General features: G+C 34.2%; 1 protein-coding gene and 1 pseudogene across 2 annotated transcripts; one reads left to right on the top strand and one right to left on the bottom strand.

Annotated features, from left to right (window-relative positions):
* Nucleotides 1-26,720: 26,720 nt before the first annotated feature.
* Nucleotides 26,721-95,130, bottom strand: TFPI (tissue factor pathway inhibitor). Of its 2 annotated transcripts, none has more exons than XM_030324589.1 (8): nucleotides 94,877-95,130; nucleotides 65,206-65,328; nucleotides 58,088-58,285; nucleotides 50,050-50,088; nucleotides 45,963-46,139; nucleotides 44,917-45,102; nucleotides 27,527-27,706; nucleotides 26,721-26,827 (listed from the first exon to the last, which is right to left on the bottom strand). In XM_030324589.1, the coding sequence occupies exons 2-8, from the start codon at nucleotides 65,312-65,314 to the stop codon at nucleotides 26,721-26,723; spliced, it is 996 nt and encodes a 331-aa protein (XP_030180449.1). In that variant the 5' UTR covers nucleotides 65,315-65,328; nucleotides 94,877-95,130. The 2 variants fall into 2 exon arrangements, with proteins under 2 accessions (XP_030180449.1, XP_030180450.1); XM_030324590.1 differs by having other exon boundaries at nucleotides 26,789-26,827; nucleotides 27,648-27,706.
* On the top strand, nucleotides 79,531-79,843 carry LOC115520328 (annotated as a pseudogene).
* Nucleotides 95,131-144,179: the final 49,049 nt, after the last annotated feature.

The raw sequence follows: 144,179 nt of genomic DNA on the forward strand, positions 1-144,179 counted from the left end.
AGCCAGGTTTCTTGCATCAGTTAGCCAAGTTGCAGATGCAAAGGAAAAGTTCCTGAAAGAAATTAAAAGTGCTACTCCAGGGTACACACAAAGAGTGAGAAAGCTAGAGAGTCTTATTGGTGATGTGGAAAAAGTTTTAGTGGTCTGGACAGAAGATCAAACCAGCCACAACATTCCCTTAAGCCAAAGCCTAATCCAGAGCAAGATAGCAAGATCCTAACTCTCTTCAATTGTATGATGGCTGCGAGAGGAGAAGAAGCTGAATAAGAAGTTTCAAACTAGTAGAGGTTGGTTCATGTGGTTTAAGGAAAGAAGCCATCTCTGTAATATAAAAGTGCAAGGTGAAGCAGCAACTGCTGATACAGAAACTGCATCAAATTATCTAGAAAATCTAGCTAAGATAATTAATGAAGGTGGTTACATGGAGCAACAGATTATAAATGTAGACAAAACAGCCTCCTACAGGTAGATGTCATCTAGGACTTTCATAGCTAGAGAGGAAAAGTCAATGCCTGGCTTCAAAGCTTCAAAGAACAGACTGACTCTCTAGTTGAGGGCTAAGGCAACTGATGACTTTAAGTTGAAGCCAATGCTCGTTTACCATTCCAAAAAGCCTAGAGCCCTTAAGAATTATACTAAATCTACTGTGTCTGTGCTCTATAAAATAGAACAATAAAACTCGGATGATGGCACATCTGTTTACAACATCATTTACTGAATTTTTTAAGCCTACTGTTGAGAACTACTACTCAGAAAAAAATGATTCCTTTCTAAATGTTACTGCTCACTAACGATGCATCTGGTCACCCAAGACCTCTGATGGAGATGTACAATGAGACTAATATCGTTCTCATGCCTGCTAAGACAGCATCTATTCTGCAGCCCATGGATGACGGAGTATTTTCAAGTCTCATTATTTAAGAAATACATTCCCTAAAGCTACAGCTGCCATGGATAGTGAGATGGATCTAGGCAAAGCAAACCAAAACCTTCTGGAAAGGATTCACCATTATAGATGTCATTAAGAGCATTCATGATTCATGGGAAGAGGTCAAAATATCAGCATTCACAGGAGTTTGGGAGAAGTTGATTCCAACCCTCAAGGATGACTTTGAGGGAGTCAGGACTTCAGTGGAGGAGTGACTGCAGATGTAGTAGAAATAGCAAGAGGATTAGAAGTAGAGACTGAGGATGTGATGGAATTGCTCTAATCTTATAAAACTTTAACAGATGAGCTTTTTGTGGATGAGCAAAGAAAGTGGTTTCTTGAAATGGAATCTATTCTTGATGAAGATGCTGTGAAGATGTTGAAATGACAACAAAGGATTTAGAATAGCACATAAACTTAATTGATAAAGCAGATGCAGGGTTTGAGAGTTGACTCCAATTTTGAAAGAAGTTCTACTATAGTACAATGCTATCAAACAGTATCTCATGCTACAGAGAAATCATTCGTCAGTCAGTGGATGCAGCAAACTTCATTGACTTATTTTAAAAAATTGCCACAGTCACTCAACCTTCAGCAACCACCACCCTGATGAGTCAGCAGCCATCATCATCAAAGCAAGACCCTCCAGCAGCAGAAAGATTATAACTCACTCAAGCCTCCAGATGATGTTTAGTATATTTTAGCAGTAAAGTATTTTTTAATTAAGATATATGTGTTGTTTTTAAACATAATGCTATTGCACTATACTGTTTCCATAACTTTTACATGTACTGGGAAACCAAAAGATTTGTTTGACTTCCTTTATTAATTGTGATATTCACTTTATTGAGATAAACTAGAACAAAACTCACAATATATCTGCACTTAAAACCTAAGGTTCTAGGAACAGCATCCATTCACACTAGGGGTGACTAGAGACCAGCAACCAATTGGAAAGGGAAGCAGAGTGATTAAGAGCATGAGCTCTGGAGCCTGATTGCCAGGATTCAGTTCCTGGTACCTCCACTTGAATAGTTATGTGATCTTGGGCATATTACTTAAAAGTTCTCTTGTTTTTGATGTTTCTTATCTGCAAATACTAATACTAATACTAATACTAATAATGATAATAGTATTTCTTGGGGCTTTGGGGAAGGCTAAATGAGTTTATATATGAGTAACTAACAATATATATATACATGGCACAGAGCAAGTCCTCAAAGAAATTAACTAAATAATCTCAACAGAGCAAGCCATCCTTTAAAAAGGGGTTCTCTTGTATAAGTGCAGTATGGAAAAATTCACCCACTGCTGACATTGGGAGAGAGTACTGCAGCAGAGAAGGCTGACACTCCTATTTGAGGCAAAATAATAATAATAATAACAACAACAACAATAATAATAAATGATGTTATTTATCCCTCAGGGATATTAAGATATGTGCATTCAATAATGTATCTTCATCTAATAATGTCAAGGACCAGAGGATTAAGCTGACAATAAATATATACATTTACGAAAATAAACCTGACAAGTTCCAAGATATTTTAGTTAGTTAACTGGGAGTTTAATGAAATTATGTTTAACAGATTTCAAATGTAGCAATGTCCTAACTGTATATGACATGAATACTGTCTGAAGTATACTCCATTCCAGGCAGTTGCTTCAAACAGTGATTATACCTACATTTCTAAAATACAAATGCATAGGTTATATTTTTTGCCTTAGCTAAAAAAGTATATTGGCACATTTTAAGAAAGATTTAAAATAAAAAAAAATTCATTGAAAATAAATTTTCAAAGACATATGTAGACTGATTAATAAAACATTTAAACATGGAAGTCTAATATTAGGTTTCCATTACCTAAGTGAAATCAAGTCTGCTCTTTTGCCTCACATTTGAAAACAACTAGAGTTAAAAAAAAAAAAGAAAATAAAACAGAAAAACACATTTTGTACTGATGACATCTTTTCCCATAGCTTTAATCCTCCTTATTTTCAGTTATAACATAATTTATTCTTCTCTAGTACTTACCAAAGTTCCCATTTTCCCTTCATATTATCCTTGGAAAGGAAGCAAAATTGAGGTTTATGCACAAAATATCTAAACAACATTTGGTCTCATGTTAATCAATGGATATGGATTCAATTAATATTCATTTGTAGAATTTATGAAATTGATACTTGGATATAAAACAAATTTATTTTAGTTTTGATTGATAAAACACCCGTGTGCTCCCGAATATGCTAATAAACCTCTATGTGACTAATCTGTGAGGAGAAGCAGCACTCTTATAAACCACATAGTTGCCATTTCACTGTATCACTGTTATTTAATAGACCAAATGACATGTTCAGGAGTCACCATGGTTTTATGGAAACCTGGTTGGGCTCAGATTAACCTAAACCTGAATAGGGAAATAATGACAGATTTATATAAAAGTTTATACCATATTAACATCTTTTAATTAAAAAATATATTCGCATGTTAAGGGGAATACGATGTCTCTGAAAATTTGACTCTATCCAACCACCTCAGTAAAGCATTGAGCTATAGTATAGACTTGATACCATAGAGATAGGTTGGTTATTTATTTATTTATTTATTTATTTATTTATTTGCTCACTTATTTATGTCTGTGTTGGGTTGAGTTTTCTGCCCTTTTGATACCAAGGTAAAAAAATATATATATTTAATTAAAAGCGTGAAGTAATAAAAAAAAGTCTTACATTTTAAAAACGAATACACTCTTTTGACCATTTTGCAAATGATACTGTCATTTGCAAATGATACTGCATAATACTGTCTCTTCTAAGTAAACAAACTAATTTAAAGGTAAAAAAAGGAGGAAACAGGTTCTAGGAAAATATTTGCAATTTATCATCTGATAATTAGTACTAATAATCTAATAAACATAGACTCTAACTCAGTTCACAGTAAGTGATTCTACTTTATTTTTAAATAATAATAAGACTTTTATTGTTTTGTTAAAAATTAAATTCATGTCTTCAATTTTTGGTAAAATAATTGAAGTAAAAACAATTAGATTTAAGATTACACAAATACTGGAAAATGCAGATTATTTTATTAATCTGATTTAATGAACAATATTATAATACTAATTAGACATGAAAAAATAATAATCTAGATTTATTGAAGACTTTCCTGTTTAAACAAAATGGCAATATAATGTATGAAAATATATTTCCTGTTATTTAAATAGGTTTGTTGACTTAATTATCATATATCTAATTATATGTTCTTCTTAAATCACACTAGCTCAGTATTTACATTTCAAACTGTACAATTAAATGCAGTCCACCTTTTACTTCTTCGATTTTATACTAATTAAGACTATACATCTTCCAAGTTATGAACCAAATTACAGGGAGGTAAATCAAAGTTAAGGCATGAAAATCATCCAGATACTTTTTATTCTTAAGGTTTTATTTTATTTTATTTTATTTTATTTTATTTTATTTTATTTTATTTTTGAGAGAGAAAGAGTGCAGTAGGGGCAGATAAAAAGGGAGAGAGAAAATCCCAAGCAGGCTCCGTTTTGTCAGCACAGAGCCCCATGCGGTGCTCATTCTGATGACTGTGAGATCATGACCTGAGCTGAAATCAAGAGTCAGTTGTTTAACTGCCTGACCCCGCCCCCAGGAGTCCCAAGATACTTTGAGGTGTGTAACTGCTATTGATGAAGGAATTTGGATAGGAATGATTGTTTATGTGAATAAATGGGGAAATGATTGAAATATCTTGTTGGTATGTAACCCTGATCTTGTGTTTCTGGTGCATTCTTATTTTCCATAACTTCATCAAAACATTTTCTTATATTAAATGAGCAGATTTTTTGAAATAATTTAATAATGCAGCAGGGTAGAAGTACTTTGGTAGAAAAAGAGAGCTTTCCTAAGAAATTATAAATGTTTATGGTTCACGCGTGGGCTTTAAACCCAGATACAGACAAATGTTTTATATAGCTGGGTACTGGCTTTTCATATTAAGTGTATTCTCTGATAGTCTGATTGAGTCAAGAACACAGAGGTGTTACAAATTTGACTCTGAGTGTCTTTCATTAACACCATTGCAATGATATAACTTATGTTTTGGGGTTAATAGCATCTCTGAATACGAAACAAAGATAAGATAGAGAATAAAGCCAATGACTTCAAATAATGTCTTTTGAACATATTTGTGTTTTGAAAAGTTGGTATCGTAATCATGATATCTCTAAAACAGAATTATTTTTTCAAGCTGTGTTCAAAATCATACATAGAGTATAAAATCAGTTTTGTTTCATGAATGTATATTTTGATCCTTTAATTTTTTTTGTTAATTTTCGTATAAATATCTGTAAGATAATTCTTAAAAATTAAGGTACTATCAAATTTTAACCATGGAGAGAAAAGTTGAAAGCAACATAGTGTTATATTTGTTACAAAAATGATGCAAGTTAGAAATATATACTAATACTATTAACAGAAGTTTGATTAATTTTATGAGTTTATCAAATAATTTATCCACATTAGCATAAAGCATATAAAATCATCTTTTTTTGTCTTAATATTATTTTGAATTTCTTACTGAAATAAATTTGGTGTGTACAAAATAATGGTAAATATATACGATGAATGTGAAGATTCTCATAAATATGCTAGGGTGTTGATTCCATTTAAACGTATCCTAGGCATCACCAGTAGGTAAAGTATATACACGGTGGTCATTCATTTAACATCATTTTTAAAACTACAGAATCAATTCTAATTTCTTTTTTATTTTCCTGTTTTCCCAATCTTTTTTTCAAATTGAATGAGTAGTTTTATATATTTTAACATTTTTACATAGTTTAATAAAACAATATTTTGGAATGTGCTAATATATATTAGGGGGGGAAAGACCTTGTAGTGGTAACCAAAAGCATATCTCTTAAAGATAACTGAATATTGCAGGTAAAACAGACTTTAACTCACATTATTCTTACAATTTCTCAACCCTATGTTTCATTTTCCATATTTATAACTGGCCTTAGACTCTGCATTGCTTTTAGGATCCCATAGCATCTAGAAAAATAAGTGAATTCTTTATGGCTGAAAGCATGCATTGATCCTCTGATACTCTCTTATCATTAAAGAAAACAAACTTTAGAATATAATAATATGAGTTCTTATTTCAAATGTTCAATTATTTTCTCAAATAATAAGTCTTTGCCTGATGACCTTCAAAATTCGTTACCTAGTGTTTCTCAACAGTATTTTCTGAAAATAAAAATTATAAACCACACTATTAGTACAGTTAACAAAAATTTAATTGTTATGGAAGAAAATTATGGGTTTTTGGTTAGCAATTAAATAAAAATTAGATATGTGTGGGGAGTGCCTTATTAAAAATATTATATTAATATAATATCTCCTTCTAAGAAAATAATATAAATTAAAAATAATGCTATTTTAATTTTTATTACTAACCCATGGCATTGGGTTAGGCATTTAATGTGTTCTTTTCATTTCCTTCCCTAATTACCTAATGGCTATTTACAAAGTCACATTCTAAAAACACTTTTTCTAATTCTACGCATGTGTCAGGGCATTCAAAACAATTAATGGTTGAAAGGCGATAGGAAACCAGTCACAATATTTTTAAGAATCACAAAATAAAAGGCTTAATTGAAGTTTCCATTATTTGGAGAAATTTGTGGAAAAATTGAGTAGAAAATTATGAGGGAGTTACTCAGAATAAGTTTGTTGTACACTGTTAATGTGCCAGATTATGGGTGATTAAGTACAGGATTTCTCCACTGAAGGACATTCTGCACAGTATAATTATATAGGTAAGAAAGAATATAGACACAGACAAATTATGTCAATCAATATAATTTGAACCCAAATCTGACACTTAATTTTTATATAAGTAAATTATATCAATCAATATAATTTGAACCCAAATCTGACATCTAATTTTTCTTAGTAACAAATTTGTGACATCTCTATACCAACACTTAAGTAGACAATAGTTTCTTAATAGTCCTGGACAGTCTGTACTGGTGAAGGAAGCATTAACAGATGTTTCATCTCAACATTACTGTAAGTTTTTTTCTGGAAATTCTTTTTTTAAAAAATACACACTTTAAATTCTCTATTTAATAATCTGCTATACTTATTTGGAAAAACTTTGTCACTTTTCTTTATTCACAGTTATCTCTATTTCACGCTGTCCCCCCAAAAGCTTGCAGAGAGATACCAGAGAAATTGAAGCAATGCATTGTTAGCTAAAGAGTTGTAAAATTATACTTAATGTGGAAATAACATTTTCTTAATCCTAGCTGGGATTTTTTTTCTTTTGTAGCCCACCCCCTGATCAGATACAGCGGAAACAATTCAGGGTTAGTAAGAGAGAGACTTAAGCACATCTGGCCACAATGAACAGTGAAAATTCTATTAGTTCAATTACTAGAGATATATGTGCAAATAAAAGGCAAATAGAAGACACATATAATAATAATTCCAAAGTGATTACTTTTCTTTTTAATTCTCCATTTTGTTCAATTTTGCAGAGACTCCAAGGCCCCATAAGTAGTTATTCTTCTCCCCCCCCCCCTCAGAGTACTAACTGTATAAAAGTTTAAAGACCCTTCCTGGGGGGAAAATGTTTTCCAGCTGTCAAAATTTAAGCTTAGCTAATAGTAGAGCTAATTTTAAAAGGCATTGTTTCCTGATTAAGATATTTGTTTAGAAGTATGCTTTTTAATCCATTTAGATTTTTATTACTTGCTAAATTTATCTTCTAGAATATCACTGTGCATAATAACATCTAGTAGTAATAGATTTTGTATACATTTGGGAGTAATACACTGTAGTTTCTTTAAAATGTGAAATAAATGAGAATATGTTTCAATATTATTTCAATGTCACTAAATTCCACAGTAGGAATTGCCAAACTAAATGAGAACTATTCAGAATACATATATTTATTCTGAATAGTGTACTTACCCAGCACAGCTTCTAAGGAAATTCTTGGTGAAATATTCTTAGGATGGAATTTGATTTTCTGAGATTCCGCAGAAGAGATTTACCCCCAGGCAAGGTGGGGAAGAGTGAAAGCTTTGCAATGTAATCCTGCAGGCAGGGTCAGGTCCAGTGAACAGAGCCTGATGATCCTAAATCAGGAGGTGATACTCTCTGCTGGAGAGGGAGGGTTGTTCTGAGTGGATTGGAAGTGTTGTCACATTGTATGTGCTCAGCAGCAGAAGGGAAACATCAGAGCTTCCTGTTACATCACTCTGACCCCGCCTGCAGTTAGTGTTAGGTTACTTTCTTTCTCAAATAGCATACCCCAGGAAAGCAGCACTCCTTTCTTATTCTGAGACAAGAGCAAGAAGCAGCCTGAACAGAGATCATATGCTGTATGAATACATTGTTAGCAGCCAAAGCTGGCTGCATTTCACCTTGACTGAGTTCTGTTAGAACTTGCCACACAGAGCAGCCTGTGATTTGAAGGAAATCTGAATATAATATTCTGTTCCAAAATTAAAGGAGTTAGGGAAGTGTGTGTGTGTGTGTGTGTGTGTGTGTGTGTGTGTGTGTATACTTTACAAAGCTTTGGGGAACTGTTTTATCTAACATGTCTTCTTCAAAAAGGAACACAAAAATAATACCTACATCCATCATAATTAACTCTGTGATCCAACTTTTATTGAGATCTAATAATCAGAGTTATTAACTGATCAGGTTTTCAAAATTAAATGATGAAACTTTATTCTGTAGGTTTTTAACCTTTTTTTTCTTTGCCCATGACATAACTATGTGCGTGTGTGTCATGAACAAAACCATTGTGTGTATACATGTTGTGTGTGTGTATATACACATATACATAGAATGGTTTTTCGTTATATGTAAGCATATGTTTTAGGGAATAAACTTTTGAGAACATATAAATTTAAAATAATTGCACTTATTTTAAAATATTTAACTTGATTATATTATCATCTATAAAATAAAATAATAATATATTACATTTATCCCTCAAAATAGCCATAACAAAAGTGCAGATAATTTATAAACACAATGGTTATGTAAAATATGTAACATGCTTTAATTTTTTAGAAGTTTTCTATCAAAACATAATTTTATTCCAAATGTGTTTAATAAATCATTGGACATTATCAGGGAAGAAAATTTTAAATTTGAAATGCACTTGTCTTTTGATAATATGGTAAATGTGTGAGATATGACAATAATCATAATCACTGAAATATAAACAACAGTGGGCATAGATTTCCTCATCTGTAAAATAGGTGAATCAAATAATATCTAAAATCATTTATATCTCTAAGACTTTGAGTCAACAAATTATGTAACAATTAGAAATAGATAAGACACTACAATAATTATTCAATTCTTGGTAAATTTGAGATCAGAGGCACTGAAAACTTGGTAAATTCCTTCAATACAGGAACAAAATGAGATGCTCATACTTTCTATTGACTAATAAAGGAGGACAAGGCAACATTAATTAAAGGGATACCATGTTTCTGAAGCAGTATGCTCCTGTTGACATTTTTATTACCTGGCTCCATGGAAGAAACTTATTCCACAATCTTTGATTTTAAGATCAATAGGATCAAGGTGGAAAAAAAATACATATAAAAATAGGTTACATACTAATCCCTGTTGGTTTCTAGTTAAAAGACCTGCAAGAAACTGAGTTATACCCATTTGGTCATTGAGAAAGAGAAATAACCAGAGAGTTAAATTGCCAGGTTATAGAATATTGGGTTTCCAGTTACAGTTTGGTTAGCTTTGCTTCAGGAGGCTGCTGAGATGTACTTCATTTTGAGCTATTTCCTTCAGCCTGTGAGAGGAGAAGTCAATGTTGCAGATTATGACTGGCTCCACTAAGAAGAGTTGTTTAATCAAAATACTGCTGTAGATATTTCCAGATGAAAGCTTTACTGAATTTTGCTATCGAGGCAGCACATTGCTTAGGAAACCACTAAGAAAGAAGTAGAAAACACTGGGATTGGACCCAGACACATGAAATTCCAGTCCTGGTTCTGACGCTCTCTAGTGTGACCCTGACAAAACTTTTTAGGTCTTGGTGTTCTCATCTTAAAATTCAGAAGAGAGTAAAAAAATAGATTTTAGTATGTGAACGATCCTTGTCTATGTCTTCTCATCTTCCATGCTTTATATACTATCTGACCCCTGGAAAGAGATTAATATAACTTTTGAAATTAAGTTATGAAAAACTAAAACTTTTCCCAATAAGTGTGCAAAAGCATTAATACTGTTTTCAAAGATTTGTTTGTTTCATTTGTCCAACACTAGTAAAGTCTAGTGCATAAAAAAAACCCTATGCTTTGAACTTATGTCTTAAGACTCTTATACCAATGCTCTTTCTCCTCAACATCAAGTGCTATACTAAATGGGAAGGCTAATAGAAGTTATAATATTTATATTTAAATGATTGGTCAGGCCATGGTTATAGTCCATGAAGACTCTAGGATAATTTTTATCAGTATTATCTACAAGACTTATTTAGAGGTAATAGGCAAATTGCACCCCACTTAAGAGTTGTCGTTTTCTAAACTCCAAATGAAATAAATGGCATTGAGGACTTCCATGGAGGCATGGAGGTACAAGACAAAATATAGGTAATGCCAACTCTCAATTACACACTGAAATATGATGAAAAATATTTAAGAAAATGCAGCAGAACAAAATGAAAATATTTCAGTAATGAATGTAGCGATTCTTAGGCAATATGGTATTAATCAACACATTAATTCCATCTTATGTATTTCATATATATATATATATATATATATATATATATATATATATAATCTTTTCCCATAACAGATTGAAGACACTTGCAAGCATTTAATAGTGAGCAAGTTTGTTTTTTGAACTAGAATGCTGTACCAGTTATGTTGAGGAGCTAAGATAAAAATGGGATGTGTCCTACTCTCTAGTTGTTTAAATCACGGATGGACTAGCACATAGAGATTCAAGCACCAAATTCTCGGTAGTTAGCAACTAACGTTACAAACACAGAGTCTAGATATAACCACGCAGATACTGTCAATAGTGGTTTCAATAGAACTGGGGAATAATGTATAATTGAAGAATGACATATATAATGATAGTCATAGTTGTCTATTTCAGAGTCTTACATGCAGGCTTGTGCCTACATTTGTGGTCCCACGTAAGGCTCCCAAGTGCCATGGTCCCACAGTAATGAATACCAATTACCATGTGAAATGCACTTTGACTCATACCAGGGGAAGCTAACTCAAAATCTCTGGAATACTGTTTATATTCTTTTACTAAGGTAGCCAAATGAATAAAAAAAATGTGGTTTGACAAATTTAGTTCTCTACCGGCTTAACTGACCACTTGTTTTGAATTTGTGTAGCTACAGCCTTGGAGCATAGTTCTGCCATAAAAATAAACAGGACAAAACAAAACACTTTTACATAAAACCTATTACGGACAGACTACCTCTAGTGAGAATGCAAGAAAGATCTTTAAAAATGATTTCCATGATTGTGTTGTGATTTAGTAGGTTTCAGGTATTATGTTGTAAGTTAATAATTCCTATGTTCACAATTGTCTGCAAGCCATCACTTATACTCGGAGATAATTTATGCAGTCAACAAAATTATGCATACCATGCTTTATTAAAAATGTACCAACAATTTGAGAACACATAATTTTTATAATCTTTACATCAAAAAATTCTACTAAGGAAATAAGTTGACCTGACCTTTTATTATTTTACCTTGCAATCGCTTAGCAGATTTAAAGTTATTTCATTGCTAAATGAATTGCATTTAGTAAAAGGAACGAGATCCAATGACTAGGCCATCAAGAGTGAATATGCTGTTTTTTACTATTAAACCAAACAGCTGATTTTTAGTTCTAATAATTGTACACATAACTTATCATCTTCAAGGACATTATAATGTTATTGTTAAAATATCTCCCATGACTACAAATTTGAACAAGAGCAGAAAACTCTGAATTTTAAATGAGTAACATTACATCCATATATACATAAATAAAACTATTTTGTTAATCTATAGATAGTATTTCTTCTAGTATTTTATAATGTGTTTCCCCAAGAGAGTCAAATAACAAATCAAAAACAATTGGCTAAAAGTCTGCCTATTCTTTTCATTATTCTTATTCATTATTCTTATTAAGTATTCTTGGATTTGGATCTCTCAAGAAAATCAATATTTTTTATAGATATTCATGATTGTTTGAGCCTCTCCTCTTCCAAAAGGAAGAATCCTTGCTAGAATAAAGAGCTGACACTGGCAAATGAGCTATGTCATAGACTAATTCAAAATGAACATTTCAATATAACAAAATTATAAATTCTCACTTAAGTGAGGGTACAAAATGACCTTTCCAAGAATGAACACCATTAATTATGGTGACATTATGCCTCAGTTTGCTAGGCTAGTCCCAGTTCATATTTCCACACTCAAAACTGTCATGATTTGAATGTAAAAGTATATATATGATCACCTTAGCCATACTTACGCATATTGCACTGACAAGTGGTAGCATAAATATTGAGAGGAATTCTTTTGCAAACTTGAGTCTCCTTTCCCAGAAGAGTTTAAAATAGTTCTTCCTATTTCTAGGATAGTTTTAGTTGGCATTGAAAAAGATGCCCTTTTCGTCTCTAGATATGTATTTATTGTGAATTTTTGCTGAATTGCTTATTTGCAGAATGTCAATCTTGATTACAAAAATAAACTGTTTATTTAATTTTAAGCTTATGTGTGTTGACATAAGTAGCATAAGATTAAATGACCATGTCTTAAGTTCTAAAGATGCCAAATAGTATGAATGTTCTCCCGCTACAGACTTTTTTATTCAGCTATTGTCATACTTATATAACTTGTAAAGTTACTAGTAATTTATATGTTTCTCTTCAATAATTTACTCATGTTTAACATCACTCTGTTGTATACAGTGAAAGTTTTTAAACATAAAGGAAGTGGAATTATATACAGTACATATATTAAAGAGTACTACAACGTATTTGCCTAAAAATTCTCAATACCTTTGAGAAACCAGCAGATATTTTACACTTAGCTTTGAGGAGTGAGGTATCTGCAGTCTCATCCTGCCATCTAGTGTTAAGCAGTCTCACATTGTAAAAAGCTGCTTTCTAAGTGAATAATGAAATTCTTTTTTTCTCTGACAAAAAAATCCCAACAACTAGGAAAGATCACTAAGAAAATATTCTGAAGCACTTAACTAGATTTACAGTGGGCAGGTATTTACTGTAGACTATACAATTAAACTATCAACTTATATATAGTGGAAAAAAGTACATCATAAAATATTTAGATACAAAGGCAAAACAATATATGTTAAAACATAATATAAGTAAAAAATGCAAATTAAAAAGACATACTATCTTTTGTCTTCCAATGAATGTATATATGAGGTGCATATATAATATATATATTTAAATATTGATTTAAATCTACACAATGCTGAAGCCCATGGCTAGGCTACAGGGGATTAACTCCTATGTATCTGACCAGGAATACAAATCAGATCTTCAAAAGCTCACAACAGAGTGACAGTGTCTCTGACATCTGACAAATGAAGCCCTCACCTTCATTTGTGAGGGCTTCAAGCATGAAAGATATACATTCCACCACTGTATGTTAGAAAAAAAAAAATGCTAATTGGCTATAATCCTGTTCTGGCTTAATACAACTGACACTTGAGAGAGACATTATTTGGGGGCATAATTATTACCTCCAAGCTCTATCTCTATAAACATTTGTATCATAAGAAAACAAGTTTCTGAACAATAACCATCCATAAAACACATATTAATTGATCATCTACCATATGCCAACATTTGGATAGATACCAGAAGTACAAAATTTGGTAATAGAGACATGATCCTTGATCTGAAAGAATTTACTTTCTATCCTCAGGTAGACATTTAGAAAAATATACTTATTTTTGCTTATATTGCTTAAACATTCAGATTCTAAAAAGCACTACGTTCAATGACTAAAACAGGTGAGCACTGAATAGAAGGAAGAGAGGATGGAGGGAGAACATATTTCCTATAGAAAAGCACTTTCTCTGAAGATAATAATTACTCTGGAACCTAGAAGGGGAGAAATATGAAGCATTCTATAGATTAGAAAGAAGTCTGAAGTAGGGCTTCCCAGATGAGAGCTTGAGAGGATTCAGATGCCACAGTAATTGATGGAGGAATGCTCTTTAGACTTTAGGCAAAAGCAGTAAGGGAAGGAAGCAGATTTGGGGAAAAAAAAAAAACAAACATGAGGTGAGCAAACACGTGGTCTCAAGTAAACTCTGGATTTGGCCTAAACAATAGGGATAGGGCTCTGGAAGGTAATCTGAATGACAGGTTGGCCTCCCTTGATGCAAGGGAATCCCTCTTTAGCAGGTCCTTGTTAGTCATTGTATGAGCCACTCTGGGAGTGGGAGTGCGAGTAGTGCTTTCAAGGGAAAGAACTACCATCAGCTGAGGACAGTTTGGAGAAGGATGCAGCTGAGGGCTATTAGCAGCTAATTCTCCCAACAACTGGGAGATGAGTTACCGGCTCAGTAAAAGAATGTGGGAGGGGGCACCAAAACAGAGTTTGCTGGAAGACTATTGCAAGTAAACAAAACCTGTCCAGGTGGTTCACCTAGAGTCTGGAGACCAGTGAGCAAGAAGGGAGTCCCACACGAATACATCAGGACATAAGTTGTAGGACCTTGTAGACTGTGGTAAGGAATTTGTATTTATTCTATTTGCTGGGTCAGGCAATCCAAATCAAGTTTTATGCTTTGTTCTGGTGCAGTTGGGTATGGCTGGGGTGGTGGGGCTGGGTGAGGAGGCAAGTCCAAAAACTTTTCCTGTGAAACGTTTCCATGATTTTCTGAAAGGCTATTAATTGAAGTTAATGTCCATAGTGTTAACCATGGTTCCTTATATGTGGTATTCTTAAAATCCCCTTCTCATAGTATTTGTGGATATTCAGAAAATAAAAATACCACAATTGAAGGGCTTTCTTTTTTGGGGTTAATTGTAAAGCATAAAAACAAATTCAATAGTGAATTGTAGTAATTAGTATATTTCCAAGTACTCAACATCTAGTAGTGCTGCTGGGTCTCTGTTCTGTTTTAGGGAAAGTTGAGGAGGAAAAACAATGTTGATAATCTGTCATTTTTGCAGAAATATGCTATATGCTTTAGATATTTTCTGTAACTCTGTGAGGATTTTATATTCACTCATCAGATGAGGGAACAGAATCTTAGTAAGTTTTTACAACTGGAAATTGGTAGAACTGGAACTTGAAACCTAAGTGGTTTAGTTTTTAGACCTGTCCTTCTTTACAACATTATTAGCAAAATATTTAACCTGGCAAACTACTTCAGATAGTTTTGGAAGAAAATTGTATGGAATATAAGTCAAGTGATATTGGTTACCGGGGCTTCAGTTAGATAATTCCACATAGGAAAAAAAATGAGTATTAGCAAGAGAGGAAAGCAAAGCACAGTGTTTAGAAAATTAACCTGAAAGATTCCACACTAAGTTAGCTATTTTTCTGTTTCAATATATTCGTATTCTGGTTTCTATCCAGATCATGCATTTTTCAATATTATTCATATAGGAATGCTAGTGTAAGTTTTTGAATATTTGAGAGAATTACACAAGGAATAATGGTGGTCATTTAAAAAAAAATAATGCTTGTTTATTTTTAAGAGAGACAGAGGATGAGCAGGGGAGGGGCAGAGAGAGAGGGAGACACAGAATCCTAAGAAGGTTCCTGGCTCTGAGCTGACAGCACAGAGCCCAACGCGGGGTTCAAACTCACGAACCGTGAGATCATGACCTGAGCCAGTCGGACACTCAACCGACTGAGCCACCCAGGTGCTCCAATGGTGGTCATTTTTTAAACTCAAAATCTTGGAGAAACATGAGACATATTTAAAAATTGTAAGATAAGTTTTATGTAGGTTCAGTAGAGAAATAAAAAAAAATTCACTGATTTTACCGTTTTACCCGTGTCCTAGAACTTTCCACATTAAAAAATATTTTAGCAACTCTTAGGCAATTATTTCAAAAACAAATTACTAAACGTTTTAAATATTCTCAAATATATAATTTTTACGTTTTTCTCAGTTAATCTTAAGAACACTTACATCAATTCCATTTCTCATATTATAAAATTGTTATTTTAGTGAACATTTACCTAAAAGTTCCTACTTTAACTTTTATTGCTTGGCTTATTTGAGTAATTGTTAGAGCTCAGAGACTATTCAAAACATTATATATTCAACATATCCTAGTACCAGTAGTTACCATTTTATTGAAGACTTACGATGTAGCAAGCACTATGTTGAATACTTTACACATGTGCTCTTACATACCCTCATAATCATTTCACAATAGGGACACCAAGGCTTAACAATCTTAAATCCAAGTTGATTTGAATCCAAATCCTATGCTTTTCATTATTTTATTTGATTTGTTTTTTGTTTTTCTCTTCCATAATTGAAAAATAGTTCTCATTTGTGTCTGAAGTTTATTGAAGCTGTGAGATATACTAAATTTTAAAGATTTTCTTCCTTCATTGATTGTATATGTGTGTAGTTTGTGAAGGAGAAAAAGAGAATATGCAGAGTTAAATTAAAAAATTTCCTAACCTATATTAGCTTACAATTCCAAAGACTTTCTCCTTGAACAATAGCAGATACTTTGAGTAAAAAATGGTAATTGTTTATTTCTTCTCTGAAGTAGAAATTTCATGGCAAGATGGATCATTTAAGTAGCTCATAACCGTTCACATTTAGAAACTCTGGAAACTTCCCTAGGGTGATTTGCAAAATCGCAGAACATTTGTTCAGAGTGGGGAATATGTTTAAAAAAATAGACTATTGGAAAGTAAAAATTCCTTTTTTTAAAATTTTTTCATGTTTATTTTTAAGAGAGAGAGACAGAACATGAGTAGGGGAGGGACAGAGAGTGGGAGAGAGACACAGAACCCGAGGCCGACTCTAGGCTCTGAGCTATCAGTACAAAGCCTGACACGGGGCTTGAACCTAAGAACCCGAGATCATGACATGACCTCAACTGACTGAGCCACCCAGGCACCCCTGAAAAGTAAAAATTCTTCAATTCTAATTCCAAAAATTGACGAAAAAGGAAGTAACAGTTTCCTCTGGCTTCTAACTTGAGAGCCCTTGCAACTTAAGTGTTCGGTATATTAGAATTATACCCTCTGTGAAAATACAGATTAATACATGGATTAAAACCCCAAAGATATGCAGGTTCGTAATTGATTTAGCTGATGTTATCACATAAAGAGAAGCACAGCAAATGAAGAATAGCAAATCATCAATAATGCTGACAGGGATGAGTTAATTTTGGCTACAATTGGATTTGCTTAAAACAGACTAAGTTTTATATTGAAATAAAAGATTTTGGTACTAGAGATAATTTATTTTCACTAAGCTTTGCTAGTACCTCTAAGAATGATTTCAAAAAGATTAAATACTTTAAAAATTATTTCAAAACTTTCCATGGGCTTGAAATGCCTTGATGACTTAGTGTAAATCAGAAGCACATGTATTATTTCTAGAATGCATATAATCTTGAGAGGAAAAAAAGTTAATGGTTCAGAATTTTTTTAAATCGTAAGCAAAACTGCAATGTTAAGGCATTCAGAATCTCCCAAAGTGATTGGAATCTCTGTAATCAATTGGAAGCTTCTCATACAATCTTCTGATGTTTGGGAATTGGGCACTGAAAAAGAAAATCTGTGATAGATGTAGTCAATTTGGAAATGGCAAGCTGCCATTCAACATAGGCCAGCGTTGAAGAAATACAGGGGACCACTGAGAATGGACCACCTTATGCCAGAAGAGATGTGATTATTACCAAGAGAAGAGCCAGGTCAATGGTGATTTTTGTCTTTTTGATCATGAGGCATCTTAACACTTTTCGGCTGTGTATTGGTGTTGAATGTTGTATTGGTGAGAACAGCCCCGTAAAATCCAAAAATACTAAAATTGGAAGAATTCTTATAGGTAGTCTAGTTCAGAACACTCATTTCAAATATGAGTAAATGTGGGCCTGAAAAATATTAGATGACCAAATCATCCACCAAGTAGTGTCTGTATTGGTACAAAAAACAGAATCTTAGTTCACATTCCAGAACTTTTCCCCAAAGCCTCTGATGGAAGGCGAAAGCATTAAACACCTTTATTTTAATTAATGTTTGTTTTTCATGAAGCACTACAGGCACATAATTGAAAGATCAGTTAGCATTATTAAAGCCTTTTAACAAGTAAACAGCTATTATCCTCTCTCAGACTTTCACATCCAACTTTATTTTGGCATCTTTCCATTCTTGCCATGGAGATGTACAATTCCACTTTATTTCAACTTCTCTGTGATTATTCCCCCACAAGCTTTTCTGTCCTTTAGGAATTTTCTCTTTATCACTAGTATTTGAAATTTCATGTGAGTATAGGGAGTGTGCTGGGCAGGTTTTCCTTTGTGGGTTACAGCACACCATTTCAATAAAGGAAACCTATGCTGTTCTATAAAATCTCTCTTCCCTCTCTTCCAGCTGTTCTATTTTTCTGGACCTTCTGTTACTTCAGGGTTGCTCAATTGATTTCATAATTTTCTTATTTTTTTTATTATCCAATTTTCATTTTGTATATCTTTTTTTAAAATTTTTAATGTTTTTTATGTATGTATTTATTTGAGAAAGACAGTACAAGTGGCCGAGGGGCAGATAGAGAGGGGGGACCGAGGATCCAAGTGGACTCTGAGCTGACAGCAGTGAGCCTGGTGCGGGCGGGCCTGGAACTCATGAACTGCGAGATCATGACCTGAGCTGGAGTCAGATGCTCAACCAACAGAATCGCCCCAGTGCCCTTGTCTTTTTCTTTTTATAGGTTAGAGATTTTTTTCACTCTTCTGTTTTTTAATTTATAAAATGCTTATGTATTTTAACATTTTTTCCCTTCATCATCTAATGTTCTTGTGTTCTTTCTCTGCAAATACTAAGGGCTACAATAAATAGAAGACTATTTAGTTCTTTTTGTGTCCCTCAGTAACATATTTGAATTTTCTCTCAGGGATTTTTTTTTCTAAATTTTTTTTTTAATACATCCCATGGGATTTAATGTTAAATGCATTAAGGTTGTTCTTCTATTGTGGCTAGTACATTTTTTCTATTTTTCTATTTAGTGTACAAAAATGCTCTCGAGGCACCTGAGTGGCTCAGTCAGTTGAGCATCCAACTTCAGCTCAGGTCACGATCTCATGGTTTGTAAGTCAGTGCAGAGCCCGTTTTGGATCTTATGTCCCCCTTTCTCTCTGCCCTTCCCCCACTTGTGCTCTCTCGTTCTCTCTCTCTCTGTCAAAAAATAAATTAGGGGCACCTGGGTGGCTCGGTTGTTTGAGTGTCCAACTTCTGCTCAGGTCATTTCCCGGTTTGTGGGTTCGAGCCCGAATCAGGCTCACCGCTGTTGGGGCAGAGCCTGCTTCAGATCCTCTGTCCCCCTCTGTCTCTGCCCCTCCCCTACTTGCACTCTCTTTCTCTCAAAAATAAATAAAAAATTTAGAAAATAAAAACATTAAAAAATTTTAAAAAATTTTAAATGCTGTTGATTTCATGTGTTGAAATGGCATGTAGCAATCTTGCTGTACTCATATTTCCATTTTTGGTTCTGCTGTATTTTCACTTATAACAAGCATATTATATGAAACTATGATGTAATATTTATACTTAGTTTCTTTTTCTTACCTTTTTGTTTCAGTATAAAATTAAGACTACCTGGATGTGTTGAATAGTAATGGTAATGGAGAGCATTTTGGTCCTATTCCTGAATTTAATGGGAATGTTTCTGAAATTTTACCACATACATATAATGTTGTAGGTTTTTGGTAGATCTGCTTCATTAGGAAGATCTCTGTTTTGCTCAAAGTTTTAAATCATGGAACGAGTGTTGAATTTTAGTCAAATGAACTTTATTTATTAAATAATAACTTGGTTATTTTTGTCTGAAAATACTTTTTATTACACTAATAATGACCAAATGTGAACCGTCTTTATATTCTTTTTTTTTTTTTAATTTTTTTTCAACATTTTATTTATTTTTGAGACACAGAGAGAGACAGAGCATGAACGGGGGAGGGGCAGAGAGAGAGGGAGACACAGAATCGGAAACAGGCTCCAGGCTCTGAGCCATCAGCCCAGAGCCTGACGCGGGGCTCGAACTCCCGGACCGCGAGATCGTGACCTGGCTGAAGTCGGACGCTTAACCGACTGCGCCACCCAGGCGCCCCTTGAACCGTCTTTATATTCTTAACAAAACATCAGTATTAGTGTTTTTTCCTTTTGCCTCAGATTCCAATATGGTTGTTACTGATCCTGTCTTTTTAATAACTTGGATATTTTCATCATGAATTGCTTTATTTTTTAAGAATGCTGTATTAAAAAATTATTTCTTAGTTACTGACTTCTTTTTAACATCCTCTCAAATTTTGTGCCTGTGGTCTCACTCTAGTCCCAACCCTAGCAGTCTGATCACAGATTTCAGATAGTGCTTATCAGTTGGATATCTTGGAATGGACTTGTGAATCAAACCTGGTTAATCAGAAAGTCACAGTTCTCTACACATGATGTTGGGTCAGGGCTGGCCATAAGATATTTGGGTCAAAGAGTGTAGCCATGATTTTTTTTTAATAAAAAAAATTTAGAGCAATTTTATGTTCATAACAAAATTGAAGGAAAGGTCCAGAGTTTTTCCATGTATCCTCTACCATGACACATGCATGACCTCCCCGATTATCAACATCCCCCAGCAGAGTGGTATTTTTGTTATAGTTGAACCTCTGTTGACACATAAATCATCATCCGAAGTCCATAGTTTACATTGGCTCACTCCTGTTGCTGTACAACCTGTGGGTTTGGATAAATATATAATGATGTATTTCTATCATTGTGAGATATCATACAGAGTATTTTTACTGTTCTGAAAATCCTCTGTGCTCTGCCTATTCATCTTTCCTTTCCTACCTATCCCTGATCTTTTTACCTAAGTTTTACCTTTTCCAGAACACCATATATTTGGGGTCATAAACATATAGACTTTTTCAGATTGGCTTCTTTCACTTAGTAATATTCATTAAAGTTCTTCCATATCTTTTCATGGTTTGGTAATTCATTTCTTTCTGACATTGAATAATATTCCATTGTCTAGATGTAACAGTTTATCCATTCATCTGCTCAAGGACATCTTGGTTTCTTCCAAGTTATGGCCATTATGAATCAAGTTGCTACAAATAGCTGTGTGCACACTCTTGTGTGGATAAACATTTTCAACTTCTTTGGGTAAATAGCAGGGAGAATGATTGCCAAATGGTATAGTTAAGAGTATGTTTATTTTTGTAAGAAACTGCCAAATTGTTTTCCAAAGTGGCTGTACCATTTTGCATTCCTACCAGTAATAAATAAGAGTTGTTCTTGCTCTGCCCACATCTTTCCTAGCATTTGGTGGCGTCTGTGTACTGATTTTGGCCATTCTTTTTTTTTTTTTTTTTACATTTATTTATTTTTGACAGAGACAGAGCACAAGTCGGGGAGGGGTAGAGTGAGGAGGAGGCACAGAATCCAAAGCAGGCTCCAGGCTCTGTCAGCACAGAGCCTGACGTGGGGCTCGAACTCCCAACTGCGAGATCATGACCTGAGGTGAAGTCAGACGCCCAACCGACTGAGCCACCCAGGTGCCCCTGATTTTGGTCATTCTAATAGATGTATAGTAGTAGCTCACTGTTGTAATTTGTAGTTTACTGATGGTATAGAGCATCTTTTAATATACTTGTGTCATCTGTAGATCTTCTTTGGTGAGGTATCTGTTAAGATCTTTGAACCGTTTTTTAATAAGGTTATTATTTTTTTAGTTTTAAAAGTTCTTTGAACGTTTTATATAACAGTCCCTTATCAGATGTGTCTTTTGAAATATTGTCTCCCCGTTCAATGTCTTCTAATCTCTTGATACTAGATTTTGTACAGCATAAATTTTTAACTTTAATGAAATCCAGCCTATCAATTATTTCTTTCATGGATTGTGCCTGAGGCCAGGGAACAAGTCTAAATGTTTCTAGAAAACTTTATTGGAGAGGATGTGGGCCTTAAATTCTGGAAGTCATCTTGAAACCCTGTGAGATTAGAAAAGGTAATAAATGTTGGGCAGCAGAATCAGGAATAAAGATGGACTGAGTTTTATTGACAGTATAAAGCCCTGAGTCCATCTATACTTAAGTAAAATACCTTTGGCCTTTCCATTTTTTTTAATGTTTGTTTTATTTTGAGAGAGAGAGAGAGAGAGAGAGAGAGAGAGAGAGAGAGAATGTGCATGAGAGAGTGAGGGAGGGGCAGAGAGAGAGGGAGACACAGAATCTGAAACAGGCTCCAGGCTCTAAGCTGTCAGCACAGAGCCCGATGTGGGACTCGAACTCACAAGCTAAGATATCATGACCTGAGCTGAAGTTGGATGCTTAACAGACTGAGCCACCCAGGCACCCCTAGCCTTTCCAATTTTGTGATCAAATATATCCTTGTTTCCTTTCAGACTGCTGGGGCCAGAATTTTTTTGGATGAAGAATTTTAGTCAGAAGTTTTGGATGAGGAAGTCCTACTCATTGTCATAATGCTCTATTTTATTGTATTATATGACTAAATGCTTACGCACATCTCTCTCTCTCTCTGTCTGGTAAAATGAATTACCATGTATCACTACTCCCTTAAAAAAGTGGTCTGAATAATTCTAGCCAAGACACCAGCTATAGTTCAGAGATTGGTCCTGAGAGACTAAGATGAAGGTCTCATGTTCTATAGAGCAGAATACAGGAAAAGCAATTCAGGTGTGTTCATGCTAAATTTCTTAAGAAAGAACTGAAAGTCAAAGGTTGGAGACTAAATTCAAATGCAAACTTCAAAAAAATGAGACAAGAGCAGGAGCAGCTCTTGAAAGAACCCTAGATTTCTCCTAAATAGTTACTTTAATGTCATTTTCTTCTGGTATGGAAATGGGCCAGGACATTTTCAATAGTCAAGATTGGAAGTCATATATAATACATAGTTACATGAAATATATTTAAATATATATATACACACACACACACACACACATATATATAATTTATAGAATTATATGAGGTGATTGGTAGAAATATGGGATGGAGTATGGATTTTAAAGCACATGTACTAGTGTGTTCGACAAATAAGAAGTCCTAGTACATGAATACACATTTGTAATTGAAAGGAGATTATTAGCAAATTCTAATTAAAGAAGGTGAAAGTCAACTGGAGTTTATGGAACAATTTTTTTCTTTGTCTTAGGACTTCATCTGTGTAATAACTGAAGAACACTAAATTTTTTCTGAAGTATAAGAAACTTCATGATGGGACACCTGGGTGGCTCAGTTGGCTGAGCATCCAATTCTTGATTTCGGCTCAGGCCATGATGTCACAGTCATGGGTTCAAGCCGGGGTTGGGCTCTGCACTGACAGCAAAGAGCCTATTTGAGATTCTTTCTCACCCTGTCTGCCCCTTCTCTGCTCACATGCATCTCATGCTTGCAGGCTCGCTCTCTCTCTCTCTCTCTCTCTCTCTCAAAATAAACATTAAAAAAAAAAACTTCATGGGGTACCTGGGTGGCTCAGCCGGTTGAGTGTCCAACTTCAGCTCAAGATGATTTCACAGCTGGTAGGTTTGAGCCCTGCACTGGGCTTGCTGCTGGTAGTGCAGAGCTCAGTTCAGATCCTCTGACCCCCTTTCTCTCTGCCTCCCCTCCCTCCCCACCCCATTCATGCTCTCTCTGTCAAATATAAATAAAAAATAATAAAAAAATAAAATAAAACCTTCATGAGGGGTGTCTGGGTGGCTCAGTTGGTTAACGGTCCGACTTCATCTCAGGTCATAATCCCATGTTGGGCCCTGTGCTGACAGCTCAGAGCCTGGAGCCTGCTTCAAAATTGTTTCCCTCTCTCTGCCCCTCTCCCACTTGTGTTCTGTCTCTGTCTCTCCCCCAAAATAAATACACGTTAAAAAAATTTTAAAACAAGAAAGAAAAAAAACCTTCATGAACATAACAGCTATGCTTCATTCAGAATATTTTATTTATTATAATGTAAACACTAAAATCATTTGGGCAGTTTTCAGCATGATTCATTAATTTTGAACAGAGAGAAAACTAAGTAGGTAAATACATATAAATGCTGTATAAAGTAATTCTATATAAAATTCACAGTTAGATGTATTTAATTATGTAACACAAAGTAAGACAATACAACCAGAGAGCTTCTTATTTAAAAACACAGTAAAAATAATATTCTCATGCATTAAAAATTAGAAATCATCTGAGTGTGAGTATTTCTTGGTTAAGTAATGAACCCGTGAATGATTGTTGGAGAAAACCGTCAACTCACTAATGTGCTACTTCTGTGTCCTTGGTGGCAGATAGGTTAACTTAGGAGACCATATTGTTTATTTAAAGGTATTACTCTCCATGTATAATGATACAAAGCATATTTCACAGGGATTTTGATTTCCAAGTCTCAAATTCCACAGCAAAGATCCAGTCTAAGGCAGTTACTTATGTATATATTTTATATACATACATGTATATATTTTATATACATATATGTACATATATTATATTTGAAATCAAGATATAAAATTTTTAAGTGAAAAAAATTGACACTATTTTATAATGATATAATTTTTATGCCTTAGGATGAAAGTAATTTGTAATTGTATCTTAGGACTTCATATTCAGCCACAAAACAGAGTAATTTTATAGCTCACATCAGCTGAACCCTGACTTCACATGGATAGTCTGGAAAAGATAATATTTTTAAGTAGGAAATCAGCATGAATAAGCTGACTAAATAAAGAGTATTTAGTGAACAGTATATACCCTTTTAATTAAATTGAAATAGTCATGAAAGAGGGCAGTAGTGTAATATATATAGAACAAAATAAAATTGTGGGGGATGGGGTGGGGTTAAGTACCAACTAGTGAGTCCTTGATGGATTTTGAGTGGTGGAGAAATATGCTAAGGAATTAATTCTTAGGAATTAAATCAATACTGATGTGAAGAATGCAGTAGGGGCAAAAACCCTGGAGTTGGATGAACTTTATGAAAAAGGAAGCACTAGTGTTTAGAGACTGATCAGATATGTACATGAGAAAAAAGAAGTCAAAACTGGGGTCAAACTTTCAAGTCAGAGGAACAGAGAATTATAATACTATTGCTAGAGAGAACTCATAAAGCTAAACTAAGCAGATGAAGTGATTAGTTGTTTCTAGACGACAAGTTCAAATTTAAATGCAAAGTTTGAGGTGAATATTATAGGAACTGAAATGTCTAGGAGGCTGTTGAGATGCCGGACTGCACATAGATCAGCAGAAAAGGATCTGGATAAAGTGAATTAACTCCACGGAGAGATTATTTAAAACCCTGAGAGTGAATAGTACATAGATTTTTCTAGTGGAATCTTCCTTGCTGATAGACTTTTCAGTAGTAGACCTTCCTTTTCTACATAAATAACATGACTTTTTCTTCCCCCTGAAGCTTACTTCCCCCATGACTTACTTATTGGTTGCATTGCATGCAAAGCTTAATGATAAATGAATAAGTTTCAGTAGGATTCAGTATTCTTGCTATTTGGGGTAAGAGAAAATTTTGTTAAACAATAAAATTAGGAAGTATATAAACACAATTCACTTTTGATTGCCATTAAAAACTTCCCTTTCCACCAAGTTTCTTCTTACCATGATCTGTACTTAACATACCACTATTCAACCATTTTTACTAATATAGTGAGTCATAAGCACACATACATACACAAAATAGTTAAATCAATCAAAATCAGGCAGGCACATGATAGAGTTGACTCTCTTTGTTCAGTTAATGGTATGGCTCAAGATTGATTGAGGTACTTGTTTATAAGAAAGGAGAAAAAGTATGTCTATGGAGGGAAGCACATAATAGAATTGTATTATTACCAGCTTTCGCACAGTTGAGTGATCCTTATAGAAGCAAATACTTGTCACCATGTTTGATGTGAAATCCAAAAAGTGCTTGATCCTTAATATCTGCATTTATCAATTTGGGCATAGACTATAAAGATCATCATATACATGATCAAAACAAATAAATGACAACATATTCTCAAACAGATAATCACCAAATGGAAAAATGGACTGTCTTGATGTGGCCAGTAAATGATAGCTTGTGGTTAATGAAAAATATAAAGGAATTGAGAGAATAGGTAAATTCACAGTAGTCAGTTAATAAATCATTGTCCTTGAGTAAGCAATTTGACTAGATTAAGAAATGAATTCTGATAAAAATGTATTAATAGCAGTTAACTTGTACATAGAAAATTGATGGAAATATTCATTAAAAGGATTTCAGGAAAAAAAAATTATAGTGAAAAGTTTCATCCAAAATATTTAGAACTAATGTAACAATGTAAGATTTATTTATTTATTTATTTTGTTTATTTATTTATTTAGAGAAAAAGAGAGTATGTGAGTGGGGGAGGGCAGAGAAAATCCCAAGCAGGCTCCATGCTGTCAGCACAGAACCTGACCCACAGAGCCCAAGGTGGGGCTCAATCTCCCCAACCATGAAATCATGACCTGGCAAGAATCAGACGCTTAACAGACTGAGCCACTCAGGTGCCCCCAAATTTATATTTTTTTAACAAAAATTTTTTCGTATCCTATTTTCACTGTCTGCTTCTTTCTTTTTCTTTTAGTTTTAATTAATCCTCCTTTTGATGTTCTTTGGATGAAGCCTACAAAAGGAAGAGAAACAAATTTATTATGCATATTAAAGTAATATAATAAAACATTTTATCTAAAATTTTCTCAAATTATCCTTTAATATTTAAAACAAAAAAACTGGCTTAAAAGCCTCTAATTTGTCTGTCTTTGTGTAGAACAACCTAATTCTAAGGAAGTCATTTTGCATATATAAGAATTAGCAAAAATGGATAAGAATGTTATTGATTTTTATTCATCTTCAGTTAGAAATTCATGCTTGTTTTATTAAAGTGAACATGTGGCTGTATATGGTTGGTGGAATTATATGTGATTTTTATTTATATATTGATATTCAGTAAACATGCATCATTTTTATATTCAGAAGAAAATTAGTAACCACATTAAAATGTGCATTATAAGATAGCTTACACATATTTTGGTATAATCATTTTAAATGAAAGCTTAGTATATAAATATTAAAAGAATAAAATGTTTTGTTTAAAATTGATTATTTTTTGTGAAGACACATTAAGAGAAATTGTAGTTGACATCTCCAGAACTATCATCTAGATGTAATAATTAAAAAGGGGGACATATATTAGCTTAATTATAATAATTTTTTATTATAAATAGAACTAATTACATAATATTTTCTTAGATTAAAATTTGTTCACAATTTCATGAAAATTGTTATCCTAAGTACTACTGAAGGGGAAGAATGTTTTCTATACCTTTTTTACAAGTCCTAAGACATGCATTTTTAGAAGTAAAATTATTTTCATTCCCTCCACATCCACTGTATTTAAATGGGCGGCATTTCCCAATAACTGAATTATAGTAGAATCGGCTCACATTGGCTTGACACAATCCTCTGTCTGCTGGGGTCAGACACCAGGAAGGACCGTAAAATTCTAAGAACATCAAGAAAACACGGTAAATCACATATGATAGTTAATCTGAGACTTTAATATTTATTGTTTATAGATCGGTCTTGTGGCATGTTTCTATAAAACAGTAATCTGAATGAATAAAGGTAGTACTCTCTGAAATCCATGTATTTCAATTTGAGGAAAATGCTTTACTAATCGCCATGTGTACACTACAGTAAGATCTATCGCAAATAAGTAAAAAAGTAGATATATTTGTTAAAGGGAAGTGCTATGGTGACTCTTTAAAATGAAAAAAACTAGTTGTCCTAATAAGAGAAACTATTATTCAAAAAATTAACTTACAAAAATTTGTTAATTTCAAATTCATTTGAAAAAAACAATCAATGTTTATATATCATTTTTGTTCATGAATGTTCAACTTTGGGGGCGGTGCAAAATCCTTATTTGATGTAGCAAATCTTTATTTGCTGCATGATGCAAGAATTGAAGCTGAGGAAGTGTTTTCTTGACTAAAGTTCTAAATGATGTAACGTAATCACAATTTAAAGCACGGGAATTCAGGTATAGCAAATTCTAATTTCAAGCTTCAGAGAAGGAGCCCGGAAGAGATGGTTTGATTTAGTAAGAAAGTTTTCTTGTGAATGGAAAAATCAGTTCTAGATGAATTAGATGTTTTTGCAAAGGAAGGGATATTGCTGAAGCAGGTAAGATAAAACACTTGGTTGAAGCCAGACAGACACACTGATGTGTCAATGGGACTAACCACTTTAAAAACAGAAGAAAGAAAATGCAACTAGGGTAGTAAAAGGATCACTCATTCTCCTCCTCCTCCTCCTCCTCCTCCTCCTCCTCCTCCTCTTCTTCTTCTTCTTCTTCTTCTTCTTCTTCTTCTTCTTCTTCTTCTTCTTCTTTTAATGTTTATTTTTGAGAGAGAAAGCCTGAGTGGAGGAGGGGCAGAGAGACAGAGATGGGGACATAGGATCCAAAGCAGGTTCTGGGCTGATAGAGAACCTTATGTGGCTCCCACCACCGCCCCCCCCCCGCCCCGAACACAGTTGGCAAGATCATGACCTTAGCCCAAGTCAGACACTCAACCACCTGAACCACCTAGGAGCCCCATGGATCACTCATTTTCTTAAGGCAAAGCAGAGAAATAGTTTTAGTTCAATGGTAGCTTTTAGCTCTTTTGGGAATTCTTATCAGTGAGGGGAAGCTGATACTCTTAACAGCAGATTTCAACTGCTTGATCTTAGTGAGCCAATACTGCAGGCAAGGTGGTAGATGGTGAGGAATCAATAAAAGAAAACTGTACTGGCTTTGCCAAATAGATGTGGCACAGAAAATAGAGAGGATATGCTAAATGTGCAAAATTGGCAGAAAATAGACTTTGAGGAATCCAGCCAATGAAGGCAAAGAGGTTGTGCAGAAAGCTGTAAGTGGTTTGATGGCAAGCAAACCCTAAATGAAAAGACTATAAAAGAAATAAAATGAAACAATTTGAAGGAAACATGAGATCTAATCTAAAGTAATGAACAGTAGTATAATCCTAATTAGACATGAAAAAAATAAGGATCTGGATTTACCTCCTGCCTTCTTGATAATTTAAATAAAGATTAGAGTGTCTTGATATAATGGCTTATTTAATAGAGAAATTCTGGAAAATAAATGGAATGGGATGACCATAGAAAGAATATATAAGACATTTAAAAATTTTTTTTTCAACGTTTATTTATTTTTGGGACAGAGAGAGAGCATGGACGGGGGAGGGGCAGAGAAAGAGGGAGACACAGAATCGGAAACAGGCTCCAGGCTCTGAGCCATCAGCCCAGAGCCCGACGCCGGGCTCGAACTCGCGGACCGCGAGATCGTGACCTGGCTGAAGTCGGACGCTTAACCGACTGCGCCACCCAGGCGCCCCTATATAAGACATTTTAGAAAGATGATGATTCTGTCAAAATTCAAGAACTGTAATCACATAAAGAATACTGTCTTTGACTTTAAGTCTTTGCCTAGGTCTACAAATACTGATTTTAAAAGAACATCTTAGATCTATAAAACTAAAACAAAGTCATGTAGTCTAAATTCTTTTTTATGTATTCCTATTTGGGGGCTATAGTATAGTGCATGATTATTGCCATCATAGATATAAATTAAGATGTTATTTGGTGAAAATATATGCTTAACTTCCAACGTTGATGTCTCCTGCCTCCAATATTGGTTTCCGTGAGAGAAATTTTCTAACAGTATAGTAGAGATACACTGTAATTGAGCCCTACTATTGTGCAAACTTGCCCAATGTATATGCTCTGGATTCTCATTAACCCAGAGTCTGGAATATGAGGAGGTTACCAGTTGCTACCACTTCTGTTTCCACAAACTTTCAAGTTATCACCTGTATTCAGATACAAAAGAAATACTCCACAAGCAATCAGCCTGATTTGAGAAATAGAGAAAATGGCTATTTTTTTTTCTCAACAAGCACCCATAGATGCTTCATAGCTGGTGTGTGAGTATGATGATAAGATTTATACATCGGTTTCACTTCAGCACTTTGTACACAAGATTTATTAGCCCACAGTAAGTTGAAGATAATATACATAGATGTACCTGTGAGTTGTACACTTCTTCTTTACAAATGTTAATTATTATGTCTTAATAGCAAGATTCTACCTAAAGTTCCTTATTCCAAGAGAGATAATTTTTTTTTAACATTTTATTTTTTATTCTCTATACCCAACGTGGGGCTCGAACTTAGAACCTGGAGATTGAGAGTTGTATGCTCTACCAACTGAGCCAGCCAGGCATCCCCAAGACAGAATTTTCTGAAAACATGAAGCAATTCCATCCCTCTTTTTCCTTAACCTGTAGTAAACCTGGCCCCACAAAATTAAGGCTACTTCAAAATAAGAGCAAAATAGACTAGTACATCTCAGGCTACAATCCCTAGACTAAAGGTAACAAAGGAGGAACCTCTGTTATCCTAGGCCAAGAGCCTAAAACACCAGGTGAAAGCTAGAACAATAACAAGCCTCTGCAGGGGGATCTGAAGCCATGGAGGATACAAGTTTGGTGGGGAGAGGTACCCTAGCTTTTGTCTTTCTTTGGGCACCAAGTCTTCCAACAATGTCTGCCATTCACCAAATCTACTCCAAAGCCAAGGGAAAGGGTTTCCTATAATATGGGACAGGGCAAGAAGAAGGCAGGGGTTTTATAGTTGACCAGCACAGATGCCATCAGAGAGTTTCACTACAAGTTAATTTGTCTCAAGCATCAGATTGCCTCTATCTGAAACTCTGACATCGGAACCGGAGTGTGTCTGGCTTGCTGCTCTCTGACCTCCTGGGAATTGGCATATGGACTTGAATTGTCCCTCTTATCAGACACTGGCTCCTGCTTAAAAAGCATCTATCCGTGACTGACCCAGTTACTGTTGTCCATCTATCTCAATTTGTTTGTCCTGACTTTAATCACTACCTACACAGATTATCAAATACAACTCACCTTCGACCCAGATAAATATCGCAGTTCCTAACTCTAAAAATACAAGTATTTTGATAGGTTAAAATTTGAAATTACTTACTAAGAATGTTGTATTATAGTTAACTTTTAAAAGTTTTTAATACAATAATTATCAGATGGGGAGTCTTTGTAAGGCTATTACCTTCAGAACATGAATTCTACCTTCTATGTAAATGAAGTCATTTCTCCTAAATTCATTTTAACTCAAAGAAGTTGAGAGTATCATTGGATTACTTTAGCACAGACAACAATATAATTAAAATATGAAATAGATGGTTTCTCAAGGACATTTTAGCTTCAAGATTTTTTGAGTCCTTGATTCAATCTCCAAAAGTGAGGAAATTGAAATTTCTTGTACCTCATGAGGAGATAAGCTTGACTGTTTTCAATTGGCATATTTATTCTAGATAAACATAAGCACTCACCTACTCAAAATCCAGACTTTGATATCTACAATGAAAGAAAATATAAAGGTTTTGAAGTAGTTGCATAATGTAATTGTTTTGATCTAGGTTATAATTATTCAGATATTTAAGCAAGAATAAAAGGACACTAACCTGACTTCTGTTCATTTTCCAAAGGGAATTTAATAACCAAATGCATTCTGTCTTGATCTTGCCATTAGCAACAAGTTGAATAGCTTCCATTTAGAGGGTCTATGATAGATTTCAGAATTCAGGATCCACTTCTATTCTGCCAGGAACTGCCATGATCTAGTATGGCTGCTAAACTGTAAGGTGGTACTCCAAAAATCAGTTTTATATTTAAAATGGCTTATGTAAATTTTCTCTGAAACTTAGACTGTAAACCTTAAATTTTATAGTCACTTTGGATATTTACTATGGTGTCTTTCTGCTCCCACTTTACATACCTGATATTTAGGCTTTTATTTTACCAACCAATTTAGGATTTATGAACCACCCATGACTTGCTGGGAAATTTTTTGTCTTCTGAGATTATTTTAGGGAATTGAATAATAAACCTTTTTCCTTTGAATGACATATTCTTTTTTTCCCATGATTTTCTAGTAGAGAAAACTACTTTAACTTTCTAATTACAGTTTATCATTGTAAAACACTGAATTAATACAAAAGTATAACAAATAGAAAACAAAAGTTCTCTATAATTTGACCCTTGTCCCATAACCACCCTCAGTGTTTTGGTGGATATCTTCCTGCAAATTGTTTGCATAGGTAAACATATACTGTATGAGCATATAGTACTGTGTATCCTTTTATACTTGATAATATTTTGTGAATGTTTCCATATTCATATATATCATTTTTAATATGTACAGTATTTCATTTCTTGAATCGACAATAGTATACTTAGTCAATCCATTACTCATGTGTATATAGATGATTTTTTTTTCAATTCCAGATAATGGCTCATGAGCATCTATACACTGGTTCAGATATTTCTAGAGACATTTCTAAAATTAGAATTGTGTAAAAGCTATATTCAACTTATAATTGGGTAGATGCTGCTGAATTTTCTGCTGAAAGTTTATATAAATATATACTGACACAACGATGTTTTAAATTGCCTAAACAATTACTTAATGTGGACCTTACTGAAGTGTATGTATGTATGTATGTATATATGTATATATGTATGTATGTATTTATTTATTTTAATGTTTATTTATTTTGGGTAGAGAGAAAGAGACAGGATGCAAGCAGGGGAAGGGGAGAGAGTGACAGACACAGAATCTGAAGCAGGCTCCAGGCTCTGAGCTGTCAGCACAGAGCCCAATGCGGGGTTTGAACTCATGAGACATGAGATCATGACCTGAGACACAGTCAGATGCCCAACTGACTGAGCCCCTCCAGTGCATTTATTTATATTCACTTTTATTCTCTCCTCATACCCACAAAAGTAGCTGATGACCGTAGAGATGGTTTTCATAGGTAGGAAGCTTAGCTGTTCTCCAGGTTATAGCTCCACAATGCCGAGCTTCCTCTATGCTGTTAGGGATTCTCCAGAAGCTACTTTCAGTCTTGTATTTTATTTACTTCATGGTGTGGTAGGAGTCAAAAATAGCAAAGAAATATTAGAAGGAAGTATGCTAGAATGTTTGGCCACGATTGCCTTTGTGAAATGCAAATATGGTTGATTTTCCTTTTTCTTTTCTATTTTTTCAAGTTGTCTGCCATTATAATGTTCACATTACAAAATAAAATATATAATGTTAGAAATATTATTATATAATAAAAATATTTTTAGATCCCAGAGTCCTGGGGCCATAAGGAAAAGGCTGGATATTGGAATCTGTGGTTAGAAATGGAGAGTAAACCTGCCATCTGTCAATTTGCTACTTATAGAGAGTAAATCTGTACTACAGGAAAAGTCCATTCACTAACAAGGGAGAATTGGTGTTAAATGGGCAGAAACTGACATTCTATATAGAAAAGAAAAGACAGCAGGGAATGGGAAAATGAGTACTGTGGAGTTTTGTTTTGATTTGGATTTTTGTTTTTTGGTTTTGGGGTTTTGGGTTTTTTGTTTGTTTGTTTTGTTTTTGGCCTATGTGTACAGTAATGCAGCTGAAAGTGAAATGTAAAAAGCATTTCAAATTGAAAGGTCATGGAGGAACAGACAGTAAGATACCTTGCCCTGATACGGAAGCCTCCACAGATTAAAAAAGAAGAAGAGAAGTTGTATAGCTATTTATTGGTTGGATTTCTTGGCCTAGGTATGGCCTAACCCAATAGAAAGAGTTTACAAAGTTATCATCATCCAGGGATTTTTCTAAATAAAACCATAAAGAAAGCAAGCCATGGTAAAATTACAAATTACGAAACTGTTCCGAGTATAATTTATCCTGAGATAATTATGTCTTATATTTAGAAAGGTTTTTCCTCATGAAATCTGCAAAATTGAACACCCTACAAGATTTTAGTGAAAGGTGAAAATTAATGCTTATTTAGTTTCTTGATTGGCATTTAAGGAAGAGTGTAATTTCAACAAGGGGAAGAGATATAGGGGAAATAGGTGAAGGAAAGCACAAAAGTCAGGATGTTCCTGGTTTGTTTGGGGTACTTTGAAATCTCCAGGCTATCTGAAGAACAGAGTACATGGAAAGTATAGTGGGATGCAGGGCTGGAAGAGTAGATTTAGACCAAATTAAGAAGGGTTTTGACTACTTATAGACTTGGATATTATGATATAGACATTAATGAACAGCCAAAAGTATCGAAGGATCAAAAAGACAGTTCTGCTCTTTCTTGATACATGAAGCAAGCTCAACCAGGCATATGTAGGCTAAATTCTACAGGAGACTTGCAATAAAGGAGAATATGAGATGACTCTAACTGAAATAGGTACATTGGAGATAGATAAAATTAATTACCACATTGACTGTGGGCAGGAAGAGAGCTAGAGAGAAGATAATTCTAGTATTTCTAGACTGATTGACCTAGAAGATGGAATATTTTAAAATATAGTATGAAATATAGTTATAAGCTTTAGAATTTATGTTTTTTTAGTTTTTAATATTTATTTATTTATATTGAGAAAGAGAACACACAAGCAGGGGAGGGACAGAGAGAGGAGGACAGAGATCCCAAGCAGGCTCCGCACTGTCAGTTCAGAGCCTGACACTGGGCTCCTTCCCACGAACCATGAGATCATGACCTGAGCTGAAACCTAGAGTAGGACACTTAACCAACTGAGCCACCCAGGTACCCCTATAATTTATAATTTTATCATGGCTTTCTTTCATTGTAGCTTTACTTAGAAAAATCCCTGAATAAAGAGAGAATTGTGAACTATGCCCATGCATTAGCCAGCATCTACACAAATAAATCCAAGATATTAGATAGAAGATAGAACCCAGGCTTTAAAAAGACAAAATTTTAATTGTGATACCCTGCAGTAGAAGTACAATATTGTGACCCTGTCCTCCCATAACACTTGTGCAGCTCAGTGTCTTAGCATATAGTGCAGGCAGTGAAGTCATCTTTGTATCTATGCCTTTCCCCCATTTCAAAGGCAAGCCTATGAAGGACTAAAACCACCTTTCCTTTTTATTATCAAAAGACTTCCAGTTCCTGTGACAATTCCCATCATATAGGAGGTATTTGTTGAACTGAACCAACATTAAGTATAATGGATCTGAACCTCAGGTCATAAGAGAAAGTTGGAAACACAGATTTGCAAGTCCTCTGATTAGAAATATGATCCAAAGACACTAAATATGTATTGGTGTTTTATAATTATGTTTGAATTTTAGAAGTGCTTTATTTTATTTCAGGTAATAGTATTAAGTATACTGAATGAAGATACTTCAGATCAAGGTTACAGGCTTTAGTTATATTAAAAAATTATTACTAATAAAATATATACAAATAATACCCCTGATTATTTTTTCCTGCTATAAACGTCCACCAACACCAGATAATCATCATCAAAAACTTCAAATACTAATACTTTTGACCCCTTATTGCATGTTAAACCTGGGGCTAAGAATTTTATATATGTCATCATAATGATCACAAAATTTTGTGAGATATACTCTCCACATATAACAAATGAGGAAGCTGAGGCCAAGAGTTGTATAATTTTTTTTCAAGGCCACAAAAAAGAGTTGGCAAATAGAATTAGAATTTAAATCCACATCTTTTTGCCCCAAACCCAGTGCTCTTAACCAGTATGATACGTTCTCTGAAAACTAACTAGAAGATAATAATAAGTAAAGATATTTTAATAGTTATTAGAAAAAGAAAGCTGTCACAACTTCCTTTTTATATCCATTTCCAAATTCTCTCCTGTGAAGCTCAGGTTCAGAATGTCTTCTATATTTCTTACCCCAAGTTACATGCGTAGAGTTGGAGTTTATCAAGTTTGAATAGGGAAAAGATAGGTCATCAAATGAAGACAGTGGAAACAAATCTTGAGAGTAATAGTGCTGAGCCAAGCAGTAATCAAAGACATCAAATATTTAAAGACAAGAATTATTGAATTTGCATATTCACCCTGGACCGATTCTAGAAATAACAGACCAGAGTTCCAGGCTTTTATGTATTCTGTGATCATATTTGCATTAACCAGTCAGCTATCCACTTAATAGCATTAAGATCTGATGGAAGACTAGACACCATATTCCACTGTGTCTCTGGAAAAGATGGAGTTGGGATTTTCCTAATTAATACATTTTATAATAATGCTTCTCAAACTTATTCTTGCAAAGATTGGTCATTATTCAAAGAGAAGAAGGGCCGTCAGAGAATTACAACATAGAGTAGCACAAGATTTTCTAACCTATTCCTCATTCCTAACCTGCTCTAGCAATATATTAACCAAATTCATATGATAATGGGGATTTTTCCCCTTTTAACAAAGAACATGTGCCACCAAAAATCAGACACACAGATCAATGGAACAAAAATGCCCAGAAATAAACCCAAACTCATATGGTCAATTAATCTATGACAAAGGAGGGAAGAATACATAGTGGACAAAAAACAAGTCTTTCCAATAAGTGGGTTTTGGGACAACTGGTCAGCTACATGCAAAGAATAAAGCTGGACCACTTTCTTTACCATGTTCAAAATAAAATGGATTAAAGACATGAATGTTAGACCTGAAACTATAAATAAACTCCTGAAAGAAACATAGGCAATAAACTCTTGAACATTGGTCTTACCAATATTTTAGGAGTTTGTCTCCTCAGGCAAAGGCAACAAAAGCAAAAATAAACAGGTTGGACTACATCAAGATAAAAGCTTTTTGCACAGCAAAGGAAACGATCACAAAACTAAAAGGCAACCTTCTAAGATTGAGAAGCTATTTGCAAATGATGTATCTGAAAAGTGTTCATACACAAAATATACAAAGAACTTGTTACAATTCAACACTAAAACAACAATTTAAAAGTAAGCAGATGACCTGAATAGACATTTTCTAAAGAAGACATACAAATGGCGACGAAATACAGTAAAACCTTGGATTGTGGATAACTTGTTCTGTGAGTGTTCACAAGATGAACAAACATTTCTAATAAATTTTAACTTGATAAATGATGGTGTCTTGCAATTATGATTAGTATGTGATGCTGAACATCACTGATCACAACTGAGCCAATGGTGGTTCTCCTCTCTCTCTCCCTCTCTTCCTCTTGCTGCGGGATTGTGGGTGATTGTCTCCCATGCTCGGATGCTGGGTCTCAGGCCACAGTGTTTGGCAGAAGTCAGGGATTTTTCAGAATGTTGGAAGGTGCCCACAACTGGCACTAGTGTATTTTTTGTCACTTCAAAGCACCTGTGGACAGTCCTCACTTTTCCATACAAAGGTAACTTAGGAATGGTTGCCTCATTCTAGGTCAGGCCTGCCTACAGATATAGACCCTTTTCCTCTGATGCTTTACTGCCAGTTACATTAAAAGCAGTACATGACAGAGTTTATTAATACTGGCCTGTAGTCAACATTTGTGAGAGCATATACAAAGGCCCCCATGCAGAAAGATTCCATTGAGCCAAGAGATAGCAGGGATCCCATTAGTGATCATGAAAGTCATCCTACACAATAACCCTCCTCTCTCTTGTCTCCCTAATACCAGCCACGAAGGCTTTCAAAGGGAGGTGCAGGTTAATTTGTTTATGTTTCTTTATATTTTATATTTTCTTTATTATTTTGTATTATATTACAGCATTGTAATCATTTCTATGTGAATATCTTTGGGTTGTGCAATGAATCCATTATTTCTTATGGGGAAATTCACTTTGATATACAAGTGCCTTGATTACAAGCATGTTTTTGGAACGAATTATGCTTGCAAACCAAGGTTCTACTATCTGTATTAGGTAATCCAAGACAAAACCAAATGGTAAGTTTAGTGAAATTACCTTTTCTCCTAAGTTTCATTATGAACAATTTCAAACACAGAATGTTTCCAGAACAAATTATGCTCAAACCAAGGTTTTACTGTGCATGAAAAGAAGCTCAACATTACTAATCATCAAGGAAGTGCAAATCAAAACAACGAGTTGTCACCTTAGACCTGTCAGAATAGCTAGTATCAAAAAGACAAGAAATAACAAGCGTTGGCAAGAATGTGGAGGAAAAGGAACCCTCGTGTGCTATTGATGGAAGTATATTTCGATGCAGCTATGGAAAACTATATGGCGGCTTCTTAAAAAATTAGAAATACCTTATGATCCAATAATTTCACTACTGAGTATCCAAAGAAGGCAAACACTAATTTAAAAAGATATGTTCACCCCTATGTTCACTGCAGTGTTATTTACAATAGCCAAGATAGGGAAGCACCCCAAATATCCATCAATAAATGAATGGATAAAGATGTGGTATATGCGTACATATACATACCCCCAATGGAATATCACTCAGCCATAAAAAGAAGAAGAAGAAGAAAGAGAAAGAAAGAAAGAAAGAAAGAAAGAAAGAAAGAAAGAAAAGAAAGAAAAGAAAGAGAACTTGCAATTTGTGAGATCATGGTCAGCCATAGAGAGTATTATGCCAAATAGATAGTCAGAGAAGACAAGTTTCCATTACCATTCCTTATACTGGATATAAAAAACAAAACTTATAACAGAGAGAATAAACTCGTGGTTGTAAGAAGGCAAAGGGGTAGAGGAATAGACAAAATATGTAAAGGTGATTAAGAGGCACAAGTGCCAGTTATAAAATAAGTCATGGGGGTATAAAGTACAACAGAGAGAGTATAATCAATAATATTGTAATTACTTTGTATGATGACAGATGGTAACGACATTTATGTGATAATTTATAGTGAACATAAATGTCAAATCACCAGAAATGTACTCCTGAACTAACATAATATTGTATGTCAACTATATATTTTTTTTAATGTTTGTTTATTTTTTGAGAGAGAGAGAGAGAGGAGAGCGCGCGAGAGGGAGGAGGGGCAGAGAAAGAGGGAGACACAGAATCTGAAGCAGGCTCCAGACTCTGAGTTGTCAGCACAGAGCCTGATAAGGGCTCAACTCATGAACCAGGAGATCACAACCTGACCAGAAGTTTGGCCGCTTAACCGACTGAGCCACCCAGGTGCCCCCAATTTCAATTAAAAAGTGCCAGGGTGCTTGGATGGCTCAGTTGGTTGAGCATTTGACTTTGGCTCAGGTCATCATCTCCCAGTTCATGGGTTTGAGCCCCACATCAGGCTCTGTGCTAAACAGATCAGAGACTGGAGCCTGCTTCTGATTCTGTGTCTCTTGCTCTCTCTGCCTCTCCCCTGCTCCTGTTCTTTCTCTCTCTAACACTGTCTCTTTCTCTCTCTCTCTCAAATAAATAAATAAATAAATAAAATAAATAAATATTAAAAAATATTTTTAAGTGCCATCATTAATTTGTTTGTAGCTTGTATTAATTTGTGAATAAGTTTTGATTTATGGTTGTATAATCGTCACATGCATACTAGTTTATTCTACTATTTTACTTGTCCATGGCAAAATTAATGTCATACAATATAATTTGGTTTAAAAATAATTAGAAGTCTGTGTTTTTCTTTAAAAAGTATCTGTGTATTCAAGTTTTAGAAACCTTCTCTGGAGGAATCTCATGACTGGGGCAGAAAATTTATCCTTGTTAAAACCAGAGATGGTCCAGGAAGAAAGGATTAGCGAAAGTAGTCAGTGGTCACCTAGGGTGACTGTATTTGGATGAAGCAGTCTTGGCAGAGATGAAGTGCCACATTTTTGTTTTTCACCAGCTCTACCAGCAGGAAATAGAAGGTCTTATGGATCCCTTCCACAAGCTATCTATTTTTAGAAAGTCACCTTATCAGAAAATCAGGGTATGAGGCATCAGATTCACCATGCAGGCATATTTAGATTATGAGGGAAGTTTCTATGCTTCTTGGTCTGAGAGCACATTGTGAAAAACAAGACACTTTTGGGGGGCTATTTCAGTGGGTTTTGATGAAGTGGGGTTTTTCACAGTTGTTGACAGTGCTGGTGATTAACTGTGGTATGTAGCTGCATGTTTAACTCTTTAGATTATGGGGGATGGTTTCTTTCCAAAAAGTTTCCATGGTTGCCATGTATAAGCACATCTTCAACAAGAGGCCAAATAGAAGGCAACATTGTCTTGCAAATCTATAAATTAACAGTAATGGTGTCTGACTTTCATTCAGGCAGTTTATATAACATCGCTTCCAAAAGGCCAATGAAGCAATGAGGGACTAGGTCAAATATATAAGTGTTTCTTTTCTCTGTCAGATGTATGTGTATGTCTACGTGTGTCTGTATATGTTTGTTTTATGTTTATGTTTTTTTTTTCTCCCTGTTTTTTTTTTTTTCATATGTATGTAGAATCTGGCCAATAAGGGCACATGCTGAATACAGTCAGGCAAGAGAAGTGAGTCTCAGGTACCCAAATGATTTCCAAATATCAGATTGAGTTGCCAGTGGGCTTTTGAAGTCTATCTGAAGATTTTTTTCCAAATATCATATAACTGATGTAGTCCGCAAGGCAGCTATTAAGAGCTGACATACAGAAGGTAAAGGAGAACTAAGAAAATAAATCACTTTTTAAAGTTTATTGAGAGAGAGAGGAGAGAGAGAGAGAATCCAAGCAGGCTCTGCACTGTCAGTGTATTTCTATGAATACCCATAAATAATAATAATGAGTAATATTTATTATGCATGGAATAGGTATCAGGCCTAGGCTAGTGAGCTATGTCTATCGACTGATTCACTTGACAACAAAACCGGTAAGGTGGGTACTATATTATCATCCTCATTTACACTGGGAAAAAAGGTTCAGAGAGGTTATGAAGTATCCCAAGGTTGCACAGCTAGTAAGTGAAAGACCTGGGATTTGAGCCCAACTCTTCAGGCTCGGAGTCTTTTATCTACTATAATATAGTGCCAGTCACAAGGGAAAACTCAAAGAAAACTATGTGGTAGTTTTTCATTCTGAAATTATGCACAGAATGCACATGTTTACAGAGATTGTTTTTAGACTTATTTCTCTCACACATGTAGTGAGAGAATGCTTGGTAAGCATTCAGATATCTTCAGTCAAGATGGTTCACCAGAAAAAAAAATTCTCAATATTATGTGCAATATGTATTAAGAATAAATAGCAATTAAAAAATCACAAACAGTTTTAGTAAAGCATGCAAAACTTTCAAAATGTTGCCTATTATCATCATGAAGAGAAACTTTAAAATTATATTTAAAAATATTCTACTTAATAACAACAACATAATCTAGCGTGTTTTGGGAATATTCAAATATCCACCTAAGGACTGTTATTTAACCGAAGAATTTTAATGAATACTATCCTATTTGTGTTGTGGGGTATGATATTGTTTCCTATTCACTGAATCAAAATAAAAAAAAAAGATTTACATCTTTTCAAAGAAACTAATACAGAGAGCTTACACATTTGCTAAAACCTAGAATAACAAGGTCTTATATAAACATGGAAACCATAGTGGGGGCTTGGGTGGCTTAGTTTAAGCTGCCAACTTCGGCTCACGTGTCATGATCTCACATCCGTGAGTTCGCACCCGGCATCGGGCTCTTGCTGACAGTTCACAGCCTGGGGCCTGTTTCGGATTCTGTGTCTCCCTCTCTCTCTGCCCCTCCCCCACTCATGCTCTGCTCTGTCTCTCAAAAATGAATAAATGTTAAAAAAGAAAATGAAAAAAAAAACAACCATGGAACCATATTTTCTTAAATTGTAATAAAATATCTTAATATAATTGCAAACTTTGGTAGATGTAGCTATTTTAGAGCTGGAATATGAAGAGTGTCTTCATAGACCTCAGCAAAAACCTTTGGTGGAATAGGAGAGAGATAATCTAGGTATAGGAAACGTGGGGGCACAGTTGCCTTCCTGCATTCCGCTACTTGGATGAGATGGAGAAATGATCATCCAGGTCGCATTGAGGAGGGATGGCTGCATTCCGACCTGCACTTGGATGGGGTGGACGAGGGATCATGAAGATCTTAAAAATAGTTAAGGTGGAGCTTCACTGTCACCCTTTACACATTAAGCCACTCTTGGTATCAAACTTCCCATAGTAGTTCCTGCAACATTATTTCATGTTTTGACTTAGGAATGTTAGAAAAACGAAAGAATGAGAAATAAATACTCCTAGAAAAAAAAAAAAGGAAAAACAGTCAAACTGGCTAGAGGAATTTAGATTTTGAAGCAGACAAATACAATAAAAATAAAATTCTCTAGACAAAAAGAAAGGAGGCAGATTTTCCCTAATTTTAAATGCAGTTACTATGAAAGAATTAAACATCTCTTGTGTTAAATAAAAATCCTCTTAATGTTTTCTTTTAAGTTCATGTTGTGAATTTTTCCTGTTTCCTTAGTTAATAATTTATCATTATAACCATTAATTTGGTATACTTTTTATTGTGCAGCTACGTAAAAACTCAGGACATTTATCAGACAGTATTGAAAACTCATTTACTTTCTCACATGTATTTTATCTCTTCCTTTCTTTTTTTTTAATTTTTATTAAGACATTTCTTCTGAGTTTATTTATTTTGAGGGAGAGAGCACAAGCAGGGAGGAGCAGAGAGAGAGGGAGAGGGAGAGACAGAATCCCAAGCAGACTCTGCACCATTAGCACAGAGCCCCCATGGAGGGCTCAAATTCACGAACCTCAAGATCATGACCTGAGCTGAGATCAAGAGCCGGACGCTTAACTGACTGAGTCACCCAGGTGCCCATCTCTTCCTTTATATATTGGTAAAGTACCTGCCAAAAATCATTTTTATATTTCATAAAACTTTAAGGCGCAAACATCTCCTGACTTACTCCATTGATTATAATGACAAATGAATGAAGACCTTTATTTGAATTAGTGAAGTAATCCAAACAAAAAAATATTGAAACATATTGAAAATTGATTTCATGCATTTATTTTATTAGCAGATATATTGTGTCACATGTATCTTTAAGCCCATTAAGTTTGTTATTCTAAACTTCCACATCTTTCACACCATAGGATTTAGCATGCTTTTTCAATATGTGACTCTTAACTGGATTAAACAAAATGTCACTGAAAGACACAGGGCTGCAAGAACACAAACAATGCAATGAAATTACTTAATTTTACAGATAAAAAATCAGAACTAGAAAGACATTTATTCTTACCATGATTACAAAGTATTGTTTAAAAATGAGACTCAAATTCATCTGGCACTGAGTTCATTGCTCTAATTATAGAATCTAATCTAAGGACCTGAAGGCATTTGAATATACTATGTTTTCAAACTCCCTCTGAAATGTTATATGCCCTTTAATGACATCTCAAGTGCTATTAGAATTTGAATGCCTACAATTTAGGGAATTTAATCCCTAAACTACCCATTCATTTTTTAAGACCTCACATTAAAAAATAAACACTTTACAGAAAGAGGCATCTACTTTAGATTTCACAAATTAATCCTGATCCTTAGGCTGGCTTGAGGGAAATAAGGAAGGGTAAGGATGTGGGGAGGAGCAGATTAAAATGGAGAGGACAGAGGTTTAGGGATGTAGAGAACCTAATTTTTCTTTCACATGATAGAGCCTATATGATGTTCCCTTTTTAGATCTCACATCTCCTTATACTTCCCAGTCGTTCTGTAAACATGTTTCTGGTTCTCTTTGTGACTTCTAAGGTATGGCATTCAGGGCTGAAGCAAATCCCACAGACATGGTCAGGTCAGTGTGGGACTAAACTCAGTATGTATATACCTCCTTCTAGATGAGGGATAGTTAACATTTGCAGTGCTTTAAATCCATCTGGGCAGACATTTTGTTTGCCATGTGCTTGCTCGTTTGTTTGTTTGTTGCAAAGACCTGCTAGGAGACTGTCTGATTCTGAATACCATCTGATTCTGATACATTGCTGGGTTGGAGAACCCCTGTCCCTGTCTCTTTTTACCCAAAGGCTACAAATTTAACAGCCACAGAACTCTTCCAACTCTTGTCAACTTTACGTTTAAAACTTTCACATGAACTGCTTCTAAGCAAAATCTCCAATTCTTGAATGAGCACATGTGACTTTTAAAATTTAGGTAGGACCTTATCTTTATCCTGTTAACTTTCAGCTTTCTAGATGCTTTTTAACTGCCCAGATATTTGTGGTGTCTGGTTATGTTTTCCAATATTTTACTATTTTTTCCAGCCCTGCAGTTTTGTTGGTATATTTCCTTAATGTTTGTTTAAATTTGATAAATATGCTGAAAAGTATCTTCATAATAGCCCTAAATAGCCCAGGCATAGCCCAGAAAAGAATTTTGCAGAAATCCAAAAGAAAATTCCTTTCAGAGTGACCTAACCTTTGGGGATGGCTAGTCAACAAATTCCTAATCTGTCCTGTGACCAAACACCTGAGGCCTTGCCCAATACCATGCTCAATTTAAGAGCACCTTACACATTGCTGCCATTATAGCACTTTACCATCAGATGTTGATGCTGATAATTGTGAGAATTATTTTATATGATAATTTGGCATAGAGTTGAATATCATAGGGAAGTTTTCATGTGATATATAATCAAAAGCCTACTTCAAAGCATACTTTAAAATAGATTAGGAAAATTATCACCCTTATGAGACTGAAAGACTTAAACATTTTGAATCTCAGTATTTCAACACACCTATTATTAGATAACAAGAGCTACATTGTTTAAAAAAGCAAAGTTCTAATATACCTTCCATTTCTATTTCTACCATAATATTTTTCTGGTAGCAATTTTAAAAAGATTCTTACCAAAAAAGCTAGGGACGTTGGTAGGCTGGGGCGTGAAGGAGTCATTATTCACAGAATCAAGCGGTAATGTACTATTCACAGATTCAGGCAGTAACGTATTAGTCGTAGAATAAAGTGGTAATATACTGTCCGTAGTCTCAGACAGTAATGTATTATTCACAATCATATCCAGCTGGTTATCATTCACTGGGAAAAAAATACAGCCAATTAAAACACAGCAGTGTCATAAGTTCATAATTGTACATGTAAAGCAAAGCATAGTGGTTGTGTTAAGAGTAGACTTCTGAAAATTTTTTCACATTGCTATGTTAAATTAGTTAACAGTAAATATTTACTATACTCACATATAATAGTTAATATACAGTTATATATACAGTTAAAAAGATAATATTTCTGTGAGCAACTTTGTAGTTCTTGGCCAAAAAAGTTAACAGTTAAAGTTTAAGGCAATCCTTTAATAAATTTTATGGTTAGAAAAAAGATGATTGATTTTCTGTGGTAGGTTCCAAAGTACTACTTGCTCTCAAATTGTTATAAATCTAAGGGATTTCAGCAGCCTGATTCTTGTGCCTACATTGTACTACAATATTCTCAGGAAAGAAAATTAAGTAATGTAACTTAAAAAAAAATCTATGGAAATAATTTCCACTATACATTTCTTAACTTTCTATTGCTTTACAAAATTATTTATTTTATTTTAGAGAAGGGGAGAGGGAGAGAGAGGAGAGAGAGAATCTTGAGCAGTCTCCGCATTGTCAGAGCAGAGTCTGACGTGGGTCTTGAGATTATGACCATGAGATCATGACCCTAGGATCACGACCTGAGCTGAAGTCAAGAGTTGGATGCTCAACTGACTGAGCCACCCAAGTGCCCTCTTTTTATTAAGTTAACATTGTGACTAATTTTTAGCAGATTTAGTGGATGCAAATGTATCTTCATTTGCATGGCTGGAACAAAAACTGAGTAGAGCTGAACATCTTCTAAGATGCCTTATTTTTAAAGGAATGACTCTAAATGAAGTAAAACGAGATGGGAAATAAACTTACCTGCATCTTCACAGGTGTTCTTGCATTCCTCAAGTGATTCAAAGTTGTTTTGATTGCCAAGGCACCCACCGTACTTGAAACGTTCACACTGCTTTGTGTCATTGCTATAAAAATACCTAGTCATATAACCTCGACAGATTCCACTGTCTTCATCCAAAAAGCAGAACTCTGGCTTTTCTAGAAATTATAAAAATGTCAGAAAGAATACTCTTTTTTGTGAATAATTTGTGTTGATTAAATGTATAACTGACAAAGTGGAAGTTACTTAGTGAGTAAACATGAAAAGTGAAAGATAAAAGGTAAACATAGAACTTTATCCACAACTGCACAATATTAAATAATCTACTGCATCTACTGTGACATTTAGAATAAGGAAGATACATCTATTGTCACATATAGTTGCTATTGAAATTTCAAGTTCTAAATTTCTCATAGTAAATTAGTAGGGCAATAACTATCAACTATTTCATGAATGGAGAGAATAAAGGTATTTTATTTTACCCTTGGTTTGGAAGTACAAAATATTATGCCAAAATTTTGGTCTAATTATGTTTATTAGGCTTACGTGCATTGACATTTAGGAAAGATCTAGGAATATTTCATATTTTTCAGGGGTAGGCTCTCATTTGGGAAAGAAGTGTAATGTCTTGCGTTATTACAATGGTTTCAATTTTTAAAATATTGGAGCAGAAGCTTTGAGGCGTATGGAAGCTTTCAGAGCTATTCTTAGAAGTTCCTGAATACTTATGCTGGAATCTGTATTAGGTGTGACATCTACCACTGTGTCTCTTATTTTTCTTCTTCCAGGCATTGGAGTGACTCCAACAGTATAGAATCAGAAAGGAAATACATGTTCAGGGATTGGAGAGGCATTTGAAAAAAACCTAATACCCATTCTTTGATAGTACTCCAAACCAGACTAAACACAGCTGCCACAAAGTTGCGCCACTGTGATCTACGTTACAAACCTTGTCTACATGCGTACTCTGTAAAGAAGAGAATTAAATTTATTTTCAAAATTATGACCGCAAGATATATGGGGCTTGAATTTTTTAGGGCAAAGCTCCAATTTCTTCATTTTTCCCCTGCACCTATATTACCAGAGTGGCAAAATGAACTGTAGTATATCCTTTTACATCTTAAAGCAACTTGTTCTTCTGTCTCAGGGAAGCAATACTCAGGAGTGTTTTACTATGAAAAGAGCATATATTTAATAATGTTAAAGATTTCTGCAACAGTTGCAGATCTTCAGAAAAAAAAAATTTCCCATGAGAGCACTGTTTTATTAAATAAAACATTCTATTTAATATAGTATAAAATATCTACTTTCTATTACTTCTCAAAGTACCAATTTGAAGGTTATTTTGTTTATTCTTTATTGCCTCTTGTTTCTCAAGGTGAATGTTACTATTATTCCCATAGTAACAATTTGTGGTTAAGTTTATGGCACAAGGGAAAAAAAAAACAATTCTAAATTTTTGTAATGCTTTTCTAGAAGAGAAAGAGCAAAAAATACATTCAAATATTATTTTGATACATTTTGACCTTAGCATGTACTTCTTATGAAATTTGAAATCATCTTGACGGAGAATATAAGAATTCTATGTTTAACAAAAAGGAGGAGGTAAAATATATTGCATATAAAAATAGAAAACAATAAACTATGCTGAGAACTATAATTAAGAAATTCTGCAACTACAAGTTGTTATTTATGGGGACCCATTGTAGGATATGAATTTATTTTAGGATAGAGTTGAAATTGCACATTTGCAAAATAATTCTCCTTGGGTCTACAGTTTAAAATAAGGCTACAAATCAAGAAACTCATGCACTATATTCCTCAGATAAAGTAATATTCGTATTAAATCTATATACACAATCCTTGGCCTAAACTGATGCTTGGTTAAAACACAAAATACAGACTTCAAGCTATAGACCAACCTCCACAAACCACATTAATTTTCACTGTTAACTTTTGTTTGAGGCTGCATACTTGACAATTGTTTTAAACCAGACCATTTCAAAATGGTTGCCTTTATAACTGTTCCAATATTGATGCTAGAAAACATATCACAGAGTTAACTTCAAATTGATATGCTTAGAGGTCTTTATTATACATTGGTTATGGCATCTGAACATTTTTTAACACATGTGAATAGTATTGATAGCTTTAGTCTCTAATTTCCATGTACTATATCAATTAAGAATGAAGAGAAGAGGAACTCCTAACTAGGAAACTAATTACCTACCTATCTACCTCACTGCTCTCTAACAAACTTTTAAGCCAAGCAACTTTGCCACCTACCTCCCTGACTCTTGACAAATGTATTCATTCAAGTTGCTCCTTGATCTTTGCTCTTCCTTTGACACAGCATATCTCTCATCCCTGGGTCTCCTACTTATTGTCATATCTCCTACAAATGCTGAAGTTGAACTCTACAGATTGGGGATTCTGGAGGCTTGGTGATCACACTGAGCAAAGCAATGCAGTGAACTGGAGTAGGTTATAATCAAAATTGAGGAGCCCTTATTTTGCTCTTGAATATGACCACTATTTATTCTAGGATGATTAAGAACTCCATAAACCTACACAGGATGAACATTTTTGCCTAGTATCTAAGGAAATTATATATATATATATATATATATATTTTTTTTTTTTTGAGTTAATTCCAATCTGACAAAACTCAGAAAAAAATATAGATTCATAACTTGTTAAAGGTAAAAGAATTGTTTCTCTGAATATGCTCATTTTATAGAGGAAAGGAAAGGGAAATAGGGATTCAATTAGGGGAAGTGATTCCTGTGGTTCTTAGCAGAGGCAAGCACCTGTGTATCCCATGTACTTTTTCCTCACATCTAATAATGTATACTGTGCTTTACAGTTTATAAGATTGTTTTTCATACAGTGTCAATATTTTTACTGTTTGGAGCCAATTAACTTTGCTAACAATAAGATACTGCATTTTTGGAAAAATATTAACATGAATTAGTAAAAAAAAATGAATGGATTCCAAATTATTAAATATACAATAAATACCATAATTATATGTTAAATTTTATCTGCATGTAATTTTTTCCTAATTTCACATTTTTTATAAAAACATTCTAACATTTAAATGTTGATATTTCCTTTCTTTTAATTGAAGCATTGAACATTTTTGTAAAGATTAACTCGGCATTTTAAGAAAGCTATTTTAAAATTTGTAAATAAATATATCCACCAATGGTATTTGTACAAACTTTGCCACTGAATTTATTGTACAAATTTTGATTCAAAGTCTAATGTCTTAAGGTTATCACTCACAAAAGCTTTCAACTCCCTCACACAGTTAAATCAAAGTCAGTAAAATTAAAATACACTGAATTTTGTAGCCTTTTCATGTCTGAGTTAAATAATTTGATCTCATTGTTTAGTGTTATCTCATTCAAATGAAAATAATAGAAATGGTAATTGGACCAAGTCAGTTCCTAGGCTTTCCTAAAAGGAGAATATCTTTCTTGATATATTGGTACATTTTTTCATGTGCTAATATAATATATTCATCAGAAATTGGTTATTTTTAGGTAAAATCAATAAATAAAATAATTTAAATCACAAAATAAAAAGTATGCACACACACTAAATAACATTGACAAGAGCAATCACTTATTGTTAAATATTTCCATTTACTTCTGCATACAGACTGTTGACAACTCAAAGGCATATATTCATTCAGGGGAATACTGGATAAAGCTTGCCAAAGCTACACAATGCTGAGATATCAAGGGATTAGAGCTCTGAGAACTAAAGATTAGAGGCCTCTAAAGTACTGTTCCGGAGATGTTGAAATAGCATGTGCATGACTCTGGAATGTGACTGATCTAATACTAAATATCATGCTTTATTAAAATGGGTGTAAATATAGCATCTGAAGGCTTCCCTACCAAATAGCATGTATTTGTTTCTAATTTTTCATTATATCTATTGAAAACACCATTTCAAATATTGCATGGGGTTATGATGAACTCCGTATCAAAGAAAACTAAAAATTGAATTTCTAAGTGCCTTACACACATTCTAGTTAGCATACAAATGAATGTTTACCTTTTTCTAATGTGGTCTCTGTCCTGGTCTTTACATAATCTGCGAGAAAAACATGTATCAATTACCACAAATTATAAATAAATTACATATACATTTCAATTTAAAAAATTAGAATGATGTGTTTATTACCATTAAAATTATTCTTTCCTATGTCAATAAATAAATTTCTTATTTTATCTAAAGATTAATTTTAATTATTATAAATATGAAGCTATCTACATTGTAACATAGTACTGTCTCAAAAATGATGTTGAAAGTTTCTAACACATTGACAAAAGCAAGAATTCATGGTGAACTTCATTTGCTATTCAAAAGATCTATAATTAAAAGTGATTAAGATATGGGGTGCCTGTGTGGCTCAGTCAGTTCAGCGTCTGACTCTTGATTTCGGCTCAGGTCATGATCTCACGGTTCGTGAGTTCAAGACCCACATTGACCTCTGCACTGACAGTGAGAAGCCTGCTTGGAATTCTCTCTCTCCCTCTCTCTGCCCCTCCCTGCAATGCGCTGTCTCTGTCTCTCAAAAGAAATAAATAAAAGTAATTGAGATAGAATCTACCCCTGAAACCAAGAACACATTGTATACACTGTATGTATTAGCTAACTTGACAATAAGTTATATTTTAAAAAAGTCATTAAGATAATGTGAAATATGGAAGTAATTCAAGTAGCCTACTTTGCATATAAAAACAGACAATTTCTATAGAGAATTGATAATAGGGGTGGAAAAAACCAGAATTATATTTTTTCCTGATTCCTTCCCCTGAATAATTATTTCAACCCAATTACAAGTTGTATTATTATTTCCAAGTACAGAAGAGAAATGAAACAAAAGGTATCTGAGACATATTTTTTGGTTTAACATCAAAGAATTTTTTTTTATTTTTTTTTCTTTCAACGTTTTTTATTTATTTTTGGGACAGAGAGAGACAGAGCATGAACGGGGGAGGGGCAGAGAGAGAGCGGAAGACACAGAATCGGAAGCAGGCTCCAGGCTCTGAGCCATCAGCCCAGAGCCCGACGCGGGGCTCGAACCCACGGACCGCGAGATCGTGACCTGGCTGAAGTCGGACGCTTAACCGACTGCGCCACCCAGGCGCCCCTAACATCAAAGAATTAATGGAATGACTCCACTCAAGAACTAGGATGCCAATTGTCTTTGACCCACTATATAAAAGTATGGATTCTAAGTTCTAATTTATTTATTTATTTTTTTTTTTTTTTTTCTAAGTTCTAATTTAAATGATAGGTAACGAAGGGTGCCTGGGTGGCTTAGTCAGTTAAGCTTCCCACTCTTGGTTTCAGCTCAGGTTATGATCTCACAGTGGTTCCTGAGTTCAAGCCCCAACTCTAGTTGCAGGGCGTGGAGCCCTACTTCAGGCTCCTGAGATTCTCTCTCTCTCTCTCTCTCTCTCTCTCAAATAAATAAACTTTAAAAATTAACGATAGGGGGTGCCTGGGTGGCTCAGTCGGTTAAGCATCCAACTTCGACTCAGGTGACGATCTCGCAGTCCGTGAGTTCAAGCCCCGCGACGGGCTCTGGGCTGATGGCTCAGAGCCTGGAGCCTGCTTCCGATTCTGTGTCTCCCTCTCTCTCTGCCCTCCCCCCGTTCATGCTCTGTCTCTCTCTGTCTCAAAAATAAAATTCATTAATATGTGGTTTTAATTTACTCATGTAAAAGTAAAGCTGAGTGATGCTTGTTGTACAATCATTTGGTTTACACAGAAAAGCTTTGGTCAAGGCAGCTTATAATTAGTTGTATGGCCAGAGAGACAGGCAAAGAGGGAGACTGAGAGAGAAAGAAAGAGAGAGAGAATAAGTTGGCTTATATACCTCTTTCAGACCCAAATCAGCAGTTGGGTTATTTTTTGGAGAATAAAACATCTTTGAAAGAGAAGGTAATGAAGTCTCTTTTTTGAATTTTGAAAACTATGTTTCATTCAATAGTCTTTTAAAAAAGATATATTTCTAATTGTATTTTTAATATTAAGGAAACCTCAGGAGTCTTTTTCGTTGTAAATAAAAACCTCTCATTTAATGTTCTTTAATTAGATAGTGAATTGTTATAATAGGCTTATACTAAAATATTTTTATATACAACTAATTTGTTACAGTTTTAATTTATGAGAGCAAAAGAAAATATACAGATAAACATTATATCAGACTAGACTGCTAAATAGTTTATACTGTTTTGCCTACAACAGCCATTGGATGGGAACATAGAAATGCCTAATTTCAACGTTCAAGCAGTTTTAAAAGAGATAACTTGTTTGTTTTCTGATTCCATTCCAAGTTTGATTAATTTAGCTGATATACATGTGAATTAACTATGTGATTCAACACACTAGAATTTAAATGTTTTTATATTACCAATGATTATCTTTTAGGATTCTGAAAATAAGAACCATGAACACCCTATTTAATTGATAATTATGCCAATTACAGTCTGAAAAATAGATAAGTTTTACAGTAAATTACCCAAATTGTCATATTTTCCTAGATTTATTTAGAACATAACATTTACTGGGACATGTGGGGGGCTTAGTGGGTTAAGCATCTCTTGACTTTGGCTCAGGTCATGATCTAACGGTTCATGAGATTGAGCCCTGCATCAAACTCTGTGCTGACAGCTCAGAGGCTGCTTGGGATTCTGTCTCTCCCCTTACCCCACTGGTGCACATATACGTGCTCTCTCTCTCAAAATAAATAAATAAACTTAAAAAAAAAAAAAAAACATAACATAGGGGCACCTGGGTGGCTCAGTCGGTTAAGCGTCCGACTTCAGCCAGGTCATGATCTCACGGTCCGTGAGTTCAGGCCCCACATGGGGCTCTGTGCTGACAGCTCGGAGCCTGGAGCCTGCTTCGGATTCTGTGTCTCCCTCTCTCTCTGCCCCTCCCCTGCTCATGGTCTCTCTCTGTCTCAAAATAAATAAAAACATTAAAACCCATAACATTTACTAATGATATATTAAGGAGTAATGAGAGTATATTTTACTAATTCCCATTTTAGTAATTCCTTTAACCCCAATATATATGAATTCACATTTTAAATATTTTATTACAAATATTAAAATGTAATTAATATCCAGTAATTTAGTTCATAATTATAGGACACATTTTAGGAATTGTAACTTAATCTATTCTTTTTTCATCTTTTTTCTCTTGTGTAGGAGAGCAGAGAGTAAGAGCTTAAGACTAATTTTTAATGTTTCTTATTTGTTGATATCAGCCTGGAAAATATTCTAAGCAGGTAGGAAAATGACTATATGGACAGAAGACTCTCATTAGTAAATAGGTCTTCACAATTCTGAACAAATAAAACATGAAATGACAAAGTTAAAAATAAGGAGAATGGAAAAAGTATTTACATGCTCTTTAATTCCTTATGGAGAAAATCCCCATGAAAAGCCCCATGAAAAGTCACTACTAGCCCAACCAATAGAATAGTAATTAATATAGACAGCATACTTTCTAGAGCCTTTAAACCTGTTTGAGGAATTGATGAAATTCTATGAAATTAAATACACCTATTTTAACTTTGCTGTAGAGGCTGACTGGTTATAAAGTTAATGAGAATTTGATGTCTTTCATCTACTTCTTTAATTTCCAACACTACAATGTGCCTATTTTCCCAAAAATAGCTATCAAAGATAATGTTGTGGGAAAAAAAAGCAACTAACCCAAAAGACAAAACATCTTGAAAGCCATGTATCTAAAGCCATTTTGCAAACTTTTTATTTTTTAAAACCTATTAACTTCGTTTCCATGCCTCTATTATTACATAGGTAAACACACCAAACAAAAGTATACGTATTTGAAAACAACTAACAAAGCAACTTTACATGCACAAGGAGAGCTGTGCATACATATCCAACTAAACACATTCATAGTTCCTGAAATGTTTGGCTTGCCCTGTTCTCAGGCATGGTAGTTCACAAGCTATAGTTCTCATTGGTCTTCCCTCATAATACAGAATTTCACCTTTCAAGCCGTGCTATACAATGTATGTCATATGTTTTATATGCTGCATACTTATACCATCTTCCCTTTCCCTAGGAAAAACACTTAAAAATTGGTATGAATTTCTATAATGAAACATCTAATAGCATTCTGTCAATAATTTATGCTTAAGTAATTACATATTAAGCAAAAACCAACAATTTCTTAAAATAGTCACATTGTCTTAGTTAATTGTAAAATAATTAGGTTCTCTGCATAAAGAGGACCACTTTTGAGAGATTTCACTGGCTGCTTCTATAATATTCATACCTTATCATGTCAACTAAGCAGCATGGTTTACACATGAGTAAAAATTGAAACTACTTATGAGCATAATGAAAAAAAATATATAATTTAGTAGACAGAGACATGAGCAGGCACGGCAGGATAAAATGACAACATGTTGATGTCGTTATTTTCTAATGTTTCCAAGTGCTTTCAAGCCTACAGTTACATTATTTACTTGAAAGGATCTTTCCCTTGAACAAGTAATATAAATATTTGTGTAAGTAACATTAATGATTTGTCTATATGATTATCACATCCTCAATGTGCACAGGAAGAAACAGAGTTTCAGAGAGTAACAAGTAACATTCAGGTTGAAACGAAGCAGAGCTTTTATCATGTTTATTACTTTTTCTTTATTAAACTGTTATTCTATTTATAAAAATAATATGTCCATCTTCATAGAAAATCAAATAACCATGGTTGTGTACTATCTGTTTCTAGACTATTTATTCTGTTCCACTGATTTCTGTCCTTATACTCACATCCTCCTCCTCAATTTTTGCGGCTGTACTATAACTCTTGAAATCAGATAAAATTCTCCAAACTTGCTCTTTTATTCAGAATTGTTTTGCCATTTTAGGTCTTTTGTATTGCATATCAATTTTAGAGTTGACTAATTAATGTACAAAGAAAAATGTGCTGGAATTTGATTGGAATAGGATAGAATTTCCAGATCCATTTGGGGAGAATTTATATCCTAACAACAATGAGTCTTTCAATCTCTTAATAGGTTTTCTATCTCTGTTTATTAAAGTCTTCTTTATTTGCCAATGACTTTTTAACAATGTTTTATAGATCTCATTGTACATGTTGTGCACTTTTGAATTTATATCCACCCCTAAGAATTTCATGTTCCATTATTTTAAATGGAATTGTCCTTTTAAAAATTTTGTCTAATTTTCTATTTGTTCATCGCCAGTATATGTGTATATAAATATTTACACTGTCCTTTCATCCAGTGAGATACCTAAAATCTTCTGCAAGTTCTTATAATTTTTCATCAATACATTTGGGTTTTCTCTCAGTTATATGAGAACTCTGGGAGTTGTCCCACTTACAAATCACTATAATTATTTTCTCAAACTTAAGGAATTTCATCAAATGCATGCAGTTTTGTTATTCAGTGACAAATTCAAAGGGACCCTTATCCAGACTTTTTACCTTTTTCTCCACATATGTCCATTGTCTCCAACATATTATGCCTCAGAGCCCAGTCACCTCAATCCCCAATCTCCAATTCCATATTCTCTACCAGGGAGACCACCATGCTGTGTTTGGGCTCCCCTCCAGTGACTGGTTCGGAAGCACGTTCATGCAGAAAGCTGAGAGAAGGCAAGCCTCACCTCATGTGTCCCTTCTCTCAAAGATCGCAAGCCTGCACTGCCTTTTTTGTTTTAATTTTTTTTAATGTTTATTTACTTTTGAGGGAAAGACAGAGCATGAGCTGGGAAGGGGCAGAAAGAGAGGAGACACAGAATCTGAAGCAGGCTTCAGGCTCTGAGCTGTCATCACAGAGCCTGACATGGGGCTCGAACCCATGAACCATGAGATCATGAACTGAGCTGAAGTCAGACACTCAACTGACTGAGCCAACCAGACACCCCTGCACTGCCTTTTGATCAATGTCTGCAAACAGTTGCTTCATATATTTTGTCCACTTTTCTAGTCATTTGTATTATGAGAGAAAATTCAGTTCCAGCTACTCCATCATAGCTGAAGATGGAATTGCTCCTTTGATGATTTTTTAAAAGTCTAGCAATGCTTTTTCTATATGCCAGCTATATCCTTAACAGTAGCTTTCTATATAAAACGCTCAGATATTCAAACAATAAACCATAAGTGGCTTTTGAAGATATAATAAGGATATGGAAGCAAGAGACTCGTATTTATACATTAGGTATATGAACAGATAATAATGTTTTAGAAGATATTATAAGCAAGACAGTCAGTGAAGAACCAAATGATTATGTTTGATTAATTCCTAAAGAAAAGGGTAACTTTTGCACAATGGTGAAATAAACGATTTGTGAATTGTAAAAAACAAACAAGTATGTATTTCAGGAAAGAGGCCAGGTGATGAAAATGTGTTGGCTGCTAAACGAAAAAGTGAGAATTACAAAGAATGAAGCAACCAGGCCTCTGAGCCAAGGTGCTGAACCTGAGTGATATTCAACTCAACACAGAAGGATACTTGGCCCAGTATGGAAGAGAAAGAGGTATAATGAATGGAAAATGACCCGGCAATCACAAAAACCAAAGGCACTACAGAGGATCACTGAACTGCTTAATCTGTGTTAGTAACATTTCCAGCACATCTATGGAGAAGAAAGAAGGAAATAAGTGCTCTGAGGTCAAGGAAATACATTCGCATCAATCCTTTTCTGTCAGCTCTGGAACATACAACAAAGCACCCCACAGAGTCACAGAGGAGAGAAGTTCTCTCTTTTCACCACACTGACATTTTCCCACAGGCAAGAGCATCATGATGCCAAGGCTGTTTTGTAAAAGCTATTCTGGAAAACATTATCAAAGTGAAAATGCACAGCTGCCTGTTTTGAGAAAAAGCGAAAAAGCAAGGCACCTAGTGTTACTAACTAAAGATATCGTCTCTATAGTACTACAGTTTCATTCAACGAGCTAAGAACACACTATGGGGAAATTTGGGGCTACAAACTGGGGAAATAAACATAATTCAGCTTCTTCTGTCCTTTAAATAGCTCACAATTCAGAAGAATGAAACAGAGACAAAAGCATTCAAAATGTGACCAGAAGTGATTTGGGATTTATCACGAGACGAGATGAAACCACATTATAGTTTGTAAAATTCAGGAAACAATGTTGTTTTAATAGGATTAAAGCAAAATAAAAGTGTTCAATAAACCTTAACAATATAGTATGATATACTTTTAAACATTATTACTTAGTAAAAATATGAAAAGTTGAGCTCAGTAAAATCTACAGGGGTCAGTAAGTATAGTATTTTCTACAATATTCCAAGGTCCCAGAGAAAATGACTTAATTTTCATATATATATATTTCTTCTTTTTTTAATGTTTATTATTATTATTATTATTATTATTATTATTATTGAGAGAGAGTAGGAGAGGGGCAGAGAGAGAGCGAGAATCCCAAGCAGGCTCCTCACTGCCAGTGCAGAGCCCAGTTCGGTGCTTGAACTTAACAAACTATGAGATCATGACCTGAGCCAAAATCAAGAGCCAGATGCTTAACTGACTGAGCCACCCAGATGCCCCTATTTCTGCTTTCTGATGCAGTTTAGAATTTTCTCATTAGTAGCCACTAAGAGCCTCAAAGTGGATTCTCAGATTCATTATTTTGACAGGAATAGCTACAAGATCATTGTACTGATAAGGAAAGACTAAGTCAGTGTGACTAACAGTTTCTTTCCTGCCAACTCACAGGTGCCCAGGAAGACTGAATTATACTCACTTCATTGCAGATATAAAATCAGTGAACTTAAAGGTTTTTCTTCTTTATTTTGGAGAAATAAATATAGGACAATAAGTGGGGCTTAATATAACTTATGATAACTGATATAAACAATGAAAAATGATATTTGCACATGAATGCCAAAAATGTGAACAAAATGTTCCTTGGAATGTTAAAATAGTTTAACTTTTTTTTCTAAAATTATCAAATCTATGATTAGATCTAATAACCCTGAACTTTTTGAAAAAGTTAAAGGAACCTAATGGCTCTTGGGTAATAATTGTCCCCAGAAACCTACCTCCTATACATTTTTCTTCGCACTCTTCCAGGCTTTCAAAGCGATTCTGATTTCCTTCACATCCCCCATATATAAATTCTTCACACTGTTGAGTGTGAATATTGAAAAAAAATTTCGTAAGGATTGCTCTGCATGGGCCATTATCTGCTTTCAAAGCACAAAATGAATGTGCAAGTTTCAGTGGTGGTAACCCATCATCTACAAGGTAAAAATAAAAGATATATAAGCTTTCATCAACACTGCAATAATGTTCTTTATTTTCATTTCCTTTTCAGAATGTCCTAATTTTTCTGAAAAAGTACAACAGAAATAACACAGGCTGAAGAAACCATGACAAGTTATTCAAGATTATCAAACAGGTACATAAAGTTTATAAACACACCAATGAAACAGGTTTTATCAACTATTAAAGTTTAATAGTTGATTACTGATTATTAAAGGAAAATGTAGAATAGTTTTCTAGACTCTTGTTATGGATTTGTTTAAAAATATACCAGTTGATCAATGTGGAACTGAGTAGCAATTGTAAGGTAACAAGTGTGTTGACATTAGAAATTAAATAGAGACATCTTTTTAAATTCAACAGTTTTTAAGGGCAGACATTAATGTCAACTCTTTGATTTGCTCTCTCTAATCCACAGTTGTGCCATTTTTTACACATAACTTGTTACAAACAATAGTATATCTAGATTCATATATATGTGTACTATATCATACCATGTTAAACCATTTCCCTAATTATGAAAGTATAGGTGTTTGATATTACAAGTACATATATATCATGGTCCATTCTTTTACTTACCATGGTTGGTAACGGTATTTTAGCAATGTTGAAAAAGTTATACAACACTGTCTATGTTTTAAAATAGAATGAGGCAATTATTTTGATCTTGAGTTAGAATTTTTTCCCCTCAGTATTCTGTCACTTATTTTAGTCACAGAAGAATTTCATATCTTGTGAAGGGAGTTGTACATACAGAACACTCAATTTTTTAATTTTAATTTTTTTTAATTTAATTTTTTTATTTTTTAAAATTTACATCCAAATTAGTTACCATATGGTGAAACAATGATTTCAGGAGTAGAATTTTTTAATTTTATTAAGTCCAACAATAGAGGCCTAATTTTAAAGAAGTTGCATTTGCTTATAGATTTATCGGTATGATAGACATGGACAATTGTGGCTGGTACCACCAAAATAATAAAGACCAAATAATGCCATTTCATACTTCTGGAGGATTGTCTATAATATATTTTCTAAGACTTTAAGTATTCACTCTGGTCACTTCTGAGGGATATTGAAACCTCAAAATGACCTAAACCAATTTGCCCTTCAGAGGGCAGCAGTATTCTGCTAAGTGAAAACTGATGAAGTCTAGGTATCTTCCCCCAAAGGGTTTTAATACACTATAAAATAATTTACATTGAAAAATATGAATGAATGTCATCATTGTAAAAATATATGCAACATTTTAAAAGCATTAAATAAAAAAAGTTTGTGGATATAAATCATCGAGAAGGAAATCAGTGTTGAATTCCTGTAATTTCAAAATTTCTGTGAATTTTTTGAAAGAGAAGATAGGCATATCATCAAAGTTAGAATAGGTAAGTTTATCTAATGTCTTCTACCCTTCAGGTTTTGTTATTTTAATGATCTATATCGAATTAATGTCTAGCTTTAGCTATATTTCAGTAATGTTAAAATTCTTTGTGATAAAATAATTGGAATATTATTTTTCATTTTCTATATGGGTCATAAAATGATAACTATGCCCTGAAATCTTAGAAGGATTAAAAATATAGCTTTCTATGTATAACTTATTAATATGCTATTTCATTCACTCCATGGTAATTATTTATGAACATGTAAATTTTATCTCAACCCCTTAATGCAACTTTTATTTTTATTTATTTATTTATTTTTGGCTTATATATATTTTTAAATATATGAAATTTATTGTCAAATTGGTTTCCATACAACACCCAGTGCTCATCCCAAAAGGTGCCCTCCTCAATACCCATCACCCACCCTCCCCTCCCTCCCACCCCCATCAACCCTCAGTTTGTTCTCAGTTTTTAAGAGTCTCTTATGCTTTGGCTCTCTCCCACTCTAACCTCTTTTTTTTTTTTTTCCTTCCCCTCCACCATGGTCTTCTGTTAAGTTTCTCAGGATCCACATAAGAGTGAAAACATATGGTATCTGTCTTTCTCTGTATGGCATCACACTCTCCAGTTCCATCCACTTTGCTACAAAGGGCCATATTTCGTTCTTTCTCATTGCCACGTAGTACTCTATTGTGTATATAAACCACAATTTCTTTATCCATTCATCAGTTTAATGCAACTTTTAACCATAAAAAAAATCTAAGTTTAATTTATAAAATACCATATCACCATTTTTATTTCTTTGATAATATAATTGACATTTTTTTCAATTGAAATAAATGGAGCTGACAAATTATAGAACAGTTAAGTTTTCAGATTCCAAATGTGATAAGGTAGAAAAACATAGAACAGAGATTTATTATGACATATAGATCTTCATCTACAAAAGACATATATACTTTCACACCAAACACAATTTTCATGAACTGGCTAATTACAAGTTATAATACTGGTCAAACCTTTAACTAATTTGAATTTTATGCACCTGTGCACTTGTCTGTTTTCAGCTTCCTGTGGGGTATGTGCAGTTGAAAAATATAATTTGGGTGTTTATACGATATTTTTAAGTAATTGTTATACTAATTATATAATGTCCCAAAAGCCAATCAATCTCTATAATATATATGTAAATAGTTTACCAAATGAGTAAATAACTGTTGATTGACATATATAAATTTAAATCTCATTTCCTTTTCTTTTTAATGATGTACCTAATATTTTATGCCGATGAACTTTTTGAATATGATTGGCTTTAAAATGTGTCTAAAAAATTAAAAAATTAAGAAATAAATAAAATGTCTCTCAAGGCATATTAAAAGTTTCTGGCATCTAATAATGTGTACTTCAGAATTATAATTTTGCTTAAATGTTCTTAGACTTCCCTGAAATTTTATTTTCTTAAATTATACACACAGGTGCTTTTTTCTATAGTTCATGATAAATGTTATATATATAAGAGCACTTATACATAATACATATACATTATATATAACAGCATTTTAGAGTTGGTAAAAATATTTTCCATAGATAAATATGTAAATATAAAGAAAAAATGATTTGTGAAAAAATATCTTTCCCATTCATCACTGAAATTACAGTTGTCAGTTTGAGTTCAATAATGACTGAAAGCCTTTTCTGAGCGGTAGTATCAGAATTATCAGAATAATTGTAAATGCTGCTTACATTCCCTTTCTTTACTTAAAGATTTAGAATACTGTGACTGACATTCTGACCCGTTAAAAGTTGTGAGAAGCTAGAAACTTTGCCTCAAAGACTCTAAGCAGTGCACTTGATTGAGAGCAGACCCACGATAAGTATCATTGCATTAGCACAATGTATTTGTGGATGCATTTTTTATGTGGGACCGAAAAATTTGACTGCCGTTCTATAAATGTCTGATCTTAGAATAGGTCTCAGGATCTCAGGAGTAACAAATAATTTTGAGAATTAGCTAGGAATAATAAATAATATTCGGATATTTTGAAGCTTATGGCTTATATCCCTTTTTTCAGAAATTCCTATAGCGCTCCTCATAATATTATGATTCCTTATTCCCATGTTGATGCTACCTCAGATCTTCAGAAATCTTCACATCTTCATTGATGACTCCTCTGATTTTGACTTTTGATGTATTTGATAGTCCTATTCATCATGCCAAAACTTTACTTTACATTTTGTCTATTAAACAAATATCGCTCCCTCAACTTGCTATTTAGTAATTATGCCACCAGGTGGCAGGCCATCACCACAAAAACGAAAGCTAGTACTATATTTATGCCTGTAGTAGTAGTAACAGCTGTTGTTTATGAATAATTGTGCTCCAGACATTTTGTAATTGTATTATTTAATAATCACAACAACCTTCTGAATTAGGTATTTTTAAATACCATTTTAAAAATTATAAAATAGCACTATCGAAATTAATTGCTCAGTTCACACCATAAGTGCTGGCTTTAGAATTGACCCCACATAGTTTTACACCAAATATCTCACACATTCTTAACATTGAGTGATACTGTCACAGATCTGCATGACTGAGATTTCTAGATTGGCATTTAGGTCAAGGACATAGATTTAATCCTAGGATTTCCACTCAATACATTTTTTTTCTCAAATTTACTTTATAAAAACTAAAAATGTTTCAATAATGAAAGCAGGTGATTTTACAACAACTTCCCAAATGAAACACTAAGAATTAATTGTAAACTATATTTTATTAAGTTATTACCTGGTTCTTTATCGTTACTGTTCACATTTTAATGTATTTTTTAGATGAATCATGTATTAGAATATTGTGTTGTCCCATCAACTTATGACCCACACTTTGCACATCGCTGACGTGGGGGAGTGATGAGGTGCGCTCCCTTGAATGTGGTGCCATGCACTCCATCCAAAAGGGATGCAAGTCTGTCTTGGTTTTTATTTCTTACTTCGGATAAATCCTTTTGAAAGTTAACAATCGTGTGTTGATCATGTGTCAGGCACTGCGCGGTCAGGGCGGATGTGATAGTACAAATATCAGGTGGCAGCAGACACCCTCCCCCCCACACACACACACTCTCATGTAGCATGCAGACACTGAAGACTTACTTACATAAATATTCAGGACATTCAAGGTGCTGTGTTTGTGTGTACTAAGATGCCTAAGCTTGTCTGAAGGATCAGGGAGAGCTTTCCTGAGACTTGAAACTGAGACTTGAGGAAAGTGTTAGTGACAAGGATCTGCCTAACACCATGTAACTAGAAAACACATACAGAGCAGTATAAGAGGAATTTAATCTGATGCAGCCAGACAGAATTATGGTTTATATTGTGTCATTTTTGCCATTGATTTCTTGTATTTTTGTCTCATAGTCTGAGGATTACAATCTCAGTCTCCCTTTCCCCTGCCCTGGGATGTTGGATAGAAGGCTCATGATAATATTTGGGGATATGTCACATGCCTTTTAGAGTCCTCATTCTCCTGGAACTTGTTTGGGAGTCTAGAGTTTTAATGGAATTTACTATTTAAGAACGCAGCCATATGCTCTGACTTCTCCCTGCCACAAAATGTGCCAGGTGCTTCTACGCAGTTCATATAACAACCATATGAACATAATTATTTACATCTTTATATATAAAGACACTGGGAGTCAGAGAGTTTACATAACTCACCTAATTTTGCAAAGCCACTGAGTGACAAACCACACATGCAAACTTAGGTCTGTCTGATTCTAAATCTTATGAAGGACACCTGTTTTTCTTTAAATGCTCCCTGCTAATCTTCTCTCTCCCACTCTAAAGGAATTTTAAAAAAATCTTGTCACTACCGTTTTTTATTATCAAAAGGTTTATTGTTTTTCATCCTCCCCGCTGGTTAGACTGATTAAGAAAAGGTCTACTATTCCCTTGTGAGAGAAGCAATGAAACCTTATGTTTTCTTATAAGATGATAATACTCTATTCAATGAAATGGTATACTTCTATAAAAAGATGTCATGACTTTGGCACAGTGTGATAAATGGTATCTTCAAAATTGAATGGATCCTGATATGGAATCATGTTATTGAAAGATTAATTAAAAACAAAACCCCAAACCCCAAAACTGGTTAAGACTGTGCAGCTAGTCAGTTTAGTGACCTTCAAGTCTAACTTTGAGATAAAGGTGTTTTCTTAGCCAGCTTGGTTTTTTCTGAATTTATCCAGAGATTTTAAACTCTGGCTTAATTATTGATGGGTTAATTCTGGCTTGTTGGCCTACTGTGGCAACAGCAACATTTTCAGGAAGCTTCTGGTGACCTGGCGTGCATTTTCTCAGGCTAACTGAGGAGATTAGATTAGGTCAATATTGGGGATCCTCTCTCCTCCCACCTCTCAAGATGGGTTGCCCGCTGTTTCCCTGTTGGGATTTTATTCTCTACATTCCTTCTCTGCTCAACTTCCAGAATATCGGAAGCTATCTCTTTTGATAAATGGGGCAAATGAAGAATTAGAGCTTATTTCATAATGCCTAAATTCTCATTTTATAAAAGCAGATTATAGTGTTTATTAAATACTTTCATTTTTAGGAAATTTTTATAACAATTTTTTTTCACTGACAATAGAACAGTCTCTCCATGAAACAGATTCTTGAGAACTTGGTCTGACTCATCACTGCTTCCCTAGGACCTACCAATCTAAGGCACATAATATATATTTATTTAGTCTTTATCAAAGGGAAATATATTGAATTAAATCCCTTTAAAGAGTGGTTAGATATATGAAATAAAAATGTATTTATGGAAGTCTTGTACATCATAAACATTACATACGAATAGAAGCTATCACTTTGTTCATATTCTCTATTACCAATGACTTGAGATTTCTATCAATGTTTTACTAATTTGCCACAAAAATATTACTTTTAAGAAAGAAATCTATAATAACAGTCATGGTACAGTCTTCTTTTTGTTCTATTGCTGATTGTTAATATTTTGTTTTTAGATACAGAGCTTTCTGGGATGAGAACTAACTTGCGCTAAGCCAGATCTCCCAGTGTCCTGTGTGGCTAGGTTCTCACACTGGACTCATCTGGGACGTTCTTATTTTGAGAATAAGGCAAGAAAAGGAGAGAATGTCTGTAGTTTCCTTTTTCTTTTCACACTTATCCCAGCCAAAGGGTGGCATCACGGTTCACAGAGAGCTGTTTCTACAGCACTTTGCTACCTGCACTTGTCCAGAGATCCTTCAATGTTAAGACGTTATAGCCTGAAAAAAAGAGCCTTCCTTGCTAAAGTGACTTTTTTTGGTGTAAGTTTCATTTTTTTGTTGTTTGGATTTTTTTTTTTACATTTTACATATAAGACATTTCCCAAGAAAAATGTCACTTCTGCAAAAGCTAATTTTTCTACACAATGGAGAAAAATATATTAAATTATTGAATTAAAATTGAGAGCTTTAACTAGCTGAAAAAGATGAATGCTTCTAACATTTTACCTGTGACATCTGTATATTCCTCAGCATCCTCGGCGACAGCACTAAGAGGGGCAGAAGCACAGTTAAGCAGCAGATACACAGAAGTCCAAAAAATCTGTTCTTTCTTCATTGTAGAAATTATCTCTGAAATACAGAACCCAGATATATTTAATTAAGAGTAATGTCAAATTATCTACAGACTGATAGGAATCTTATGCATGCCTCCACATGTAAATTTCTATGACATTTAATGTGTATTCTCACACACTTCTGTCCACAAATTCCATGAGTCATGTTTAAAACGTGTATGTGGCATTTACTACTGTAGACAGACATTCAGGACATATGTCTAATATTCAAGTACATAGCTCATATTTGAGCCTCGAAAACGCAAATTTAAAATGGCAGTATTTGAGAGACATGGTAAATCCTCAATCAACATGGCTAAGTATGTATTAAGATCCATTTTCATATGCGATTTTATCTGCATCAGTTCTAATGCAAGAATATTTGCTACCCTTCTTTCTCAGCCAGAATTAATTACATTTTATATTTGTACATTCTTCTGTTATTTCACTAATGCAGGCAACGTTAAATTCCTGATTTCACTTTCCCTTTGTTCAGTACTTCTTTTATTTAAAAAAATTTTTAAAAATATTTATTTATTTTTGAGACAGAGAGAAGCAGAGCATGAATGGGGGAGGGTCCAGAGAGGGGGGGGGAGACAGAGAATCTGAAGCAGGCTCCAGGCTCCAGGCTCTGAGCTGTCAGCACAGAGCCCGACGTGGGGCTTGAACTCACAAACCGCGAGATCACGACCTGAGCCGAAGTCAGACGCTTAACCGACTGAGCCACCCAGCGCCCCCAGTACTTCTTTTAAAAAAAAGAAAGGCGTTTTACAAATTTTTGTCTTTGTTTCCTTTAAAATAGATTTGTTTTTGTTTTTATAACCAATTTCCGAACCAGGTTTTCTATGAAGAGCAAACAGAACTGCGGACAAAATACATGTCTGGCATTCTATTGAGTCCTTTACCTCAGTTCGTCCACCCTCGTTTTAGGCAGTTATTATCTGATTCAAAAGAGTTTAACAGAAAAGTGACTTTAAGTGATAAACCAACACATTTACACTCTGAGGGAAATAGATTTCAGCAGGAAAGTGAGACTTCCTCTTTCAAAATGATTTAGAGATCCACAGTAAAAACTAATGGAAAACCACACTGAAATTTTTTTAAAGGTTCTGTCTCCTTTGGATTCAAAGATGGAAGGAAATGTGTTCATGCAGCACAGGAAGAGAAAAAGAAAGAACATAGGCACGTGTTCAGCCACTGAGGATGTTATCAGCGTCAGGAAAGAAAACAAAATCTTATCAGTAAATAGTCACAAATGCAGGAATGGATATTCCATCTAAAACAATTTAGAGAATTCTGTGTTTACGCCTGTAACAAATCATAGCTGCAATACATACCATTAAGGTGTTTGTAGCTTTATAATAAATAATAAATAATCCCCCTTTGCTTTAAGCATCATAAAAATTACTAGTGAAATGTACAACCTGTTTTCTCACAACACTTTGTAAATGTTAACATACGCTTGATTTTTAGTCAATAGCAGTGTTATGTACTTTCTATATCATATCATAAACTATTTGAATCCACAAATAGGTATGTATATATATATGCATATAGATACATAATTTTGAAGAGTCTATCAGCTAAATTTCTAGTCTTTCAAGGACTCTTCTATTTCTATTAGTTTCTTTGAGATATACAACCTTGTTATATCTTGATTGTAAAATATAGCATGTTTTCCTGTCCCATGGTTTAGGGAGCAGGCTGAGGTTGGGTGCTTGAAGAACTTGATGAGAATTTGGGCTTCAAACTCATCAAATTATTCTCTTTAAAATATTGGCCTAGAGTGTTGCCTAATTTTAGTGGTTTTAGGCTTTCCTTAGTTGTAAGAAACACAAGGCAGCTCAGACAGTTTAGGTCAAAAGGCCATCAGCTTATTCATTCTAGAGAAGGTAGAATAATCTAGGATCACGAAGGTTTGTGGTTGGATCTGAGAGTCGGGGAGCTGAATACCGCCAGGAGTCGCTCATTGCTACTGCACTCCTTAGACAAGCTTTATTCCCCCTCAGTGCAGCCCAGCCTTCTCTACAATAGTAGGATGCACCGCACTGATATTTTAAACCTTAAAACATTCTTCCATGAAAACAATGTGACTGCTTCTCTTTATGGACTAGTTTCAAATAGCTTAATAGCACTGATGGTTTCGATTTGGAAGAATTGAAACTTTTGGACCAATACATTTGAGATGACAAGCTGTTGGGAGACTGGAATCGATTTGGGGGAGCTGAAATGGACTTGTTTCAGGTTTGGAAAATAGGAAAATGTAGTAACCTTGCAAATCTTAACATAAGTGTATGGGTCTTAGGGTGGACAAATGTAGCTCCAAGAAGGAGCGGATTGTTGCTTCCAGAAGAAAGGAAGGGTGTCGGACAGATAAAACTATAAGAATGCCCTGCAGCGAACTACAGCTAATTAATGACACACAGAGTTTGAAATCAAGTTAGCAGATTACCAGTCCAGTCCTCTTTCTTCTCCACAATGTTGCCCCTGAAGAGTGGCCAAAAGCACTCAGCCTTCCAGAGCAAAAGACTGATTTGGGCACACCACTGAAAAAATGCTATAATTTGTTATGACACTGGTAAAGCTGTAGTTTGTGGAGATCACTTAGAGTGAACTGACTTAATTACATACCATTGTAATTGATTTCTTTTTAAAACTTCCAAAAGCATCACTAACTTACATTGCAAAACGGCAAACAAGACAGCAAACCCAAACTGAAGGTGTACATCGGTTAACTCACTATACCTTTCTGCATTCTACTTTCTTGAATATCTGGCCCCATTAAAAATATCTACTACCCAACCTGGTATCGTACAGAAAGATTGACTCAAAGGAGTTCAAAGATCTGACTGTGAAATATAAAACATTAAATCTTATAAAAGAAACATAGGATAATATGTTCATGACAAGGTTGGCAAAGATTTCTGAATCAGGACATAGCACCAATTATAAAATAAAATACTGTTAATTACATTTCAATAAAATCAAGATTTTCTGCTCATCAAGATAAGCACCATTAAGACACTGAAAAGGAAGTTGTGAGAAAGTGTTTGAAACTCATGTATCTGAAGATTATACATTGAAAATGTATAAGGAATTAAAAATAAACAATCCAATTAAAAATGGGTTAAAGATTGAATAGGCACTTCTCAAAAAATTATATGCAAATGGAAAATAAGCATAGTAAAAGATACTCAACATAGTCATCAGAAAAATTAAAATTAGCACTATTGTGAGAGAGTACAACTAAAATTAATAAAAGCTGACAATATAAAGTGTTAATGAGCATTTGGACCTTTACTATTGTTGGTGGGATTATGCTATCGTCTGAATTATTAGTGTTCCCCAAATTCTTATATAGAATCTTAACTCCCAAACGTGATGGTATTAGGAGGTAGGGCCTTTCAGAGGTGATTAGGTCTTAAGGGATAAGGTTCATGCTCTTATAAAAGAGACCCCACAAATACCCCTCATCCTTTTCACTATCTGAGGACACAGCAAGAAGGTGCCAGCTATGAACCAGAAGGAGGACCCTCAGTCTTACCAAGTCCCCTTTAATTTTAATTATATAGCAAGAATATATTACATAAAGGTGTTATGTTAGTGACTAGTTGTGCATGATAATATGTTAGACACTAAGAGAGACTTAAAAATCTAGAGGAAGCCTTGAATTTACATGTAACCAACAGAGTTAAATAAATATACAATGTTAATAACAATGCCTAGATAAATTGTCAGGATATCTTTGTATATGCCAGGTACATAGTAGTGGACAATAAATTCATGTTAAATTATTTAACTTGAATAAAAATAGTATTTATCTTTTGGGGGCCAAAATTTAAAACTCCTATACTTAGTTCTGCCAACAGCCTGTTAAGTAACCTTTGGAAATAAATTTATATTTTTAAACCTGATTTATAAAACACATGACTTTTGCTACATTGTCCTTAAATTCCATTTAAGTTCTAAAAATTTATGCATTTTAATGAACACATTTTATACACTTCACAGAATAATCTATAGTTAGTATAGTTTACGTTTTCTATTTTTTACTTTAGTGCTAATTTGCAGCATCAATTTTATCCTTTTAGGTCAAGATGTGTTCTCAGAATATGAGTTAGGCAACGTGTTATTAGTTGTTACATATATATATATATATATATATATACACACACACACACACACACACACACACACATATATATATATATATATTTATGTCAGAATTAAAAAACTTATAAAGGTTTCTCAACTGTAGGACTTTCATAGGATCCTTATGGTAATGTACAATTGTATTTTCTATGAGAGAATATAGTAAATGCATTTCCAAATTTATATGGGACTATTGTCCCATAAAATATTTTGGGGAAATACTTTGACAAATAATGCTACATTTAAGGAAAAGTCAGTAGATTTTCTGAACCAGAAAAATATTAAAAAGCACGATGTGATCTGTGCTTTAATAAAATCCAGCATATATGGAAACATGTCAAAAGGGCAAAGTTTAAGGAATTAACAGCTAGAATGTTGCAGAAGATCAGATTGAAAATATGAACAGGGAGTTGTCCGTGGAACCACAGAGAAAAGGGCAGGTAGGAGAGACTTTTTAAGTATTGATAAAACTGAGTGAGTAAATGCAGGATATGAAGGGCAGAGAATTCAAGCACATCCTGAGTAAACTGTTGTGTAATCATAGAAATAGGGAAATTAATGTAAGTATTGGTGTGCATATCAGGGATGAATTCAGTCTGGACAGATTGTATGTGAAGGTTATGTCTTCTAAGTGGGCCTGTATAAAGGCAATTAAAAATATAAGACAGGAGCTGAGAAATGTTTCGCTATACCATCATCATCATCGTGAGGTAGGGTCATTTCACCAAGGGAAAGGGTGCCCAATAAGTCATTTCCAGCTCCCCTTCAATTTTATTTCCTGTCTTTCCTGTAATTGCTTGGCTTCATGGATACTACCTACTAATCCATTGGCCTCACTGAAACTGCTAATTCTTGAACAAACCATACAACTTCTAGGTTTAAGACTTTGAAACTACGATTTTTTTAAATTAATTAATTTATTTGAGAGAAGGATGGGAGAGGGGAAAGCAGAGAGAGAGAGAATCCCAAGCAGGCTCCATGCTCAGTGGGGAGCCCAAAGCAGGGCTCCATCCCATGACCCTGGGATCATGACCTGAGCTGAATTCAAGAGTCACGCAACCAACTTAGCCACCCAGAAACCCCCAAAACCACTATTTCTTGTCATGGGAATACGCTTTTCTGAGATACTGGATTAGCAAACTCTCTTCTTTTAGTTGGTACCCTTTTCAGATATCTTCCCCTCCAAGAGATTTTCTTAGAGCACCATATTTAAAAAGTAACCAGCACCAGTACCTCATCATTCTCTATCCCAATAACCTGGTTTTTCTTTTTTAAGCTTCTTTGTCTCTTCATTACTGAACTGTAGAAGTTCTGTACCTATTATAGACATAAATTCTTTGCCAAACATATACATTATAAATATTTATCTTGGTTTATGGCTTAGCTCTTCATTTTCATATAAGTATCTTGAGCACCAATTTTTATTTTTAATACATTTGATTTTTAAAAATAATCCAATAGTTCAGTAACTATTAGTGTATCTATAGAGTTGTATAAACACTGCCCCCATCAGTTTTAGAATATTTTCATCAACCTATAAGGAAACTCCATACCCTTCAGCCATTACCTCCTCCCTTCCCAGTTTCCCCATTCCACATCTCTAAGTAACCATTAATCTAATTTCTGTCTCTATATATCACCTAACTCTAGATATTTCATATATATGGAATAATACACTAAATGGCCTTTTGTGTCTGGCTTCTTTAATTTAGCGTAATGTTTTCAAGGTTCATCCATGCTATAGCATAAAGCAGGATTTCATTTCTTTATATTGCTGAAAATATTTGATTGTATAGACATACCATAATTTATCGATTTATCAGTCAGTGAGCATTTGTGTTGTTTCCACTTTTGGGATATTATGAATAACATTATGAACACTTGTGTACAAGTTTCTGTGCAGACATATGTTTTCATTTCTCTTGGGTATATAACTAGGGGTGGAATTGCTGGATCATACGGTAATTTTGTTTAATCTTTTAAGGAACTGCCAAATCAGCTGCACCGTTTCACATTCCTACTAGTTATGTCTTGCTTTGTTTTTTTGAATAACACTTATCACCACTTACATATTTATTTGTATACATGTTCACTGCCTTGAACAGTAAAGCATTTTCCATTGTGAGCATAGACACTTTATGCAACTTTCACATTCTATGTTTGATGCCCAAAAAATGACAAAGTAATACTTGATAAATAAGTGAATTAATTTGAGTATACTTTGTGAGCTAAAATTAGGGTATAGTATGGATCTTTGGATATATCCATGCAGTTTTATTTATTTCTACCACTCCCACACACAAAAAATAATAAAGAGGGGTTAGCAACAAATGTGATAGAGTGGTCATTCATCCATATTTCTTTTTCTAAATGTAATTGTCTTTTTTAAATTGCATACTCTACTTTTCCGGAAGTATGAAATATTTCAGTTGAAAAATTTGTATAAAAGGAAATTTTTAAAGGAAAATATAACATGAATAGACTAGATTTCATGTTTATAAAATTTTACTTAAGTGGCAGGTATTTTCCAAATCAAAGGAGGAAAAAGAGCAATTGCTAACACCCAATCCAAAGAGATGGTAGTGTGTAGGAGGGATGCCTAAAAGTGAACTTAGAGGGGCATCTAGGTGGCTTAGTCAGTTAAGCGCCTGACTCTTGATTTCGGCTCATGTTATGATCTCATGATTCCTGAGGTCAAGCCTCATGTTGCACTGTCAATGTGGAACTTGCTTAGGACTCTTTCTCTCCCTCTCTCTCTGCCCCTCCCCCCGCTCTTTCTCTGTCAAAATAAACAAATAAACATTTTTAAAAAGTGTACTTAGAAAAGAGATAATTAGGTGAAAGAAATGTATTGTTATTTCACTATTATGATATTAATATTCTTGAGAGATTATGTGAAAGAAAGGGAAGTAGTCAGTATAAATCTAGGAAGTGAGGAGCCAAAAATGGAAAGGAAAAGGGAAGAACCTTGAGATTTTTACTTGTTGAGGATATAGGCTTATCTATGAACTTTCTATCAGCTACAATCCTTTTAAAAAATATGGGGCACCTGGGCGGTTCAGTTGAGCATCAGACTCTTGATTTAGGCTCAGGTCATGATCCCAGGGTCATGGGATTGAGTCTTATTTTGGGCTCCACACTAAGCATGGAGCCTGCTTAAGATTCTCTCTCCTTCTGTCCTCACCCCCCCCCCAAAATAATCTTATTCTACATGAAATATTATACCCATCTTAAGAAAACTGAGGCTCAGAAAAGAAGTATGATTTTTCCAAATAAAATGAGACAGCTAATATTTGCATCCCTGTTTCTGTAACTCCAGAGTTCATGGTCATATCACCATACCAAGCTGTCTTCCCAAGAATTGGGGAATTCTGTCTTCAGCAATGTCTATAAAGTACCCAGCTTCTGGCTGCCTACAAGGTTATTCTGCTTGGCAATTATATCACTGTGGTAGAGATGACTATATCCCTTATGGAAACCAAGAGCCATCAAATCAATCCAAGTAATGTCCCATGCTCTGATCCCAAGTAATATCTTTCCTTCCTCCCTTCCTTCTTTTTTTCTCTTTCTCTTCTGTTTTTCCTGCTATCCTTCCTTCCTTCCTTCCTTCCTTCCTTCCTCCCTCCCTCCCTCCCTCCCTCCCTCCCTCCCCATCTCCCTTCTGCCTTTTCTCTTTTATAGGTTTGTTTAGTGGTTAACAGAAGGAGTCTGGAGTGAGACTGTGCTATGGGCTCAGTGTGTCCCCCTACAAATTCATATGGTATCTTAACCCCCCAGTAACTCAGACTGTGCTGTATTTTGAGATAAGGCCTTTAAAGACATAATTAAGGACCAATGAGATTGAGGTGGGCCCTAATCCAATATGACTGGTGTCCTTATATAAAGAGGAAACATTAGGATATGGATACACACAGAGGAAAGACTTACTACCTATAAGCCCAGAAGAGAGACCTCAAAAGAAACCACTCTTTGTTGACACCTTCATCTTGAACTTCTAGCTTTCAGAGCTGTGAGGAAATAAATTTCTGTTGTTTAAGCTACCCAGTCTATGGGATATTGTTTTGGCAGCCCTGGCAAACTAGTACAGACTGTAAAACTTCACATACCAGTTTAGTCATTGACCAATTATGTGAATTTGATAATATATTTATCCCCTCTTTGCTTCTGTGTACTCATCTATAAATTGGGTATTTTGCTAGAACTTACTTCACTGGATGTGAGGATTAAATGTAAAGGAATTAGAATGGTGACTGCTTCAGTAAATTTTAGTTATTATAATTTGTATAAGTAATGTTTGACATCATGTTGGGTGCACTGTAAAAAAACCGAAGCTCAATATTCATGGAGCTTATTCTTCCTTGAGAATGTTATCTCAGATTCTATGAAGGTCTAGAAAATAATTGAAAGCATAGCACTAATTTGGAAAGAGATTAGGGAGAAGCTGAGACACATTTTTGTACTGATTTGGTTAGTATGCAAGCCAAGAATTCCTGGGCTACAAATTAGAAGATGAGCAGTACAGATCTTAAGGTAAAGTGAATATTCTAAGGATCGCAGTCAAGTGGAGCTAGAAATATGTTGGCAATTTGGCTTTGGTGACTGGAAGAGAACTCAAAAGGAATGGCAATGGACATTGATGTGAATGAGAACTTACGGCAGGATTCAAAGAGCGAAAAGCTCACAGAGAATGGAAGACACTAAGAGTAGGCTGGAATTACAGCATTAGATTTCTAGTACATAATTTTGGGAAAGACATGAAACAATATGTAGACAGTTACTGATCTATTCTACCTTTAGTTCCGGGAATGTACTCTTTCTTGTTATCTTCTGTGATCTGTCATCTTGAAATTAATCTGGAAAAATTTCATATTGTATAATTGTGTTGTGTATTATCAGCACGGTGCTTATATAATTTAAAGTTCCGAGCTCACATATTATTGAACTTCTTTTTTAAAGTTTTACTGTTAATTTGCAAGATCATTGCATACTTTGCTATGTCTAAAAGGGAGGAATTTCATTTTGGCTGCTTCTTTGTGGTGTATCAATGAAAGACAGGACAGAGAAACCTGACAACCAGAAAAGAGGAAAAAATAGATTGAAGAATAACTCCAATTTTCTGCTCAGCAGTCGCTAACGTTGTTATCCTCTTGGTGTTTATTACTGCCATCCACTCAATTTGGCTGATCCCTTGGGGGCTACCTTTCTGCCCACTAAAGTTTGGAGCCTTCTTTTATCTTTAATCTATGTGCCTCCTTGGCTCTTTCACATTTTGGGTGAGTTTGCTGCACACTAACACCAAGGATAATGAATGAAGAAATAGAGAATTAAAATAAAACTTATGGCGAGAGAAGGGGAAGATAAAAACCCTCCAGTGATTTTTATAGTTTTCTATTTTCTCTGTATGCTTTGAAGGTCATTTTTTATGAGTAATATTTTCAATGGAAAATTTCCAAATATTCATAATGACCAGGGTCCAGAAATGTTTTTTTTTTTTAACTATTTTTAATAGGCTTCCAACTCTTGTTCCTGGATGGAGAGTTTCTGAACTTGCATAATCTCAGTAAGAGATTTCAGAGCCAGACTTTTCTCAGGCAAAAAATATTTTTTTAATAAATACATTGTGGGAATGCAAATGTTTGGGTGGCTTCTCAAGAGAGGTCTAAGGCTGTATGACTGCACATTTGCCACATAATAAATTCTAACAAGTCTGTACAGAGCCTTCTTTATCTCTTTATTAACTCCCCCCCCCCCCCACCAACCCCAGGTCCACATTCTTGGAACACTGAGTCATCATTATAAGCATTATTTTGGCATCAGGATTATTTATCTACGAAATAAGGTTAAAATTAGATAAAATGTGATGAGATTCTGGCTATAGGGAATATACACCACATTTGTTTTAAGAAATATTAGAAGTGCACGGTGCCTGGGTGGCTCAGTCAGTTAAGTGTCCGACTTCGGCTTGGGGCATGATCTCACGGTTCATGGGTTCGAGCCTCATGTCAGGGCGATTTGTGCTGACAGCTCAGAGCCTGGAGCCTGCTTCAGATTCTTTGTCTCCCTCTGTGTCTCTGCCCCTCCCCCATTTGTGGTCTGTCTGTCAAAAATAAATAAGTGTTTAAAAAGTTAAAAAAAAAAAGAAATATTAGAAGTGCAAAGATACAGCATTTATAAAACATCATTTTAAAATAAAGTCTTATCATTTTCTCAAGTGGTTTCTTATCTATTAGGTCACTGTATCTGGACAATAATGCTATACAGCCAATGGCACAGGTATGCTGAATTTATGTTAGAGATACATGAGTTATTTTCCAACATCACATGGCTAGTAAGTGACAGAAGCAAGACTAGATCCTCAGCTTTCCCAAAGGTTCCTTAAAGTAAACAAGACTTATGGGATAGAGACTAAATACAATTCAGGAAAATATTATCCAATATGTCAATTACTTATATCTGTCTGTATTTATTTGCCTTTGAAATATTACCTTTATTGTGAATTGAAGACTATGAGCAGGCAATGTCACCAAAGGAACTACAGTATAAAAACCAGTTTCTCTGGTTGCTAATCCTACAAGTATAATTGATTAACCAATGTAAGAAAATAGCTTAAAAGCAGGCATCTAGGGAGAAAATCTAAATGAAGACTCAGTCTACAATATGAATATGAATCCCAAATAATTCTACAGCTAATTATAATTATGTGCTTGAAATAAGGCTCAAATAAAATAGGAGTTTGCTGCTGTTTTCAACTTTGGTCTTTAGCCAAGATTTTTTTTTTTTTTTTTTAGATTTGTATATGTGTCTTCTATTTCCTCTAAAATTTGGGGAAAAAAGAAAATATGATGCTTTAAAGATTTTCAGGTACCTTTTTTGCGGTTCCTTTGTGTGACTTGTTCTAATCTATTCATTCAATCTTTGGCTACTGGGTGAATTTTTGTGTCCTCTTCCCAAGTATAAGGGACTCCCTCCCGCCAGTTTTTTTTTTTTTTTTCCTAAGGCTTTGACCTGTGCCCTTCTTGAATGCGGTTAGCTAAGGTTTGGGTCAAAAGCCAACTTCCCATATTTACGGATAGACTGATGCAGAAATATTTACACAATAACAAAATAATCACTAATGGGGTACCTGGGTGGCTCAGTCGGTTAGGTGTCAGTTTCTTTTTATATTTGTTATAAAAAATGTCAACAGAAAAGTAATGAAAGATGTATCTACAGAAGTTGTTTCTATATGTATTTTGCAATTATTTGATTATAAATATTTTTCATGATACCAATTTAATTTTTTCATTCAGAAATATCTATAGTTCACTCCTCTTTCATCATAAATTCTATGATTATAATAAGCTTATAAGTTTTAAGTAACGAAATTTTATTTTTTTCCCCATCTCTGCAATGGGAAAAATGCAACATTTTTTATTAATAAACCCGTTTAGAAATTGTCTATTTCATTTATGTTTGATTCTATCTAGTAAAAACATAGTATTATCACTTAGTTTTCATCTAAGTGATATATCTGCACAAATGAAAAGCAAGCATTCTATGGTAGTTAATAGGGGATGGGAGTGGGAAAATTGGGGAAATGTTGTTTAAGTGTACAAATTTGCAACTGGTAGATAAAAAAAATCCTGGATATCTATTGCACAATGTAATAATTATAGACAACAATACTATTTTATACATTTCAAAGATGTTAACAGGCAACTTAATTGTTCCCACCACAAAAAGCAAGTGATAATTATGTGATGCAATGGAGATGTTAGCTAACATGGTAATAATCACATTGCAGTTTCCAAATGTATCAAATCAACATGTTATACACCTTGAACTTACACAAAGTTATATGTCAATTATATCTCAAATAAATATTTTTTTAATTTTCTTTTTTTTTTTTTGAACGTTTATTTATTTTTGGGACAGAGAGAGATAGAGCATGAACGGGGGAGGGGCAGAGAGAGAGGGAGACACAGAATCGGAAACAGGCTCCAGGCTCTGAGCCATCAGCCCAGAGCCCGACGCGGGGCTCGAACTCACGGACCGCGAGATCGTGACCTGGCTGAAGTCGGACGCTTAACCGACTGCGCCACCCAGGCGCCCCTAAATATTTTTTTAAAATAAAGTAAGCATTCTGTTTGGTATTGTTAAGATAGTATGAGCCATAGGCAAAATATACTATGACTATGTATTACTAATTATAATAGATTTAATAAACACCTTCATTTAAAGAGGGAGAGTATTATTGAGAGACTGATGATTTTCTGACCAACTGATCTTATTAATATTTACAAAATTAAAACGGTCTTCTTAACTGGGGAAGGTAATACATGTTCATTTCTAAGAAATCATAAAACATAGGGGCGCTTGGGTGGCTCAGTCGGTTAAGCGTCCGACTTCAGCTCGGGTCACGATCTCGTGGTTCGTGAGTTCGAGCCCCGCGTCGGGCTCTGGACTGATGGCTCAGAGCCTGGAGCCTGCTTCCGATTCTGTGTCTCCCTCTCTCTCTGACCCTCCCCCGTTCATGCTCTGTCTCTCTCTGTCCCAAAAATAAATAAACGTCAAAAAAAAATTAAAAACAAAAGAAATCATAAAACATAAAGGACAGGAGAAGAAAATCCTAGAATAGCCATCAACCTACACACTCAGAGAAAACAAAACAAAACAAAAAACACTGGTGCATATGATTTCAGATATATGTGAACATGTGTGTATTAGTGTATGTATATGTGTGCTAATATTTACGGAAATGTGAATAATCACAGCACATATGTATTTTGGTAACCTCCTTTGTCATTGAACATGAGGATATAGGTATCTCTCTAAAATGACCTATATAACCTCATTTAATAACTGTATAATATTTTATTTTTTATTGTTTTAGAATTTATTTTGCCAATTAGAAAATTAAGTTATCACAAACATTACAAACATCAATGTAATAAATATATTTGAAGTTTAACATTTTAAAATTTCCTTCACTATTCCTTTTTGGTACATTCACAGGCCAAGGAATTATTAGGACAAAATCTTGTACAGTTTTAAGAATTTGCACGTGTGTAAATTGCCATTCAGGTATATAATTCCAATATACACCTTTTTCAGGGGCTTATAAAAATGTGTATTTCTTTGTCTTTGCCTAAATGGTGTGTATGTGTGTTATGTGTGAGAGTGTATATGTGTTCCTTTAAACTTTACCAATCACTCATTTGAACTGCAATAAAAAGTGACTGTCTTTGTGGACAGTATGATGTCTGTGACCAAATTAGAGAAATATTTTACAAAGTATGAAGATGCAAAGTAAAGATTGGTAATAATAAATATATGCATCTGCTCTGGTATACTATTTTCTTTCAAAATAAATTAAGGGAAAAAAGAGATGAGAGAGCAAACAAATATATTAATGTTATTTCATATGTAGGGTAAGACTGCAAAAAATAAAGTGAAAAGAATGGACATAAGAGAGAAACAAGATGCCTTTCGAACATCAATCTGGTTCTTTCTAGTTGTTAACTAGGAAAAAGCTTTAAACATCCATGCAACTCTAGGTTTTTAGCTGGTAAATAAAGGGTTAGAACAGGTTATAATCTGTGTTGATTTTGAATAAAGATAATATGTGGAAAACACACGTAACAGAATGCGTGGCCTTAGTGGGCTTTCCTTAGCAAAATTTCACCCCTGCAAACTCCAATGTGTACAGAAGTAGCAGATATCTCCAGAGTACAGCCTAAAGTTTGATGAGAGTAAAGAACCAAAGAAATGGCCACATTTGTTTTCAGAATGTTAAATGTGACTTATCCCAATTCAGGCAACGAGGAAAAAAAATGGAAGGGGGTTGAGTGTGGGGGAAAAAAAAAAAAGATCTTGTTTATCCTCAATTCAAAGAATCATTGTTTGAATCACTGTTTTCAAGAGAATTCCTGACATCTTCAATATCACCAAACATCATACCTCATCAGCATTCTCATTTATAATCCTTAAACTATTTGAGTTTAGCTTGATACTAAACAAAGTAAGTTAGATTAAGACTTTTCTCTCCACTCTGCCTGCTGTGCACTCGCCTGTGCCCCTCCTAACCATGCCTCACAAAATCAAAGAAATCAAGGACTTTCTGCTCATGACCAGGCGGAAGGGTGCCAAGTTCGCTGGCAGCCACCATTCTGCTTTCTTCATGGACTGTTCTAGATCTCTCCTCCGTCAAGATTAAAAAAAAAAATAATAATAAGGATAATGTGAAGTTTAAAGTCCGATGCAGCAGATACCTTTACACTTTGGTCATCACAAAGAGAAGGCAGAGAAACTGAAGCAGTCCCTGCCCCCAGGTTTGGCAGTAAAGGAGCTGAAATGAACCCGGCACACTGATTTGAACTGTATTAAAATTTTAAAAATTCTAAAAAAAAAAAAAAAAAAAAGAAAAGAAGAGAAAGAAAAAGAAAAAGACTCTTCTCTCGAAAAGAAAATTGCAAAATAAGGTGAAAAAACACAGTATGTCAAATCATATCACACTATGATGAACATCAGAGTTGAGCTATATACTCAGTATTAGATGATTAGTACTCTTAATAACGTAAGAGTTGTAAACTGGAAAGGGTACTATCTGGGAAACACATCCTAGATAAAGTGAAATATCAAAAACCTTTGAAGTCTTGGGAAGAAAACTTGAGAAATTAGGATAAAGAGCAAGCAAAATGTACAAGAAATGTTATACATTAAAGTTTAATGAAAGGAAAACTCATATAATAAATTTTATTTAAAGGAAAGAATATACCTTTAATGAAAACATGAAATAAACGTAAGGGGCAGGATCAAATAATGGCAGGTTCAGATTGCCTTAGATTTTGAAGCACAGTGTGACCCAACGAAACAATATATTATCATATATAAAAATTATCAAGCATTATTACATGTATCCTCCATACTTCATGTCATAACATCACAAATGTTTACCAAACACGCACAAAATATAAAACATGAAACTAAGAAGTCCTCCTAACATGTACACTTGGAAGTTTTTATGGAGTCAGTTTAAGTATATTCTGGAATATCAGAAAACCCAGAAGCTTCCAGATAATATTTTAAAATGAAAGCTGTCTCTGATATGTAGTATCATTGGAAGTGGAGTTTGGGAGAAGTGGCCTGATTTGTGAGGAAATTAAAAAGTAAATTCAAGATAATTTGTTGATTAAAATTACATGGAAAGTGAGGAGAGAGAAGAATCAAGGACAATGATAGTTTCTGAGTTAACAAAAAGTCAGTGGATGGTTCCAGGTAATGAGTTAAAAAGAAAAAGAACCTGTTGCCTTAGGAAGGTGATGAATTCAGTCTGAGGCACTTTGAGTTTGAAGTTTTTGTAAGACATTCATTGGAGCCATGAAATAAGAAGCCTAATACATACATGTGGAGCTCAGGACAGACATCTCTGCCAGAGGTGAGAATCAGGGGCACCCGGGTGGTTCAGTCGGTTAAGTGTCCAACTCTTGGTTTCGGCTCAGGTCATGATCTCACAGATTCATGAGTTCAAGCCCCGCATTGGGCTCTGTGCTGATAGCATGGAGACTCCTTGGGATTCTCTCTCTCCCTTGCTCTCTGCCCCTGCCCCACTCACGCTGCCTCTGTCTCTCTCAAAATAAATAAATAAACTTAAAAAAAAAAGAAATGTGAAAATCAAAGTATAAATGATAATTTCTTCTGTGTAGTGGATGAAACAGTTTTAACACATACTTGTATAGCACTTGCTAAGGAGCGGACATTCTTCCTTTTATAAACTTTAATTTCATGTAATCTGTGACTCTATGAGGGGAGTATGAGGATTAGAAAGGAATACCCTAGAACTAAACTCCAAAGAATGAGAATGAGGAAAAAGGTCTGAGAAGACGACTAAGAAATGGCCAGGGAAGCAGGAGGAAACCTGGGAAGCTATAGTGATATGGATGCTAAGGGAGGCACTTCAAGAAAGCGTTGCAGGTTGACAATGTCTGAAGCACAGAGGGTTCAAAGGAAGGCATGGTGGTTAGTGTCAATGACATTGTCAGTACCCTTGCAGAATGACAAAAGATTTGATATAGTTGTGTGGACAGGTGAGCTGTCGAAGGAACTGGAATAGAGGCTATGAACACAGCAAGTTAGGGTATCATTTCATGAATGTATCCGGAAAAATAAGAAAAGTAAAGGGAAACTTCTCTTGAGGGTATAGTTTTATACGTTTCTGCCATTAGAGAGAGGGAGAAAAAAACTAAAGCAGAAAAAAAAAAATGAATAGAGGATCCTATAACATGAATAGAAGATCCTGGGCAACAGATGAGGAGGGTCTAAATTTAGACCTGAAGAAAAGAGTATATTCCATTAAAATGAGAGGTGGGGGCACCTGGGTGTCTCAGTCAGTTAAGCATCTGACTTTGGCTCAGGTCATGATCTCCCAGCAGTTCGTGAGTTCAAGCCCCGCATCAGGGTTCAAGCCCCGCATCTAATGACAGCACTGAGTGGCTTCAGGTCCTATCTCCTTCTCTCTCTGCCCCTACCCTGTTTGTGCTCTTTCTCTCTCTCAAAAATAATAAATAAATATTTGTTTCAAAATGAGAAGTATTCTTTTGGGGGGGTTGGGGAGGTATGATACATTTTCAGATGTGTGAGTGTATGTACATGTATGTATTTTGTGAAGGAGTTGTTGAAGAGCAAATAGAAAGTAGATGTTGTTGCTGTGATTCAGTTTTCTAGGTGAATAAGAGGTTGAGATTGTTCAAAATGTCAAGTAGTAGTGGATTTTTAAAAATGTGAGAGTTTGACATCTTCTCTAGACAAAATAAAAGGAGGTATTGAAAATTTCTTGTTAAAGGATTTCTGGACCTCTGGGATCCAAAATTATAAATTCATAATAATTGGCCTCTGAAAATCAGTGCTCCTTCTCTCTAGATATCAAAAATAAACTTTTGAAGGATCCAGAGTTGGATTTTATCAATTGGACAGAGATAAAAGACCACAAGGGCAAGACTTTGAGGAGTGTTGGCAAGAGGAAACATGTAAGTGGTTTGCTATTTAATCATCCACAAATAATTTTTCCTATGTGTACATTCTTTCTTCAAAAAATGTAGATGATACGTTATGCTAGCAATATCACATACTTGGAAGTTTAAATATATGAAAATAGCTAACTGCACACTCATGTTTATTTTAGTATAAAAATGTTACATTTTTAATGTAGATATACAACGTTATGATAATTATCAGATATGGTGACACATCCATCTATCAGATGTAATATTACACAAAGTTAAATTGGTAATGTTAATGACTAGAAGCTAAAGTGGGGGAATAATCATGATAATATGAATTTTAAAAGCTGAATACAAAAAATATATGTCTATGTTAAGATCAGCTAAAATTGATGTTCATGCAGAAAAATATGTTTTAAAAAGGGAAAATATATTAGGCTAGTGAGAATATGGATACCTTTTTGTCATTTTTTTAACTTTTTAAATTGTTTCAATTTTCTTGTTTGTTTTCATATTGAACAACCATTTGTAACCACTTTTTATCGATATTAGTAAGCCGAAAATGTTCAAAATCTAGATCTCAGGGAAAGATAGCCTATGTCTACTCCAGGAATAAATTTATAAATAATAAGCTTCATTACTCCACTTTAATCGTAGTGATTCCACTTCCCCTATGGTGATTGGTTTAATTATTTCTATATGATAAGTTTCTGACCAATGATATGAGAAAGAAAGTATGCTATTTTCCCAGGGTTCGAGATTATGTACTTTTGAAAAAGATTCTTGCTTTAAATGGAGCCACATGGAAAAGGCCACATGGTGTGTCTGTCCATTTGTCTTTATGTGATGCTTGTGACTGAAGCAATCATCTTATAATATTGAGACCTACCTGAGATAAAGACTGCCTGCTATAAATGATAGAAATAAAATGACAGGGGAACCTGGATTTGTGTTGAATTAACTGGTCTTGAAGCATATTACCTCTGTGCTTTGTACAGTAAGATAATATAATGAAATAAGTAGCCTCATTATCTAAGCTAGTTGGCTGTGGTTTTGTCCTACACCCAGCCAAATGTAACCTGAGAGTTATTTTGCTTTTATTACTTTCACAAACTGCTTATTAACCAATTTTTTTCAACTGTTTTGATAAAGGATGCTTGGGGGAGCAGTCAGCGCCCCTACAAGAGTCAAATTTTTAGATTATGTTTTAGAAATATACCCAGGGTAAAGATAAAATATGGAAAACAATGAAGCAAAACATTCTGACCTGATAAGTAAATTAATATTAGAAACACAGGGTGATTCAAAAATAAAACAACAACAAAACACATCCTGAAATAACTGCAGACTATTGACTTTATTCGTGTTTACTTAAAGACTGGCAGTCCACTAGGGAAACATCTACTAGATCTGGCTCCTGTTACAGGAAGTCATATTTCCGGAGACTTGTGTAATGTGAAATTCCCTAATGTTAGTTAATAGGTCACATCATAACACTTATCTGTGTTTTAGATTGTGACAATCTCATTGATAAAAAACGTTGTTACTCTCTTTTACATTCAGAAGCAGTTGTCACATATGATTTTATAAAGCTGGAGAGTTTCTTCTAAGAATAATACATTAAAAGCTGTTCACTGTGTGAGCCTAACTGCTTGTCATGTATAATGTAAGAAAAAAGTAAAGACAATCCCATAGAAAGGAAATGGTGACAGTAGGGAGAAAGAGCGAATATCTTCATGTTATAACCCAAAAATAAAAACTGAAGTGGAGAGCATGATGATACAATTATATACTATTAGAGATAAAAGAAACCATAGGGATAGGTATTTTTTAAGGAGAAAACTGAATACCACAAACAGACCTCCCCAAAGTCTTACATTTGCAAATTGGCAGAACTTCAATTCAAACATGGGAATTGCGAACATTCAAGGAAAAGGCAACTGGTGCAAGAAAGACCCACTGTTCTTGCAAATATCTTCCTCTTTTTTCCCCTAAAGTGGATTTCAGGTTATTTACAATCTCTAGAAACTAACATTTCATCAAGTTCTAACTAGGGGATTTTTATTCTCTGTTTTGGACCTATGTCCTATAAGTAAAATAAGTCAAGAAGAAACTCATCAATTAAAACAATTTAAAATCTTTAAAAATTTTTCTGTTTACATATTTAAAGAGGAAAAATAATCTCCCTTTAAATAATACTAAGAAATACTAATTCTTATTGCTAGTTAAGAGAGAACAGAGAGCTGGGAAATTGAGAAGGAAAATTGAGAAGTGATGGGCAGGGAGAGAGGAGAATAAAGAGATAATTAGAAGTTATGAGTCCGGAAAATGTAAATATGTATAAATATTTCTAAAAATCTGTAAGTCAAGTCTGAAGAAAATATGATATAAATCTTCAAATACTAAAAATATAATGAACAAAGAGAAATCACATAGAAACTCATAATAGAGGAAATAATGCCAAAGATTGTTTGTTATATATTTACCTATGATTACCAAAAGAGTTTTAGAACAATATGCGTGGAATTATATTGTCTAGATTTTACAGTTAAATTTGTAAGACTTTTTTTTTTTTGCTGTTCAGAAGTAGATGTCATTCATTTCTTTGAGTTTATCTTTCCTTATCAGAGTAACTCTGCTTCCCATACTAAGTTTATTTAAAAGCAAAGCGTTTCACAACATACTGTATTCATGTCTTTTCTTTAGCAGGAGGAGGGAGACAAAAGTTGGTATTCTATATCAAATCAAAATGGAGGTTTCTGAGAATTCAGTTCTGCTTAACTACTGAAGCCAATAGCTTCAAATAGAAGGAAATAGAAAAGATACAAATGAATACAATAAATACAGCTGTGAGGAGAAGGAACTGAATATATTAACTGTGTTTTTTTTCTATTATTATCAACATCCATATTTAAAAAGAGAACAATATTGGAGAATCTACAGTTGCTTCTATTTTTCCTACTTTTTATATTTGCTTTTCTAGGTACCCATCATAGAGTAAGATAGGAAAATGGTATTGCAGGACCATTGCTTCTCTATATAACTATCTATCTATTTATCTATCAACATATCTATCATCTATTATCTTTTGGTTATACAAATACTGTATTAATTCTAATGAATCTATTAACTCACATTGAATATAACATCTATGATCAGAGGGTATATGTACTTTGGAAAGACACAGAAAAATGGTTGAGACCCTCCTAGTAGGGTTCAAATTAAAACTTTGATTCATAGCTAATGCAATTCAGGTTGGTATTACCTTTTTTTTTTATTTCAAGAATCAATAACTAAAGTCTGGTCAAGTTTTCTAATTTCCCCTCAGAGTCTCCCGTCATCACAGATTTTGTCTCTGCTTAGACAAATATATTAGAAACTTCTCAATTTTCTGCTTCTGCTTATCTTAGTTTATATGAGAAAAGGACAGCAAAATGTTAGCCCATGATGGTGTGGGGGGCCCCAAGCAGACTGCCTCAGGATGGGCCACTTTGGCATAATGATTATTCTGAGCTGAAGGCAATCAACACCTTACGAGCTCAAGAGAAATTTTGGGATAACCTGGTGGTTCAGTCAGTTGAGCGTCCAACTTCAGCTCAGGTCATGATCTTGCGGTTTGTGAGTTCAAGTCCCACAGTGGGCTCTGTGCTGACAGCTTAGAGCCTGGAGCCTGCTTTGGATTCTGTGTCTCCTTCTCTCTCTGCCCATCCCCCACTTGTGCTCTGTCTCTCAAAAATAAATAAATAAATGTAAAAAAAATTAAGAGAGAAATTTTTATTTTCTTTCCCAGAATAAGGGTTACTAGCAGAGATGAATTTTATGTTGAGTGACCTCAAGATTTGTATGGCAAGGCAAGCATCTAATTACCAAACATCTGTTCTTCTTATTGCTCTGTGAAGTGCATTCCTTTCCTCTGAAGTCTCAGACTCCCTAGTTCGGGATGACATATATACCTCATTTGCCTGACTGTCTTTGGAATTGCCATGTCTATATGGATTCCCCATACATACGATATTAAATTTTATTTTCTCCATTAATCTGTCTCACATCAATTTGATTCTTAGTCCAGCTAGAAGGATCTTTGAAGAGGAGGAAGCAGGTAACTTTCTTTCTGACTGGAAAAGTATTATGGTTCCAAATATTAGCTAAAAGTTTTGTTTAATCTCTATTTATTTATGTTGAGAGAAAGAGTGCTCACAATCAGGGGAAAGGCAGAGAGAGAGGAAGACAGAGAACCCGATGAAGCAGGATCTGTACTGTCAACACCCAGCCCAACGCAGGGCTCCATCTCATGGGCCAAACCGTGAGATCATGACCTGAACCAAAATCAAGAGTAGGATGCTTAACAGACTGAGCCACCCAGGAGCCCCTATGAGCTAAAGATTTTATCCTGAAGTACAGTAAACATGGTGAACCAATAATGATCAGTTTTCTCACTCAGTGAGAGTAATTGCTGGTGAAATAAGTCCTCATATGGAAAAATCCTGGAATTTATGCTTGTGCTCTAATGAAAACTATCTGGAGGTGTCTGAGCTTAGTTCCAGATTGAAACTGCAGCTGTTCGTGACTGTACCCATATGTTTAGATGACATCCTGAGTTCAACTTCTCTGAATCACCACTGTAAAGGAACAGGGAAACCCCAGGGAGCTGAGTCATGGACTTCCAGGAACCATTAGCATGTTGATCTTCAGCTACTTCAATTTAGACTATAAAATGTCAAACCCATAAGAGAATGAGAACTGTAGGCCCAGAGAATGAAAGGCAATTGGTGCCACTTTTTTTTTTTTTTTCTCATAGGATCCAATAAATAGTTCTCTGTTTTTCTTGGTTCCTCCTCAATGAATGCTCATTATTTTACATTTTTATAAAAACCAGTTAGTTTGTCCAAATTGTCATTTCTTTTTCTCCCATCCAAATTCAGTCTAATACATACACATATAATCAGGAATCCGATAACCTCTTCTTGTTAAATGCCCTACTTAATTCCTTTGATTGTAATTTTCTGAGAATAGAGAACAGAGTTTTGATTTTTTTGTAAGCTACTTTAAATATTAATAATTAAATTAATTTATACATTATTAAACTGTATGGCATTGCATACTTTTTGTATCATGCAAAGGACCTAATATATAAAAAGCATATTGAGTTAATACTCAGCTTTGAAGATATTAAAAATTGAATCTGCTTTTTCAAGTATAATGATAGAACTGAAAGATATCTACGAATGATTTAATCTCTCCCTTGGCTTTTCAAAAAGATCTTTTCTCAAATATTTCTTTTTCGTTGGATAACTTTATGGCTTATCTCACACGAAAAACTTTATGAAGAGGAGCTCCTGGCTGTCTCAGTTGGTAGAGCACGGGACTCTTGATATCAGGGTTGTGAGTTCAAACTCCACGTTGGGTGTAGAGATTATTTAAAAATAAAAATCTTCAAAAAAAACTTTACAAAGATAACTTCTTTATCTAGCCTTCTCTAGGACATATTATTACTTGATACTCTTTTTGATCCTAACTCTATATTCTGTTTTCTTCAGATATTTAATCACATCTCAGGTATGTCCTTCATGGTGAGATATAAGCTACTGAGATCTGAGGGAAATTAGACTCCTTTCTAAAATACAAATACACACATGCACAGATATTTTTTATGCACATTTCTGGGCATCTGTGGATGCCCACTCACTCTGTTTAATTGAGGCGTCCAGTACCTACTACAAGGAGAGACCATCACTTGTATGTCTCTGGTTTCTGAATATGGAGATGATGATATGGAATGCAGATAAGTGGTAGTGGGGAGAGTAATGTTGATATAACAATGAAATGGCAAACAATGGTATTTCAAGGACTTTTTACTTTTTAAAGGGCTTTAATTAATGCATGCAAACTTAAAATGGCTTTAAATGAACTGACTATATATAGAAAAAATTTAAAAAAAGAAATCTCTTGCCATGTGAATTGTGGCTAATTTAAGTTCTCCTGGATTAAACACCTTTCTTTAGTTGATACATTCATCAGCAATTCCTTAAGAGAAAACATACAAAGCATACACAAAAAGGTTAATCCTGGGAAGACTAAAATAGGAATAAAATTATGGGCACTGAAAAAAAGGTTTAGGTGTTTCTAAGATAAATTGCTTATCTCACAATTTTTTGAGAAAGCACATTAACATCAGGATGTGGATGCACAATAATTTCTTTGTTGTGTACCTGTTTCCTATCCTCATGGACTGAACAACTATGCTAAAAGAGATTAAAACCACAGAACTCCAATAAGATATATAGAAATCTGAATAATGTACCCACTTTCACCTGATTATAAGACCAAATTCTAATGCTAAATATAAATTTCGTCTACAGCATTTATCATTTGGGATTATGTTTACCTCAACTGGTATAAATAATTGAGCTTTGAGGTATTTCAAGCATCTTAATTAATATACATGTAATTGGAGTCCTGGAAAGAAAGGAATGTGCCTAAGAAGGCAAATGGCATCAGATGGAAATGTGGATCTATACAAAGGAATGAAGATGCCAGAGCATGTAACTACATGGGCAAATATAAAAGATTTTTTTTAACATTTAAATCTCTTTAAAAGATAATTAGCTCATCAATTTGATAAATGTATCCTACTAATATAAGATGTTAATAAAATGAGTTTGGAGCATATGGCTAGTCTTTTTAGCTTCATAAATTTTCTGTAAATCTAAATGTATTTAAGTAAAAAGTTTATTTTAAAAAGATGACTAATTGGAACCAGAATAAATTTATAACATGTAAGGAAACAAAGTATATGGCAACAATAGCACAAAGGCCAGGGAAGGAAAAGTAGAAGTACACTGTTTGAAGTTTCTTGTACTATTAGAGAAATGGCTTAACATCTCTTGAAAGTAGAATGGCATGAGTCAAAGATGTACACTCTCAGCCCCCAAACAACCACTAAAATAACAACGAATGATAGCAAATAAACCAACAAAGGCAAGAAAATATTATCATACATAATACTGAATTCAAAAGACCCCAAGTAAGTAAAAAAGAAAACAAAAATAGATAGGACCAATAGAACAACAGCTAAGTGAGAGACATGAATTCAAACCTATCAATGATCACATCAAATATAAATGCTCTAAGCACTCTAATTTAAAGGCAAATATTTCCCGATTGAGTAAAGCATCAAGACCAAATTATATATTGCCTAAAAGTCCATTTTATTTATGAACAAACAAGTGAAAAATGAAAAGATCTTAATATAGACTGATAAAAGAATAGAGAATGTACAAACCACTAATATCAAGAAATGAAGGTTTCACATTATTACAGATTCTAGTATAAGGAAATAGTCGTATGCGTATAAATTTGACAACTTAGATAATTGGACCAATTTCTTGAAAGACAAACTGCCAAAGTTCACTCAAGAAGAAATGAATAATCTGAATAGCTTATAATTATTTTTTATTGAATTTTGTAATTACAAACCTTTCCACAAAGAAAATTTCAGTCCCAGATGGTTTCACTGATGAATGCCACCAAACATTTAAAGAAGACAATACAAATTTTACATTAACTACTCCAGAAAATTTAACAGAAGGTAAGGAGTACTTGCCAATTCAATCTGTAAGGCCTGAATTACCCTGATACCAAAACCAAAAACGACAATATGAATAAAAAACATTAGCCTCCAGGACAGCAATACCAGGTAAAAATAGGTTCCAGTTTGCATCAGGAAACAAAACAGGAAGATCCTGTTTTCAGTTTTTAAAATTTAGGTATCCAATATTACAATATTTGTACTTTTATTCTATTGAGAAAATATAAAAGGTATATTATCATGAATCTAGAATTCTTCACACTGAATTCTTTTTTTTTAATGTGAAATTTATTGTCAAATTGGTTTCCATACACTGAATTCTTTTTAATAGTTTTCTGTTTTTATTTTTTATTGTGGTAAAGTAGATATACCATGAAATTTGCTATTTTAACCATTTTTTTAACATCTAATTTTGAGAGAGAGAGAGAGAGAGAGAGAGAGAGAGAGAGAGAACGAACAACTGGGGAGGGACAGAGAGAGAGAGGGAGGGAGAGAATCTCAAGCAGGTTCTATGCTGTCAACACAGAGCCCGACATGCTCAAGCTCATGAACCATGAGATCATGACCTGAGGTGAAATTAAGAGTTGGAGGCTTAACTGACTGAGCCACGCAGGTGCCCCTGCTATTTTAACCATTTTTAAGTGTACAACTCAGTAGCATTAATTACATTCACAGTGTTGTACAATCATTTCTGGTATCAACTGCTGAAATTTCTCATCACTCCAAACAAACTCTGTATGCATTAATCAGTAACTCACCATTTATCCCTTCCTGTAGATGCTGGTAAACTCTAATCTACTCCCTGGCTCTATGAATTTGTCTATTCTGGATATACACATGGAACTATATGCTATATGTTCTTCTGTGTCTGGTTTATTTCACTTTAGCATGCTTTCAAGGTCCATTCTTGTAGTATGAATCAGAAATTCATTCATTTTACATTCATGCATATTTGAAAATAGTTGGCACAAAAAAGAGCAAGAGTAGGCATATGATATTTTAATATAATCATTTTGATTCATTTTGTAAGATAATTTGAAGTTTCCTAAATGGATTTTAAAAATATCAAAAGTTTGCAACAAACACTATTATTCTGAAGGCTCATCCCATTACTAAAGTTTACTCCATTTTTAAGTCTTGTAAAGTAAAGAACGAGGTGATGCTTAGAGATGGGATATTATGGGATCTGAGGCGAGGATAGACATTGATATGAATTATGAAGAGGAGAGATAAACTGAGGTTGGCAGCAGAGTGGTGGTGGCACTGAGGGTGTGGTACAGTTGAAGGATGCCAGTGGTAAATTATGCTTGGTAATAAAAACACTACATTTTATTAGTGCCATATTGATTGATACTTTCACATTTCTGATGTTGAAATAGTCTAATCAACAACATATAATATTTATTCAGTCTCCAGAGAATGCTACTATGCTATTATTACATTTTGATTAGGGAATTCCTTGCAGTAAGTCCATGTCACCTCAGGGAACTGTGGTCCACCAGACAGAACAATTGGAATAGAAATACTGCACCACTGGCACTTCTACTACGGATCACGGTGTCCTTTTACTCTTTTGTTTTTAAAATAAATTTAAAATGTGTTTGTTCCAACTAAGAGAGAACATGGGATCCCAAAGGAAGTCCTGAAGAGAGATGAACATAGCAAATTTGACATGGATCCAGTGCTTTTTGTTATTGGTTCTGGAAAGAAGAAATGTGGCAATGACTAGGTCATCCTTAGCCTTTTGGTAGTTGAATCCTAAGCTTTGGTTCTACATGACACCCGCCACTTGGAGAAGAAGTGAAGACAAGGAAAAAAGAGTAGTGGGAAGACTGGGCTCCTGGCGATGATACATCACACCAAGAAACCAGTCATGGAGGATTTCAGAGACCTACTAGAGAAAGAACTTTCTGGAATAACTTGCAACATTTCTTCATTTTGATGAAATTTAATATTCAGAAACAAGGACTTTAATAGTCACTCAATTTCTTGAATTCAGATATATCCAAGGCACAAACAAAAAATTATAGCTTTAGTGTATTTCTATAAAAGGTATAATACATTTAAGAATATTTTTTTGTTTTTAGGGGCTCTTGGATGGCTCAGTGGGTTAACTGTCCGACTCTTGATTTGTGCTCAGGTCCCAATCCCATGGTTTGTGACTTTGAGCCCCGTATCAGGCTCTGTGCTGACAGTGAGGAGACTGCTTGGAGTTCTCTCTCTCTCTCTTTCTCTCTTTCTCTCTCTCCCCCTCTCTCTCTGACCCTCTCCCACTCTCTCTCTTTCTCTCAAAATAAGTAAATAGACTTTAACAAGAACAACAAAAGAACATTTTTGTTTTTAAAAAGACAAATCTGTAAATTAATTTCCCAAGTTAAATGTTTTAGATGGAAAACAAAAACAGGAGGGTGCTAGAGTCAGGCTTTACTGAAATAGGTGAATTATAGTACAGTTCTTAAATCATGTCTACATAGCAAAAATAAATTGCTGATATAATTAACCTATTTTAACCAATATTATCATTCAACTTATTTATGTATACTAATAAATAAGGTATTTTTTAAAAATCCTATTCTAAGTACTTCCCTTCCCTTTTCATATTGTTTCTCCTGCCCTTTATTCTTTTATTTTGCCAAGATTTTTACTTTGCACTTTTTTTCCTGCTAATTAGGTAGTGATCTGAGTTGAAATGTGTCTTAAAAGTTTGTGACACTGAATTTAAACCAACCATTTCTAAAGAATATATAGCATTTACTATTTGGTCAGTTGCAAGGTATTCTGAGAATAAGTAAAGCCTTTTGAACTTGGCCTTTTCTTCCAGTAGTTACTCATCTTGTCCAATTATCTTTTGAATTTGAATAATATAGATAAAATAATGGTCAGGAAATTAATTCTCAAGAGAAGAGTAAATTAATATTATAAAAAGTATAGTTTAATAACACAATTTCCCACTTCATAGATTATTTTATTTTTAAATTTAGCAAAAATGTTTATGATAGAAGATTCTAGTCAGAATAGTTGTATGACCAACAAGCAAGTGAAGCCTAGAGTTACAATCAGACCAGCAAGCACCAACTGATGGCATAATCCATTTGAACAGGAGCCACATTTTGATCTAGTCTATTGAATGTAAAACAAATACTTAAAGGTATCAGACCATACCTTTAAAAAAACAAAAACAAAACAAAACTTGTGCCATTCAGCAAACCTAATGGAAAGAGGAACCAAACAGTAATATGTATGTCATTAAAGTTCTCCAACAACATTCTTTAATTTTTTAATTAAAAAAATTTTTTTAATGTTTTTATTTAATTTTGGAGAGAGAGAGAGAGAGACAGGGCACGAGCGGGGGAGGGGCAGAGAGAGAGGGAGACACAGAATCCGAAGCAGGCTCCAGGCTCTGAGCTGTCAGCACAGAGCCCAACGCAGAGCTAGAACCTGTGAACTGCAAGATCATGACTTGAGCCAAAGTCTGGATGCTTAACCGATTAAGCCACCCAGGTGCCCTTCTCCAAGTATTTTAAAGTTTTGCTTTTACGTCTATAATGTTAATTACCTGTATTTACATTAATATTTAACCCCTTTGATCCCTATGAATATCTTATATAATTTTATTAACCCATAGGCTCTGAATTAAATTGCATACTCCAATACATTTTCAAAGACAGTATTCATTTTTTAGTTTAAAGATTAGAGGAGATACAGATAAAATGTCTTGAAATAATCATGCACTAGAATGATGAATTAAAAACAATCTAAAACTGTTTTAGGAAAGGATTTTCTTAGGTTTAAAAACTTTGCAGTATCTCAAAATTGACATGTTTCCCTTCTGATGTAAATACTATGCCTTTATACATAAAATATGACTCTCTGGGCTGTAGATTTCCTGCTTGGGTTCTGCCCTCTGTGTTTATCACACAATTTACAAAGTCATTTTGTGACTAATTTCCAGAGCACTGAGTCACACTGTGGCTGTTGCTTATCTTTTCTTTTTTTCCTACATGGCACTGTTTGGCCTTCATTTTTTGGTATTACTTACACAAATGAGCTTTTTCCATAGTTAAATAACTTTGTCTCATTATAGTTCGGTGGTTGTGTACTTTCATATTATGTGCTTTTATTGGCTACCAGAAGCAAATTTTAATGTTTCATAACCAACATGAATATGATAGTACATCATGTAGGTATGTGATCTATTGCTTTAATTAACATCATTGTACTACAAATAGTGAAATGATATATATTCTTATTTAAGTATCTTAGAATGTGAGTTCTATTCTTCGAAGGCTTGTAAAGTATTTCCTTAGAGAGATTAGTTAATACAGGCATAAAATATTTAATTTAGTTTACAAGAATTCTAATGTTTATGCTTCATTTTAACTACCAACAATTAAAGGTAATGGAAGAAGGTTCTTTAAACATAAGGCTGCCAGGGAGTCTCTCAATCATATTTCTTTATATGTTAATATATACTATTTAAAAGTAAACCAAATCTTCAGAAAATTCCAATTAAACACACAATTAGTAACAAATTGCTACCACAAGCTAAGAATTACAAAAAAGACTACATCTCACCAACTTCTTACAAAAATGTTCAAGGTCTTCAAGCATAAATATATACTGCATATATATTTGCATTAGAACTAAATGCAAAGTGCTGAGAACTTAATTTTGCACTGAAATATGAGTTTACTTTGTTTACAGAGAAGAGTCAATTTTCTTTATAGGGTTACAGACAATGGTCCTCCCCTACCAGCCTTTACCTCTCAGTACCCTGTTTTTCTCCCAAGAAAAAATAAATAAAGGTTATTTCTCATGGGCTAGAAAGTATATTGCCAAGTACTCACGAGTCAAATCTCTGAAGAAAGTTCTTGGAAAGATTTTTTTCAAAGCGGAGTTGAGGTTATTTTGTTTTCCCTTCCAGGCACTGAAGAGAAGATTTATCTTTTCTACTTCTTTTAAACAGATCAAGAAACTGGGGAGTGGAGAATAGTGAAAGAAATGTAATCTGATCCTACTAGCAGTGAAGGGCGAGGTAAGAATTTGATGATTATGTAGCCCAAAGTCGCTCCTGTCTATTGGAGCAAAGAGGGAGCCCCAGAGCTGGTTTCAGAGATCACAGGCAGTTGGGAATAGCCAGGCTTCCTGTTTAGGTCACTCCAATAGTATTTAGGCTAATTTCGCCAAACACTTTGAAAGGCTTTTCTATTATGGACAAAATGAAGGAAACAGAATTCAGAATTACTGTTCTTGAAGAACTATATCTTTCACTTTCCAGGATTCTTTTTATAATCAGTTAAAAAAAGAAAAAAACACTTTTCCCCTCAGAGCTATATATTTTTACAATATATATTTACTATTACATTGTTACTTAATAAAATGACCTCTTTTTCCAGTTTGTTTTTTCTTCAAATTATTTTATCCACATTATCGGTATACTTAAGAAAACAATCTGAGGGCTTCTGAAGTTTCCTAGGATTAGAGAATTATCTATTGCAGAATGATGGGCTGTGAACCCTGAACCTCAGCTCTTTGCTAGTTTTGCAGCTTTGGTCAATTATTTAAACTCTCTGAGCATCCATTTCTTTTTCCCTAACATAATAATAATAAAGGTTTTTAAGTTTGATATATGTAGTAAATGGATTAATACATATATGTATACGTATAAACATATATAAAGCACTTAAGACACGCACCTTCAATAAATGTAAATTTTTGTGTTTATTACTATTGTTTATATTATGATAATAATGATATTATTTCACATAATTTGTAAATTCTTAAATATGTCCAATTGTTCTGCCGTAAGTTGCTGTCATGAGGTTAACCTTTAGTGTTTTCTTTTTTTTTTTCAATATATGAAGTTTGTTGTCAAATTGGTTTCCATACAACACCCAGTGCTCATCCCAAAAGGTGTCCTCCTCAATACCCATCACCCACCCTCCCTTCCCTCCCACCCACCATCAACCCTCAGTTTGTTCTCAGTTTTTAAGAGTCTCTTATGCTTTGGCTCTCTTCCACTAACCTGTAGTGTTTTCATAACGGAATTATGATCATATCAGACTAAGATCACTAAAGATTTCCTACGATTTCAGAATCTACTATTCCATTAAGGTTTCAGTCATTTGATCAAAAAATCCATCAGTTTCCTGTTTTTCCCTTTTTAGATTGTCTTTGTGCCTTTGGCTTTTCTTTTTTTGTTTGTTTCATTCCTTTAATCTTTGTGTGAGGGGTAACTTTTCTTCTTCTGTATTTTTAATATTTATTGAATAATTATTAGGGGTCTAGCACATAAATAACCTCATTTAATTCTCACAACTAGCTTATGAAGAAGGTGCCCAGGACAGGCCACCCCAAGATGGCTCAATTTGGCATGAAGATTATTTTTTATTTAAAAGCACTCAAAACTCAGCAGATTCAGAAAAGACTGTTTACCTTCCCCACGACAGCCTAAAAGGATTTAGACAGAGGATCTGCTTCGGAAATAGAAGTTATCACTAGAGATAACTACATTATGATATGAACTAGGCATGGTAGAGAAGAACCTAGCAAGACCTGTTTGATCAAAGTCTCTAGGTCCTATTGTTTTTGATAGCCCTGCAAATGTTTGTTTACCGAATATACTCTTTTTTATCTTCCAGTGAATTGCATGCTTTCCGTTTGAAGTATCAGACCCCTAACCGCTCCTTAGTTCAGAGTGACACATATACCTCATTTTGCCTGTCTTTGGAATTTCCATGTCTGTGTGGATTTCCCATATGTACAAAATTAAATTTTATTTTCTCCTGTTTATCTCATGTCAATTTAATTCTTATTCCAGCTAGAAGGACCTTGAAGGACAAATAAAATTCTTTCCTCTAGACAATGGTGTAGGAGAGAAAAAATAATTTTCCCTCTACCCTTCTAGGTTCTTGGGTGAGACCACCCTATAATAAAAGATTTACAGGGAAAAACAAACAGAAGTTTAGTAACATGTATACCTTCTGTATACATAGGATATACCCAGGAAAACAGAATGACTCCTTGAAGTGGCCCAAGCTACCATCTTAAACATCTCTAAAGACAAAAGATGATGTTGGGGGTGAGTGAGCCAGTTATGGGAGACTATCAGGAAAAGCACAGCAAACAAGGATTAGGTTGCTATGCAAATTTAAGTCTTTGCCTTCTCCACTGATAAATTTCTAAAGATTTAGTTATTCTCTTCTTCCTGACACACAGAGGGAGATGCCTGTACTGATGGGGATTTCTTGTATAAACGTAAATGTCCCTTAATAAAAGACAACTTCTCCTTTTTCTTTTTTTTTTTAACTTTTTAAAATGTTTATTTATTTTTGAGAGAGAGAGAGAGCATGAGCGAGGGAAGGGCAGAGAGAAGAGGAAACAGAACTTGAAGCAGGCTCCAGGCTCTGAGCTGTCTGCACAGAGCCCAACAGGGCTCGAACCCACAAACCCCAAGATTATGACCTGAGCCGAAGTCAGACGCTTAACCGACTAAGCCACCCAGGGGCCCCGATAACTTCTCCATTTTCAAAGCTTTTCCTGTGTCTGTTGTTTTTTTAAAAATAATCACCCTAAGTAAGAGATACAGACTTTCAGTTATGGAATGAATGTCATGAGGATAAAAGGTACAACATGGGGAATACGGTCAATACTATTGTAATAGTGTTGTAATAGATGGTAGGTAGCTACACTTGTGATGAGCATAGTATAATGTTAGTTCAATCACTGTGTTGAAACTAATGTGATATTATCAGCTATACTTCAATTAAGGAAATTTAAGTAAATAAAAGTTATAAAGCAAGCCAATGAAATATTAAATAAAAATAAAGCCTTTCCAACTTGGCCAAAAAAACCAAAAGAAACAAAACCAAAACAAAACAAAAAACCCCACAACAAAAAACAGCCTAAAATAGTCCTTATGCCAGAGAGGCATGTTTTTGGGATGACAAATCCTGCTCCCTTCTAATGGCTGTTCTACAGGTTTTGGAAGGTTAAGTATAGTTTGTGGAGCTCTGATGCACATTGTGTGGTCTGACTTCAAAGTGCAGATGCTTAAATACTCTTTTGTGTTTTCTCACACCTATTCTGTACTTCATACCAAAAAAACCCAAAAAACAAACAAACAAAAAACTTTGCTGTGTGCATTAAAACTTTGGTTTTAACAATGAAACTTTGCTGCATAATTACCCCTTATTACCTCAGACTCTGCCTCTCAAGCATATTCAGTGTTCCCTTCCTACTCACATTTGTGAGGAAATTTGCCTGGTTTTGGATTGGAATGAACACTGATTAATTTGGGGGCTAATCTACAGGCTTTTTTGGGGTAGAATTAAGCTCAGCCAATCAGATTTCTTTTTTCGAACTTGAACTAAGAGCTGTAGAAAAAGTATAGAGTAGGTGCCAAGCTCTTAACTAAAAAGCTGACATAGAGAAAGAGCTGGCAGCTGTAATGATATATGCAAGATGATTATGTGGAGAGAGAATGATGAAAAGAATGACAGAGAATGTACAGCCTCTGAGAGGAGATGAGAAAGAATGAAAGCAAGACAAGACTGGGAACAGGAGAGGTGAGAGAGGGTGTCTGAATTCTACAGCAAAGTCCCTTGCCAGGTCTACTTCCAGTTCTCCTAAGTACTCAAAAACACACATCCTTGTAGTACTCAATCCCTGTTTCCCTTGTTAAAAAGATAACCAGAGGCCCAAAATGGCATCACTTAGGCCAAGTCACTAAACTGGGGCTTAATACCTAATTGCAATTTCAACCTCCCCCAGCAGAAAGGTAAATCTTAACCTGTTAGTCTGGAATTTCCTGATAAGCACCAGTGAAGTAATCTGTCACATGGGCCCTCACACATCCCCAAAGGCAGATAAGATAATTCACCCAATATTGACCTCCTGCCCTTCACTCTAAGGAAAAGTGACCTTGCCTGGAACAATCCTTTCTTTTGTTTTACTTTCTTGTTCCACCTACTTCCTATAAAAAAACGTTCCATTTTGTACAACTCCTTGGAGCTCTCCTCTATTTTCTAGATGGGATGCTGCCCAGTTTATGAATCGCTTAACAAAACCAACTGGCAATTGGTTAGATTCATATCTACTTGGTTGAATTTCTGCTCTTTAGCACACTAAAATCTTGAGAAATCTTTTTTATTATGTAAAGAACTTTATTTGAAAGAGTGGCAGCTGAGCCAAAATTAATTTCCCAGAAATCATCAATTTCATATTTATGTTGCATCAGTGAAAACTTTTCACCATTTTCTTCCATATAACTTACACAAACTGGAATATTCTTGTGCGGAAGAGAGCCTGGGGACATGAAGGTCAATTATTATTAAGATAAGATAGTCTGTCACTACCCTGCTTTGTGGACTCACATTTTGTCTTCTCTGAGGATTACGTGCACTCCCTCTTGTAGTTCTGCCACCAGCTTGCCATTCCACTGTGTACAAGTCAGTGTAAGTCTAAATTAGTCGGATAAAAAAAGTTTTCTCACCAACAATTTGACTCTTTGCCATTGTATCTTAAAGTTCTTTGTATCTAATCAGCATCTGGATTTTCAACTGCCCACCTAATACTAAGGTACTTTCCTTTTCATTCCTTACCATTCTGTTCACTTTTTCTTTCCAACCACCACACAACACAAATAACATTCCAGGCTCTTACTAGGAGTTTGTTTAATTCATATCCAAGCTAGGAAATAGTCTTTTTTTTTTCTTTTCTTGTTCTATATATCAGAAAACATTTCCTAATTTACCCATTAAGAATCTTTTCCATTAAAATATACTGAATGTTTCAACAAGTTCAGGTAACTAACTAGATGAGTGAGACAAATATGGAAGGAAATTAATTCCTTGAAGGAACTATGAGAAGAGTACACTATGAGGAACTATGAGAAGAGTTCTCTGCTGTAGGACAGAGAACAAACTTAGGATGTCAAAAACCAAATTATACAGAAGTTTTGATAAACATCTAAAATGAAATTAAGTTGTATCACATTGAACAACTATTTTATTCATGTCTGTTTACTCTAAAGTATGTGAAAGATTAGACATTCTATTGCTTTATATTTCAGCCAATTACTTATCACAAAGTCACAAAGTGTGACTACAAAGGTCTTGAATTGGATTCGTCAAGGGATGAGTGTTTGAGCTTCAATTCTTTGTCTCAGCCTTCATCCTTTATCTAGAATATAAACCATGGACAGCTTGTAGTTCACTTTCCTGAGAGTGAATTTCTGAAAACTGATCAGCAAATGGAAACCATACACATTTTCAGATTTCAAATGTAAAAAAGAATGACATCTAAATTTTATCAAATTGTATCCAGAGAAACTCTGTGTAATAGGTATGACACATACAAACATGGGTACAAAATTGCTTCTATTTATTTTATTATGAACAAAACTAATTAAATCTCAAGCCCCTATTTTTACTGATATGAAAATTCGTTTTGGTTTGGTTTGTTTTAACCATGAAGTATCTCAATTTTCTTAATTTCTGAAAGGAGTTTTCTAAAAGCAATTCTTCTCATAGGGAAGTAGGGGCTTAGATATATGTCAGGGAATAAGGGAATACTTAGCTTCTTTGTGTACTTTTCTCTGTGGTAAATTATATTATTTGTTCAAACATATTTGCTGCACCTCCCACAGAGTCCTTCCTTGATAACCAAGAGACAAGAGGATATTTTCCCTCCACATTGACATCAAGTTTTGCTATATTGCTAGGTTTGGTTCATAGAATGAGCAGATAAAAAACAAAGAAGTAATAGGTAAGTAGATTTTTATGAGTTTTATGAGAAGTTTATGAATTTTATGATTCTGTAGTTTTGTTTTTTTCATTTTCTCTGACAAATGACTCTCCTGACCCACATGATCCAGATCATTCAACGCACAAAGGTGAGTGAAAATAAACGCTTTCTTGCTAAAAACCCTGTAAATTTGGGGGTACTTTGCTATCAAGTGTTAATTTAAGTAGAAATACATAATATACACTCTACTTATATATCTTCTTCCCTCATAGATATATTATCTTGACTGCATCCATATTATTATATTACATAATCTTGAATACAGAACTATGGATACCTGGTTACTAAAATTAGACCCCTGGACCTCATTCCTTCTGTATTTCTGGAGCCCTACTCCCTTTTTTTTTTTTCCCCCTTTTTCTTCCTATGCACTTGATTGTGGGATATGAAGTATTAGGGGGGGAATGCTTTCTGGAAATTTACTGATGGTAAACAACAGTATAAACAAAATTAAGCACCAATCAATTTGAAATATGTTGTGGATTAAAACAAATTCTTGTTAGCAGTATAATCATAACAAAAAGGTTTTTAGGAATTTTATGGTCACAAGCTGACTCCATCTACAGAAAAATAAATTCTCCTCAAACTAGACTGAATTTTCACATGGAAATCAGAATGAGTGCATAAATGCAAACTTGAGAACTGGAATCATTATGTTACTTTTGTTTTGTCTGGTTCATGTTTTAATTAATAGTATATATTTTCTAATTTTTTTTTATGAGAATGGTTATTGAGAAGTAGTGGTAACAGTGGGAACTTGAAGGTCTACTCATGGTTGAGGGTTATTTAGCATTCTCAAGAGAGTCTCCACAGGACTCTCAGTTATAACTTACATTATTAATAGGCAGACATCTTGAGCAAATGATTTTTCTCATGAGACAAAAAAATATTAACTAAAAAAATAGGGAAAGCTAAATCTTTCTATCATCTGTGCTTAAACATTGCATTTCACAGTTATTGCTACTTATTGATATCTTTATTTATTTATTTTTTATTTATTATTATTTTTTATATCTTCATTTATTTTTGAGAGAGTGAGAGAGAGATAGAGTGAGAGCAGGGGAGGAACACAGAGAGAGGGAGACACAGAATCCGAAGCAGGCTCCAGGCTCTGAGCTGTCAGCACAGAGCCCAACGTGGGGCTTGAACCCACGAATCATGAGATCATGACCTGAGCTGAAGTTGGACACTCAACCAACTGAGCCACCCAGGCGCCCCTACTTATTGATATTTTTAAAATGTAATGTCTCAGAGGAAAAACAAAACAAGTTGAATTCCTAGCTTCTTCTTTCTAGGTTTTTAGAATCAGATATTCTATTAGATAGCATGGTAAGATTAGTTAGAACTTTCACTTTCATTAATGTGATATTTTTACTAATCATATTTAGTTTGTCTAACTCCTTCTGAGAGAATCTGGAATGTATATCTGTATCTCTAAAATGTGAATAAAGAGTAAATTCTGTTGCTTTTCATTGATATGTATAAAATTCATCATACATCTACCTCTGTGAAGTAACTCCTATGGAAGTGACATGACTGTTAAAAAGGTATCATACAATCTTAGGTCACAATAATTGATCTATATCATCTAGCATAAGGAAAGTAATACTCCCACTTCCCTTTGCAGTATTGCAGTATTTTGCTCTTATATTTGGACCATAGTTTAGGAGAACAATTGTCAAAGCAGAATGTGTTCAGAGTAGTGAGATAAAACCTAGTTTTTTTTAAGGCATACACTTTAGATATTTTAAAAGTACTTATGTCTAAAACATTTTGATTAAACCCAGAATATTTAATTTTCAAAATAGAAACTGAAAGGTGGGGAGAGTCATTGTATTTATTATCTTAAAGTATTCAGGAGATGGTTGTGTAGAAATGACAGTAAATTTAATCTAGTTTGCTCCAGAATAATTAGGTGAATGAAGATAATAGGGACATATATTTTTAGCTTAAAATTAGGATAACTTTCCTACCAATTATAGTTTAAAAAGATAGGATGAGCTGTTCTATGATAAAGAGTATGTTCACTCCTAGAAGAAATAAGGGAGGGAAAGTGACATGTGGAAGCTGTTCAAAAGACATCCTGACATTAGATGAAACAACTGGACTGAAAGACCCAGAGAATTACCTCCAGTATTCAAAACTCTTGAGTCCTTCTTATGCCTTGATTAATAGTAAGGATAATATAGCTACACATGTAAAAAACAATAGTATAAATAACAAACATGACAACAATAGTTAATATTTATTTAAGGCTTACTTAGTGCCAGGTATTATTCTGCATGTGCCATATTTAAGACCCATCTCATGATGGTGTCCATCACCATCATGAGATGGGTCTTATTTTCCTATTTGAAGATAAAGATAAATGATTCATTCATTTGTGCAAATTCAAGCAGCTAATTAATGAAAGTGGGATTTGAATCCAGATAGTTTGAATTCTGAGCATATAGTCCTAACTATTAGGTAAGACTACCTCTCTGTTTTAGATTATGTTACCTTTCTTATATGTTTCCATAACCATAATAATAAATACTTATTGGGGGATCTGGGTAGCTCAGTTGGTTCAGCATCCAACTTCAGCTCAGGTCATGATCTCACGGTTCATGGGTTCTAGCCCCGGGTCAGGCTCTATGCTGACAGCTCGGAGCCTGGAGACTGCTTTGGATTCTCTGTCTCTCTCTCTCTCTCTGCCCCTCCACTTCTCATGCTCTGTGTCTGTCTCTTTCTCTCTCAAATATAAATAAGCATTAAACATTTTTGTAAATAATGAATACTTATTGTCCTTCTTAGTAAAATAGAAAAAAATTTTCACAAAGCCGCATTAGTACTTTTTAAAATTATGTATAATCTCTAACCTATAAATTCTACCTCTATTCTAAAAAAAAAAATTACATACTGTTTTTGTGCACCAATAGATATTTACAATATCAAGTGCAAGATTTTTGTACAAATGTAAAAAACAATTTAAAAATCAATAAATATGGCATATATAAATACATTGTAATATCCATTTGATGGAATACTATTTGGAAAAGTAGGTATTCATGAATATGTATAAACATGTGAGAACTTAAGAATATATCAGTAAGTAAAAAATGTGGGGCACCTGGCTAGCTTAGCTGGTAGAGCATGTGACTCTTGATCTCGGGGTTGTAAGTTTGAGCCCTATGTTGGGTATAGAGATTACTTAAAAATAAAATCTTAAGAAAAATTCAAAATCAAGAATATCATTTACTTAACTTTGGAAATACACACAAGTAATACTGTATATTTAATAAAGATATATATGTAGTAAAAGGACACACATTTATTTTGGTTGTTCTAAAAAGGAAAGGAGAGGAACACAACTGGAAAAGGCTATAAAAATTGTTCACCTTTAATGGTATTTGTAATATTTTATATCTTTTATATAAAAATACTACATAATACTATATTTTATCTAAAATAATATGCACCATAATGTAAATATATAGAAAATGTGATGAAAATGTTAGCATATATTAATTCTAGATGATAATTACTTGGATGCTTGGTATTTTCTTTTCCTTTTCCTTGATATGTATATTTAAGTTAAAAATAAGGACATATAACAACAAAAGACTAGAAAGAGAACATTTTCACTGTTCATTTTCTCAAAATTTTTAATTTTTAAAATTCTAAAATCTGCCTAAATGAAAGCAAAAAGTTTGGCATCAATGAAACATTAAAAAAAAGAAAAAGTTCTGAAACATTCTATTTGACCATTTTCATCACAGTGTGACTGAAAGAGTAGAGAGTCTTTTATAAAATGAGGCTGTTCTCTTTTATAATATAATTTTCAAAGTCAATGTGCATGAAAGGCAAAAAAAAGTTTCCTGGCTAACTTCACTACCAGTTTCATAGAATTGATAGCCGATAGGTGCTAATATAACAACTCTTTGGAACTAGGAAAAGCACTCCTCTTCTAAATGTACTGATTTTTCCTTTAATAGCCTTTCTCACAAAGGAGGTGACTAACCTTGGCAAGATGCATGAATTTTAACATAGCACTCTCTTTGGCTGCCTGTCCCATGCTCGCAGGGCAGCAAACATCTTTAGAATTTTACTCTAGCAATGGGTTTCCTTTTGCCTCCATTTTCTTTTTTTGTGACGAAAATAAATAAATAAACTTTCTTTGGTACTACTTTGCTCTTTATAGATGGAAGCATCAACTTATTTTACTATGAACTGGGTGACTAATAAACTAAAAGCTGTAATAGCATTCTTGACATGTAATCTCGACACCAGTTTAAGTCTTGCAATATCAAAGTATAAATCTTGGAACAAACACAATGCAGCACCAGGAAAAGCACACAATCCGTTGATAGATCCTGCCCTCAGAGAGCCTGGATGATTAGATAATGTGATCTTGCCCTGAATTTCAGAACACAAGACAACAGCCAACCATCCTCATGCTTTCTTTGATTGTAATCTCAGCTCTCCACGCAAAGATCAACTAAACTAAGGGAGACCCAGGTTCTTAGACTCTTAGCTCATTCTTTCAGATAAGTACAGAAGGTCATTTCGAGAAGGTTTCAGTTTCTGCACAAAGGTAATAGCATAGCCAACTTAACTCATTACAGCTTTCTCCCAATTTATTGGCCTTCTCAGCAGTTACATTTTACATTTATCCCAAGTTTTCAACCTTTCTATTATTGACATTTTGGGACAGAGAATTCTTTGTTGCAGTGGGCTTTCCTGTGCATTGTAGCAACATCACTGGTCTTTATATATCAGATGCCAGTAGCAATTTCCTCTTAATGGTGACAACTAAAAATGTCTCCAGACATTTGCAGTATCTCCTGGAGGGCAAAATCTGCATTAGAACCATCATTCTACTTTGAGCCAAATCCTGGCAAAACTAATCACTTTTGGGGATTCTACCCAGCTGCCTGATCCTGCACCAACTGATAGTATGTTCCATATTCTTTCTCTGAAATTCTACTCTGCAAGCTTTGGACCTGCTAGGTGGCTTTTCCACAAAGTTCATCTAAATATAGAAAGTGGACATTCTTTCAAATGGTTTTCATTTCAAATAAAATAAAATATCAGTGAAATACCTAATGAAATAAAAGTATATGTTAATTATAGAAAATAAGAAAAGTACAGAAAAGACCAAACTCAAATAAAACTTTATTCTTATAGGGACGCCTGGGTGGTTAAGTTGATTGAGCTTCTGACTCCTGATTTCGGCTCAAGTCATGATCTCACAGTTTGTGAGTTAGAGCCCCTCATCGGGCTCTGTGCTGACAAGGCAGAGCCTGTTTGGGATTCTCTCTCTCCCTTTCTCTCTCTCTGCTCCTCCCCCACTCATGCTCTCTCTCCCTCTCCGTATGTCTTTCTCTCTCTCTCAAAATAAACTTAAAAAAAAAAAACACACACACATTACTCATATGTATTGCCCAACTCTAGGCATTACAAACTTATTTTATATATTCTCTGTCATGGATAGCTCTATATACATGCATGTACATTATACATTTCTATTTTCAAAATGAGATTACATTGTGTCTATCTGTATGTAGTCTGTTTTTAATCATTTAACATGTTTTTGTACAGTATATAATCTTTAAGAGAGAGAGCACATGAGAGCAAGCCAGGGAGACAGAGAGAGAGGGAGAGAGAAATTCCAAGCAAGCTCTGCACTGTCATCACAGAGCCTGAGGTGGGGCTCCAACTCACAAACTGTGAGATCAAGACCTGAGCTGAAACCAAGAGTTGGAGGCTCAACCGACTGAGCCACTCAGGCGCCCTTCTAATACATTACTTTAATAGTTCCATGCTATTTAATTACAAATGTTTCATTATTTAGTAAGTCAATATCCTGCTGTTAGAAAGCTGCAGGCTTTTAAATGAATGTAAAAGACCTAAATTCCACAGAAATATATTCTAGAAAGCCTGTAGTCCCTGCCACCATATTGGCATCATTTATGTATTTTATTATTTTATGTCAAAGGTGTGAGGCCTGTTTACTTCATGTAGTCAGCCAGGTTGTTGCCACAGATCCATGGACCTCTGTATTTTATTAGGCAAATGGCTGCATCTTCCAATAATACTATGACACTGGAAGAACATTTGTCTCCCAGGAACTAAGATTCTTTTCTTGGAATGTGACAGGATGGAATTAAAAACTGTAGAGATGCTTACCTGATAATATTTCTTCTAGGTTATTACAGTATTAGAAAAAGTTATAAAGGTGGAATAGGGTTGTTGAGCTTTAGGTAGAGGAGAAAATGTATAAAACTTTGGTAAGTCTATTTAAAAACAAGACTTAGACGAGAGTTCAAGTTCATCTGAGTAAAATTAGTCTAACTGCTATATGTAATGTGTACATACGTGTATTAGAATGTATCTGTATTATATTAGGGTCTAAAAATTATGTTTGTGATAATATATCTCAAAACATGTTTGAAATGATACCAAGTAATGGGTTACAAAGAAATTGCATATAAACTGTCTTTTTTTTAATGTTATCCTGATCACTTAAATTTCTATGTGACTTACATGAAATAACTATTTGGATAATAATGTTTCATTCAAAATATTTATTTTATTTAAACTAAAACCATTTTTATCTCTTTATTAAGTATATATTTGTGTTTTCACTAATCTTTTCTAAAAAGAACCAGAAAAAAACATACTGCTCAGTGTCATTTGTAATTCTGAAGAAAAATGGCTCACCAGTGAGGTTTTGTGATTATCTATCTCCCTTTGTCTAATGATACAAGACACAGCTACAAAAGCAAGAATGGTTGGTAGTCAGAGTTTGACTAGATTTTTTTGTAAGAATCATAAAAATATTGCTAACAGATAAACTTTTTTTAGAAATTTAAGAAGTTACTTCTCATAAGTTTATATATTTTTATTAAAATATTTTTACTTACAAACTTCTTAGGAAAAATTCCAAAGTGTCAAATAAAACAGCATGTACATACACAACATGGACATATTTATTGAGTACTAACTATATGACAAACTATTCTAGAATAAAGAACTAGACAGGTAAAAGCCTTGTCTTCTTGAAACCTTCATTTTAGAACAATAAACTGATGTCACTAATGATGACAATTCCTATTCAGTAAACAGGGTTACAGAGAACAAAAGAAAAATCTCACCTTATAAAATATCTTCTTTTAAAGCTGGGATTAGAAAGAAGTTATTCCAAGAGCTTCATGTAAAATTCTATTTCTTTAATTTACACAAAATTGTGTAAGTTTATCTTCTAGAGGTTTTCACTGATTTCAATATCTAAAAAGTAAAAACAAATTCTTGTTCAATTCACATCTCGATTAATTTTTTAAACCTTTTAGGATAGAATGTCATGGTTACAGTTATATTTTCAAATAAATGTGTAACCAATTGAGCTTCACACCTTATGAGAGTACTCATATACCAACTCCCTCAAAGGTACCTTTAAAAAGTTTGTTTTCTGTTTTATAGGCAAAATGTGCAAAAATTTTAATTTGCAGTCCATTGAGTAACAGCGAAGTTGAATGTTCATTTTCTTAAAAATATTTGTTTTTCTTAAATGTTTATTCATTTTTGAGAGAGAGAGAGAGAGAAAGAGAAGGCAGAGAGAGAGGGAGAATCCCAAGCAGGCTCTGCGTTGTCAGTGCAGAACCAGACACGGCACTGGAATCCACGAAATGTGAGATCATGACCTGAGCAGAAACCAAGAGTTGGATGCTTAACCAACTGAGCCACCTAGGCACCCCATCATTTTTATTTTTTCTTTTGTGAAGTGCTATCTATATTCTTTAATCATTTTTCACATTTTTAACATGCATATTTTTTTGATTTATAAACAACAAAAGGTTCTCATCCAGTATCCCAGGTTTTTCTCTCTTAAAAGTTTTAAAATTGAGGTAAAAGGTAAACTGATATTCATTTTTAACTATTAAAACATGTACCAAATTCCCAAAATTTTGTTCATAAAAACACAATGTTGGTTATTATTTGTTAAAGGAATATGTACATACATATATACACATGCATGTACATTATACGTATACACACACACACACACACACACACACACACACACACACACACACAGTAAAGCTTTGGTTTGCGAGCATAATTCATTCCAGAAACATGCTTGTAATCCAAAGCACTTGTATATCAAAGAGAATTTCAAGAACCATTGGCTTAGTTTTGATCATGTGACATTCAGTGTTATGTACTACTTGTATTGCAAGACATCACTCGTTTATCAAGTTAAAATTTATTAGAAATGTTTGCTCGTCTTGTGGAACACTTATAGAATAAGTTATTTGTAATCCTAGGTTTTACAATACATAGTTATATATATTTATTTGTACATACATATATATGTTTAAGGATAAAATGCAGTATTTCCTCTCTCAGACTAAGTTGTACTAAAACAAGGAGATCTGTATGATAATATAATAGCAACAATAATCATGATGATATTAATAAACATTATTGAGCAACTATATATATATATAGTATTTTCCTATATATTTTATAAATAATTATTTTAATCCTTAAACAATCCTCTAAAGTAGCTATTGTTATTATTTTGTATTTGAAGGAATATAAGCTTTGGAAAGTTTCATTCAGTTCACCAGAGTTTAGCATGTACAGACAGTAAGTAGCCTAGAATAGTTTAAAATCCAAATCTGTAGTAATCCTTTGTCTCTGATCTTTCCAGTGGGCACTACTGTATTGACATGCACCACACAAATGATCAGAAGGCAGAGTAAATGACATTCTAATTCCCGTCAACAAGGCCTTGCCTTATCACGAAACTCACTTTATATTCTTCCCTTTTTATCTTTTGTGTCTCATTTCCTTTTTTCTTTTAATTTTTTAATGTTTATTTATTTTTGAGAGACAGAGACAGAGCACAAGCAGGGGAGGGGCAGAGAGAGAGGGAGACACAAAATCTGAAGCAGGCATAGAGTCCAATGCAGGGCTCAAAGCCACCAACTGTGAGATCATGACCTGAGTGGAAAAAGCAGTGTTTGTTTGGAGTATTTATTTGAATGGGAGAAAACTGGAATATAATCACAATTTTAAAAAAGTAGCAAGAAAAACTGTGGTACTCTGAATACTATCTTCCTTCAAATTCTATGAATAGGATTTATTTCTTGCTCATGGAAAACATGGGACTATTTGTGGTTAATTACTGCCCTCTGTTGACAACATGTTAAATGTCTTAATATATTCTTAAGAGTATTTAAGGTTATAATTACAAGAAATTTCACCTATAAATCTCATCTATAAAGATGAATAAATCTAAAAGAATTGAAGTGCCTTTGCTTAACAGCCATAGCTAGTTAATGATTAAGGATGGAATGACACCTCAGGTACCATGACCTATGATCAGTCTTGTGTTACATAATTTAAAACAATATATTTTTTTCCTGAGAATAGTTTCCATTTTCTAAGACTCAAAAACAAAATTTACAAGTCATAGAAATTTTAAAAATTATTAAAAATTATGGGGCGCCTGGGTGGCACAGTCGGTTAAGCGTCCGACTTCAGCCAGGTCATGATCTCGCGGTCCGGGAGTTCGAGCCCCGCGTCAGGCTCTGGGCTGATGGCTCAGAGCCAGGAGCCTGTTTCCGATTCTGTGTCTCCCTCTCTCTCTGCCCCTCCCCCGTTCATGCTCTGTCTCTCTCTGTCCCAAAATAAATAAACGTTGAAAAAAAAATTTTTTTTAAAAAATTAAAAAAAAGTCTGTTTAGTTTAAAAATAAATCATACAGTAAAGAAAAGAGTGGAAAGTAGAAGTAGAAAATAAACATCTTTCTCTCTCCACCTGATTCCACTTCCAGAGGTGGCCACTATTAACTGTTTCTTTGTCATTCTAGAAATTATTTATATATGTATCTAACTTTTTTTTTCAAAATTGAGGTACAGTTCTCCAACTTTTTAAAAAAATTTAAAACATATATCTTAGAGTTAATTTCATATTAGCACATAAATCAAGATATAAGGCATTTTTTCATACCACGGCTTTTTATTTGCACTTTGAAATTTACAGGCAAGTTTAGAATGTCCTTAATTAGGTTTGCCTCGTATTTCCTCATAATTAATTTAGGTTATGCATTTCTTCTTGGACTATTACATAAGTGAGGCAGTTTTGTTCTCATTTCATTCCATCAGAGGGCACGCGATTTGGTTTGTCTCATTACTGATGATGGATGTTCATTTTGATCATTTAATCCAGGTGTTATGTGCAGACTTCTCCAATTGCAAGTGATCCTGCGCACAGAGAGGATTTGAATGGCAGATGTGCTCAGCTAATTACAAAATCAAAAATAATTACTTTGTCAAATCCTTTGTCTCAGGTAGCAGGAATGGAATAGATCTCAGAATGTATTATTTTCACAGTAGTACTGGCTTCTCTGGCCTCTCATTTGATTCCAATGCCCATTTCTGGAGAAACACACAGATTCATGGAGTATTTGACCAGTTGTACATGGAGTATGAGGAACGGTCTGGTATATTAAATAATTCATATAAGTATGAAATTTGTTAATACGTAGGTCTGTATGTAATGCGAAGTATAATAATAATATTTTGATTGGCAACTAGATGAACTCCAAAAACCAGAACTGCTGAAAATTTACTTTTAAACACTTAGTAAGGTTGTCATATTTTCAAAAAATCCTATTAAAATTTCAGTCATTCTTTTAAATTTTGATATTCATTAAAAACGTTCACTTTGCACATATATTTTAATAAATAACTTTCAATACTCTAAAAGAAAAAACTTTTTGAAAATATGAAATTTTTAAATGTTTAGATTTAATTTACATTTGACAAAATATTTGAAATTGCATATACTTAAAGTAGAACAAAATTGTCAATATGTTGATTATAATTATTAATTTTGCTAAAATGAAGTCAAGAAAGATCAATGCTATGAAATAAACACATAAATACTTATGAATTGTGCATGCATCTAGTTTGTTATTCATCCAAAGCATCACTGGACAATTTAAGCGATACCCAAATATGCACAATACAAATTCAATTGATATGTCCTTAGACATTGATATGCCTTGGTATTTTGCCAACTTTCAGCCCTATAAAAATTATAGCTTTGTAACATATTTTACAACTTCATCTTTATGAAGTATATTGTCTAAGTAGGATAGAAAATATCTTATGCAATAATGTACTAACGTGATTAATAACTTTTAATATTGCTTTGCTGCTTTCTACTTCACCATAATACAAACAGGTGTTTTCTGAATAATCCATTTATCAGCTATTTTTTGACCACCTATTACATGCCACTACTGGGACTATAGCAGTGAACAAACCAGATAAGCATTGCTGTTTTCTTGGAACTTACATTTAAGTGCATTTTTCATCAAAGGGGTCAGGGGAAATATTCAGGCATATGACATAGCTTTTGGCCACGTAATGGCACAAACTATCTCAATTTTCTTTGTTGACAAATTTTGTCTGAATAAACATGTGGTTTGGGTAGGACAAAGTCATAATTGCAGAGGGATTTATCAGAAGACTTGACGAAAAGATCTGGCTTTGGGGAAAATGTTTAAGGGGCAAAAGGAAGCAGAAGAATAATAGGAAAATGTCAGTGTAGGTAATAGCGTTCTCAGAATTTAATGAGTATAATTAAAAGAAGAAACAAGGAAAATATAAATTGAAATTGAGTGTTGTTTCAGGCTAGAAAGGTATTCTAGAAAGTAAGCAGAATAAGGTTGAATAATTGGTACCTTAACATGTAATGAGCAATCATAAAACCACAACCCTTATATTCCAATGGAAAGATAGTGATAAACAGGTGGTGTCCATTTTGCACACTCAGAAAAGCAACGCTAATTAGAAGTGCTGTACTTGTAAATTCAGTTCCATTAAAAGCAAAACCAGTTCAGGAAATGGTATTTTCATGGCATGATTTTTTTTTTCTGAGTTCTACTAGGATTGTGTCAAATCCATATATGGGTTATTCATTTGAGAGTTTAGAAAGTGAGGTGCCTGCCAAAAACCCATCTGGATGGAGAAGAGTATCTATTTCCACTTTTTTGACAATAGTCATTTTTCTTTCTTTTGATGTTGAAGTCATTCAGAATCCAGGTGACATTCATTAAAGTAAGACTAAAGTAAGACTAAACCATGAAAGTATGACAAAACTTGGTTTTCATTCTCTCACAAAAATTGAAGTAATGAAATGCCTAAGTGACAAGATCAATCTAGATTTTTCATGTTTATCTTATTTAGGGAGTGTATCCTTCCTTTTACAAAAATAGATGACAACTGATATGCATTTGCTTTAGTGTAATATTTCAGGCTTCATTATCTACATGTCACTAAGCATGGAAATAATCTTCGGTGAGTATTAACATTCTTTTATGGCACATGGGTTAGGGGGCTGTTTTCCATCTTGAAACATTTCTCCTGATACTTGTTCTATTCATTCTTTGTGGATAGCATGTACCACTCATAATCAATAAGGACCCAGATTTATTTACTGTCTGAAATAACCTTAACTCCAGTCCACTCCACAGTCTCTCTTCCTCTTTAGTAGTCAGTATCATGAAGTTGGGGTGAATATTTTTCATTTACGATGTTGTACATTGCTATATATGATTTTTTACACAAATAATTCATCCAATTGTTTTTTATTTTACTTAAGATTTTATTTTTAAGTAACCTCCCTACCCAACATGGGACTTAAACTCACAACCCCAAGACCAAGAGTCTCTTGCTTTTCTGACTGGGCCAGTCAGATGCCGCAACCCCCCTCCCCCCACCAATTGTTTTTTAAAAAATACATAAATAGTATATTACTCTATTTCGTTTGCAACTACATTTTTTCACACATGGTTACATTTCTGAAATGTATATGTATTTACATTTGTGGATCTCCTTCTTTCACTTTTGCTTTGGTATAGTATTCCATTTATTTAAAAAAGGCAATTAATTTTTTTCATCTCTATGCTTAGGGGAAGTTAGTTTGATTAGCTTGCTTTCACTTGTTTTTGCTTCAGTGAACATTCTTACACGACACCCTGTACAAATCTAAGCGTATGTTCTAGATAGATATGTAAGATTGGAATTGCTGCATTGTAGAATAAGAGGTTTTTTTAGTTATGCAAGGTATTCTATATTGATCATCACAGAACTATATAAGACTACTTATTTCTCCACATGCTTGCCAAAAAGTGTTGTCAGAATTTTAAATTTCTGATATACCGATATTAAGAAATGCCATCTTATTGTTGATTTTGTTTTTATTTCTTAGATTTATTGTAAGGAAATATTCATATTTATTGATTTACTGATCTGAGAAATGCCTGTTCATATCCTTTGACTCTTTAAAATACTAGGTTTGCTGTTCTGTCTTGTTTTTATTTAAAAAAAAATTTTAACGTTTATTCATTATTGAGAGAGACAGAGCATGAGCAGGGAAGGGGCAGAGAGAGGGGGACACACACAGAATCCAAAGCAGACTCCAGGCTCTGAGCTGTCAGCACAGAGCCCGTCACGGGGCTTGAACTCACAAACCATGAGATCATGACCTGAGCCGAAGTCGGACACCCAACCGACTGAGCCACCCGAGCTCAGTCTTGTTTTTATTTAAATAATAAATGTTTCTTATATATTTTGGGAAATATTTTCTATTGGTTATATGAATTAGAAATGCCTTCTCCAAATGTGTATATTGTCTTTCTGGTTTGCTTAGAGTGGGTGGTTTTTGTTTTTGTTTTCTTGTCAAATAAGGATTAATACTGAGGCAGGTAAATATATCAGTCTTTTCCTTAATGGTTTGTGCTTTAAAAATCTTATATAAAAAATTCTACCTATCATAACATGGATGAATATATTATTCTACATTTTCTTCTAAAATTTTACTTTTAAATCTTTAGCTTTGAAATCTTCATTTTCATCTTCTGTTTCAAACATTTCAAAGTTCTTTCGGCTATTTTTTTCTTCACTCTTTACATCTTCCATATAAAGTTTAATATTGGTGTGCCGGTTTCTTCAAAACCAGTTACTGTTGACTGGTAATGCATTGAATTAATAAATTAATTTGGGAAGAGCGAGCTTGAATAACTAAGAAGAGCTGGGATTTAGTGACTTGGGAGATGTACTGAGCTTCACTCAGAGACAAGCAGCTCATTAATAAAAACAGAAGTAAAGGTTGAGTTAAAGGCTGGGTTCATGCCAGTGAGACTGATGCAATCATGCAGGGCACTGCACTAAGAAGGTTTCTATGCCTAGTTCAATACTCTGCTATCACCATCTTAACTTCTGATCAACTGATCCACAGTTTCCTTTTGCTACTAGGCCCCCCAAATTATGTAGCTGGTGTTAGAGAGTACATGGGTAGAGTGGCATAACATGGGCAGAGAGGGTGGTGGGTGTATTTGGAAGTTCTCTTCCATTGGCTTTTATTTTCTCAATGAAATAGGAAGAAAAGGTTATTTTTCTCCCTGTGCTGCATTCTGGGTCATATCTCAAGGTCTCATATTCAGTTCATTAATTCTTTCTGTGTCTAATCTGCTGTTTGATTGATTCAATACTTATTATTTTTAATTTATTTATTTTTTAATGTTTATTTAGTTTTGAGATGGAGAGAGAGACAGAGCATGAGAGGAGGAGGGGCAGAGAGAGAGGGAGACACAGAATCTGAAGCGGGCTCCAGGCTCTGAGCTGTCAGCACAGAGCCCGACGCGGGGCTCGAACTCACTGATCGTGGGATCATGACCTGAGGTGAAGTCTGACACTTAACTGACTGAGCCACTCAGGTGCCCCAATTCAATAAATTTTTAATTTTTGTGCTTGTATTTTAATTTTAATTCTATTTGATTTTCTTTGAACTCTGCCTTTTTTCATAATTGGGTGTTTTTTGTTTTATGCTTTTCGTTTCTTGCTTTTATTTAATGATTTTATATGTACTTTCTGGCCTTTTTTTTTCTTTAGTATTTTTTTTGAAGTTTTGGGGACTCTAATCATCCTGTTGACTATGTGGTTGCTAGTTGTTATTTATGATACAAATAACTTTCAAAATGTTTTCAGCTTCACAGTGAGATTATTTGTGATAATCCTGTCTTGGGTTATATATCTTTTCAGAGAGTTTGTACATTTACATTTGCCAGGTATTCCAGATGACAGCTATTATCCCATTTGGAAACTTTTTTTCACCCTTTATACAGGCATTTTATTTTATAAAATTGTCATAATGCATTGACTTTATTAGAACAACATAATTTACTGCTGTTTTTGGAAAACAAACATGTGCGAGTGAATGGGGGAGGGGTAGAGAAAGAGGGAGAGGATCCAAACAGAGCCCAATGCAGGGCTCCAACCCACAAAATCGTGAGATCATGACCTAACCCCCAGTCAGACACTTAACGGACTGAGCCACCCAGGTGTCCCCAATAAGTGAGTTTTAATACAACTGGAAGGTCTGCAAAACAATTTGAGTAACAACTACACTTTAATTATGATGTACTGTTTTATTTTCTTTATTTGTTCTTTAGTTTCCCGATAATCAATTAAAAGTCAAAAAGAGGAATACAGTTTAGTTTTAAAGACATTATTTAAATTCAGTAAAAACTTGCATGTATGGGATAAAATTTTTGCCAACTAACACATATTATTCTTCCCAGTTCATACTCTATTTCAGTGTTTTAAATTTTAATCACACAAACAGAGCTCTTATTATTTAATAACAGCTCTATATAAACATAAATTTTTATGAATAAAACATTAAAGCTTTATGTAACATGAAATATTCTAGATCATAGAAAAATGGAATGTTTCTTATATCATTTTACATATTTATCATAACCTTAATATCATAACACATTAGGAAACTCTAGAATAATTCACTTAGCACTATTAATTTTCTAAATACATTGATTAGAAATATAATTTCCCATAGCATGAAAATAATAACACCAGAAGCAGAAAGGAGTTAGAAATATAAGTTTTGTTCAGAATTAGGGCACCAAATAAGCAATTACACATACACATTAAAAAGAAACCCCAGGGATGCCTGGATGGCTCAGTTGGTTAAGTGTCCACTTTGGCTCAGGTCATGATCTCACGGTTCATGGGTTCAAGCCTCACATCGGGCTCTCTGTTGTCAGCACGGAGCCTGCCTCAGATCCTCTGTCCTCCTCTTTCTTTGTCCCTCCCCCACTCACACGGTGCTCTCTCTCAAAAATAAATAAACAACAACAAAAAAAGGAAAAAATACAAATATTTAAAAAAAGAAAAAACATGTCAAGAAATATTTGTTAAAATTCTATATGCAATCAGAATTAAATATCTAAACATTATTAAGGAAAGAGGAATCGACAGAAATTGCTTAAAAACAATGAAGAATATTCATACACACACACATACACAGATAAACCAGCAAACAATATGTAAAACAGTGAAACACTGAGATAATTAAAAGTAACAAAAAGACAGGAATGTCCATTATCATGAAATTTTTCAATATTATTTTTGGCACTTTAGATCTGTACTGCCCAATACATTAGCTATTGTTCACATGTGAATGTTTAAATGATTTACAATTAAATCAAACTTAAAAGTCAACTCCACAGTTATACTAGCCATGTGCACCTAGTAACTCCCCTGTTGGTAGTGAAGATTTAAAGCATTTCCATCATCACAGAAAATTCTGTTGCATAGTGCTGTTCTTCTAGATAATGCAACAAGACAATAAAAAAAAATTGTATACACATTAAAATAGGGAGAGAAACTTACTCTTAGATGTAGGCAACCAGATTGTATACCTAGAAAACTGAAGAAACTGCAAGTACATCAGTAAGGAAATTTGTTGACTCTTTAGGTTAATACACACAAAAAAATCAATGTAGCCTTTTTTCTCTATTAGCAATTACCATTGCAAAATGGAAATAAAAAATACTCTGTTATTGTAGCAAATAATGAACACATAAATAGTAAACAGTAAATGACAGAGTACCCATATATAAATTTAATGGCAAAAATGAAAAATCTGTATAATTTGTTTTTGGTGTATTTTTGATGGGCATTAAAGAGGACTTGTGCAAAATGGAGAAACTATGTACCTAAATAGAAATGATTGCAAAATTAATGAATAATTTCAAGCAATTCCATAATAATTTGATTTTTACTTTAGATTTTAAATAAGATTTTATATTTCAGAAGAATTATACCTAGTAAAATTACAAAGACAAACTAGAAGAAGAGGTTCTGTTCTTCCTTTACTAGATATTAAAATTGAATATGAAAACATCATATGCAAAAGAAAGTATATTATCTCATTAAGGTGCATAGTAACTCGTGGAATATATAAAAAGCCTAAAAGAGTCTAACATGGGGTTATATAGGAAATAATTCAGTGGGAAATTGTTTATTTAATAAATGTTGCTGTGGGTTGATTAATCATCTGACAAAAGAAAAGCCAGATTCTTATTATTTAAAAACCACTGTCAATGAAGTAAATGCTTAAATGTAAAGAAAATGAACAAATACTTTACAAAAATAGTAGAAAAATGAAGTGCTATAGGTGTTACTAAATGCAGAACATATTCAGAAAATAGAAAAGGGATAAAAGTATAAAAGGGATATATTTAACTACACATTTTTATTGTGTGGCAAAAGATACCACAAAGTAGCTAATGACAAATGATAGTAGTAAAGGCTAAACAAATATATCTTAATATAAAAAATTAATATATCCTACAAATATTTCTGATAAGTTGATTTAAGAAAAGACAAATACCAAGCTAGAAAAATGGCAGTCGTGGCAGACATGGTTAATAGCCATCAAATATTCCCCAAATATACCTCATTTGTATTTCCCAGACTTACTAACAGTCTGATACCATAAGACTAGGTAGCGTGAGAAGTCACAGATAGTATCTGAAAGCTAAGGCTGCAAAGAGCTTTTATGTCTCCTCTGCAATTCTTTGAGTTTTTGGAAGCTCTCTTGGAACAAATACTATAGGTAGTTCAGATATAACACTGAAGGGTCTTTACCAGTCTAAGTCCCTGAGTGACTGTGGATCTGGGTTTGCTGCTAATTCATTCTGGGCATGTAACATGATTGAGAAATAAAATTGTCCTGTGTTAAGCCATAAAAATTTCTGGGTTAGTATATTATCAGAGCATATCCTAGATTATCCTAATACAGCAGGCAAGTTATAGAAGAAGAAATAAAACAGTAACATGATCATTAGGAATATTTCAGCCTCACAGGAATGCAAGTTAAAGCAATAATTAAATAATATTTTTGTCTTCAGATTTACCAAACTTTCAAAATTTGATAATATCCAGTGCTATGACACAATAGGAGAAAATGAAACTCTTTTTCACTTTTTTCATGATTTGTTACAAGTTTTGGAAAACCAATTTGTAATGTATATTAAACAAACAAGAAAATACATAGTCTTTAACCCAGCATTTCCACTTTAAAAGATGTGTCCATGGAATATCATGTAAAAATAAAAGCAATAGTAGTTACATGCATACACATACCAAGATGTTTGTTGCAGGCAGCATGATTTCGATATAAAACTAAATAGCTGGAATACTGAACATCTAGCAATAGAAAAAAGGTTGAACACGCTTTTGACCTAAGGAATGGTCAATATGTTTGTCAAGAGAATTTTTTCAAAGTTAAGTGTACTATTTGTGACCCATATTTTTGTAAAAGAAACGAATAATCTCTACATGTGCATGTATCTAAGATATTCATATGAATATAGGGAAAGTATGAAAGAATATACTAAAGACTGTTGAAATTAAGTCAATATTGTGGGAAAAGAAATACAAGAGTGGAGATGATTAAAGCTTTCTTTATACATTTTTGTATCATCTTTACTTGAGACAATATGTACATACTAACTTAGGGATGAAAGAAGAAAGAAGTCATTTCTAAATATTACAAGGAGAATTTTATACGCTTCTGAGCCTTTCATGTGGAGAGATATTAACATTATTTGTTAACAATTTCATAATGGGTAATTAGCAAAAACTATGTTTTTCTCTCAAGATTTCTATCGTTCGACTTTACTTAGGTTGCATAAAAATAGAAATGGGTTCTAATTATGTTGAAAGGATATATCAATAAGTGTCTTAATGTTATGTTAATATAGTCAGTTTTGTGTGAACAAGTTATGTTAGCTTAAGTGAAAATCATTGAAATAAAATGTGTTTCCCTGTAAGTTTCACCTATTGCTAATAATTTTCCTGTAAGCCTAAAAAATGTTATCTCCACAGGTAGACTTCAAGTATTTAAAGGTAACTATTACTGATTATTTATGCTTTTCTTTCTTGGCTTAAACATTTTCAAGTTTCTTCAGCTCTCATATTACAAATTTCAACACCTAAACTCTTCTTAAGATGCTTTAACTTGTCAATGACTCTCTTAAAATAGGCAACAAGAACTGAACATAGTATTCCAGATGTGGTCTAGCCACCTGGAGTTCACCATTGACTTATTTCTCCCTTTGTTTTTGAAAAAAAAAATTAAAATAAAAAAATGAAACCAGAATAAAAATAGAAATTAAAAAAAATAAGGCAATCTAAATAAAAATCTTTATTGTGAATAGGCTATATCAAACCTGTGGTCAGCTAAGATCTCTTAACATTTACTTTTTAGTGTGAACTATTATCACATTGTATCTCTCTTATAATATATTTTTGTAACTCATGTGACATTTTGTATGTACCTCTGTTAATTTCATAGTGGGGGCATTCCATTTTTTTCATCCTATCATGATTGCATTGAATTGTGATTTTTTTAAAAAAAATCCATGTATTAACTTTTACCACTATGGTTTTAGAAATGGTAAATTAGGGGCGCCTGGGTGGCTCAGTTGGTTAAGTGTCTGACTTTGGCTCAGGTCATGATCTCACGGTTCATGGGTTCAAGCCCCGCATCGGGCTCTGTGCTGACAGCTGGGAGCCTGGAGTCTGCTTCAGATTCTGTGTCTCCCTCTCTCTCTGCCCCTCCCTCCCCTCAAAAAATAAACATTAAAAAATAATAAAATAAAGATAGAAATGATAAACTACAATGAAAATATTGAATTACTCAATGCCACAGAGTAGCATGACTGTGAAGTCCTCCACATCCCAAACACACAACAACACCCAATTTAATTTATGCAAGTTTGTAATATACCTACACATTCACCATTTCACTCAATATTCACTTTCCAAATATTCAATAAGAATGATGAATAATCCCATGAAACATCTTGGTAATGATCTACCATTCAGGGGAAGACATGCATTCACTGCGAGAGATTAATATTGTAAATGATTGTTGTTTGACTCTTTTTTAATTAACAGACTCTGCTTTTGAGGACAGTTTAGATTTACATTAAAAATGAGAAGATAGTACAGAGTTTCATATTATTCCATACAAGCAGTTTCATATTACCCCATTATTATTAACTTACTGCATTATGTAGCACATTTGTTACAATTGATGAATTAACATTGATATACTATTATTAACTAAAGCCTGTAGTTAATATTGAGGCTCACAATTGTACAGTTCTATGGGTTTTAATAAATGCATAGTGTCATGTATTCACCTTTATAGCATCATATGGAATCTTTAGAATAGTTTCACTGCCCTAAAAATCCTCTGTGCTTCATCTATTCATCCCTCTCTTCTGATAACCACTAAACATTTTGATTTCTGTATAGCTTTGTCTTTTCCAGAATGTCATATAATTAGAATTATACACTACATAGTCTTTTTAGACTAGCTTTGCTTTCTTGAAAATATGCATTTAGCTTTGCTCCATGCCTTTTTGTGGCTTGATAGCTCATTTCTTTTTATGGCTAAATACTCCTCTGTTGTGTAGGTGTATCGCAATTGTTTTTTCACTCACCTACTGAATGATATTTTGGTTGCTTCCAGTTTGGGGTGCAAACTGCTGTATAGAGCTGCTATAAATATTTGTGTGTAGGTTTTTGTATGGACATAAGGTTTTAGTTTATATCAGTAAATGCTAAAGAGCACAATTGCTGGACCAGATGATAAGACTATTTTTAGCTTTTTAAGAAACTGCAGACTTCCCCAGCAGGTGGCCATAACGTTTTGTATTCCCACCAGCAATGAATGAGAATTCCTGTTGCTCTACATACTTACCAGCATTTGTTATAATCAGTATATTTTTATTTTAGCCATCTATTAAGTGTGTAGTGATATATTGTTGTTTTAACTTGCAATTCCCTTGTGACATAGGACACTGCATTTGAAGAGTTTTTCGTATATTTTGGGTATAATCCTTTACCAGCCATGCTTTGCAAATATTTTCTCCCAATCCATGGCTTATTTTTTCATTCTCTAAGTGATTGACTGGTTTATATTTTCACCCAATGATTTGTTATATGGATACATTCTTAGAACATTTAAAACAAATAGAAAAAATGTGTGTAGTTTAATACTTAATAACACTTTTTCTTTTCCTTGTATAGCAAATCTAAAACATATTCTTTGATTAAATCTCAGTTGTCACTGGATGTCACTGTTGCTTTACAAAATGTGACTGTTTTGTTCATAAAGACTGTTTCGAACATTTCTTAAATAAGCACTTTATGAAAAGAAGAAAATCCACATTGTTAAGTACCTGTCAATTAGGTTTAGGTACAAGCTACATAGGATATCAATAATTAGGTAAACATTTATTTTTTAATTTACAAGATATTAGTTTCTTGCTAAACTTACAGACATGTTTCACATAGCACAAAGAATTCACTAGGAAGACTATACAGAACTAAGATAGTTTTTTGAACAATAATTTTTTTCAAGGTAGAGGATTAAGATTTAGTCCACATATGGTACATGGCTAATATGTAGCACATTAAGAAATTTCAAAGTATTTTATTACTTACAAAACATTTTAAATCAATATATGTAATATATATAATATATATATTTAAATATGTGTATGTAAACATATTTACATACATATATGCTCAAGCACTAAAAACCTAAATGCTTAATATGGAATAAATTCATCATATAGACACTTTTTATCATAACCTCTGTATAACCCCTAGATATCATAACCGTCAGCTAAACCTGCCTCTACAGATCAGTTTCTCTTGCAAAATGCCTTATACTGAAACAGTTTTTGCACATGTCCTCCCATGCCTTGACTTTGTCCCACCCCATTGTCAGGCTAAATTATTCCACTGTAAACATCCTTTCCTCAAAGACTCCTATGTTGGGTTAGAATCTCTTATTTTACATTATCTTAGATCTGCCCTATGGGGCTATAAACTTTCTGAAGGTGGTAGAGTATCTGCTTTATTGATTCCTAATGTCCAGTAGCACATATAACATCATTCGTATAAATGTGTTTCATTGTGAAACTTTGGTTAGCAATGACTACTTTAACAGTGTAAAATATGTAATACTAAAAGTCACTTACAATCATAAGAAATATTACTAAAAACTCATTTGGAGAGATATGGATAAAGTTCTAAATCTAAAATAAATATAATTGATAAATAATTTACTTAATTATTCCTTAGACCAAAGGATATAACTAATTACTCTGTTACATATCTATACCTAAGTCTGAAATGGATGGCACTTCCAGTGTGTTATATTAGTCACAGAACATAATATTTCTAGTCTTGTTAATTGTTTATGCAGGTTATATTCCTAGGCATCTAATTGGATTTATGTAACAATGAATCCCCCATTTGCTCTATGCAAGTTTTTCTCAGCTTCGTATATTTTGTAGGAACAGAAGTGGAAACAGTTTGCAGTGGAGACTACATGGCTCACAGAACACATTGCTGAGGTTGCACAGAACTTTGCAAGGGATACAAAAAATTGTTTTAGGTATTTGCATTTCATATCAGAATTGGAACACAACTTTAGATCTCTAAATTGAATGGGAATGTAACAAGACAAAAATCCTCTGGGATTTACAGCACAGAATTAGGGCATAGAGTTTCTGAACACCTAAACTTGACATAATGAAAATGACACCTAAACTTGACATAATGAAAATAAAGGAAACAGACAAACTCACTCTCCAAAATAAAACAACGAAGATTCAATACATTCTCTTAACATACCAATCCTATGTATAACCTTTCCTATGTATGATCACGTTTTCCTATGTATTATCCTTTCTAATTTAAAAAATACTTTATACAACAAGCAATTATGTCACTGTGAACCTGATTTGTTGAGTACATCAGAGAGGGTATATAGATACAAGAGACTCTGTCTTATCTGTACAAAGCAATAGCCATTGGTAGCATTCATTGTTGGTCCTTGGAAGATGATTGTTAACAAAAGTCTTCAAAAATATAGACTGACAAAAATAATACTCTTAAGTCACAGTTAGGAAAACATATATAAAATGATATACTTATGCAGAATGAATCAGAAATCTTATGATCTGTGATATTATAGCGAAAGAGTGGTTTGCTAAAAATTACTTGAAACTCACAGCACATGATCAACTTTATGTGATAGAGGTGTATTAAAAATTTGGGTTCACTTAAAAGAATAAATACTTTGGAAGGAACAAAAAGGAAAATAATTACAGTGAATTACAGTGTTGTTAAGTAATATATATTCAAAAACAGTTATGAAATTTCTCTTGTTTTTGTAATAAAACCTACACATAAAAAATCCCTCTTTTCTACACACCAATAAAATCAGTGGTTTTTTTAAAGGATGGGTTGTGTTTAATATGGATATAGAGTGACTCATGCAACCATCCACCATGGTATTCTGTGGATTTCTAAAGCAATGCATATGGGAACGTTATTTGCCATGGTAAAATGTGAATGTGAACATTTCAATGATGTTACTAAGAGAAATGGTAATGAGAGTTTTTGTCCTGCAACTATCTATAATTAGTTTATTATCGATGGGAAGATTTCCATCAGTATAGATTATCTGATAATCATGCAGAATAAAACAATAGGATCAAATCTGAATTACCATAGTAAATAAAGAAGTTGACTTTATATCTGAGAAACAAAGGAATATATAAATATAGGTAATGAAGAAAGGCAATTGGCAACTGAAACTACTTACCATGGTAAGTAGGTATAAATCTAAGATTTATTGATACTGGTACAAGGAGAGCATTTTTAAAAATTATTTATTTGAGAGGAAGAGCATGCAAATGTGCAAGCAGGGGAGGGGCAGAGAGAGGGAGAGAGAATCCCAAGCAAGCTCTGCACTGTCAGTGCAGAGCCTGATGCAGGGCTTGATCCCATGAACCATGAGATCATGACCTGAGCCAAAATCAAGAGTCTGCCGCTTAACCAACTGAGCCACCCCAGGCGACCCCTAAGGAGACCATTTTTAAATATAATACAGTTTGTAGGGGAGATTGCTACTTTCTCCCGATATCATGGTAACTATATAATTTATTTTGCAAATTGGAAGTTCTCTAACAGTGAAGGAGCTTAAATATTAAGGGATTCCAGAAGAAGGACTACATTTTTACCTGAATTTACAGCAATTTTTTACCTGAATTTACAGCAAACTTGGATACGTGTTCAGTCTACCTAAGATCCATTCTCTACTTCTCTTAGGATAATAACAGAGATATTAGAACATATTAATGTGCATAAAAGAATTTGTATTGCAAGAATGTATAGTAAAAATGTATATTTCATAATATTGGAAATATTTATACATAAATATTACAATATGCATTTCTTCAGATAAATGAGTTCTTTAGGTAACAACTCAGGGCAACATAATTGCAAAGCATATGCCTGGGAATCCAAGCAATTACTAATAACTAAATTTATCTATAATCTATCGATCGATCTATTTAACATCACCTATCTATCTTAAAAAATTCATGTAAGGTGAAAATGGTCTTAATAGAAAAATTGCTAAATCAACCAACATTGACAAAATTAATGATTCAACACATATGTCTATGTAGCTGATATAAGCAAGTACCGCCTTAATTAATTCTTGACTGCATTAAAGAGTGGGAAATCAGTGAAAAATTGTAAAAGCATTAAAATGTTTTTCTTGGTAAATTAATTTTCTCATGTTTTGATAAGGCTAATGCTAACTTACTTTGGAAACTACCTTTGCTATAGCTTCCACTATGTTCCAGAAGCTAGTCATCATTTACCTCTTTATTCTCAAAATCAATCATCACACCTTATATTTTATAGTACCTGATAATTTATAAAATGTTTTTATATCCATACATGATCCTGATAGTTTCATTATGAGTGATACATATGAATATTTATGCATTCAGTTTGAGTGAGAAGGAATAAAATTACCTTCAATGTATGCAGATTTTCTTTTAAATTTAGTTCTACCAAAGAACCACTTCAATTGGTTTGACAAGCAAGTTTCAAGCTTTGACATGCACTTTATGTATTCCTGCATATAAACAACCCAAACACAGTGGTTTAAAATGGTGTAAAAGGCCAGACAGTAAATATTTTACACAGTGTGGACCACATGCTGTTGCTTTTGCATGTTGTTATTATTGTTGTTCATCTCTTAAAAATATAAAAATGATTGATTCTTAGGTTGAGGTCCCATATATAAAAAAGTTGAAGGATGGATTTGGCCTGTGGTTGTGGTTTTCCCAGCCTCACTTAAACAACAACCATTTTATTTACCCTAATTCTGTGGATCAGAAATTTGGGCTGGGTTTTGCTAAGTGGTCTTTTTCTGGTCTCACTGGGATCATGGCTCTGGTTAACTAAGAGCTCAGCTGGAACTGTATGGTCTAAGACAGCCCAATTCACATCTGAGTTTGGTGCTGATTGTAAGCTGTGTTGTGGTGTCTCTCATCCTTCAGGAGGCTGACCCCAACTTCAAACAATTACCTGAGGATTCTAAGATCATATTGGAAACCGTAAGTTAGAAGTCCAGCCCTGATTCAAAGGAATGGGAAATAAACATCACCTAGTGATGGGAGAGTATAAAACCACATTAAAGGTGCATGCATACATGGACAAAAGTAATTATAGCAGCTATTTTTATAAGAAATATATCACATTACTTTAAGATCTAGAAACTTGATGATTTTATGTTAATGATAAGATTTGCTGGAAAGAAGTCATATGACAAGCTAACCTAGCATACCAGTTTATTAATTTGCAAAGGGATTTGACTGCCAAGAAGCCCACAATGCTTGTGCCAGCCAAAAATATATATATTTTTTTCTATAAACAACATGGAAGTCCACATTTTTTCCTAAAGTTTGCTTCATAAGGAAGAAACTGGTGTGTTTTTGGCATGGGAAACATGAGGTATGGGTAGGAGTAAATTTTTTAATGCTTACTATCCTTGGGACAGATGCTCTGACTTGAGACTTTCAACGTAGATACCAGCTTCCCTAGCCTGTGTTCCTTTACTGCAGAGGCATAAAACATAAATAGAGTTTCGCAGACTCTCCTAAGCTAGATATGACATAGGTTCTACCTTGCAGTTGTTCTATCAGATTCAGAAGGAAAAGAGAAAAACAAGTATGAATCATGTGTGAGGACAGTAGCTTAGCTTCTGAACACCATGATGGTGGTGTATATATACATACTCTGTAAAGCTTCTAGCATTCAAACTAATCTATAAATTCAATACAATTAAAACTAACATTCCAGAAATTTTGTAGAATTTGATTACTTGATTTAAAATTTTTCATGTAAGGGGCACCTGGGTGGCTCAATTGGTTAAGTGTCCAACTTCGGCTTAGGTCATGATCTCACAGGTCGTGAGTTCAAGCCTCACATCGGGCTCTGTGCTGATAGCTCATAACCTGGACCCCGCTTTGGATTCTGTCTCTCTCTCTGTCTCTCTCTCTCTCTTCCCCTCCCCAGCTGACACTTTGTCTCTCTCCTTCAAAATAAATAAACATTTAAAAATTAAAAAAAAATAAAATAATTTTTTAATGTAAGAGTTATTGCCCAAAGATAGCTAAATGAGTTCTAAACACAAAAGAATGTCTCCTTTATCAGATATTAAGACACACTGTAAAGATACAACAATCAAAACCTCATGATATGTGCATATGACCAAAAAAGCCCCAACTAGAACAATGTAACAAAACAATAAAAAAAAAAAAGTTCCATTAACACAGGGGAACTTGGTTGTCATGGTTTAACAAATTTGTGGGGGAAAGGACAGATTGTTTAGGTGGTGGGAATGAGAAACTGGCTTAAATCTATAGAAAAATAAAGTTTACCTGGAGCTCAAATCTATATGTAACTATTAGGTGGATCAAAGACTTCAGTGTGAAAGGCAAAGTATAGTACTAATTCTAAAAGTAAGAGAGACTATTTTTGTTACTATGATGTCATGAAGTATTGCCAAAGTCCCCAGTGAATGACTTGTATTTATTCACACTTCTCTTCAGTGAAGGAAACAATAGAGAATTCAAGAAGGTGAATTACAGGCTGGGGGAAGATGACTAATACCGAGGGATTAGAACCTAAGATAACAGAGTAAACTTTGCCCATTAACAAGAAAAAGACCAGAAACTAAGAGAAAAACATTCAAAGGAGGTAAGTATTTTTTAGAATTAATGTGCTGGCTAAAATGTTCATGAGGAGATGTTCAACTTTACAAATAATCAAATAAATAAATACAAATATTTAAAACATCAGTGTCACAGGGTGAACGACCTGGTTTGCCTAGCATAACCTGTTTATGATTTATATCTCTTTGCAGTTATCATTATCTCTTCTTATCTATTAAAAATGCTCTGGTTTGGATAGATAAGATTATATATTTTCTTATTAGCTATTGTGTTCTATGCTTCAGACGTGAAATAAGTAAGCAGACTGTACCAAGTTGTTGAAAAGACTATAGAAAATTAAGAGCAGATTAATCTTGCTGATGGGAGCGTAAGCTGTCAGTGCTACTATGGAAGGCTAACTACCAACCCTTATTGGGACTGTAACTGTGTGTTTCCTCTCACACTGCAGTCCCACCACTGACTGTTTGCCCAAATGACACTGTCACTATTTGTTACTGCATGACTGTGGTAGAAGGAAATTGGGGGCACTTATGTATCCATTAACAGAAAAATTAAAAATAATTTGAAATGGGATACTGTGCAGAATTTAGCACTTGGAACTAGATAAATATAAAACAAAAATAGTCAACTATAATGTTAAATGAAAAAAATTGGAGAAATTATACTCGGAGGTAAATATCATTTGTACATATTAAAAACACAGCCATAAAATAAAATTATTTAAAAATAAGAGTACATACATATTAAGGACATATACCAAACACAGTAGAGTGAAGCAATGGGAAGAGGCAATGGGGGCGAAAACCTATGGTGAAGGAGAAAACATGCAATGTAAATTGAGGAAGCATGGGGGTGTGTGTTCATGTTTATACTGTACAATATTATACTATGTATAGTAGCATATTTATTTCTCTCTTTCATAACTTAGCAATAGGCTTTTAGTTTACATTTTCTTGAGCCTTTATCTTTGAAAAGTAACACTACATAAACAGCCATATATTTATTTTATTTATTTATTTATTTATTTATTTATTTATTTATGTAGTAACACTACATAAACAACCATATATTTATTTATTTTCCTTCAATTATTGGAAGTATTTCTGTAGTCTGTAATTCTTTGTTGGACACAAGGAAGAGCCAAATAAAATTACTTTAAGTATTTGTTTGAAACAATTCCAGATTTGAAGGAAAAATATTAGTATGGATATACACAGTGAAATCAGTGAATTACAGTGGAGCCACAATGATTAGTTGTAAGAATAAACCACTTTTCAATTTATCTTTTGACACTCTAAATCAATGACTGACACCACCAGCAATCACACATATAGACTGATTCTTCAAATTTCAATTGGCTTGGTGATGTTTGTATTTGACTTTTGTGGAAACAGAAAACATAATAAAGAGAAGCAACATTATACAAGTCAAAAATAAAAATAACACTGACACTGGAAAATTTATTTAACTCAGAATTCTGGCAAAACATACAGAATATCTTAGATTTTGCTTATGTAATAAAAGATATATATTTATACAAATAAAATACATTCACTAAAAGATGTCTTTACTAATTTTTCTAACACTTACTGATGGCCAAACACTGGCTTCTGAATTGCTTTTATGTTTCATCACCTACATTTTATCCTCATAACAGCCCCATGAGTTAATGTTTAGTATGGGTTCAACTGAAGTTAATGGTGATTCTCCTATCTAATTTAAGCGAAGAGGGTTTTAATACAGGGAATGGTACTTACAAAACTCTGGAAAAGACTGGAGGATCAGTCATTAACCTGTACTCCTAAGAATCACTTCCAGCAAAATACTGTAAGACCAGCCCACTGAAGATTCCATCTATGACAAACACAATCTGAGATTTCTGGTCACTGATTCTAGAATTACACTACTTTTGTCAGTCTTGGAGCGAGGTAATAACCAGCAGAATTGATGATTCTAGAATCCCGCCACTTTAGCTGGAGACTAGGAATCAGAAAACTGCTGTCCAATGATTATCTTCTACTTGATCTACTTAAGGAAAAGAGAAACTTGAGGTTTAGCCGCTCTTCTCTAGTAATTTACTTCTCGAATCTAAGTCTCAAGCAGATGCATCTCTTCAGAAAAATCTAAATTACATCCAGAGCCATAGTTGCCAGGAATCTGGGAAATGTAACATTTTTAGTTTCCTGCCTAAATAGACAGGACATTAGACAGGTTGAAATGCATGTTGTGTAAGTCAAAGCAAGAATCAAAAATGGAGGAAATAAGTCAGTTGTTGAGGCTACATATTTAATTAATGCTTTGCAACAGGTTCTAATTATACTAATTTTCACAAAGAATTCTTTCTTCCTTCCTTCCTCCCTCCCTCTCTCTCTTCCTCTTTCTTTCTTTCTTTCTTTCTTTCTTTCTTTCTTTCTTTCTTTCTTTCAGAGAGGGAGCTCAAGCAGGGGAGAAGGGCAGAGGGAGAGTGAGAGATAATCCCAAGTATGCTCCACACCCAGCGCAGAACCTGACTCAGGGCTGAATTCCATGAACCATTAGATCATGACCTGAGCCAAAATCAAGAGTTGGATGCTTAACTGGCTGAGCCACCCAAGTGCCTCAAGAATTATTTTCAATTGGAGAAAACTTCAATGCAAATTGCAAGTTTTCTAAAAGAGGGGAGAAGTTATAACAAAAATTATAAAAATTGACAAACAACTCTGCTCTTCATATGTAAATAATTAATATGAAGCTGATAATTAATAAAACCTCTTACTGTCTAAACTAGGCAGCATCTGTTAACATCCCAGGTTCTTAAAATGCTGCAATAAATAACAACAGCTATGTATAAATTACTTACATTTAAAGATATTTATAAGATGAGATGTTAGAAAATAATTCTAGGTATTGACTACCTCACCCTTCCTAGTCCAAAACCTCCAAGATAAATGCCTCCCTCCCTCTTGGACTCTTCCTGAGACAGCCTTCTGTAGTTTGGTGCCTCTAACTCCATTGTTTTCTCTACTCCATTCTCCCCAAGTAATTTCAATTTTAACATCAAATTATAATATAATTATTATTTGGAAACTTGAATTGTGTAGTTTACCTAATAATTTATCAATGCATCTATAAAACCACTGAGCTAAGAAGTGAGATATTTCTTTTATTAACTTGTTGATAAAATTGATATCTATTTTAGTTTGACTTTTGAAGTCAATGTCATTTATTTTTAGAAGTTTAGATTTTAAACATAGCATAAAGTTGTACTTTTATTTTACATCAAGTAGTGACTGAAACTAAAATTCTCTTTCTGTATCTCTATCTCTATCATATCCATATCTATGTCCATATTCATATGTAATTTTTCTATCACCATTTTCACTAACATCTTCAGTTCACACCGTATTTAGCTGTTTTAATGACATAACTATTATTTCCTCTCTTCTTATGAATTATGAGGTCTACCCATAAGATAGCATAGTAGATGGAGCTAGTACAGAGATAACCATTTTTTAGGGAGTTTAAAAATAAATCTAGTGCATAATATAACTGACTGAAACTTCGTGCTATAAGACAAGTAAGTCTGTAACTATTTCAGAGATATAATAGAGGGAAAATATTTTGGTTCAAGATAAAAAGTTCACAAGCACAGTTAGTTTCAAAGGGGCAAATTAAAGGGAAAGGAAATATGCTTTGTTTGTGAAAAACTACAAAACATCCCACTAATAAGTAAAATTGTATCATACAACTTGTTTAATCTTGTTTCATTCATCCAAAAACATGAAAAAAGGAAGTGCAATAGGAAATGGATATAATCAGGAACTCTTAGAGCAATGTAAGCTTTCAATATTAGAGGCAAATGCTTGTCATTTAATGGAGTAAACGTAGTTTGGTTTTTTTTTCCATAAATAGTATTTTCCATTTATGAATAACAGCATATCTAGATATTTGGAAAAAGATTTAAAAAATACATTCGTCATAATGGTATTCCCCCTCCAACTTCATTCTAGAACAGCATATCTTTTTTTTTTTAATGTCTTTATTTTTGAGAGAGAGAGGGGGAGAGAGGCAGAATGAGAGTGGGGAAGGGGCAGAGAGAGGGAGACACAGAATCTGAAGCAGGCTCCAGGCTCTGAGCTGTCAGCACAGAGCCTGACGTAGGCCTCAAACCCACAGACCATGAGATCATGTCCTGAACTGAAGTCGGAGGCTTAATGCCACCCAGGCACCCCTAGAACAGTGTATCTTAAAACACATTATGGTCAGGACCATAATACTTCTATTAACCTGTACACTATTTACACTATTCTACTTATCACAATACCTAAGTTTTTTTTTCTACATTAAAAGAAATTAGAACCTTATGAAAACAAACTTAAAAGCAAAATCAGGTGTTAATAATCACAATACAGTCAATAATGTTTAATTGAAAATAATTTTCTATAAAAGAATAATATATATTCACTTAGAGTTTTGTCCACATTGAGAGACTGAAATCCTCTTAGGCAGGTATGACTATGAGTAGTCTTGTACTGTCCTGACGGAATGTCCTTTGCTTATGATACTGATCACGTGTTACTGATTCCTTTTTGTCCTGTGTTGTTCTTTACACATGCTGATTTGAGTTGCAATGTCTCTTTTGCAGGAATCCTTATTTTCATCAGAAAGTTCATACCATAGTTTATGTGAAATCTATTTATTTTTAAAAGAATGTTTATTAATCCATTGTTCCGATGTATTGTATAAAGTGTCTGCTATAAATTATATGTTCTACAATTAATAGTGGATTTTCTATTGGTGAAGTACTACACTTTGTGGGTTTGTTTCTCTGCCCTGATTTCTCTGTTCCTGCATATACATTCTCCCTGATGATTTTTTGTGACCTGAATCTCCTCCATCTCCAGAGTGTTCTACTCTTAGAGTGAAATGAAAACAGATGGTCAGAGTTCTTACAGGAAACCATGGCTCACATACATTCAGATAATTCAAAAAGCGTTTATTCCTAAAATACAAATTACAAATTTGGGGAGAAATACAAGAATAATGTAGGGATCCAAATAGAACAGCAGTTTGCTATCAGTACCCCTAAGCCTGAAGTGTCAAAAGGAGGGAGGAAACTATAATCGAGAAGGAACAAACAAAAGTCAAGATAGAGCACACCACCTTGACAGGAGCCACACTGATGATGTGACCTTTATGTGAGGTCATTGAAAGCTCAAGGCAACTTCACAAAGGGAGAGCTATGGGAATACATACCTTGATATTCCTCTTCTGTTTTCTCTCTCACTCTCTCTCTCTCACTCTTAGTCCGTCTCTGTATTTCTGTCTCTGTCTCTTTGTTTCTCTTTCTCACTTCCTGCCAGGACTCCCCAAAGACTGCATTTAACTCCAAACCAGTGTAAATGGTGATCTTATTGATGTAATCCATAGGGATCAGCTTCCTGAAGAAATAGGGCAGGATGGAGACAGGAGATAAAGTGAATCCGAAGGATCAAAGATACCTAGCACAGTCCACTTTTTTGCCTCTTGTCTTCTTTCTAAAGCTTGTCTCTACATTTGAAAGCATGAGGTCTGATCAGCTACTTTATCATAAAAGGGTACCGTTAATTAGTTCTTACTCCTACCTAAAACCTAAGGTTTTAAGTACTCTTGTGTTCTCCATATAGTGGTGGTGGTGGGGCAGTGGTGGTGGGGTGGGGGGGGAAGGATGTTGTAGAAAGTAACTTATTAAGTGATATAAAACTGTAGCTACTATAGTCCTTTTCTGTCATTAGCATTGAGGCCAAAGTTGACAATTATAACTGTTTTCCACCACTATTCAACATTTCTCTTACCCTCTGCCTCAACCAAGTGAGACTCTACCTGTGGATACGCCAGACCTTCTTTTCTGCTTAAGCTGAGTACTAACTGGTTTTACTGGTCTACTGTGTTCTTAGAGTTTTCTAAGAAGAAATACTACTGGGCATAGCAGCACTAAAAGGCACCCAAAGGCATCTCATAAACATAGTTTTCATTGGCACTACTGAGTTGGAGCAGTCCAATTTCCTCCTAGTCATCAGCATCAAATACCCTGTTCGGTACAGTGACCTTTTCTCTCCTTGTTGGTTCAGTGGCATAGGAGATCAAAATGGCCTGGGACTTGGGACTAAGTCCAGGAAAATAGTCTACTATTTGGGAAATGGTATCTCTAAACCTATGGAACCAAAGGTCCTGTTGATAGAAAATATATAAATTTTAGTAGTGTATATATATATAAATTTATATATATATTTGTAAATATATATAAATATATATATAATATAATTATATTTTTATAAATATATAAATTTTTGGGCATGAGCTCATTGCTATACTTCCTTTGTCCTAAAATATGCCCCTGGCCTCTGACGATTTTGTGCAGCATAACATAACAGTAAACAAGGAATTCTGTAACGCTACCAATGGGTGGTGCTTGCAGAAGCAACGTAGTTCAAGAAGGCAAATCCACATCCACATATATGTCAATCCATTCAAAGATACAAGAAAGAGAAAACAAGGTTTCTGGTACTAGATACTTTTCTTGAGAAGGGTTATTTCAACAAGGATTTTAAGATACATACATATTCCTTTAGCTAAAAATATATGTCATACTAATTACTATGTAATACTGGTTCTTGTATATTTCGATTTAAAAAAAATATTCTTAATGTTTATTTATTTTTGAGAGTGACAGAGACAGAGCACAAGCAGGGGAGGGGCAGAGAGAGAGAGGGAGACACAGAATCTGAAATGGGCTCCAGGATCTGAGCTGTCAGCACAGTCCCCAACGTGGGGCTTGAACTCGGGAATGGAGAGATCACAACCTAAGCCAAAGATGGATGCTTACCCAACCGAGCCACCCAGGAACCCCTTATATTTTTAGATTTTTATAGTCAAGTAACATTTTACTTAAAAAATTACGTGCTTTACAGAGAATACTAATTTTTAATTTTTCTAAGGCAGCCAAAAAGAAAAAACCCTTCTGCTTACTTTAGCCACATGAAAGAAAAAATATTTAACATCTAAAAAGAAGGAAAAACATAATCTCAGATAAAAGGTGATTACTTAAAAGAAATAATTTAGCATAATGAAAAACTTTCTATGGTGTCATTAGTTTTCTTATTTTTCTGTGAATATTTTTTAAATTTATTTTGAGAGAGAGAGCATGAACAAGCATGAGTGGAGGAGGGGAAGAGAGAGAGGGAGGGAGAGCCTCCCAAGCAGGCTCTGCACTGTCAGTACAGAGTCCAAAGCAGGGCTTGATCCCATGAACTGTGAGATCATGACCTGAGCTGAAATCAAGAGTCAGACGCTTAACTGACTGAGTCACCCAGGTGCCCCATTTTTCTGTGAATATTTTTAAAAATCATGGACCAACAACTAACTGAAAGATTAGAACCACTGATCTGTAACATTTTTTTTTTAATTTTTTTTTTCAACGTTTATTTATTTTTGGGACAGAGAGAGACAGAGCATGAACGGGGGAGGGGCAGAGAGAGAGGGAGACACAGAATCGGAAACAGGCTCCAGGCTCTGAGCCATCAGCCCAGAGCCCGACGCGGGGCTCCAACTCCCGGACCGCGAGATCGTGACCTGGCTGAAGTCGGACGCTTAACCGACTGCGCCACCCAGGCGCCCCTGATCTGTAACATTTAATATCATTATATTGTCCTAATATCCCATCACAGCTCCAACACGGCATAAGGTAAAACCAGTGAACTTCATGAGTATGAGCTCAGTGTAACACTTCCTTTTTTTTTTTTTTTTTTTTGTAGGTATTTTCTTTTTTTTTTTTATTTTATTTTTTATATATATGAAATTTATTGACAAATTGGTTTCCATACAACACCCAGTGCTCATCCCAAAAGGTGCCCTCCTCAATACCCATCACCCACCCTCCCCTCCCTCCCACCCCCCATCAACCCTCAGTTTGTTCTCAGTTTTTAAGAGTCTCTTATGCTTTGGCTCTCTCCCACTCTAACCTCTTTTTTTTTTTTTTTTTTCCTTCCCCTCCCCCATGGGTTCCTGTTTAGTTTCTCAGGATCCACATAAGAGTGAAACCATGTGGTATCTGTCTTTCTCTGTATGGCTTATTTCACTTAGCATTACACTCTCCTTATCATAAAAGTGCCTTCCTAGGAACTAGTAGTTTAAGGAGATTACTAATTAACATTATACCTATGAATGTAGTGTATGTTTGTATTGAGTGATACAAGAGAAAAAGAGAAAGAATTATTAAAGAGTTACTAAGACCTGTTAAAGAATCTCAAATGTTATGGCTACTGTTTCATATCAGTCTAACTGTTGGATAATTGATAAATTCTAAAATCTCCTTTTATCTGATGTACACCCTAATGGTACAAAAATATAAAGGAATGCTAGACTACCATAACACCTTCCTCTAGCCTGTCAAGTTGCATAAAAATTTACAATGCCTAGACACACTATGAGAAATAAGTTTAGTGGAAATATTTATATTTCCCACTAACTTTATTCTGGTCTCAACATATTATATCAAGATACACTTTTTCATTTATATTCTTAAGGGGAGAACCATCAATTTACTTAATTTACATATGCGATACTATGAAAGGGGAAAGGTGGTTCTATGGAGAGTTATAGTAATGAAATCAAAAGGAGTAATTTCTTGAATTCTAAAGTTATAACAAAGCTTTTCTATATTTGTAAAGAATAGAGTATTTATATTATGGTGGATATTTGTTTAGAAATTTCTAATACTCTATGACATAATAGAGGACTGCGTTGTAGATAAGAGATACAGTGATACCTGATATAAAGCATATAAAAACTACCTCTGCTTATGTACCTAGAGAAAATAGCCATCTCATCTTTGAAATTAGCCTTAATTCCTTTAGGATCTAGGCTAACTCTCATTCTTTTGATTCTTTGATCAAAAGCAATGAAAATCTGAAAAAAAAATACAATATCCTGTGCCAGAATTCTTCGTGAGTTGGCATCAAAAGCTTAGCATAGAGAGTACGAACTTTAGAGTTTGACAGATCTGGGTTTTAATCTTGCCTGTGCCACTCAGTAATTCTGGACCTCTGGCAAGTTACATAAACTCACTGAAACTGCAATTTCTCATGTGTAAAATGAAAGCACAATATCAGCTTTGATATCTATCTCTAACATTCACCATCTGTGTGATTTTGGTCATGCTATATCAACACTATGTGGCTCATGTTTCTTATCTATAAAATCATGATAACGACAGTACCTCCTTCCAGAGGCCGACTAATCAAGTGGCAAATAACAAATCCTTCCAAGATCCTGTACTTAAGTATATATTCATAATTTTATATTACTTTTTAGCCTCTCATATTAAAATCTTCAGGTCCTAGAAAATCTGGATCCTCTTCTGCCCACTTCCTTGAGAGGTTCTGATATTATTATTTTTCATAATTACTATTATCTTTCCTGGTTAGAAGGCTTTATGAATTGTGTCTGGATCAAAACAGGTGCACATGTAAATGTAATTTTAATAATTATATTAGCAGTATTATTATTGTTATTCTATGAAGGCAAAGTGATTTTGTTTACCCTGATTGTATAATTTTTGCATATGTAATTTATAATACTTAAATTGTTATCTAACTTAAGGAAATTCTTAGTCCAGTTATTTCTCATTCGCAAAAAATATCCACTTGCATATATATATTCTTGGTTTCTTAAAATAATAATGGTTATTTTTACTGTCATTAAAGCTAGCACTTAATGAGAGCTTGTTTAGTGCCAAGGACTCTATAAGTGCAACCTTTAACAATGGTAGGTAATACTAGTAATAGTAATTAGCCCCAACTAATTAGCTAACTACATTTGGAATTGTATAGTTTTTTACTCTTCATGATAACTTCCATGAAATTAGTGACAGAGTGCAATAATTATATTGTATTATGGTGCATTTTTGTTTAGAAATTTCAAATACTCTATGCCATAATAGATGACTAGTGTATGTGAAATAAGGCATAAATAGATTACAAAATATGCTCAAAGTTTTACAACTTGAAATGGTAGAGCTAGAATGTGAGGCATATCTGTCTGACTCTAGGGCCTTAATATTACTAAAATATTAATGTATAATGGCTCTTCATATTTATAGAGAATGTAAAAGTATAACCATGTAAGACAGAAGCATTGATTTACTTTAATTATGAAATGTCCATTATATTTGGCTATTTTGGCTGTTCAGTATTCATTTCCCCCTTCTTTGACAACCCTAATTTCTTTATCAGGTGTTACTTCATTCTCACTTTGTATGGTCTTAGTAGAATGTTGATTAAGGTGTTTTGCCCTCCTCTAGGGTCCGTTTTAGAACTAGCGTGGGTGCCTGGGTAGCTCAGTCAGTTAAGAGTCCGGCTCTTGGTTTTATCAGGTCATGATCTCACGGTTCTTGGAACTGAGCCCCCCAACTAAGGGTTCTGTGCTGACAGCATGGAGTCTGCTTGGAATTCTCTTTCTCCCGCTCTCTGCCCCTCCCCATTCACACTTGCTCATATACTCTCTCTCTCTCTCTCTTTCTCAAAATAAATAAATAAACTTAAACAACAACAACATAGTAAGGCAGTGGGAACTTTTTATGAGAAGGGTTTTCTATCCAGTTGAGTCTAAACCCTGCCTTAAGCTTCTAGTAAAAGTTTTGCCATGCTTTCAAACCCATACTTGATTAGATATTTGGCAATCACAAAGCAAGTCTTTAAAACAGCTTTCAATGTGGGTGAATAATAATAATTATTAAAAAAACACTCAGTAAATGTAAATTATCCATGGTAGTAAAGGTAGTGCAAAGTGAGACTCATATTACAACTATTTCTGTTAAAATATTATTATTTATAAAAACTAATAAAAAAAGTTAATCTTAGGTGAATGAAAAATGCCATGGCTTTCCATTACAGTAAAAAAATTATAAAACTGGGGCACCTGGGTGGCTCAGTTGGTCAAGTGTCTGAATTTGGCTCAGGTCATGATCTCACAGTTTATGAGTTCAACCCCCACATCAGACTCTGTGCTGACAACTCAGAGCCTGCAGCCTGCTTCGGATTCTGTGTCTCCCTCTCTCTTTACCTCTCCCCTGCTCACGCTCTCTCTCTGTTTCTCAAAATAAACATTAAAGTTTTTTTTAATTATAAAACTAAGTTTCTAGAATAATTTCCAACCACAAAGGAAAAGCCATCTCATACTGAAGTGAAGGCTGTCTTCTGTGATGTCACATCATTCATTACATCATTCCTAAACATCGCCATGTTTAGGAATGCCCCAGTTCCTTTAAGTCCCCACATTGTTAGACCCCAAAGTATATAATACTCTTTGACAAATAGCATAATCCATTGGAAACGTTTAGAATAAAAATTAAAATTCCTCTGAGTAATCACAGAGAATTCTTGTGTCATGTCTGGCTGATGTTAATGAGCAGTGAAAAGATCTTTAATGAAACTGTGTGATGTGTGAGCTTGGTAATTGCTGTGGTCAAATTCTTTAAATCACTGTAAGGCTTCTAAAGGAAGATCCAAATGCTCTTGATTAAAGGAGGCATGCTTCAGCAGATCTGCAAGGAGCATTCAGCTGTGTGGCATTCTATTACCACTCATGAGTTAGCTTACAGCACATTGTTTAAAAAATGCAGATAGAATTTGTGTTAATAAAGGGTATTTTATTTTGGCAGCATACAATGTTGACTTCGTGAGAGATAGACTTTGCACCCTTTTGTTTTAACCTTCCACAATATGAATTTATGCAATAATATCTGCAAAGCCTGTGAAGCAGAAAAAGCCTATTTTTTTTTTCATGTTCAACAGTCAGATTGCTCCACTACACCATGTTCTACTTGCTTTTAATGACCTGAAGGATGCTCAGAAGTGACTGATAAGCAAACTGCTTTTGGTAGTCATGCCAATGGCCAATATGCCTGATGGAACAGATCTAATAGGCAAGTGGTAAGCTCTTAACGATGGCTCTTAAGGGGAAGAATAAAATCTATCTCTTGTGTAGCCTTAAACATTTCCTGGGACTCTGGAGATTACTCTCTGCTCTTGGCAAATGGCATTTTAGGAACAGTATTGGGGTATGAGACACAATAGACAGGATGGAAATCAAGTGCAAAATCACAGAGTTAACAATGTTTTAGAATTTGTGTAAAATAAGCTTTATCTGGTATTTGTTCACCTTATTTGTGCCTTTTCTCTATAATATGTATTTAAGTCATATACCTCATGGACATATAATTAACTTTGGTTTGTGTAATTAATGGATCAAATTTGCAGTTATCCATGGTGGTATATTTTTGAACATGAAAATAAGTGATATGAAAATATGAATTCCCTAGGGAAACACTATTATCTCTATCAATAGATGTATTAATATCAATATCTATATCAACCTTGTATTAACATTTCCCTAAATGTACAACAAAAAAAGAATAAGTACTTACAATTTGAAAATAATATTTTGTTTTTAGTAATTTCTTGAATAAGGATTTATTTTGTGAGGCATAATAAGTACGACATGAAGATACATCACTTTGCATACAATCTCCGGTTGTTCTGGGATACTATATATAAGACTGCACTTAGATTTGTAAATGAATTCTGTATCTCTGTTGGTCACAGGTCCTTGAAGAACTCTCCCATCTATGGATATTGTGTCAGAGTTCAGCATTCTCAGTCCATAAATGGTCTATAAAGAAAAATAAAGAAACTCTTGTAACTCCTCTGAGAGGATAAATATAGCCAGAATGGAACATTATAAAAAAGGAGATTAAGTTGTTTTCTGGAAATCGCAAGTATAAGCTGAGAGCATTAAGTTATAAAATTGTGTTAGAGATTTATTTTTTATTTGGTCAATAAATTCTGGCAAAATGGTCCCTGCAAGTTATATAATTCAGAGTTTAATTCTTTAATAGTATTTAATAGTAACCACCTCCATGGTTACCAAAGAGGTTAAATAAAGTAAAGGCTATTTACGCAGATAGACAACTAATTTAATTCTCTTGTGCTTAATTGTCTAAAAGAAACCTGGTATATTTATATCTTGGTAGCTAGCAAGCTATCAATATATCAAAAAATAGGATTTAATAAAAAAGACGAGGTGTATTTCATGAGCAATTGTTACACCAAAGTAAGAGGTGAAATTTCCGAGTATTTTTAGGGACAGTAGTCAGAAGCTGAAAGGTTTCAGCAGTACTTATTCACTTTCAATACTGCAATATTTATTTATAAACAATATCTGTAATACTTAATCTAAAAGTAAGAACTCTTTTATCAGTAAGAACTATGTAGCTTCTTGATGCAAATTATCAGATTAGGTAAATTATCTCTTGGTTTTGAATTGTGGTAAACAGAAGTGCAGTGTCACATCAGGAAGATTAATGATTGTCGGGACAGTAATGTCAGTGAAGTATTTGTAAGAATGAAAGAGTCAAGAGTACCTCTTATGTTAGTACCAAATGAATTTACTTCCATTTTCCTTCTTCTTTGTCAGGTATTCCTAATTTAGGGTATTTTTTCTTCCTTTCCAGACACACAAAAGTATAATTTAGAAAATTACTTGTATGTGTATTTGGCAATTATGCTTACATTAAAATGGCAAAAGAGATCTTGATTTTCAAAAGTTTAGCAGGTTCTTTGGGAACAGCCAACAACACATTTTACTTTGGGAAAAAGTGACCTTTAAAGCTATATAGGTAGGTTGAGAAAGTATTTGGTTGGTCTGTGAATTTTTGTATCTAAGATCATCTAATGAGACTAGTTTAGGGATTTATAAGGATGTGATGTCATTTAGTGTAGAAACTGTTTTCTCTCATAATTGACTCTTCAGCATTTTACACAGTACCTAGCACATACTATGGCACACAGTGAGCTATTGTTTTTGTTGTCCATCATTATGCTCCACAAATATAAAAATTATAGACAACCCACATAACTTTCAAGTTACTTTTATATAGTAATATTTTCTTTATCCCTCTTCAACCTCTGGAACTTTTGAATGCTTTTAAAAACACCAGAGAAGAAGTTAGTTTTTTTCCTAAAGTTTACTTATTTATTTTGAGAGGAGAGAGAGAGAGAGAGAGAGAGAGAGAGAGAGAGAGAGAGAGAACAAGCAGGGCAGGAGACGAAAGAGAGGGAGAGAGAAAGAGAATCTGAAGCAGGCTCCTCACTGTCAGTGCAGAGCCCAATATAGGGCTCAAAATCACGAACCATGAGATCATGATCTGAGCTGAAATCAGGAGTTAGTGGCTTAACTGACTGAGCCACTCAGGCATCCCAGAAGATAAGTTATTTTTATGTTTCCCATTTTATTGACATTTCCTTGAACTGCTGGGCAAACTTGAGAGAATGGGAGTTGTTATTCTCTGCAGAGAATCTGTAAAATGACCAAAGCCAGACTTAATTTGTAACATAGGGGCAGATTCTCAGGCTACTTGGGAATATCGCCTCACAACTCTGAGCGTATGCACCAGAAGAAAATGAGAAATGTATTGTTAGAGGCAGTAAGTCTCTCTTTGTCTGAACAGTGAAATTATCGTCTTTGAAGTTCAGTTGAAAACATAATATTGAGGAGTGTATTTCTGTGGTGACAATCTCTGGGAATACCACATTTTACAACAATAGCAGACAAAATTAAAATTCCTATATTATAGTATTTGTGATTTGGGAATCTCTTCTAAAAATTTATGTTGTGGTCACGGGAATACAATACATGGAAATTTATAAAAGAAATTTTATTTTATTTTATTTATTTATTTATTTTTTTTATATATATGAAATTTATTGACAAATTGGTTTCCATACAACACCCAGTGCTCATCCCAAAAGGTGCCCTCCTCAATACCCATCACCCACCCTCCCCTCCCTCCCACCCCCCATCAACCCTCAGTTTGTTCTCAGTTTTTAAGAGTCTCTTATGCTTTGGCTCTCTCCCACTCTAACCTCTTTTTTTTTTTTTTTTCCCTTCCCCTCCCCCATGGGTTCCTGTTGAGTTTCTCAGGATCCACATAAGAGTGAAACCATATGGTATCTGTCTTTCTCTGTATGGCTTATTTCACTTAGCATCACACTCTCCAGTTCCATCCACGTTGCTACAAAAGGCCATATTTCATTTTTTCTCATTGCCACATAGTATTCCATTGTGTATATATACCACGATTTCTTTATCCATTCATCAGTTGATGGACATTTAGGCTCTTTCCATAATTTGGCTATTGTTGAGAGTGCTGTTATGAACATTGGGGTACAAGTGCCCCTATGCATCAGTACTCCTGTATCCCTTGGATAAATTCCTAGCAGTGCTATTGCTGGGTCATAGGGTAGGTCTATTTTTAATTTTCTGAGGAGCCTCCACACTGCTTTCCAGAGCGGCTGCACCAATTTGCATTCCCACCAACAGTGCAAGAGGGTTCCCGTTTCTCCACATCCTCTCCAGCATCTATAGTCTCCTGATTTGTTCATTTTGGCCACTCTGACTGGCGTGAGGTGATACCTGAGTGTGGTTTTGATTTGTATTTCCCTGATAAGGAGTGACGCTGAACATCTTTTCATGTGCCTATTGGCCATCTGGATGTCTTCTTTTTTTTTTTTAATTTTTTTTTCAACGTTTATTTATTTTTGGGACAGAGAGAGACAGAGCATGAACGGGGGAGGGGCAGAGAGAGAGGGAGACACAGAATCGGAAACAGGCTCCAGGCTCTGAGCCATCAGCCCAGAGCCTGACGCGGGGCTCGAACTCCCGGACCGCGAGATCGTGACCTGGCTGAAGTCGGACGCTTAACCGACTGCGCCACCCAGGCGCCCCTGGATGTCTTCTTTAGAGAAGTGTCTATTCATGTTTTCTGCCCATTTCTTCAC

The sequence above is a fragment of the Lynx canadensis genome, chromosome C1 (genome assembly GCF_007474595.2).
Source record: "Lynx canadensis isolate LIC74 chromosome C1, mLynCan4.pri.v2, whole genome shotgun sequence".
Taxonomy (NCBI): Eukaryota; Metazoa; Chordata; class Mammalia; order Carnivora; family Felidae; genus Lynx; species Lynx canadensis.

What these genes read in the sequence shown, in the direction of transcription:
- TFPI (XM_030324589.1), bottom strand. Translation starts at nt 65,314, where the DNA reads ATGAAGAAAGAACAGATTTTTTGGACTTCTGTGTATCTGCTGCTTAAC. An exon ending in GGAATATACAGATGTCACAG is followed by an intron (nt 58,286 to 65,205) that starts GTAAAATGTTAG and finishes TTTACCTTGTAG; the next exon opens with ATGATGGGTTACCACCACTG. An exon ending in CAACGTCCCTAGCTTTTTTG is followed by an intron (nt 27,707 to 44,916) that starts GTAAGAATCTTT and finishes TGATGTTCTTAG; the next exon opens with AATTTTACGGTCCTTCCTGG.